This window comes from Vanellus vanellus (assembly GCF_965231255.1).
Source record: "Vanellus vanellus genome assembly, chromosome: 6".
NCBI lineage: Eukaryota > Metazoa > Chordata > Aves > Charadriiformes > Charadriidae > Vanellus > Vanellus vanellus.
In genome coordinates this window covers 21183906-21328084 of record NC_138911.1, presented here as the reverse complement: position 1 = coordinate 21328084, position 144179 = coordinate 21183906, and the positions used below count along the sequence as shown (strand labels likewise).

The 144179-nt window shown below is 38.9% G+C and overlaps 2 protein-coding genes across 4 annotated transcripts; both read right to left on the bottom strand.

Annotated features, from left to right (window-relative positions):
- Nucleotides 1-24213: 24213 nt before the first annotated feature.
- On the bottom strand, nt 24214-30949 carry GAL (galanin and GMAP prepropeptide; the record flags this gene model as incomplete). Of its 2 annotated transcripts, XM_082485121.1 has the most annotated exons (6): nt 24214-24522; nt 26979-27056; nt 28498-28584; nt 28987-29058; nt 30106-30160; nt 30869-30949. In XM_082485121.1, the coding sequence occupies 6 exons, from the start codon at nt 30947-30949 to the stop codon at nt 24470-24472; spliced, it is 426 nt and encodes a 141-aa protein (XP_082341247.1). In that variant the 3' UTR covers nt 24214-24469. The 2 variants fall into 2 exon arrangements, with proteins under 2 accessions (XP_082341247.1, XP_082341248.1); XM_082485122.1 differs by lacking the exon at nt 28987-29058.
- Nucleotides 30950-72759: 41810 nt separating this feature from the next.
- Nucleotides 72760-141238, bottom strand: PPP6R3 (protein phosphatase 6 regulatory subunit 3). 2 transcript variants are annotated; one of them, XM_082485252.1, is made up of 24 exons: nt 141146-141184; nt 113368-113495; nt 111096-111328; nt 109424-109610; nt 108355-108492; nt 107785-107850; nt 107382-107494; nt 107087-107200; nt 106248-106377; nt 104272-104424; nt 102177-102326; nt 101593-101657; nt 99266-99381; nt 98801-98886; nt 94125-94211; nt 90380-90477; nt 88202-88256; nt 87356-87486; nt 86026-86144; nt 84533-84686; nt 83126-83232; nt 82186-82336; nt 77918-78040; nt 72760-74362 (listed from the first exon to the last, which is right to left on the bottom strand). In XM_082485252.1, exons 2-24 carry the CDS (start codon nt 113377-113379, stop codon nt 74311-74313), a joined length of 2640 nt encoding a protein of 879 aa, XP_082341378.1. In that variant the 5' UTR covers nt 113380-113495; nt 141146-141184; the 3' UTR covers nt 72760-74310. The 2 variants fall into 2 exon arrangements, with proteins under 2 accessions (XP_082341378.1, XP_082341379.1); XM_082485253.1 differs by lacking the exon at nt 113368-113495 and having other exon boundaries at nt 141146-141238.
- Between the last annotated feature and the right edge of the window lie 2941 nt (nt 141239-144179).

Sequence of the window (144179 nt, the reverse complement as noted above, 5' to 3'; positions counted from 1 at the left end):
ACGGATGTTTGGTCACTACCCCTGCCTCCCGCGGCAGGATGGGGGGAGAATCAGAAGAAAAGGGCAAAACTCGTGGGTTGAGATAAAGGCAGTTTAACAGAACAGCAAAGGAAAGGAAAAACAACAACAATAATACTGATAAAGAAATATGTGAAACACAATTAATGTACAACCACTCACTGACCAGAACCCAGAAAAGCCCCACCTTGCTCCTGAGCAGCGACTACTGCCTGAGGCTGTCTCCCTGAGCTACATGCTGAGCATGACGTCACATGGTATTGAATACCCCTTTGGCTAGTTTGGGCCAGCCATCTGGCAGTGTCCTGTCCCTGCTCCTTATGAAAATTAACCCTATCCCCGCCGGAACCAGGACATTATCCACCTCTTACTCTGTACCATCTATGTCATGCCCAGATCTTACACTTTCCAGGTAATCGCCACCACTTTTCCCTGTCTTTGATATACATACATGTATATATATACATAAAGATATAATTTCCTTAGTCTATGGGCCATCCCTCTAAAATGTCCATTGAGTTCATTTAATCCATGACTTTGGGCTCCATCTGTTAGAACAGTCTCCCAGGGCAGGAGAGATGGTATGTGGAGCTGGACCGTTGCATGCTGTATTTTCAGTGTATCCAGCATGGCCCACACCCACAGTCTGTGTGTTGAAGACGTTGATATCGAGGAGGTTGCTGGGCACCAGTTGCTGAGGTCAGTTCTTATCCCATCGCAGCTGCACTTTACTCGGTTTCATCAAAGTCCATCCGTCATTGCTTTGGGTGATTCTTTACTACTATTGATATGACATATAGCAACTGTACTAGTGATGACATACAGTGGCAGGGTTATTTAGCAATTCACTTTGTACATTTTGATTTATTGGCTCTTCTCACCCAAAATCAAATCCCCATCAGGTACACATTGGACCTCCCCATCCTTCCATATCACCCACCAGTTGCACGCAGGTCCTTGAGCGAAAGCAGATGGGTTCGCCTTTACCTGAGGCAGGACTAACCCAGACTGTGTCCCCTAACATATTTTTCATGTGTACTACAGGGACTTTATCCCCTTTTACAGTTTGTGGAAGTTTTGATTGGGCAGGTCCAGTTCAAACATCCCCTGCATCCAGCAGCTAACATCCCCTGGTGTTAGCTAACCAGGTAGCTTTCACTAAATGTGTATCCCAATGTTTTTAGGTCCCATCCCCCATTGCTTTCAGTGTAGTTTTTCACAGTCCATTGTATCATTCTATCTTCCCAGAGGTTGCTGCATGACAGGGGATGTGACATACCCACTCAATGTCATGCTCTTTGGCCCAGGTATCTATGAGGTTGTTTTGGAAATGAGTCCCATTGTCTGACTGAATTCTCTCTGGGGTGCCACGTCACCATAAGACTTGCTTTTCAAGGCCCAGAATAGTGTTCCGGGCAGTGGCATGGTACACAGGGTATGTTTCCAGCCACCCAGTGGTTGCTTCCACCATTGTGAGCACGTGGTGCTTGCCTTGGTGGGTTTGTGGGAGTGTAATATAATCAATATGTGAGGCCACACCTCGAGTATTGTGTCCAGTTTTGGGCACCTCAATACAAGAGAGATATCGAGATGCTGGAGTGAGTGCAGAGGAGGGCAACGAAGTTGGTGAAGGGCCAAGCAAACAAAACATATGAAGAGCGGTTGAAGGAGCTGGGACTGTTTAGTTTGAGGAGGAGGAGGCTGAGAGGAAACCTCATCACTCTCTACAACTATTTGAAAGGACACTGTAGAGAGGTTGGTGCTGGTCTCTTCTCACAGGTAATTAATGACAGAACAAGAGGGAATGGCTTCCAGCTCCAACAGGGTAGATTTAGACTGAACATTAGGAAAGAATTTTTCACAGAAAGGGTGGTCGGGCATTGGAATAGACTGTCCAGGGAGGTGATTGAGTCACCATCCCTGGATGTGTTTAAGAGATGTTTGGATGTGGTGTTGAGGGATATGGTGTAGGGGAGAACTTTGTAGAGTAGGGTAGATGGTTGGACTCGATGATCCCAAGGGTCTCTTCCAACCTAGACAATTCTATTCTATTCAATCTGCCAGGCCTCACCATATTTATATTTCAGCCATTGTCCTCCATACCAGAAAGAGAAATACAGATAGAGAAATTACATAAAGTCTCAATGTGCATGGTACTTAGACATTTCTCTGCTTAGAGCTGGCTTTTGCCTGTATTGAATTGCATTATTCATTTCAATGAAGGAGAGAGATATGAGGTGAGCATGTTGAGCAAGTAGAGTTCCACTGCAGTTGCATGCAGAGATGTGATGACCTAAAAGCTTTAGTAGCACCTGTACCCCTACTCTGCAGCTGGGTCAATGGCTTGTGTGTTCACATGACACAGCTAGCACTCAGAAAACTACCCCAAAGTTTGGGTTTAGCAAGTAACAGTGTTCTTGAACCTGTACATAGAGACTCTTGTAATGTGGAATTGAGCTAGCTGTCTGTTCCTCCTTTCCTGGCTCCTCACCTATTCTCCAGGTCTGGAAAACACAGGCAGGTGCATCCCTATGCAGCACAAACCAGGTTTAAATATATATTTAAATATTGTGGTGAGGAAGGGGAGTGTTATTTTCAAATCTGTGTCTGTTCAAAGACTAAATGTATCAATACATGTGTTCTTTCCTTCTCAAACTGGTAATGTTTTAATAAATTGTAGCTGATGTTATTTTTGTGTACAAATGATTACAGTGCTTTTTAGGCTTTAACCAAATTATTTTCTTTATTATGTGTGTTCAATTACAGTCTCAGAGAGTGTGTGATAACTTACTGAAACTGTTCCAAGACAAATGTTTAGAGTTTTGCAACTGTTTACTGCTTCAAACCAATGACTTCCTTCGAAAAGATCTAATTGCTTTATGGCTTCACCTCTTGCCTTAAAAATTTAAAGATATGTGGTTTAAGGTGTTTGTCTTTGCAATTATGAGTACTACTTTAAGCATATGCAAAATGCTGAACTTAAATCTGAGCTGCTCTTACATTTAATGCAAAACAGACTCTTGTGTTCTCAGGGCAGCAATTCTGAATCATCTGGCATACTATCCTGTGTTTTACAATGGCTAGTTGCAGATATTTATGAAAAACTATGCAAGGAAAAAAAAATCATCTATGGAACAAGACTTCCCTCTATCATCTGAGCCTCAGGAGTACACCAGAGTTAAAGAATGCATCTAGATAAGCACATTTACTAATCCCTGATGGAGTCTGTCTAATTACATTTTAATCTGCTTATACATTTGTTGCAGTCTCTTGTGGTAATAAGTTCTGTGATGTGCTGTGTGATTTTTTTTTTCCATTAGCTTGATTCTAACTTGCCCTTCCTAACTTTTGCATTATGAAAAATGTGTGTTATTTCCTATTCAACTGTCTTCCTCCCAAAAATGCCACAAAAGTGTTGTTTGTCTGAAGTTCTGAAAATGAAGAAAAGAACTTACTTTTTCCAAAGCTTGTCTACCCATCCTTAGTGGCAATATAAATTCAGAAATTTTTTAAGAGAAAAATCATATCCCTGAGGGAAACTTTGGTTCATTTTAACTAACCAGAATGATTTACAGAGTTCCAGGAGTTAGGGTATAGACCATAAACATAAACAGACTGCCCCAGTTCTATTGTGTAGAAGATAATTGTGGCTACTGAACAGTTCTTTCTTTGTTAAACAAACCTGGGATGATATTTTATGAACCGGTCCTTGAAGAGATGAAGTCTAGCCTCTGACAAGTCTTTCCTGTATTATGAGTGATAAAATGAAGATTTGCAGGTGGCTTATCAAGCACTCAGCTGTTTCTTAAGGGAGAAATGATGTCAGTTTGGAAGCAGCTGTTATAAGGTGATGTGATAGCTGGAAACACAGGAAGATATTTTGCAGAAATCTGCTGTGAGTTGAACCTTTAATACTGCAGTCAATTTACAGCTATGGCGATTTTAAACTCTCTACTAACTCAAGTAGCTTTCTCAAACTAGTGAAATACTTCAACTGTCCATGTTCTGTTTTGTTCTGCTTTGCAAAAAGTTGAACCAAAGCTATGCAAAATCAGCTTTGCTCTTCATCCTGGCCAGACTCAGACCCCACTGAATTCAGTAAGGTTTTCACTGGCCTCAGTTTTGATCTGATCTGCAAACAGTATTGGTTTTGCCAGCTTTCATAATTTCCCTTGAAGTCCTGTCTGCTCGAAGCATCTCATTGGGCAGAATCTTTTGATATATATTTGTAAAGTAAGCTTTTAACTTTCATGGTTGAGGAGAAAATAATAAAAGAAAATGTAACCCTGTTGTCTCAACAATAACTTTTCATTAGGATTGGCAATAAATCAGTTTTTGAAATTAAAGATGTCCTCAGTGCACTCTAGCCGTTTGATGGATTGTAATGTTATTTTTGCTTGTATGGACATGCAAAATATATAGGCCTCACTGCTATAGTGTTCAATTCTTTAAATGCTTCAGTGTGTGTATTGGGTTTCCATGGCAATTTGGGAGTGGGGGAAAATTTTCCTAATGTCCAATCTGAACCTTCCATAATGGAGCTTGATTCCATTTCCTCATGTCCTATCGGTAGTTGTCAGAGAGATCAGCATCTCCCCTTCCACTGCTCCTCTTGAGGAAGTTGCAGGCTTGCGATGAGGTCGCCACCCGTCAGCCTTCTCTTCTCTAAGCTGAACAAACCAAGTGACCTCAGCCACTCCTCATAAGTCTTTCCCTCAAGGCGTTTCACTGTCTTGGTCGCCCTCCTCTAGACACACTCAATGTCCTTGTTATATTGAGGTGCCCAAAACTGCACACAGTACTCAAGGTGGGGCCACACCAGTGCAGCGTAGAGTGGGACAATCGGCGCCCTCAACTGGCTAGCTATGCTGTGCTTGATGCACTCCAGGACACAGTTGGCCGTTTTGGCTGCCAGGGCACACTGTGGACACATATTCATATTGCCATTGACCCAAACTCCCAGATCTCTTTCTGTGGGGCTGTTCTCCAGCCTGTCATCCCCCAGTTTGTATGTATAATTACCCTGTCCCAGGTGCAGAATCCAGCGCTTGCTCTTGTTAAATTTCAAATGGTTGGTGATTGCCCAGCTCTCTGGTCTATCCAGATCTCTCTGTAAGGCCTCTCTACCCTGGAGGGAGTCCACAGCTCCTTCTAATTTAGTATCATTGGCAAACTTACTTAATATACTGTGATAACATATTTTAGAAATGGTAAAAAAATACTGCACAACAGCAGCAGGGAGAGAGGAGTGAGAAAGTGTGAAACAACCCTGCAGGCACCAAATTCAGAGATGAAGGAGAATGAGGAGGTGCTCCAGATGCTGGAGCAGATTCCCTTGCAGCCCCTGGTGAAGACTCTGGTAATGCAGGTTCTCCCCTGCATCCCATGGAGGTCCATTGTGGAGCAGATACCCACCCTGCAGCCCATGTAGAACACCCATGCCAGAGCAGGTAGCTGTGTCCTGAAGAAAGCTGCAGCCTGTGGAGAGCCCACGCTGGATCAGGCTCCTGGCAGGAACTGTGGCCCCGTGGCAGACCACTGCTGGAGCAGTCCATTCTTGAAGGACTGCATCCCATGGAAAAGCCCCATGCTCAAGAGCATAAGGAGGAAGGAGCAGCAGAGACAAAGCATTATGAACTGTCTGCAACCCCCACTCCCCATCCGTGTTGGGGAAGGAGGTAGAAGAGTTGAGAGTGAAGTAGAGTCATGGAAGAAGGGAGGGGTGGGAGGAAGGATTTAGATTTGTTCTTATTTCTCATTATCCTACTCTGATTAATGGGCAATAAATTAAACTAATTTCCCTAAGTCGAGTCTGTTTTGCCTGTGATGGTAATTAGTAAGCGATGTCCCTGTCCTTATCTTGACCCACATGCTTTTTGTCCTGTTTTACTCCCTCTGTCCTATGAGAAGGGGGAAGGATAGAGCAACTTGGTGGGCACCTGGCAGCCAGCCAACATCAACCCACCACAGTGTGGTACTGCACAAAGCTCCCTCTCCCTGAGCAAGAGTATTTGAATAGGTATCCTATTATGTCACTGTTCCTTTTATCTTCCTGTGCATGTTTTGAACAAGTTTTCCATTCACCTCCTCCTGAGTTTCAGCATAGAATAGATACACTGTTGTTACAGTGTATCCCAAAACTCCTTTTTTCTTTTCCCATCTTTTCCTAAGAAAACTGTAACTGATCTGTAATAACTTGCTCGAGCAAGCTCCCATAATGCCATTTCAGTCATAGATTTGATAATTTATTAAAAATTTAAACCCATTCACATCCACCCTATGCACTAATACTAGCCTAATTTTTAAAGGGAATTGGCAGGATTTTCCCCAGTACCCACTCATAAATTCTTTTCTGCCTTGTTCAGTTTAGTTGTCTTAATGCTGGATTGAAAGGATTTTGATTATCTATGATTAATTCAAAAGGAACATCAGATAAGTTATGACAAACGAAGATGTAAGTTTTTATGTTGGTTTCTGTGAACAAGCTATTTCAGAACATCTCTATTTTGATGACCATTCAGCACAATAAGAACTCCAGTAGCACTAATAATGTAACACAATACCAAATGTATTCATTGCGCAGAAGAAAGATGTGACATTTTCCTATGCACTATATACTTCTTTAAGGAAAGACTGGAGGGCACCCACATCCTCTTTAATCTCTGTCAGAAATGTCATATCTTGAATGAACTCTGCAGGGCTGTTTAACCTTTTCCAGATAGCCTATCTTGAGTATGTATAGCCATAGTGAGGAATAATATGTAAACAGCTCTGTCCATTTAGGTTCCGCGTTCATCTGTGTACAGCACTGATTCCTGGAGGCATAGCTAATTCTACTTATTGTCTTAGCGTGCTGAAATCCTTGGGCTGAGAAGCAGTGCCAATTCACCTGTAAGGAACTGTCTCTGTACAGCACTTCATTGCATAGTGCAGATAAACCTGTAGTACAACAGGAGGTCAAGACCCTTCCAGAGAATCAGTGCTCAAAGCGCACACCCCCCACACCTCCTATGGATTTGGCTGTTTGGGCTGAAGGCAGCTTAAATATGGTGCAGGTACTCTTTGCTCAGAAGTAGCTTTTCAGCTGAGGCTTTCATACATGGCCCTCACCTAATCTGTGCTCGAGCCATTCCTGTGCCTGGCTGATACAGACCCTGACTTTGACACATGATCTTGACTTCCTGGCTTGATCTCAGACCTGCTTCATCTCTCTGAGCTTGTCTGGCAGTGTGGACTGTTGGCTGAACCTGGTTACCATCACTGTACCTGCTCTGCCCTTCTTGCTCAGGTACTGTGGGACTGTGCTCTTTTCAGTGTGGACACTGCCTTGTCACCCTCAGCTCCCAATTGGTTTCCCCTGAGGCTTAGCCTGCCCTTGACACTCCCTGTTACAGAGCCATTGGAAAGTGAATAATTTTGCAACATGACAAGACTGAAGATTTTACCTACTCCAACAGTGTCTCCATATGCTAGGATAAAATCCGTCTTATTAACAAGCATCTGATACTTTGCTATCCAGGAAAGGGTTTATATAATCTGGTTGCCAACAATAGCAAATGACTGAACTTGGTGGGCCAAGACATTTGTGTTTTCTACCGTCCCTAAAAGTAAACCTTGCTCTGCAATTCTGCTTGCTTATTGTCCAGTACTAATGTTTTACTCTGCCTTGGCCTATCTAAAAGCAGTTTATTCTTGCTACAACTGGCTCTGGTGAGAACTAGAGGCCGTTGTTCTGAGAATCAGTCATGGAGTTCAAATCCAAGAACTGAGTACCTCATAGGTAATCTAGTTTCTCCCTGTTCACCTGCTTAAAGACCACTGCATTGTTACCTCTTTTACAGGAAGAGGTACTGTAAACCTTAGAGTGGTTAAAACCAAGATCTTTAAATGGGTCAATGAGGTCAGGAGAAGTGAAACAACAAAGTTACAGAATGATAATTAAACCTTAAGAGAGAAAAATATAATGGAAGAGAAACAGCATGTGTGAGCACTTTTTAAGGAGAAGAGGAAAAAAAAAAGAGAGCCTTGTGAAAAGTACACTAGCTGCTCTCCTGTTATATGCTTAAGTGAGAATCTCTTTGTACCAAGACAAAATGAAATTGCTGGGGGCAACGTAGTGTGATTAATTTTTTTTTTTCACTGACCTGCTACCTTCTGAAAAGATGACAAGCATCAAAATCACATCATTACATAGTCTGTTTCTTCAAAATGAAGTGAACTCCCACATGAATAGGGAGTGATTTATGAGTTGAGTCCTCATGGTAAAGAATGCATGAAGAGCACTCATTAACCATGAATTAGACAGCTAGGAGATGAGTGAACCATTACTCACATCATTCAATCATCTAGTTATCATAGACAATTGATGTGATGATTCTACCTCATTTGATCAAGGATAAAAGGCCTGATTCTGATACTTTTAGTGGAGGTAATAGCTAATTGTGCAAATAGTACCTTGACTTTGCAGGGGTTGATTTCCAAGTCTGGACTCAGATGTAATGAATTATTCACTCTGGTAAAATCTAAATTCATAATTTTTCTTTTGTTTCACACAGGACAGTCTATATAGAACACTTTGTGCTGTAAAGTCTGCCTTGGCTAGCAGTGTTTGAGTGGAATGGGGGGAGAATTACAGATCCAAATTCCCACATGGTTGCTTCCATTGATCTGAAATAAATTTTAAATTGCAGTACTGTTTTTCAAGTATCAGCTTATTGTCAGTAAAACTTAGTAATAAAAATGTTTCCCCACATAATACTTGTTGAGCTCCATGATTAGAAATGAAGAGGCGCTTTGCACGTGTCATAGCCTTTATTTGACATGAATATAACACATCTACATCTTTTACATCTACATCAGGAAATCCTTTTTTCCATGTGGCTTTAACACCAATGTGTTCTTTGGAGTCCACAGACATACACAATGTTTTAGAAACACATTTCTGCTGTTTTATCTGAATGATCAGACAATTGACTTCTTCCCAGGACTGATACACTGTCTCCAAACCCAAGTATCCAAGTTTATGACTCTCTAAGCTAATACATTTGCTTTAAAATAATATATATATATATATGAAATTTTTCTAGTGCTTTTGAGCACTGAAAGTATGCTTTTCTCCTTGTGACCACTAAGATTAGACAAGTTTAACATTTTGTAGTATTAAAGGATGAGATTCTCACATTGTCATATTACTTCAGGACACAGAACTTTAAACAGAACTCTAGAGACAACAAAACCAATGGTAGCATCCCAAAGATTTGGAAAAACTGGTGTACCCTCAGGATATGCCAATACAATTCCAAAGATTTACTATTTTTTCAGAATGAAATAACTGTTTAGGCTTTGCTTTCCTTTCCGTTTCATTTGGCAGATGACATAAGCAGCAGCTGTGAATCAAAGGCTGCTACTTAATATTACCTTGCTAGGATAGGTAAATATAGCAGATGTAAAACTGATGGGTTGGTTCTCTCTCAGGTGAGAGAAAGTAGTTATGTGTTAATGTTCTCAGTCAGTGACAATTAATTAATTTCTCTTTTTCTTGGATGAGTTGCACTAGCAACTAGGATGAAATCTTATAGTCAGGAAGAGTTTGCTCTAGATGGTTCTTTTCTTACATGCAAAAAATCACAAGTAGTGTCTGTCTCTTTTACCAATAACTCTGATTGTGATCGGCTTAATTCGCTCTTGATGAATGTCTGATTGTCATTCACTCCAAACTTCTACCACAGCTTTGGGGGTCAGTATCCTTGTGTGATTCAAAGCACAGAAAAATGACTCTTCAGAAGCCTTTCCCTCCTTTAAGTCCATCAGGTGGTTTTGGATGACCAGTGTCTGATATCCTTCATTTCAGGTTTGAGGCCTCTCAAAGTGAGAGTGTACTTGTTCCAGGTTAGGTAACTCAGAGTCATCAGTATGTCTTTAAGGCATACTGATTATAAGGCATGCCTTAGTGACTAAGCAGACAGGATGGTGTTTATCTTTTCACTCTGTTTATTTATGACCTGTGTGCTCTCTGAATCCTACAGTCACATCATGTCTTCATCACTGTATTAGAGGATTTGTAACACCTCAAGACACAACTAGAAAAGGTTGGACCTAAACACAAAAGCTAAAGCCTGGCATCTTTGCCCTATAATTTCCTGGCACTGACTGCAGTCATTCAGCTTCCAGATTCACAAATGGGACCTGCAGGATCCTCTGTTAGAGTCAGACAGGACCTCTTGATGCCCAGTTCTTCTTTGAACTCTGTGCTGAGATTGCCTTTTCTGAGACCTATTTATGACAGTAGTGTCTATGATTCTTTACATTCAGTTAGTAGCCCTAACTTCTTATACAGACATCAAATAGCCCCCTGCAATCAGTAGGGTAATAAAGAAAGGATTGTTAAGAAAGATCTCTAAGTTTCTAAGTGAACATTGCTATAATAATTCCCTTTTGAAATCTATTCCTATCCCCAAATCTTCTTGCAGATTAGTGGTTACCAGAAAATGGTATTTGCAGACTGGGTCCCTGAAACTGGAGCCTTTTATTGCAAACACTCAGCTTTGAACTTTTTTCAGTGTCTGTGTTTTTAGTTCACAAAAGTAAATCTGAGAATCCTTAGTGTGGAGAACAGTATGTGACAGAATCGAGGGAACAAGAGTCAAAGGTATGACTGTCGTAAACAGTTATGCCTAAATCCACAGGTTATCATCTGCCTCATCCAAATCACCAACCCCACATTCTGCTGCTGATAGACTGTCCTGTTCAGATGCAGCCTGGGATGGTTGGCTGTGCTCACAGTGTTTTCAGAAAGAGAGGTACCTCAGAGCTGTTCAGGTGACGTGGCATAGCAGTTTATAGTATGCTGTTTGGCTCTAAATAAGATTTTGTTGCATGTAGCTGACCAAGTCATGAGAAACACAAAGCAGAAAGCAGCTGCATGTTTTTCGCTTTCCTTCCCAGCCAATGCTCACTGATCACTTTTGAGGGCTGTGACAGCTCTCTGCGATGTACTACGCTTCCTTTTTTTTTCTAAATGAAATACAAATACATTTTTAGTGTTGGAATTTCTCTGTTGAAATCTTGCTTCAGCACAGTCCTAGGAGTTGTGTATCCCTACACAGTTATTTCTTCCCTCATACCATCTATGAAAGTGACCCCCCAAGGCTCCACATAGAATATTTTACACTCACCTTTCAAAGGAGCCCACCTCTAAATGGGCAATTGCCTCCAAAATGATACGGCTCCAGGCTGTTGCAACCATCTCAACATTAATAATGATCACAGTCACTTAAGGTGACACTTTTAAAATCCAGAAAAGGAATAATTTTTATTTTCTCTATGTAGTTTCTTTTTCTGTAGTTTCTTTTTCTGTAGTTAAGCTGGTGCTCTGCTAGCAAGATATTATAGGTCCCTCAAATAACTAAAATAAAGGAAATATTCACATGCAGTCACTCGGTGACACATTTACAAGAAAGCTTATTTGCAATGTGAGATTTGCACTAACAGAATGATATACTTCAGAAACAGCCCTATTGCTTCTTGACAAGATTGTTTTCCAAAGAAGGGACTATACTGTAATCTTCACTATTCACGGTGTAAAACTTATGAGTGTTTTTTCCCTATTTTCACTAAAACATTGGTAAATCATCCAGACAAACACTGCACAAGACTCTTGTGGTTTTTATTACCTGACTTTACTCCAATGATGTTCTAATTTTTCTCATGCTAATTAATACAAGGACATTTTTTAATAACAATTTACAATACGCAAATTAGTCACTGCATTTCTCTCTGTTAGCCTGCACACAATGTTTTGTTAGTTGTTCTCACTTCCTCGTTTCTAAAGGCACTACTGTTCTTTGTAATTACAATTCTAGATAATCAGACATTTGGACTGATTTAAACCTGTTCTGTTAAACATGCTTGAGCTTTTTCATGTAGAGCACTATTACCACCTTGTGGCCATTTATGCCATCTATTATTACACTCAGAATAGGACTTGCAGTCTTCTAAATTAGCAGCCTTCTCTGCTTTACAGTTGCCCTTTGCTTTGACCTGGATGCACAAAAATTAGAGAACCACCCTAACGTTCTTCGTATTATTTTAAAGCCAAAACAATTTCTTTAAGAGAGAAAAAAAAGCTATAAACCTTGATCATGCATATATTTGAACCTTTTATTCTGGAATCCCTTACTGTGTCTCCCTCAAAGTTTAGCAAGTTGTGATTGTTTACCTTCAGGAAAAGAATCCAAAAGGGTTGTGAGAGAAGGCATAATAACTGTCTTGAATCGTAGAGTCACAGAATACCAGGTTGGAAGGGAACTCAAGGATCATCTGGCCTAAACTTTCTTGGCAAAAGCACGGTCTAGACAAGATGGCCCAGTACCCTGTCCAGCTGAATCTTAAAAGTGACCAGTGATGGGTAATCCACCACTTCCTTGGAGAGATTATTCCAGTGGCTGATTGTTCCCATTGTGAAAAATTTTCCTCTTGTGTCCAATCGGATTCTCTCCAGGAGTAACTTGTACCCTTTACCCCTCGTCTTTTCCATGTGACTCCATGTAAAAAGGGAGTCTCAGAGTCTCCATCTTCCTTGTAGACACCCTTTAAATACTGGAACATGCTGATAAAGTCTCCCCTAAGCCTTCTTTTCTCAAGGCTGAACAAACCCAATTCTCTCAGCCTTTCCTCCTATGTCAGGCTTCCCAGTCCTTTGATCATCTTTGTGGCTCTTCTCTGGACCCTCTCCAGCCTGTTCATATCTTTTTTGTATAGTGGGGACCAAAACTGAACACAGTATTCCAAGCGTGGCCTGACAAGTGCTGAATAGAGTGGGATAATGGCTTCTTTGTCTCTGCTGGCGATGCCCTTATTGATGCAACCCAGCATCCTGTTGGCTTTCTTTGCCACTGCAGCACACTGTTCACTCATATTGAGCTTGTTGTGCACCAGGACCCCCAGGTCCCTTTCCACAGAACTGCTCTCCAGCCAGGTAGATCTTGGCCTGTGCTGCACTCATGGATTGTGTTTTCCCAGGTGCAAGACCTTATGCTTGTCCTTGCTGAACATCATAAAGATCTTGTTAGCCCACTCTTCCAGCCTATCCAGGTCTTCCTGCAGGGTGGCTCTCCCTTCCAAAGCATCCACTTTCCCACTCAGTTTGGTGTTGTCAGCAAGCTTCGTCAGGATACACTTGATCCCATCATGCTGATTGCTTATGAAGATATTGGGCCCAGTATTGATCCCTGGGGGACCCCACTTGTGACAGGTTGCCAGTTTGAAAAGGAGTTACTTGCCACCACCCTCTGGGTCCGGCCTGTCAGCCAGTTCCCCACTCACCACACAGAACACTTGCCTAGACGGTGAGGCATCAGTTTGTCGAGGAGGAGACTGTGGGAAACTGTGTCAAAAGCCTTGGAGAAGTCCAGGTATGCAATGTCCACCACTCACCCCTCATCAACCAAGCAGGTTACTTTGTCATAGCAGGCAATCAGGTTTGTCAAGCACGATTTGCCCTTGGTGAATCCATGCCGGCTTTTCTCAATCATGTGCTCCATTTAACTTGTTATAGCCACCAGGAGGATTTGTTCCATAACTTTCCCAGGGATGGAAGTAACACTGATGGGCCTATAATTTCCTCCTTTAAGCCCTTCTTGTAGATGGGGGTGATATTAGTCTTCTTTGAGTCTTCTGGGATGTCCTCCAGTCTCCACAACTTCTCAAAAGTTATGGAGAGCAGCCTCGCAACGTCGGGCATCTCTCTTAACACCCTCTGATGGATAACATCAGGGCCTATCCATTTGTAGGGGTCAAGCTCCTGTAACAGTTCCCATACCAACTCTTCCTTCATCAACGGTGGGTCTGTGTTTTCATCAACCTGGATTTTTTGTTCCTAAGGCCTGGGGCCCAATAGTGCTGGTAAAGTCAGAGGTGAAGAAGGTGTTGAGAATCTCTGCCTTTTCAGCATTGTTGGTGACTAATTTACCTATTCTGCTTAACAGCTGGCCAATATTTTCATTCTGTTTCTGCTTGTTGTTTATGTACCTGAAGAACCCTTTCTTGTAGTTTTTTACATCTCTGACCAATTTCAGTTCAAGCTTTCAATTCAATTCTTGAGCCATACTGGTTTAGTAAGGAAAACAAAGGGAAAAATTATTCCCATATCCGTGGTCAATAAAACAAGTGCTTGGTAGAAAAAGCAGAAATAAAAATTCAGTTCTATATCAGGAAATGCTTTTTAATAGTAGAGGACAGTGAAGCACTCACTGCCTAGTTTGGTGGCAGGATTATGCAGACCTTAACACTGGCGGCCTTAAAAACAAGCACTCTTCAGTTACGGTTTATGAGCAGCTGATCTTGCTGGGAACTAGAGAATAGTTTAGATGACCTCTTGCATTTATTTCCTTTCCAACAACTTTACAAGCTGAAGAATTATTTGACTTGCAAGCAGGAAAAGAAGTCCCTCTGTGAGGAATTCCTGGCATTTCATTGGTAGATTGGTTGGCTTGATTGTTTGTTTATTTATGTTAGGAAAGGATATGATGACAGAATAATTTATTGTCATGTAAGAACTGGCTTCTAAATAAAAAGAAAATTTGCCTAGGATTTCTCCATAGAGAGAAATATAAATATAAATTAATAAAACTACAGCTACCAAAGCTATGAGAGTTACCAGAGCCCATGTTCTTGCTTGTATTAGAGCATAGAAATCATCTCTTGACACAACTTTAGTAGCTGTACTATGTATCTCTCCAATGCCAGCATCAATCTGCAAGGTTTCTCCTTTGCTCACTTAATAAAAAAAATGTCAGCCCTAAGGTCAGCACCAAATTAAGTCCCTGCTGATATTCACTTACTTCCAAATACTGCAGTTTAAAAAGTCTATGTAGCCTTGTAACTGAAAAAAATATTCAGAAATCACACATATGGCCAGTACTGCTGTTGATTCCCAAAATCCTGACAACCCAGTGTAGCTTCCAATTTCAGCTATAGTGGCTTGCCTCTGGTGAGAATAAAGCCCCAAAGAGACAAGTAATCCACGTAGGAACATGAAGTCATCAACTGTTTAACAATTGTTTGAACAAACGTCTGCTCTTACTTTACCTCTTAAGACTGGCTTTTCATAGAATCATAGAATTGTCTAGGTTGGAAGAGACCTTTGGGATCATCAAGTCCAACCATCCCTACTCTACAAAGTTCTCCCCTACACCACATCCAAACGTCTCTTAAACACAATCCAGGGATGGTGACTCAACCACCTCCCTGGGCAGTCTATTCCAATGCCCGACCACCCTTTCTGTGAAAAATTCCTTCCTAATGTTCAGTCTAAATCTACCCTGTTGGAGCTGGAAGCCATTCCCTCTTGTTCTGTCATTAATTACCTGTGAGAAGAGACCAGCACCAACCTCTCTACAGTGTCCTTTCAAATAGTTGTAGAGAGTGATGAGCTCTTCCCTCAGCCTCCTCCTCCTCAAACTAAACAGTCCCAGCTCCTTCAACCGCTCTTCATATGATTTGTTTGCTTGGCCCTTCACCAACTTCGTTGCCCTCCTCTGCACTTGCTCCAGCATCTCGATATCTCTCTTGTATTGAGGTGCCCAAAACTGGACACAATACTCGAGGTGTGGCCTCACCAGTGCTGAGTACAGGGGCACAGTCACCTCCCTACTTCTGCTGGCCACACTATTTCTAATACAAGCCAGGATGCCGTTGGCTTTCTTGGCCACCTGGGCACACTGCTGGCTCATATTCAGCCACTTGTCAATTAGAACCCCCAGGTCTCTTTCTGCCAGGCAGCTTTCCAGCCATGCTTCCCCAAGCCCATGTCGCTGCATGGTGTTATTGTGGCCCAAGTGCAGAACCTGGCACTTGCCCTTGTTGAAACTCATACCACTGATGTTGGCCCAATGATCCAATCTATCTAGGTCTCTCTGTAGAGCTTCCCTGTCCTCCTGGGAATCAACACTCCTGCTTAACTTGGTGTCATCTGCGAACTTGCTGATGATACACCCTATGTCCTTATGGAGATCATCAATAAAGACGTTAAACAGAAATGGTCCCAACACTGAGCCCTGAGGCACACCACTTGTGACCGGCCGCCAGCTGGATTTAAATCCATTGAGCACCACTCTTTGGGACCTTCCAGTCAGCCAGTGCTTGATCCAGCAGATCGTATGCTCATTCAGGCCGTGTGAAGCCAGTTTTTCCACGAGAATTGTATGGAGGACAGCATCGAATGCTTTTCGATATACAATATCAACAGCCTTTCCCTCGTCCAATATTCTGGTTATCTTGTCATAGAAGGAGATCAGGTTTGTCTGGCAGGACCTGCCTTCCATAAACCCATGCTGACTAGGTCTGATCCCCTGGTTGCCCATTATGTGGGTTTTGATGGCACTCAAGATGACCTGCTCCATGACCTTCCCTGGTATCGAGGTTAGACTGACAGGTCTATAGTTACCTGGATCCTCCTTTTTGCCTTTCTTGTAGATGGGTGTTACATTTGCCACCCTCCACCCCATTGGGACCTCCCCAGTTAGCCATGACTTCCTGTAAATGATGGTTTGGCGAGCACGTCTGCCAACTCTTTCAGCACTCTTGGGTGTAGCCCATCCGGTCCCATAGACTTGCGTGCATCCAAGCGGCATAGCAGGTTACTGATCTCTTCCTCTTTAATCGTGATGCTCTCATTTTGCTTCTCCTCCCTGTCTCCTAGCTCTTGAGGTTGGGTGTCCAGGGAACAGCTGGTTCCACTGCTAAAGACTAGCAAAGTAGGCATTGAGCACCTCAGCCTTTTCCTCATCCTTTGTAACTATGTTTCCCTCTGCATCCAATAAAGGAGGGAGATTTTCCCTAATCCTCTTTTTGTTATTAATGAATTTATAGAAATATTTTTTATTATCCTTAACAGCTGTAGCCAGGTTGAGTTCTAGCTGCACTTTGGCTCTCCTTATTTTCTCCCTGCATAGCTTCGCTACATTTTCAAATGATACTGTTGTTTCCCAGAAACAAATTATTTCAGTTTATACCATTCCAGCCTTTGGTATTCTAACTCAGCAGCAGCAAGCTAACAAGAAAGTGGGGCAGAAGGCTGACCTGGCTGACCAGAGATCTTCTAGAACTTAGGTGGAAAAGGAAATGGAAGCAAGGACAGGTGACACGGGAGGACTACAGAGATGCTGTTTGCCATTGTAGGGAGAAAATTTGTGTGGTAAAAGCTTGATTAGAAAGTAGTGAAATTATAAAATATATACAAAAAAAAATCAAGCTCCCAGGATGATGACCATGTCAACAACAGGCACAGGGAAAGACCCAGACTGGACTCAGTGACAGATGGGAACTGGATTCCAGATCTGGATTCAGGAATGTACCTATCGGGATCAAAGGCAGACAAACAATCAGCGTCCTCCTCGAATGATGGCCATTGAAGAAAGAGGGCTGACCCTTTGATCCCTCGGCTTTTATACTGAGCATGAGGCAGATGGGATGGAATACCCTGTACGTCAGTTTTGGGTCACCTGTCCTGTCCGCTCCTCCCTGCAGGTGTGACCCATCTACACTTTTCTGCTGCTGACCCTGCAATGGGCCAAATAACAAAGTTAGCTGCCCTTGGTTGTTATAGCAATAAGTATAAGCAAGACTCTCTCTGCATACCGTTCTTTGGCATAAATTATAAACAATCAGGTCTTACCACTCTGGAAGTGGACAGCGTCTGAAAATTACGCTGTTAATTTCAGAGATTTCAGTTAGTTAGAGGAGGCTTAGCTGAAAAGTAAAATTGCTGAACAGAAAATTGGTTCTGTTTTACCTCAAACGAGGACATATTTCAAAACCTGACCTCCTTGCATGCTCCCATAAATCAGTCAAGTGCATTTCTGCATCTCAAAATAAATTAATGCCTCCAAAAAAACCTGTCCTTAAATCACTTTTGAAAATAAGGGATTGGAATCCTTTATTGCTTTGATTCTTCTGAAAAATATACCTCAAATATGTCCACAGATGTGATTCCACTTTGAATTCACAAAGGGTAGTGTGGTAAAAAGGATTACATTTTTCCCCCATAAAGGAAAGCATCCTTTCTCTCTGGCTTAGGCAAAGAACAATGCATAAGTGTAATAGCTACTCAAGATGATAAAAGGAAAAATGTGTTACATCTGCTTCCCTTTACCCAGCCAAGAATATCTATCTTGTCAACACTGTCACAAATAGGAATTATTGGTTATTACAGTGTTTTATGCTAATAGATAGCTTGAGTGGGGAGAAGATTACCAAAATAATGATTAACACAACAAGACTATTAAGTTTAATCAAAATGAGTTTTGGAAACAGATGTTTGAGGGCTGCGGTGAGAGATAAAATACTGTCTATAATGTACACTCAAAAAGAAAACAAAAATACACCAAAAAGCAGAGAAAATTTTAATTATTTTGAAAAAAAAAAAAGGTTATGTAGTTTGAACTACATAAAATTAATTAAGATTTCACAGGTGTGGGTATATTTCTAAATAATACACAGACACAGTATCACTTCTTTAATGGCTAGAATCAATAGATGGTTCTGAAGGCCCAAAGTGACAGGAGGATTTAATGAACAATGTACTTTGTAGCAAGCGGGAAGGAGGGGTATTGTTTATGGAATGAGGGTGATTTGAGCTTTTATTTCTGAAATTATATTCAGCATAAGATCTGAGATTTATTAAAATGAGATTTTTTTAAAACATTGGTCCACTGTATAAGGTCAGATCTTAACTGATATGAATAAACTTACTTTCAAGATCATCAGCACCACTATACTGAGTTTCATAGTTGAGAGCAGAAGGGGATTCAGATCTTCACTTAGCAGAACTGCCCTCTTTATTTGTCCCTCATATGTTGTCTTTGAAGAGCTGTATTTTTAAACAGTGACTAAGTAGGTAACCAGCATGAAAGCCAAGCAGCCCCAATTTGCAAAACTGTGTTTTGAAAAGTGGTGCAAAAATGTAACACCTAGCTGTAAAAACATGGTTAGTTTTCCTGTCTGCTCCTACTGGTTCTTTAAGTCTTAGGGCTTGGGTTCGTTCTGCTTGATTTGAAGAAGCAAAGCAAAATGCCTAATTTCAAAGATTATTCCGGATTCAGAGCCAGGGCTCACTCTCCAGCTAGCAGAGAGCAGAATGTGATTCAGATCTTCACTTAGCAGAATTTTCCTCTTTATTTCAAGTGCCTAAAGCTCCTAAAAGAAGAGTCCTAAAAGGTTACCCAATATAAGTGTCCCCAAACACTGATTTGCAGAAGAGGTAGATAAAATTCTCATGCAAATCTTTGAAGACTACTTTGAGTGGTGTTTTAATAGCTGCAGAGAACAGTAGATGTGAAACCCACCAGAAAGCTAATGATTCCTAAATCTACTATTTTAGATTAGGAGTTCAAGATCAATAGGACAACCATACGAAATTACAGAAGTAGCTTAGGGAAGCAGGGTGTGATCCCCTTACACTGACATCTGAACAAATAGTAAGCAAAGAATACTCGTTCTATAAGTATGACATGGGAACTCATATTCACGTAAATGATCAGTTTTAAATCTTGTAAAGAAATACCATCTCTAATATTGATAAAGGTAATAACAGCCATAATGTTCATAAATCAGATCAATGATTTTCTGATGGAATGATTTTTAATGAAATAGAATCTTTTCAAGGAAACGTATGACCTCTGAAGGGGAAGTTATAGAAGGAATCCACTCTGAATTAATTATTTAATTGTTTGTAAGTGCTAAATAGTCAAAATTTATATTAGAAACTGTACCAAAGGCAAAAAATAAAAAAAATTGCAAACTGAACAGTAACATTTTATCCTGATTTGAGATAGATTGTATTTTGGTATTTTAGAATTTACCCTCAGACAGACATTCCATATGAAACTCATGTCTCCCAGCACTCAGAAAGGCTATATGATTTATACATAGTTAATTAGTGGAAAATCTGTGGAGATCAATTCAATTAGAAATACCACAGGTGATGGAACATATATGAGTTGAATCTCAAGGGAATTTGACCAAGTATTTGGGAATAATGTAGTGCTTTACAAGCAATAATTCTCATCTGCAGCTCAACTCTGGCTTTTTAAAGCTTGTTTCTGGGAAGTGCTGAGTGTTGCCCATGAATTGACAAATAGCCTATGCTCTGAAGTATTAAAAATCTTAGCAACTGATATTTGTATACCCAGCTACTGAATATGAGTAGCAGAACCATCTGTGAGTTGCGGTTTTCTATGGTAGGTCCATGTCATGCTCAGTTCTCACAAAATTAAATATCAAAATTATTATTTGCTTTCATTTAAAAATAAACGATATAACACAAAATAGTGACAGAAGTACCGCACTTGATGTTCTTCGTTAATTGGTGAAAAATCTTTTCTTCTGCTAAGAACACTCATCTCTAAACTTTCTTTTAATCCTCACATCTGCCTTAGAAATCCCCTGAGGTAATTTATATCCTCATATTTTATTTCCTGCTGTCCATTTCTAACTTGTTGCTTTTTTGTATCACTTACTCTGAAATCATATAAGACGACTTTCATCACTTTTTCTGTGAGTTATTAATGTGTTGCTTCACATACTATCTCATATCATATCTCCTCATCTTGTTGGAAAGGCAAAAGAACAGCTAAGAAAGCGTCAGAATCTTTTGTAATCTAACTCACACCGAGCTTTTCTGTTATCTTAGAATGTTAGTGCACTAGTCAGGCAAAAAGGGCTGTAGTTTGGTTTTAATTACGGTAACATTAAACTTGAAAGCAGAATTATGTCAACCCTGGTATCAAGCCCCCTCAAATGTCCTCAGTATTCTGAGTCCTATCTAATTTTTCAATGCTACTTTTTCATTTTGACCCTTACATGAGTAGACACGTGGGAAAATACATGTATCCTGTCAGCTGCCTTATGACTTCCCAATCTAAATAGACTGTTTTGTGTCAACTCTGCCAACAGAAATTCTCTCTTTTATACTGACTTGATCTGCATTTAAACAAGTCTTAGTGAGACCACCTGACAGGTGAAGCACTGCCAGGTATAAAATTAGACCTTTTGGGACATAGATAGTATTAATTTCTGCAGAATGTTTAGCCAAAAACATGTAATTTTCAAGTTTCTTTTGTAAATTGGCATCAGATGATATACAGATGAAGAAGCCCTTTTAAGTTAATTCCTCTGTGCACACATGTCCATAATATGTTCTAAGAAACAATTTACTTAGACTTTTTGAGGTAGTGGTTTCATTTGGACCTTGAAGTACTTTTCTTCCATGAGTACAATTGTTTCCTTTCAGAAACTATGGCCTCCACAATGTCCTGTACCTGTCAGAGTCACAATTTCATTGTGACATGTATGGAAAAGGACTTCTTTAACTGGGACTGAGGTCTAAAAATGTTATTTGATCATTTTATCAGGTAATCATGAAATCGAGGGTTACAAGAAGAATTGAATTCACTAAGCTCTTTTACGTTGACATTTAGGACTCTCTCATCTCTCTCCTTACTAGTCTCTTTCTCTAGCTAAAGTCACAATCTGTTTAGTCTCTCTGTGTATAAAAGTTGTTCCCTGCTGCTGAAGATATTGGTCACTTTTCTCTACAGCTTTTCTGTTTCTATAGTACTTTGGTTTTTTTTTTTTTTTGCAATGAACTGATCAGAACTGCAGCTGGAGTCAAAGTTGGGAATGGTGGCATAATGATGTTTTCTAGTTTGGTTTTGGCTACTTTCATTATAATTCCTAACATTCCATTTGCCTTTCTAACTGCTGATGAGGTTTAGAATGACATTTTTTTAGAGGACCATGTACAATGAGTCTAAGCTATTTTTCTGTTAGACCATCATTATGTGTATGCAAAATTAGAGTTGTTTTTCTCTGCATAGAGTTGGTTTACTTTGCTTGCATCAGCATTTAATTTCATCTGCCATTTTATTGTCCAGTCATTCTGCATCATGCAAGCCTTCTGTTCATTGTCAGAGGTAAATTGGCATGCTGTGTAATTTCATATCACTGACAAACATTACAGCAAAGTTCCACTCTTTTTTTTAGACTTTGGCTTTTGTCTTTAGTGCAGATGTGTGTTTGATGCAATCCTACACAAAAGTAGGATAAAATTTAAGCAAATCAGCAAATAAACAAAATGAGGAGGAAAGGGTTAGGGATTTTTTTTTATTGTCTACTGAAGCTTGTCACTTTTTTTGATTGTCTCTTTGCCTGTTGAAACTAATGGCTTTCAAATTGTGGTTTAAAGGCCATCTTTTATCAGGTGTTTGTCTGAGAGATTATGATTATGGAGATGTCATTCCAAATATTTGCAGAATTTAGGTCTGAGATGTAGCAATGTAAGACATGCTTTAAATAAAATAAGAATGTCAATAAAATAATGTTACTAAAATTGATCCAGAAGAATACTCCTTTATTGGTTTTTGCCCCTTTGTTTTTGCAAAGATAAGAGCTGTAGAGGGTGAAGAAACAGTCTGAAAATTTTACCTCTCTCTGTATTTTGGAATAATACCAGTATATGCTTGAAAGTAGTAATTATTAAGTGAAAGTATGTGTACTGTTTTGATAATTACATTATAATGATCCTTTATTTTTTATTATATACATATAGCAGTACAGCACAATGAGTAAGAACTTGTGGACCTCCCTTCTTAGACAGTAATGTAAATTTTCCAAAGAACTTCATCCTATGAATTTTTCAGTATTTCAAATAATCTCAAATTTCAGAATTTCAAATAAACATTGTAACAAGACCATTCCAACTTCAATGAGCTGACAGTATGCTTATTTGATTTAAGTAATAACTGTTTTCTAATTTTAAACTCAATTGCTTATCCTATTTGAAAAGAAAATATATTCTATGCTAAGATTATGGTTTTTTTATTTGATCATAGATTCAGTTGCCTTGCCATAGAAAGATGGCTTCTTATTAAGGTCTGCAAATGGACACTTTTAGCAGTCAATGAACCAAAGTCCAAGGAAGTCAATGAAAAGTATGCTTCTTGATTTTAGTGACCTCTGCTTCAAGTTTAGGACAGGAAATGTGGATATTGCTAGTGAAAATGTGTTTGGAATTACTGAATTATACTAACGTACATAAGTTAAATTTCACTCTATTCTTTTTTTTTTGGGAACCCATAAATTTACCAAGTAATGTTGAACTAGCAGCATGTATACTAACAGTGTATACTTTTTTATTACTCTTGCAAAAAAAACATTGTCTGAAGGGCTTACTCAAAATCTCGTTGGATCTGATATAAAGTGTACATTGTACACTTTGGGAAGTGAACATCGGACATTAGACCAGAGGACAAGCATAGGCTGATTGACAAGGTGAGATAACCTTGTTGGTTCAAATTAAATGCAGTGGCTTGGCATCTAGAATGTATTCTGCTATGCTAAAAGTGAAAAACAGATTATGTAATAATATTCTGCAAAATTTATCAGTCTGTGCAATTTAGTGCAGAGCAGCATTTTGAAAGGATGACATTTCATTGCATTATGCAGAGAATGAAAGTTATCTGAATGTGAAAAACCTTTCTAAGATTCCGTATCCTCTCAAACCTTTCCTCATTCTTGATATGACATTTGTTGGTTATTGGCTTAGCAGTCTGGTCCCAGTACACCAAGGCTCTTTCATAGGGATTAAGCATGTATTCAAGTGCTTTGCTGGATTCAGACTAAAGCATCTTTTTTAATCAATATTTTTTTAATCTTGGAGTAGACAGGAGAGTTTCTTCATTAAAGAACACAAACCCAGTATTCTTGACAACATAGAAATAGGAATCCTACACATAGACTTTGTATCAACCTGTTACTGGTACAGAACAGTTCAGTTTTATTGCATGAAGGTATGCTTTGGTCAATGGCCTAGTGTATTACAGGTGAATAATATGAAATTTAAAATGAACATGAGTTTATTTTATGTCTATGAAATTATGAACAGGAAGTAAGGCTTCCATGAAGCATAGAAGTACAGACAGATCTGTGCCCTAAAAGGAGTCTGTATGGCAGCAGTTTGAAGTCACTGTTCTTTTTCTCAGTGAGCAAAAGTACCCAATATGTAGTATTTATGTTTTATTTTACTGTAATTTTAAAGAGTCTAGACACAATGTAATCTTACAATTTAACCTGGGCTTTGTATATGATGTATTGTGCGCTGGTACATATTTAATTTTAAAATGAAACAATGTAGTTGCTCTTTATTTTTATTTTATCATTTACCTACAGAAAAATTTTACCAAGGCAAAATTTTACACAATAACATCACAGAAGAGAGAAAAAAAAAGCAAACAAAAATCCCCAGACAAATAAACAAAAATATCCAGAGGGCCGAAAGCTTTTTACCATTTATCAGATTAATGCAAACAATACTTCTCATCTTCAGCTCATTTGGATTTTTTGTTTAGAATTCAGTTTAAAACTACACTACAACAAAATAAGAATGCATTCTTCTTCAAGACTGGTTTGTTTCCTCTGGTGAAGGTAGTTTGTCAAGTGCTCCCACCTCTGCAAAAAGAAAAAAAAAAAAAAAAAAAAAACACAATTAACACATATGTAAATATATGTATTAATCTTAACAATTTAATAATGAAATCCAATTTCATTACTATACATTTTTATATTTTTCTTCTCACCTGTGAGGAAAACCCTTGAACTTTTCATATTTTAATTTATGAAATATTATTTTTTCTTTAAAATGTTAATAATATCCTATTATTAATAATATATAATAATAATTTTACGTTTTTAGAAACAGCAGTGACAGAATGACAATGAAATTATATCAATTGCTGAATCCCAGCATCTCAAAAGTTTTAACATTATGCAATTATGGCTGCCATCATGGAGCCTGCTCTATATGGGAGGCCTTTAGAGCTGGAGGGAATAATTTTCAAGAGAAAGAGCTGAAGTCCACTTTTAGTTATTGCCAAGATACTTCTTAGCAGTTAAATATTCACTTTGTCTTGCAGATTGAAATGTATGTCTAATCTGAATAACCATTACCTGAATCTGAATCCCATGAGTGGGAATTTTCCATCTCCCCGCAAAGGAACATATCTAAACCAATATATTTAACGTAGTAAAGTTCCATTTAAGCAAAAATGTTAAAGCATCTCTACCACAATAAAGTATGTTTCTCACCTCCTGAACCTACAGTTCTGATTTTATGTAAGAGTTCGTACTAGGTCTTGCTAATAAGTAAAACTCAGGGGTTGGAACTAGGTGATCTTCGAGGTCCCTTCCAACCTAAATCATTCTATGATTCTATGATAAATATTGTTATGGGATAACATGGTAACATTCTGTGTCTTTTGAAACCTAGGAATACAAGAATTCTTTCAGGTAAAATCCATTTTATATGACCTGGAAATTACTTTTTTTTTTTTTTTTTTTTTTTTATGAGTACGGATAGTAATACCAGCTTTTCTGAATAAAAACAGCTGTTTGTCATCACTACCCTAAACAAGGAATTGATTAGAGTTATAATACAGCCTTTTTTGCTCATTCTTCCCAGGAAAGAAGTAATTTGAATTTTTATGGCGTGCATTTTGTTTTCTTGCTCAACTTAGCAGCTCAGCCTATTCAGAGTGCTTTCTTGAGCTCAACATTTTTCACATCCTTTCTGTCCTGTCCAGTTATTGTCATTACTTCTTAGGCTCACATAGCAGGGTAAAGGAGTGTTCTTCACAACAGCACAAACAGGTTACTACTTTGTCCAGAGTAAATATACATGCTAATAATTTACTTTAAATATATATTTTAATTATCTCAGACCCCTAGTACTAACCATAAACAGTTTTTGTTTCAAATGCAAAGTTGATTCAGTAAACACTAGGTTGATATTTTCAGTAGTGAGAATTATTTTGCCTGGGTGGAAGAAAATAATTCAGAAAAAGATGCCCGAAAGGTCCAGAATTTTGTTTCCTAGATAGACAAAAAATGAACATAACTCTTGAAAGTCTCTTTTAATAAAAAGAAATTAAAATACAAATGTAGCACACAGCTTTGTTACTGTTCCAAAGCATACACTTGCCACAAAATTGCTTATAATTTGTTGCATACAGAGGTAAAAATATAGACGTTACAGATTTGTTTAATTGTCTGCTTTCCAAGACAGAGAATTTTTCCAACATTTGCAGGGAAAATAACTTTTTTTCCTTTCTGTTGTTTTCTTTGCAAGTATATATTATGTTTTCAAACATTTTGTAGACAGCTTTAGAAGGGCTGAAAAGGTATTTAAAAGCTCAGAATTGCGGTATATTTTTTAAAAAGCAAAAGTAATGAAAACTCAGAAGCACCCAGATTTTTTCTTTACCTAATGCTATAATAAAGTTACCATTCTTACAGAATCAGATGTAGCTCAGTTTTACAATTCTTGTCACAATTTAGAGACTCCACAGAGTTTTTACTAGCAGCATTTTGAGCTGTTTGCCAACATTCAGCTTTATGGTTTTTCAATTTTATGATGTGACTTTATTGTAGAATACATGCAGAAAGGGAGATGTATTTCTTTTTCTAATAACAAGTGTTTCAGAATTTCAACCAACTGTTCTTGGCATTAAACTGAGGTCTTATATCATTTGTTATTGAATTGTTTTATACTAACTCACATGTAATCAGACTGCATTCAGTTTGTTTTCAACTCTAAAAGCTGGCTCAATACGATTTTAATAGTAGCTGTTATTATTTTCACAGTGCCCAGAGTAATCAAATGGTATTGTAACCCTGCTATGTTGGATATTCATTGACCTGCAGTTTGGTAGGACTACCTGCGCTCTCTAAATCAGGCCTATGCCTAAGTGCACCAAAATGGAATTAACAGCTTCTTCCCCCTGACAAGAGATGCTGTTCAAAGTCTAGCATACTCAAATCTGTAGCAGACTTGTACATTCACTGATACACCTATTTTCTCAGTAAATTTCACAGCAGAAAGCCTGAAAGATTAGAACGTATTCACTAACCTTTAAGATGCAAGTAAGTCAAAAATTCAATTACTGTGCGCACAATGTTTTCATCAGCCAGTGGTCTTCCAAGTTTCCCTATAAAACAAGCTGGTTGTTACTGAATGTTAACACAGTATAAAGATTATTGTGTGTGACATTGTGGCTAGGTTTATGAGTACTCTGGAAAAAAAAAAAAAAAAAAAAGCTATCTGAAATTTCTTTTTCCTTAAAATCCTTAATAGAAGACCTTATTTCATGGAAGAGTAATGCCACTTTCAGGTAGGTCACTCCAATTCTCAGAATCAAAATTGCCCAGCTTTGTATGGTATTGCTGCATAGGAGCTGCTTTGACACCTTAATGGTCATGGTGCTTGAGGCCTTATGAGTTCTGTTGCAGAAGAGAGTTTTTCTCTTTTCTCAACTCTCTCCTTTGTGTCCACTAGCCTGATATTGAAGGGAAAGATAAATTTAGCCAACAAATTCATCAGTTTTGCAAAACAATTAAAAGTTCTTCATGTAGTTGAACTTTGTTCCCAATAAGCCACTCAGGTGATATAAAAGCTATTCATAGCCCAAAAGGTAGGCCTGAGACTTTACTAAAAGCTCAGAAAGGTATGTTTTTTCATAAGTGTCTAAGAGAATATACTCCTCTTTGATGCATGTTGCCATTTTAAGATACTTCTGTAACTATTCAGTGGGATTTAAAAAAAAAAAATCCTTTTTTTTTTTTTTCAATTTTCAATTATTTTCAATTTTCAGTTGAATTTTTTTTAATTGAAAAATTTTCGATTAAAATAGGAATTCTGGCTACCTTATCCATTTTTTTTATATATATTCAAACCTCCTTTGAATAGGAACTCTATAATAAACTTTAGCTTCAAAGAAAACTTTTGATGGGAGAAGAGCATCTAAAGTTACATTCATAACAGAAGCGGTTATATAGTTTTCGGGTCCCGACCAAACTTTTCTGGTCAGGTTTACTTGTAATTGTGGAGGTGGAGCAGTACCTGGCAGAAGAGTTCCATAACTTTTAAAGATCATCAACATCAACTTAAAACATAAAAAGAGCCACACAGTTCTGAGGTCTAGTTTCAGCTCTGGTATATCAGAATAATAAAAAAAAAAAGTTTGCCAGTTTCAGTAGTGAAACTGAAAGATTCCTTTATGGGTTCTCTTCTTTGCTGAGAAAATTTAACTCTTGAGTGTCTAAGACGGCACTTGAAATAATTATTTCAACATATGAAAAGAAAAAAAACTAGGTTTATTCAAAGTAATATGATACTTTAAAAAAGTAATAATACTTTAAAAACAACATAATTATGGTACTGGTACTTTTTGCTAGGCACCAAGATGTTTTAAACTATGACCAAAGAGCACACTGAATGGACAATTTTAATTTTTCTTCCTTTCATATGTTTATTAGGATTTTTTGTTAAGTGCAGGAATAGCCTTGTATCTAGGTAGTTAACTCAGTAACAGTAAATAAATTACTAAACAAAAAACAACTCAACAATACTGGCTTTCACAATTTCATTACCTGCTTTGATATCCTCATCAAGCTGTATTTCACGTTTACCAGTGAAACCATGTTTGTCATTAAAAGATCTGTGGTTATCTACTGCATCTGATAAATAAATTAAAAATCAGAAGAGTTAATTGACTTAATAACCACCTTTGCTATATCATTTGCTTTTCAAGGATTTCAAAGTAAAGATCGTGATAGGCACTTTCGATGTACAAAATGACAAAGAAGCAATTAGTATGTCAGTAAATAAAATAACCTTTCTTCTGAATTTGTGCTTATGATTTATATAATTTACAGACCCAGTCCTATACTACATACTTGCTGAAGCCATTACTTAATTTAGAGGAAGTTTTAAATAAAATGTAAGTTTGTACATTCACATGTAATTTGGAAAGCTGGTTTTGCTACTCTTTCCTCTATTTTTAGAAAGTGTTGCTAATGAACTTGCTTAAGTGAAAACTGCAGATAGTTTACATGAATAACCTTCAAAAACTATCTTACATGCCCCTGGTGCCTCTTCTCTCCCCCTTGCAAGGGGCATTTCCATTATCAGTAAAAGCTGATCAATACGACCTGCAACAAAGGATGATTCCTATTATCCAGTCTTAGATAAATGGCACTTTGACAAGTACATTTCCCCACAGTATCTTTGCCAATTTGGCTAGATCTGCTTCGGGGCAAATATACTCCCAAACATTTACAGAACCGGTTTAAGATGCATTAATCTTTTTTTGGGTTTTGGGTTGTTTTTTTTTTTTGTTTTGTTTTTGTTTGTTTGTTTGTTTTTAACATATACATAAGGTTACATATAATAAATTAAGAAAGTCATAGTAAGGATCTGTAGTATTTGTCATGTATTCCAGAGACCAAAAATATAGAAACATTGGTAATGAGTGTTATTACATCAACAAGAAATAGTGGTAAAAGGACAGATATTTGAGACAGCTTAGCACTGCATTTCGCTTTTCTTATAATCTACATTTGTGATTGTCCATCTTTGTAAACCAATGTGTTCCTGTATTTTAAAGACCTTGTACATTAAATATTGCTTACATAGCGAACTGTTAATATTTACAATCATGAGTTTGCATCTTATTGTTTTAATTTGTTTTGCTTTAATTGGAGAAAAAAAAAAAGTAGTAGTAAAATAAAGCCACATACCAAAGCCATTTTCAAATAGATTTAAAGGTGAAACCTGAAATACATTACAAATTGCCAAAACATCCCATTTTGTCATTCTTCCCTTGACATCTAAGATGCTTTAATGTTTTGTAACACTGCCGGAGGGAGGGGAAGTATTTGTCATATGAAAATTACAGTTCAGAAGCACAAGGAGCAACCAGATGTGCTTCTGGATATAAAGCCATACACAATTCTGCTTTAGAAAAGAACAGTTACTGTCTTAAGACAACTCAATTCTATAATAGGCACATAACAAATATCTAAACAAGTCATCTCCTAAATTGGTTTCTTCGGTCTTGCAGGTTTAGACAAAATTACTGTATTCATCAGAAAAGTAAGTAGCACACTACAGCAAACAGGTTTACAAGAAAACAAAAACAAAAACAAAAACAACCTTCTGCACTTTGAAATAATGCAAAAAAAGAGTGCTTGACTTACGTGGCCCAAGTAGATAACCAGCACTATTCAAAGTCCAGCCCCTTTTTTCTTTTGCCTTAAAGAAAAACATGCAAGTATGTTATTGCATGAACTACACCATGCTTCCTGAAGACAAAGTAAACAGGACACAAACAGATATTCTCTTAGCAGAAAGTGTCTTCTGAAAGTTTAAAAAAACCCAAAGAAATATTGTAAAAAAAAAAAAATAAAAGCCAATATCATTGAAGCAAATATTAATGGTGAACTCTTGCCCTGTCCCCGTCTAACTCAACAGTTTTGCCATTGACATCCATGTGGTGTGTTGATTTTACACCATATAAGTGAAACTGTAAATCACACTTTGGAGGCAGAAACTTTAACTTTATACTCCAAGTTTATATTACCACCTGATAATCACCTTAACAAACATCAATGTTTTCTTTTAACTGGTTGGGTGTACACAACATGTGTCTTTATAGAAAAAGAAGCCCATATGTGCACCATATTTTCTGAGTCAGACAGGACATCCATTCAATTTTCGTCTTTAAACTACACTTTCTTTTTTCCCTTTAGTCATATTGTTACAAAGGAGCTAGTATTCAAAAGCCCTAAATTTTTAACTAGAACCCTGTTTACTGCCCAAAATGTTTTTGGGTGCTGCATCTTGTCCAACCCCTATACCTAAACACGGTGCAATATCCCTGCAAGGTTTATTGTTATTTGCCAGCTGAGACACAGATGCTGCCCAATGGATGGGATCCCCAACAGTGAAGTTAGTACTTACTGAGAAAACCAGTCCGAATGTTTCTGACAGGGCAGCACAAACAATTAAAGACAGAAACAGGAAACTAGTGCCCCTCTGCATCTGGAAAGAAACCGTACTAAGGTAAATGCTCTGAGTTATCTCTTTGCCTGCCGATTACAGATCCCCCCAAGGCATCCCCTCGGCAGGTGGAACGAGAGGGTGAGCCTTCTTCCCATGGGGCAGGGTGGCTGTGGCTACCAGCTTGGCACCCAAGCTCCCGCTGGGAGAGAGGCCGAGAGATGGGGAGAGGAGTACCTTGAGCTGGGGCACGACAGCCTTTCCCACGCAGCGTTTCACCTGGTACGGGCAGCAGGGCGGCTTATCCTACGGCTGCAGTCCTCACGGCAGGCACTCACTGCATGGCCACAGTGCGCGGGTGTAGATCTATACACCCGCCCGCTCTTCCCTCCGCTCTTTATGGGCTGCCGCACGACCGCACAGGGAGGGCGCCCTGCGGGGGCGAGACGGGGAGGCGGGAGCCGAGAGCTGCCCACCCCCTTCTCTGCCTCCCCTGGGTTATTTCTCCTTCGTCAACCCACTGCATTAGGAAGGGCAAAAATTATAGCAATTCAATTAGAGGTATTTGGAAGCACGGCGCAGGCTGCAGGGAGATAACAGCCCAGGCAATTACCTCTGATTACGGCAGCCTTGGGCAGGCTGCTGAGCAGAGAGAGGAGCTCTGGCCCGGGCAGCCTGGCCTGTGCCTGTCACCCACTGCAAGTTCACAGGGGCTTGGTTGGTGGTGGTGAATAGGAAGGAGTAATGTGAATAGGGATCACATTTCACAGAATCGGGTATGGCTGCAGAGCTGAATATGAATATCTGTGTGTGATGCTGGCTAACAAGATTCACAGCTTTGCATTTGTCAATACTGTGGACTTCACATCCCCCTGGGCCATTTCTGATCCCTGGTCCAGGGATCCCCTGGACTAGCAGTCCCTTAAAATCCCTTTGACTCATGCCCTTTGCTCTAGCATCAGAGCAAAAAGAGCTGAGTCAAAACTTGGTTATTGTACTTCCTCACCGCTTTGTATCTGAGAGATCACTTTTTTTGGGGGGGGAGGGGGGAAGTGTTTTTTTTTTTGTTAAGGTTATGTGTGAAAGGCTAGGGAAGTAGCTCTCCCCAGTGAATAGCCTAGCCCTTGCCTGTTAACTTACAACCAGTGAAGTTTTGCCAGTTTGCTTATCTTAGTTGTAGTTACAGCTAGCATTGGGTTGCGCAAAATTGAATTACAAGGCAGGCATTCCAATGTTAATTCCCTTTTTTCCCTGCCAAATTGTAGTTTCTCTGCAACAGATGAGTTTATTCACTGCAAGTCCCTCAAATTCATCTTTCAGTAAGAAAAGCACCACAGATACTGAGCAGAATAGGTTATAATTCCAGCTCCTTTTTCTGAAGCTGCTTAAGATTCTCTTCAAATTTTTTACACAGTGTATATGTGAACTTGAATGTGGAGCCAACACAGCTATTGAATAATGCAATACAGCTGTTGTTCACCAATTTGAAAGCAAACATTTTTTTTACTTCAGTGTAGCATAATATTAATAATCCAGGCTAGATACAGAAGCTGTGCCCTTTAGTTCTGTTTCCTACCCTCTTGTCAGGAGCAGTAGGGTTATAGCAGTCTAGCCATGTCATTGGATCACTGATCTAAAACTGCTTGAATGCAGGTTATTTTGTACAATTCTTGAATGCTAATGTACGTAAATGGGAAGCTCAACTTTGCAGATTTCATTTGATGCTTTTTATCATTTGCTGAGGATGTTTTATCAGCCATTGCATGATCCTCACAATTCAGACTAGATAGATCTGGAAAATAGCAATATAATTTTTTGCAAAGTGTTGTTTTCCTTTACCTTATCAATAATGCACTCCTGGCTGAAATTTCCTAGCTTTCAACTGTTAACTCTCCAAAAGTAATTTTTGAAACTTGTAGCCTCTCCATCACTCAAAAAGTTTTCTTTGTGTTATTTGAATAAAAATCCAGAATTTATATCAAGACATATAAAAACTTGCATTCAAACAATATTACAAAAATGTGCTAATTCTGTTATCTTTGACTACAGTTTGTTCTTCAGGTTCCTGTAAAAAGTATTTGAAATGACGTATTTTAACCTGCAATTTTTATTCCAATTTTTCATCACAATACTTGCATCTTCTTGTCACATTGCAGAGTAAAATGATCTTTTCATTGCCACTAGAAAGAAAGTCTCTTTGTATACTCAAAGGCTTAATCCATCACTTGCCCATCACACTTTTTGTCTAAATCTATCTTTAGGTTAATGTCAATTAAATAATTTTATCAGTCATTCCTACAACTGATGTTCTTATTCCCTCAATTTTCCTTGTCAAGAATGCTATTAGTATTTTTTTTATTCTGTAGGAATTTTAAATCTCACTGCTCAGACAGAAGAATTAGAATTAATCTGAAGCCTGCCTTTTCCAGCTTAGCTTGAAAAATGGCCATCTCTGTGACTACATGGTTTATTTTCTTATTGTGGTGACCCTTCAACCTACTAATTCCTCCACTGATTTATTTGTTGTTTGGTTAATTGAAAGAGCTTAATGCAATTTGCATTAGCTGTTGGTTATGCCTAGTCCTCACCAGAGGTTCACCATCAGACAAACTCACAATGAAGCTCATCTAAAATTTACTCAAGTCAATAGAACAATAAGCATTGATAACTAAACTGTTTCTAGTGTCTCTAAATTGATACATGGGAGACAGAATTACCATTGGCTGTCTCACACAACATGTACTCTGTTCTATAATTGTAACCGTATTTTGTAATAATTAAATGAAAACACAGGGGAGAATACTGTTTCCAGCCAGAGCAAAAAGCTTAGAATTTTCAAGGAAATGATAATATGGGTTAAACAAATGAGAGTATTGAAACATTTGGCTTGGGGAAAAAATTAATTGCATTTTTGTCACTGGAGATTTAATTTTGAGAACAAGGAGTAAATCCTAAGGATTAATGGTAAAATTTTCCCTTATATACAATTGATGAGGTAGGATTATTATTTTTAACTAACTGAAAACATAAAGCATCAGGAATAGCTACTTTGTATAATATTCAGGAAAAACATTAAATAAAAGTGGATTTTGCAGTATATTTTGGAAGGGTCTGGAGTTGCAGCGGCTCCCTTCACTGTCAAGCTTACTGAGAGATAATGAATGAAGCAGGAAAAAGTGTGTCTGCTATTTGTGTGTTGAAGTTTTATAGCCCGGTTTGGTTTCAGCAACTCACCAATGAATATTAAAATAAAATATTAAAAACCACTGTATATACGGAGTGGTGTCCATCTGCATGAAAATGAGTGAGGGTTTTTTCCTACTTCCCAGGTAACATCAAGCATGAAGTGTTTAAGTTGATCAAGTGTTTAAGACCATCCTCAAGTATGTACACAAAACATCTAATATAATATGATTGATGACAATGAATACTAGGCTTAGGAGATAAGTTACCAGAAAAAATTGTCTCCCTTACAATGGAGTAATTCCAATGAAATACTGACATTGCAGAAAGTAAAAGCTTTATGGGGGGAGTGTCATCATCTAGCTAACTAGAAATGATTCTTTACAGAAGTTTGAAGATGTCTATCTTTGAATCTAATTCAATGTTTACCAGGGGACCACTAACATGCAGTGACACCAGCAACTTGTGTTACTGTTTCTTCTGCTTTGGAAATATTATATTTTTGAGATCAGTGTTTTAACCCTGAATACATAAATTTGCCATGTGATTTCCACTGATGGAGATCACAAATGCAAAGCTTTCTCTGGCTAAATCTGATTCTGAGTGGGAAAGGCACAAATTTCTTTCCAACAGAGTACGGACACTGACAGACCTGAGTATCCAGAAGTAATGAAGCGTTCCAGTTGCTTATAAGGCTGTGAATTGCTTCACTGATCTAAAGATTTAATGTTATTTTGGTGGTAAATGAGGACACTGTCACCGAGCTTAAAAGTTATTTAGAATTTTTCTTTCTGTTTAACAGCATTACCCCACCCTTCAATATTTGCATCTCAGCTGCTCATTGTTGACCTAAGCAGAGATAAGCTGAAGACTACACTGTTTGCATTTATCTGAAGATGACATACAACTTTAATATACAACTATCATTTTGAAAGTGGTTTGTTCTTTAAGTTTTTGAGAAAAGTTTTGATTATTTTTTCCCTCACATGCATAGAACTTTTTTTTTCTTTAATGGGTGAAGAACAGAGAACATGCTTTTTTTAAAAAAAAAAAGTAGTAATAAGAGAAGGGTAATTTTCTTCATGCTTCCAAAGCCTTTGCTATTGTTTTCTTCTCATTTTCCTATTTTGTAATTTCTGTAAAATGTAGGCAATTTTCACTGAGTGAATCTTTTGCCCATTTTACCACCTGCAGCTCAGTGTCAAATAGAACTAAATATTATAGATACCTTCTGAATGAAGGGCTATTTTCTGTTCTGAATTACACTGATATCAACTAATAATTTCCTGTTATTACATCGATCAGTGTGCTTCAAAAGCTATTATTCACACAACATGCATCATTGCAATAAAACTGTGACTACCACGTATTAGATCCTCTTACATCTTTTAAAATTTCTTTTTGGTTCAAAAAGCACAATGATTTCAGACTAATTCTGTATAAAAAAAAGAAACAACAGAATAAAAACTTCAGAGAAAAAATTCTGAAAGTTTATTATTATGCATATCAATAATATTGTGAAAAATTATAAAAAAAAACTTGGTCTTGATTCCTGCTTCATAAAACTTACAGGAGAATAATGTATCTGTCCTATTTGGTCAAAATTAGTCAATAGGTTCAAGTCTGTCAAGGACAGGTCGCTAGTCAGCACAATCACATAAGCTTCATATCCTAAAGAAGTCAGACTAAACCAGAGGCTCTCTTGTTGAGGGGTTATCTGAGAAAAGCACTGAGAATTTGAAATATTTTAAGAAAGACCATTTGCAAAGGTTTCCAGTTCTGACAATAGTGGATCAATATAGATTGCACACCCTACTGCCATTTCTGGTTTTATGCATCCCCAGATCACTGCTACCTGGGCAAAGTGGCTATATGCAGAAACCTCATTGAAATTCCAGGACACCCAGTGCTCCAGCAATTTTCTTCGTAGGCCAAGGAGGGGGATGGCTTCAGAGCCACTGCCTCTCTCAGAAGCAATTACAATATCTCAGCTTTGTGAGATGCAAAAGCGCTTGGCTCTCAGCTCCTGCTACAGTTAGAGCTCAACTTTTCAGGAGGCAGCAACTCTCACTGAGTCCTCCAACAGCTAGGGACCTCTCACTCAGAGGGCAGGTTCAGGACTTCTAGATGCAGAGGCTCCTTTCCCAAGTTCTGAATTCCGATGCTTGCCTGAAAGAAGTTGGTTCTTGGCTTAAGTTTCCATTTAATTCATAATTCACCGATGACTTCCTCCTCCTTTGAACAGTAAATTCAGTGGAAACTCACACCTACCAAACACAAGGGAGCTGTTTCTGCTCCTGCAAGAACTTGGGAGGAATTACTGCCTACCTACTGATGAGAAATGATGTGAGGAGCAGCTGATGACAGCTACCTGTCTCCTGGTGAGCAACCTCTAAGGTCATCAAAGTTTGAGAAGATTTTCTTTTTTAGACGCAGCAGACATCTGAAGTATTTTATCTCAACCTCCTGCTCAGTGTGAAATCATGCCTGTTACATTGTTTCTCATTTTAATTACTGAGGGTACATATGTCAATAGCTCTATACAGATGCATCATGCCATGTATCTTTTTTTTTTTGCATCACATGAAATAATCTTTGTGTATTTACTGCATTTTAATGGTAAACAATCTGAAGATTCACTGCTTTTAAAAAATCTTACCTATGTTAAAAATAATATTAGTTCCTTATTTGAAAACATAACTCAATAACTCAATTAGAATTTCTGTAGTGGCTTTGAAAGCTCTTAAAATGTGCTTATGAGGCATGATGTGAAAGGTTCCTACTATTAAATTATAGCTTTGCATTTATTGTAATTTTTTCATGGGACTTTATTTCAGCATCACTGGATGAAAGAAGTCTGCCAAATATAAATAACTATTGCACATTTTCGTAAATTTTATTTTAGAATGGAGATTAAAATGGATTAATTTAAACATTTGATTAGAGTGCAACAGTTCCTGTGGAAAGGCAGGCAGGAAGGGCTAAGCACTCTGCTAGTTACTGGGCTGCTGCCTGCTCTGCTCACTCACAGGCTTAGGCATCAGCCCTGATGGTCACCCCAGCTAGCTGGTGGCTGTGCAAGCCTACTCAGAAGCTTGAGGTCTCTGAGGAATTAGAATGGCTTATTAGGCAGTGCTTTGAAGTTTTCAGAAGCATGGTTGTCAAGACCGAGTAAGGACTGTGCTCTACAGCAGACAGGAATCAACTACCTAGCCAGGCTAGCCTGGGACGACTGGAAGCAGCCACCCAGACAGAGCTTCCTATCAAGGAAGTTGCTGTCCAGATGAAGAGCTGCAAAGACTGCACCTCCCTTCATGAGTGGAGGAGGGTGGAAGCACAAGCTGTGCTCTGGTGGAGTCACTCAGGCAGCAGGTGGAAGAGCTGCAAGAGGAAGTTAACAGGCAATGCTGTATTAGGGAGGGTGAACAAGAAATAGAGTATTATTCAAGACTTTGCAAGAAGAAATACTAGTGCCCCATGGCACTGACCTCTAAGGACTACCAGACAAATAGTTTCATACATTGGAAGAAACAGATGAGCCCAGTCTACTAATACATGGCTCCATGGCTGGTGTCACCAACACAATTTTGGGGTTTTCAATAACGGGATGGCCTACATGTCACCAGGCTCGCTGCTGTCAGATGAGGTGCACCTTTCCCAAAGAACAAAGGGTCTTTGTTCACAGGCTAGCGGGGTCATTGACAGAGCTTTAAGCTGGGCTTGAGGGGGAAAGGAGGCAATATCAAGCTTGCTCGTGACAGGCTGTGGGATGACAGGGAAAGTTTAGAGTGACAGGGTGCTAAGCAAGGGCATGCCATCCGTTGCTCTGAGACGTGCTGGCTACACTGCAGCACACTTGAAGTCTCACAGAGGTGAGCTAGGAGTTCCTGAAGTAATAGAAGCCAAGAGGGAAACACCAGTGAAATATCCCAAAGGAGTTAAGGGATGTTCCTCTAGAAAGGTGACACAGCTCACAGCCCAGCTGGAGTGCCTCTACACCAATGCACACAGTATAGGCAACAAACAGGAGGAGCTGGAAGCCACTATGCTGTTAGAAAGCTATGACTTAGTTGCCATTACTGAAACCTGTTGGGATGAATCCCATGACTGGAGTGTGGCTATTGATGGCTACAGGCTGTTCAGAAGGGACAGGCGAGGAAGGGGCAGAGAGGTTTCCCTCTATGTCATAAGTGGATAGAATACGAAGAGCTCTCTCTGAAGAATAGCCATGAGCAGGTTGAAAGCTTATGGGTAAGAATAAGAGGTGGAGGCAGCAAAGGGAACCTTGTAGTTGGTGCCTACTACAGGCCACCCGATCAAGAAGAGTCTCTTGACAATGCCTTCTTACTCCAGCTACAGGAGGCATTGTGCTTGCAGGCTCTTGTGCTGCTGGGGGCCTTCAACCACTCCCGACATCTGCTGGAAAAGTAGCACTGCAAACTGTAGGCGTCCAGGAGACTCCTGGAGTGCATTGAGGATAACCTCTTAAGCCAGGTAATATACAGCCCCACTAGAGGAGGTGCAATACTGGACCTGATGGTCACCAACATAAGTGAGCAAATTGGTGACATCAAGATTGGAGGCAGCCTGGGCTGCAGTGATCATGCACCAGTGTTTGCAGTCCTGTGGAATATGGGTCAGGAGAAGGGTAAAGTCACGACCCTGAATTTTAGGAAAACAAAATTCCAGCTCTTCAAGGATTTACTCAATAGGACGCCCTGGGAAACTGCTCTTGGGGGCAAGGGAACAGAACAGAGCTGTCAGATGTTTAAGGATGCTTTCCTTAGAGCACAAGAGCTCTCAATCCCCACATGTAAGAAATCAGGAAAGGAGGGCAAGAGACCAACATGGCTGAGTCGAGACCTGCTGGTCAAACTAAAGGGCCAGAAGGAACTGTACAGGCAGTGGAAGCAGGGACAGGTATCCTGGGAAGAGTATAGGGACGCTGTCAGGTTGTGTAGGGATGGTGTCAGGAAGGCCAAGGCGCAGCTGGAGCTGAACTTGGCAAGGGATGCAAAGAATAATAAGAAGGGCTTCTACAGGTATGTCAGCCAGAAAAGGAAGGTCAAAGAAAGCATTAACCCCCCAATGAGCGAGACTGGCAAACTGGTAACAACAGAGGAGGAGAAGGCTGAGATAGTCAACAACATTTTTGCCTCAGTCTTCACTGGCACCCTCTCTCCCCACCCCACTCTCCCCACACCTTGTGGGTGGACCACAAGATGGGGACTGGAGGAACAAAGTCCCTCCCACTATAAGAGACGATCAGGTTTGCGACCACCCGAGGAACCTGTACATACAGAAATCTATGGGACCTGACAAGATGCAAGCCAGAGTCCTGAATGAACTGGATGACGTAGTTGCCAAGCCACTCTCCATGAGTGTCATGGGGTGTCATGGCAATCAGCTGAAGTCCCCGGTGAGTGGGAAAAGAGAAACATTGCACCCCTTTTTAAAAAGGGTAGAAAGGAGCACCCTGGGAACTACCGACCCGTCAGCCTCACCTCTGCACCTGGGAAGATTATGGAACAGATCCTCCTAGAAGCTATGCTAAGGCACATGGAAGACAGGGGAGTTGGTCTGAGACAGCCAGCATGGCTTCACCAAGGGCAAGTCCTGCCTGATGAACCACGTGGCCTTCTATGATGGAGTGACGACATCAGTGGACAAGGGAAGAGCTACGGATGTCATCTATCTGGACTTCTGTAAGGAGTTCCCCAGAACATCCGTCTCTCTAAGTTGGAGAGAGAAGGGTTTGATAGGTGGACTGTTTGGTGGATGAAGAATTGGTTGGATGGTCACATCCAGAGGGTAGGAGGTCAATGGCTCAATGTCCCCATGGAGATCAGTGATGAGTGATGTCCCTCAGGGGTCTGTATTGGGACCAATACAGTTCGGTATCTTCATCAATGGCATAGATAGTGTAATCGAGTGCACCCTCAGCAAGTTTGTGGACGACACCAAGCTGAGTGGTACAGCTGACATACCTGAGGGACCTGGACAAGCTTGAGAAGTGGGCCCATGTGAACTTCATGAGGTTCAGCAAGGCCAAGTGCAAGGTCCTGCACCTGGGTTAGGGCAACCCCCAGTATCAATACAGGCTGGGGGATGAAGGGATTGAGAGCAGCCCTGCCAAGGACTTGGTGGTACTGGTGGATGAAAAGCTGGACATGAGCCAACAAAGTGCACTCACAGCCCAGAAAGAGAACTGTGTCCTGGGCTGCATCAAAAGAAGCGTGTCCAGTAGGTTGAGGGAGGCGATTCTGCCCCTCTACTCCACTCTGGTGAGACCCCATCTGTGTCCGTCTCTGGAGTCCTCAGCACAGGAAAGACATGGAGCTGTTGAAGTGGGTTGAGAGGAGGGCCACAAAAATGATCAGAGAGATGGAACACCTCTCCTGTGAGGACAGGCTGAGAGATTTGGGGTTGTTCAGCCTGGAGAAGAGAAGGCTCCAGGGAGACCTTATTGTGACCTTTCAGTACTTAAAGGTGGCCTACAGGAAAGATGGGGACAAACATTTTAGCAGGGCCTGTTGTGCTAGGACAAGGGGTAATGGTTTTAAACTAAAAGAGGGTAGATTTAGACTAGATAGAAGGAAGACATTTTTTGCAATGAGGGTGGTGAAACACTGGCAGAGATTGCCAAAAGAAGTGGTAGATATGCCATCCCTGGAAACATTCAAGGTCAGGTTGGATGGGGCTCTGAGCAACATGATGTAGTTGAAGATGTCCCTGCTCATTGCACAGAGGCTGGACTAAATGACCTTTAAAGGTCCCTTTCAACCCAAACAATTCTATGATTTTATGTCAAGAACAAGAAAAGTTTCTTCAGATATGTGAGCAGTAAGCAGATGCACAGGGAAGACATAGGCCCATTACTAATCATGGCATGTCACTAACAATGCCGATAGGGCAGAGATTCTCAATACCTTCTTTGCCTCTGTCTGTACTGGTGTAGCTGGACCCCAGATCATAGGATCAAATAGCTACAAGCTACAACATATATGTTGACCCACCAGTGGTGGAGGAAGGGATGATCTGAGGCCTCTTGCAAGGGCTCAACCCACATATAATCTATGGGACTGTGTAGAATGCACCCCAGGGTATTAAGAGAAGTGGCAGACATTGTTGCAAGGCCTTTGTCTATAATCTTTGAAAAGTCATGGAGATCAGGGGATGGCCCTGATGACTAGAAGAGGGCAAATGTGACACGAGAAGAGCCCAAAAGAGGAACCAGGAAACCACAGGCCCATTAGTCTTACTTCAGTCCCTGGGAAAATAATGGAATGAGTCCTCTTGGAAACTATTACAAACCAAATGAAAGCAGGTGACTGGGGAAAGCCAACAGATTTACCAAAGGCAAATCATGTCTAACTAAGCTCATCACCTTCTACAACAAAATAACAACTTCTGTCAACATGGGGAGACTTGGACTTCAGCAAAAAGTTCAACAGGGTTCCCCATAGCCTCCTCCTTGACAAACTGGCACGTAACACATTGGATGACTGGTGCGCGAGATGGGTAGGAAATTGACTAACAGGCCTCACTCAGAGGTTGGTGATGTATTTTGCCCAGGCTGGCAGCCTGTCACAAGTGGGGTCCCCTAGGGAGCAATATTGGGTCCCACACTGTTTAACACCTTCATCAATGGTCTGGACAATAGGATTGAAAGTACTTTCTCCAAGTTTGGTGCTGACGTCAAACTGGGTGTTGAGGCGAACATGCCAGAAGGGTGAGCCATCTTACAGAGAGACCGGGACAGGCTGGAAGAGTCAGCTAGCAAGAACTGTATGAAGTTTAAAAAAGACAAGTGCAAGGTCCTGCATCTGAGATGACATAACCAATGAGCCCATTACAGGCTGGGATCTCTGTGGCTGGGGAGCAGCCTCGCTGAAAAGGACCTGGAGGTCCTGGTGGACAGCAAGCTAAAAATGAGTCATCAGTGTGCCACTGCAGCAAGTGCTGTGTAGACTGGGATGACCACACCTGGAGTACTATGTCCAGTCCTGATCCACACAATTCAAAAAAGACACAGACAGGCTGGTGAGGGTCCAAAGGAAGGCCATGAAGATGATCAAAGGGCTGGATAACCTGCTTTATGAGGAAAGACTGAAGGAGTTAGGTCTTTTCACCCTGGAGAAGAGAAGGCTCGGAAGGATCTCATCAGTTTTCTGGTTCCTAAAACGCAGCTACAGAGAGGATAGAGGCTCTCTCTTCACCAGGAGCCACATGGAGGGGACAAGGAGCAAAGGGTACAAGCTACACTGGCAGAGGTTTCACCTTGATATAAGAAAGAAATTTTTTCACAGTGGAAACAATCAGTCTCCCAGGGACTAGTGAAATCCTGATCACTGAGGCTTTAAAGACTCAAGTGGACAGGGTGATAGACAATACGTTGAACTTGATGATCTTTTGGCATCCCTTCCAACCTGGGAATATGTTCTATTACCCACTAAAAATATTTTTTCTAAATTACATAAAAGAGTTATCAAATTGTGTGTACTAAAATAAGGACACATAAGAAAACAGGTCAGTGCTTTCATGGCTTTTATTTTTTAACAGCACACAATGCCAATTGTTTCATTAACAAGTATATTGCAATATTATAATACAAAAAGCCTCACAAGCAGGCATTTCAGACATAAAGTACATTCACAGTAATGCAAAAAGAAGCTACAGTATAATATTTACATTAAATATTTTCCAAAAATACTTTTACATTAAGTTCATTTAAGTATAAGAAAATTAGGCAGAATGTTAAAATATAGGTATTCCATTACAAAATACAATTTTGTATCTTTGTTGTTACTGGTTTTTATTTTGTAATGTACAAAAAGGAGTTAGCAGGATGATAATACGCAGCCTTCACTGTCCTACCGTAATGCATCCAATTAGTCTTTTTCTGCTTTGATAAGAAATAACCTATTCCATCTTACAATGTAATTTGAAAACAGGTTAGGGAAAATTTGGTATTTTGCATTGTATTCCAGAAGTGGAAAGGCTTGAGCACATTTGATCTCTTGCAAGAAAGACTGAGAGTGATAGCTGAATAGACTGTTCTTCTATGTCTTCCCAATGGAAAAATAAATAGGGAAGAAAATGTCTTCTGTTCTCCTCCGGAAGGCTATTCACCTGATGCCCTCGTGATAAGAATACACTAGTAGTAACTATGTGGCAGAAGTCGTTCTCCCCAACATAAAACCTTCCAAACACCAAAACAAGCAATAAAACCTCCAAAAGCAGAGTCATTTGATCTCAGGCTAAAAACAAGTCTCAGTGGTTCAGCTTTCAAATGTGGAATTTCAGCCATCATAGAAAACAAGAATTTTATGACATGTTGAGACATGCAGTTCAAAAGAGATTGTGCAAAGCTAAAAACTACTTTAAAGTTATATTTGCTTACAACTGTGATTCATATGAAAACTTTGTTATGTTTGGTAGGATATATACTACAATCCTGACGTATGCTGAGGACTCACAACATTTCTGGTTCTCAGGGGAACAGAAGTGCTTAACATCTTTCAAGATTCTAACTTCCATCAATATTTTTTGACATATAAAGGTTTTTTGTATTTGAAAATATTTTCTTAATACATTTTATTATTTTCAGTGGAATAAGGGGGAGAAAAGTCACGCTGTGCTGCGTGTGACATTTTCCATGGCTTTGCAGAATAAAAATGCCAATGATGGCATGCACAAGATAGATTAAATATCTCTCCGTTCTACCTAGAAGTCTTCGTCTATGCCAACAAAACTCAGAGACAGTGCATTTCTTAGAATTATTTCAGTCTATTTATACTATGACGTAATCTGGGTTTTTGCTGTTGTGATTGATTGTGCATTTAAACTTCATGTACTCTCCCAGCATATTCATCATCTTTCCCTCATGTGTTGTCATCTTGCAGGTTTTTTACCTATCAATCATCTCCCTTATTACTTTCTCTGTCATTCTTCTGCTTTTCTGTAGGATCATCTCTCCTTTTCATATTCTCCCTATCCTTGTCTCATTTTATTTCCACTCTTTTTAGTCTGTTTTCCTAAAGAAACAGAGCTTATAGTATTACTTTGCTGTCTTCATTTTTGTCCTTTTCCTGCATATGGTTTTGGAAAAAAAAAGTTTAAAATTAAGCATGCCATCAATCATAAGGCATGCTCTGTAGCAAACCAAGTTTCATTAGCTTTAAAAATGGCTGAATTATTGAATTTTTTTTTTCACAGACTCATACAGTAATAAAATTGGAAAAACCTCTAGAGGTCGTCTAGTTCAGCCTCCTGCTGGCAGCACTTCCAACTAGATCTGGCTCCTCAGGGCCTTAAACAGTTGAGGTCTGAATATCTCCAAAGGTGGAGATGTTCCCCCATGTCTGTGGTCCCTGCCCCAGTGTTTGACTATCTTCAAGGTGATTTTTTTCTGTCATAACAGATTCTGTAAATATACACCAAATGCTGTATGATGGGTCAACCAGCAGGCTTACACATCTGGAGAGTATGAAAGGGAGCAGACAGAGAAGGTTGCACCTTCACGGAGAATGACATAGATACTCCACAGGGAAGGGAGCATTGTGCTCACTAACTTTGTGCTAACTAACTTGCTGCACACCAATAATCAGTATAGTGTCCTGGCAAAGAGAAATAACAGAGAAATAATGAAAGAATAACAGAAATAACAGAGTCCAATGTTCACAGAGGAACTGAAGAAGAAACACAAAAATGAACTGGTTATCAAATCCTTCCTCGTGTTCAGAAGATTGTGCTATTTACCAGGAGTTGCAGTCTGAGACACTGCAGAAAGTTTGCTAGAGCTCATTCAGACCTCAGTCTTAATTCTTATTCATATGGGCATTAACCGCATTGCTAGCAAGATGACTAAAGTTATTATCACACACACATATACAGAATATGCATATACTAAGTGAGGGTTGGTTTTCACACAGATACTTAACTTCAGGGTTTTCTGTTAACCCTCTTTTGAGTGGGAGCAAAAACTGAGGAATCCTTACATTCTCTTTTAGTAAGTATAAATAGGAGAGGAGCTGCTGAAATCATTCAGATTATTGAGGAATCTTACCTCTATCAGTAGCATCTCAGAAACTAAATGTTTGGTAGTGGTTAAATACCTGTATGTAAAAGGCAAAACCAAAAAATCCCATGTCTCTGGAGAACTGCTGCCAAAACACTCCCATAAAAAAAGTTTGGCACCTCCTCAGTACTCGAAAAAAAGAATGTGGGCTAAAAAAAAATTAGTTCTGTCTTCTCTGTAACAGACCAGGTTGGAAGACAAATGAGGAAAGAGGTTTTGTTCTACCTAGCCTCCCAAAAGCCAAAGCACAGGATATCCGAGACATTCTGGGACCTGATGTAATATCTGATCAAGGACAGGCTTAAGATAGCTGCTTCTAGAGTTATTTGGCCTTTTGTGCACAGAAACTGTGTGCTCTGTGTCTTGCAGTATTTATAAAGAAGAAAATTTCTCAGATACTGGAGCAATATTAGACCTTCATCCTAGAGAATCAACACTGCTACGTTATAAGACCATCTTGATTCTATGCCATTTTGAAAAATATCTGTTATTGCTGGTAGCCAAACATGATTTTGCGAACTTCAAATTGATTGTTTATTCCCACTTCTATCTGAGGAAAAGTTATGTTAACTATATACAATCTTATCAGCTATTACTTCAAAGGACTTGAATTTACAGAAGAACAAGATGACTAATTTGTTTTGAAAGAAAGTTAGCTAACAGTTTCTATCAATTACCAGCAGATAGTTGCAAACTCTTTAGGGAAAAAAAAAAAAAGCAATGTCTAATGAGGTCTTTTGGATTGCCATCTTTGGAATTATCACACAGTTTTACTACGCAGCACCAAGCAAATCCAGATAGCTCAGCAAAGACAAACACAACACAGAAAATTCTCCAAACTGTGTTTCTGATTAGTTTCTTGTTTTGATTTTGGATCTGGTACCTCTCCCAGCTTTGTACTTCTGAAAGAAGAAAAGAATAAGAATGCTTAAAAAGGGATGTTCATGGGCAAATGAGTTTCTCATAGGGTACTATCTTCTACCTTGCCTGCACTTTATTATTTCTATTTTCACCATCCATATCCATTTAATTTTGTCTGTTCTTTGGGCAAACAGAAGTAAATTTACAACATTTCCAAAGCCAGGTGTACTAGGGGAATATGTTACCATATTTCTGTTTACTATCTTAATTCTGTGTTTCCTAGAAGTTACTTGGGGATTTTTTATTTTTACATGGGGGAAAGAAACATTTATTCTGTTTGTCAAGTAGAGAAAATCATTGCTTGGTGGAACACTTCAGCTGTATTGTAAAGTTTAGAAGTACTGTTCTACAGGTATATTTTAATCAACTTTCCCCTGTGTAAGAATGCCATCAGAAAGTTTGGGAATACATGTTTTTGCAGAGTTTGAACCAACAGTTTCATTTTTAATTTATCTTGCTTAGACATGTAACAGGGAAAGTCACCCCTACTGGGTCACTTTTTTATATGTTGCAACTCAGAGTAAAATGATTACCATCTTAGTCTATGATATTATATTAATTTGACAATAAAATTAAAATAAGAATGATTGCTTTAATTGTTTTATAGAAGTATAGCTTTGTTCTTCAGAACTTCAGCCACTAATGTATGAATTTATAAGCCAGTCTTCACTGTAAGATTGTACTTTTTTCTTTTTACATAGAATATAAAATGTTCATTCCTCATCTGAAATTTTAATTCTCTAAATGTACAGATGCTGAGGTAAAACAAATGGGTAGCTTTTCTTCAGATTAGTTCAATGGTTAGAAACTTCTCTGTGTGCTTTTCTTTCTTTTTCTCTTTCTTTCTTTCTTCTTTCTTTCTTTCTTTTTTCCTGTCTTCCTTTCTTTTTTCCTGTCTTCCTTTCTCCCTTTCTTTCTTACACCACAGCAGTTAAATTATTACTGAAAGTTTACAGGCTCCATTTTCCCTAAATAATCAAATAAAGCAAATCAAATAAACCAGAAAAAAGCAGAAATATGCCTGGCAGACAGCTAGCTTACTAGTTTTCTTGTATAATTGAATAATATTTATCAAATAAGCTTTGTATATACAGGAAAAAAAGAGAAACATTATAGACCGTTAAAATACTTATTCCTGTTTTTCATTAGATATCTACTGTCTTGAAAAGGTAGATGGTATGCATTAGCACTTCAAGAAGAAAACAAGCAATTTCATAAACGTTTCTGTAATAAACACTTGTATCAAGGTAGATTTTGCTAGCATGATAAAAATAGGAATAATTATGCTTAGTCTGTTTCCAGTTTCTTTTTCTTTATGTATGCTGGGTATCATTAATATGTTTTTGTGAAAAGAATTTATATCAGTAGCTGCAGAATCTGGCATGACCCACATGTTAGAATTTAACAAATAAATGTAAGAGCATGGGTGGCCAAAAGGACTGCCTTCCTTATTGGGTAAAGATATGCATACGTGCATAAAAATAGACCCTTCCTTTCCCATCTGTCATTCGCTAATCAAAATGGCTTACTCTAGTGCTTGAAAGTTAGTAATTACAGACTCTGGTGAAGGATAAAAGGAAGTGTTTCATAATCAAAGCCCTAATACAATACTGAAAAACTACACATTTTGACAGATGTCTCAGTTGAAAGATGATATTCTGTGGAAAGGAATGTGACTTCCCAATAGGAGGTTTTAAATTACTGAGGATTTAAAAAATTGTTTCTGGTACTTTGAACCAGGAACAACAGGTAGCTGAGTAAAGGTGGATTCAGGAGGGAAAAAAAGGAAAAAAGTTGTCTGTTTAACTTGTAGATATCTCTCTAGGCTGAAGAAAAAGACATTTAAAAAATTTCTTTGTTAAAATATGTCGGGAAAATGGAGTTAGGATTTATTCCTTCTCCCTACTTTTAGGCGGCTGCATATGAACTAGTCAGTGATCTTAGCTCCTTTACAGTTGAGACCTCTTCAATACAGCCATTGGAACTTAGAGTACAAATACATCTAACTGTAGATAACTGTGTACTTCTAGATGAGATAGGTCACTTTCTGGACCCCATTGACTAGCTGTCTTTCAACTATAATGGCAGCTTGAACAACTGGTTCTTATGTAAACACCTACACTATGGACATGGAAAGGTAGTTACTTATCAAGTGGTTACAATTATATCTTACAACGTGCCAAATCTAGTTATTTTATGGAAAACTAGAACACAATGCTTGTTTATATGGGGAGGACTTTTGTGCTCCATCACCTTTCAGTTGTGTAGTCACTTGTTTTCACCTTTATAGGTGTACTGGTTTTGGCTGGGATAGATTTAATTTTCTTCATAGCAGCTCATGGTTGATAACACACCAGTGTTTCAGTTATTGCTGAACAGTGCTTGCACAGCATCAAGGCTTCCTCTATTTCTCATGTTGTCCCATGGAGACGGTACAAGAAGTCAGGAGGGGACACAGCCAGGACAGCTGTCCCCACCTTCAATATATGTTGAATGTATTTCAATAGTCTTAATATCTGATTCGTGTGGCAGACTATCTGCATCGGCTTCCTTAATGACTTTGTCAGAAAGTTTGTTTTGTTCTTGTAAATGTAGCCACCTTTAAAAAAAAATCTGCTGGTAATTGATATTCTGGTCTTGTATTACCCTATTGGTAATACACTTACTCTTGTAAGTAGAATTAGTACAGCAGACAGCTGCTATATGAAATACGCTCTATATGTTTTTGTTTAAATAGGCATTTATTCTCACTGATGAATTCAAGATTGAGGTGAAATTGGACTTCAGCTGAATGTGGAGACAGATAATGGATGAGAGATGATGAAATAAGAAATCTGAAAAGGATATTTTCATAATTAACTTATAATCCTTCAAGTTTTGTGTATTAACATTAAAACAGTACCTAGCGTCCTACTCGCAAACATCTAGTGAGGACTTGCTGAAGTCCTTAAGAGCTAAACTTGGAGCATAAGTGGTTGAAAGATTTTGTTGTATAGCATATTGAAAAAATGCAAATACTTTTGCTGCCTTATTTAGCAGCAGACATCTTCTGAGTGTATTGGAGAACTTTCTTTGACCTTGTTGCAAAGTAAGAATGAGACACATGCTTTTCATTTGCTCCCCTTCAGATAAACTGAGATGACTTAGTTGTGAATTAGGTCACTTTTCACTGCAAAAAATAAACACTTCAAGAAGAGGAACAGAATAGAAGAACAATCACTGTTCCATCTGTTAAATGGCATGTATGTCTTTGATTTGACACTATGAGTGATCATTTTTTCCTTATTTTATTCATTTACCATGCAAATTGACTGAAACTGCAACAGTAAGTAATACCTTTGCAAAGTAATTCTGAAGAATGTTACTATTGATTAAAGCCTATTTCTGTTACAGACTTCAACCTGAAGAAAACTGGCTTGTTAACAAAAAACCCTAACCATGAAGTTGAAAAACCTCATTTTGTGTTGTCCTAAGATTTGATTGAATTGTTTCAATTCATGAATGTTATTTCAAATTTCAAACGCTGCTTGTTAAAATGTGATGTTTTCCTTTTTCACTTGTAACCCAGGTATGAAAAAGTCAGCTAACAAAAAAAAAAATGCTGGAAGATTCATTGACTGCATAAACCAGCACAACTTGCCAAGTATTATAGCTAGTTTCTTTTATTGCGAAGGTCCTATAGATATTGTGTGCATAATACTAGTAATTACTTCAGTTTTTGAAGACTAAGAAAAAAAATGACCCTTTGAAGTGGCAGTTCTGCTTTTTTCTGATCTGAACCTCAGATATTAGAAATAGCTAGATCATTTTCTTTTCCATGATTTCTGTCACCACAGATATCTTTCCCTTGGTTTCAGAAATTGTCACCATATTTTTAAAGAGCATCACATTTTTCTGTCAGTTATCACTGTATGGCCTACAGTTAGAAAATTACATTCGTAGTTTATATAAATGAAATTTACTCAATTTGTGTATATTTATGGTTAGTTTGCTTATTTTATTTGCATTTTATTCCTGCATTAACTCCTATTTGAAGAATGTATGTGATATTTAGGGAAATATTAATGCTTGGAAGTCATTTCAATATTTAGAGTAGTCTAAAATATTTTTTATTAGACTTCTGCAAATGAAGACCTTTAAAATGCAATTGGTGTCAACCATGAAGCCTTGTGAGTCATTCTGGGCTATTAAGAAGCAGACTCATCTTTTCTCAAGACAGCATTTTTAAAACAAAGTACTAATTCCTACACTATTCAGAAAACATTAAATAGTAAAATAGTCCTCTCATTGGCAAAATAATTCCACTGTAAGCAATATAAATTGCATTCATTTGTGTGCACTTCCACATATCCTTATAATTCTGTTTTCTTGATACTGTTTTATTGCTCAGTCTGGTTCCTTGGATATTCTCCACTTGAATTTTGCTGAAATAGTTCTCACCCTTTGCCTTTTTTCTTTCTCTTTTATTTATTCTGAACTTTTCCCTCTCCACTCCCCAACCCCACTCTGCCAATTAAACTGTTCATAAAGCTTGAGGGAATTGAGCTTGACTTAAGACTTTACTAACATTGGTTAGGGTGGGGGGTGTGGATCTATTGTCCCAGTCATGCATCAGTTCTTTTTAAATAAATATTACCTTTATACCAAATGCAGTATATGAAGGTGTTAACCACCAAGCATCCTTATTAAGCAGTGCTTAAATATTTTTTAAATTAAAAAAAAAAAAAAGCCACCCTTAAATTTAGGGTTCTAGCTTCATATTTGGATACCTTAATATATATTTGATTACCTGTAAATTCTAATTAGCCTCTCTGCGTCCATTTGCCTGTAATATTAAGTCTTCACAAATCCGTGATGCTTATTATTTGTGGATCTATATTTAGTTGGGATCAGACTAAAAAAGTCCAAACCTTCAACCTATATCCAACATTATTTAGGAAACCTCTCCAAGCAGTTTTACCTTGTAACACTCATGATAATTTATAATTCATGTAATTTAAAACTGTTACAGTCAGATGTAAGCAAAAACATATGATTGCTTTTCCTTTGCTAAATATGGCTTTGGAAGGAAAGCCATCATAAGAATCTCCTATTCTTCCTCACTTTCCTCTCCTGCAGAGAGTTTTAAGAAGGGAAATCAGGTGGGGATTCAGTTGCCCATGTAGTTATATGTTCTAAATTGCATTTGCTGGTGGTGTTTTTTTCAACCACAACATTTGCTTTGATGCAGCACATGCATAAAAGCACATCATTTCATAATATATCTTTGTTAGGCTATCAGCAACCACATCTGAGAAGAAACTGCACAGGAAAATTGGGCTGAACTATAATTATTCAGACTGGCCTTTGAACACAACACAGAAATCAGTGATGTATTCATGTGATGAGCATTATGAGATGCCAATGAGTGCAAGCACAAAAAACAGCTCATTCAGGAACACAGCCACATGAGCTACTCGTCTATAAGTGTCTGATGTATGCTTATCCACCTTCTAGCAGTCGAGCTGTAGCTTTTTTACTTCAGCAGTGGTTGTTAGGTGTGAATTAATGCCTCTACATGTACCCTGAATACAGCCATTGTGCAGGCTAGATGGTCCTGGGCTCCCTCCAGTCATTCAGCTGTATTGCAGACTTTCCCTTAAAACGGCCTTTACCCTATACATTTACCCTATGCCCTTGTCCTTGTGGGGGACTGCAACTTACCGGATATCTGCTAAGAATACAATACAGCAGAGAGGGAAGTGTCTAGGAGGTTCCTGGAGTGTGTTGATGGTAATTTCCTGACACAGCTGGTGAGGGAGGCAACTAGGGAAGGTACCCTGCTGGATCAGTTTGTAAACAGAGAAGGACTTGTGGGGGATGTGACAGATGAAGGCTGTCTTGGGCATAGTGATCATGAAATGACAGAGTTTTCTATTCACGGAGAAGCAAGGAGGGGTTTCAGCAGAACTGCTACCTTGGACTTCTGGAGACCGGACTTTGGTCTTTTCAGGAGGCTGGTTGACAAAGTCCCTTGGGATATTTTTCAAGAAGGAATTCTTAAAGGTGCAGGAGAAGGCCATCCCCATGTACCAAAAAATGAGCCATTGGGGAAAAAGATTGGCTTGGCTGAACAGAGATCTGTGGTTGCAACTCAGTGAAAAAAGGAGAATTTGTGGCCTTTGGAAGAAAGGGAAGGCCACTCATGAGAACTACAAAGAGGTAGTGAGGCTATGTAGGGAGAAAATTGGAAGGGCCAACTAGAACTTAATCTGGCTACTGCAGATAAGGACAACAAAAAAAGTTTCTATAAATACATTAACAATAAAAGGAGGACTAAGGATAATCTCTGTCCTTTAGTAGACAGAGGCAGAAAAATAGTGATCAAGGATGAGGAAAAGGCTGAGGTACTTAATGCCTTCTTTGCTTCAGTCTTTAACAGTAAACCCAGTTGTTCCCTGAGTACCCAGCCCCCTGTGCTAATAGGCGGGGGTAGGGAGCAGAATGAAGCCCCCATAATCCATGGGGAAATGGTGAGTGACCTGCTACAGCACCTAGACATATGCAAGTCTATAGGGCCAGATGGGATCCACCCAATGGTACTGAAGGAGCTGGCGGAAGTGCTCGCCAAGCCCTTTTCCATCATTTGTCAGCAGTCCTGGCTAACCAGGGAGGTCCCAGTTGACTGGTGGTTAGCAAATGTGATGCCCATCTACAAGAAGGGCCAGAAGGAGGATCTGGGAAACTGCAGGCCTGTCAGTCTGACCTCAGTGCCAGGGAAGGTTATGGAACAGATCATCCTGAGTGTCATTACATGGCATGCAGGACAACCAGATGATTAGGCCCAGTCAGCATGGATCCATGAAAGACAGATCCTGCTTGACAAACCTGATCTCCTTCTATGACAAGGTGACCTGCTTAGTGGATGAGGGAAAGGCTGTGGATGTTGTTTACTTGGACTTCAGTAAAGTCTTCAACACAATTTCCCACAGCATTCTCCTGGAGAAACTGGCTGCTCATAGCTTGGATGGGTCTATTCTTCGCTCGGTAAAAAACTGGCTGGATGGCCATGCCCAGAGAGTCGTGGTGAATGGAGCTAAATCCAGTTGGCGGCTGATCACAAGTGGTGTTCCCCAGGGCCCCATACTGGAGTTGGTTCTCTTCAATATCTTTATCAACGATCTGGACAAGGGTATTGAGTGCACCCTCAGTAAATTTGCAGACAACACTAAGTTAGGTGGGAGTGTTGATCTGCTTGAGGGTGGGATAGCTCTACAGAGACATCTGAACAGGTTGGATCAATGGGCTGAGGCCAATGGTATGAAGTTCAACAAGGCCAAGTGCCAGGTCCTGCACTTGGATCGCAACAACCCCATGCAACACTACAGGCTTGGGAAGAGTGGCTGGAAAGCTGCCTGGTGGAGAACGTGGGGGTGTTGGTTGACAGCTGGCTGAATATGAGGCAGCAGCATGCCCTGGTGGCCAAGACGGCCAGTGGCATCGCAGCCAGTATCAGGAATACTGTGGCCATTCAGGTATGTAAAAAGTAACAGATGACAGCTTTAAGGCTTAGCTTTGTGATTTCCAGTCCCCACTGTTGCACCTATTCCCAGATCTGTTCACACAGGAATCTGGAAATGCAGTTATTCCATCCTCAGTATCCTCCATTTTATGGCATGCCTGTTGGATGGCTTATACAATTAGAGAAAATATTTGTGGCTCTGATCCTGTTACCTGTTCTTGTATCTCATCATGAGTAGTTGCCCTGAAAAGGATCAGCTGTGATCGTTACCTTTCTATTGATGGCTAGTGGGTGTTTATTCCCCCTTCAACCCTGATTTTTTGTAGAAGTCTGGTGAGACTCTTTCCTCCACTTTGAGACCCTGTGTGATATATATCTGATTTTCAGTACCACCCCCACCCCCCAGGACAGCTCTTAACTGCTTAACAACCTAATTGCTGCTACAGCTTTTCACTAGCATTTACAATTAGCCTCTTTTAGCAGAACTGGATCCACAGAACCAGGCAATGATTCCCCTGTCTTTGTGTGTGGTGACTGCTTAGAGACAAAAGGACCTGGATACCTCTATTCAGGTTCTGTAAAACTGGTAAATAGGCTGTGTCCATTGACTTTCAGTAAATATTAAATATGTAGTTCTTGAAATAATTTATAAAATAAGTGTACTTCCATCAGCTGGCTTAAGGATGAAATTACAGTATCTTGGGCTCAGATAATTCTTCATAAAAAGAAATAGTGGATGCTAGTGGTACTCCTTTTTTTTATTTTTAAAGACTGCTGGAATCTGGCAAATTATCATCTCTGACTTCAAGATGATAAAAATTACTTCCTTCATTCCTCTCTTCCTCCCTTCCCTCTTTCCTTCCTTCCTGCCTTCCTTTTCCTCAGCTGATTCCAGCACTTTCCAGACTGCAGGTTAGATCCTGATCTATTCTTCCTTTTTGTTTAGCTATCATCTGTTATTATGTCTGCTCTTGATAGCATATTTCCTTCCCAGCCACAGCTGTAAATTTTCTTTTTATTCTGTAGTTATCTCAAAGATACAGACATTTTAACGAATCATGCCAAGTTTCCTAGTAAAAGTGTAATCATAAATAAAAAATGTTTCTTACTTGAAGTTACACAGTATGTATAAATGCAATACCAAAAAAAAGGGCAAATAATTTAATTAACAGGAATATTAGTTTTTTATGTGCTGAATGCAGGATGGATATAAAAAAAAAATGGGCCTACAGCCTTATCCTGGTTTTTATTCAGTATTCTGAAATCATTTGGCAACACTCTGCAGGTTACTTTCATTTTTGCTCCCTTATTTAAGTTTAGAGGACACATGCATGCCCTTTTCCACATCACTTATGAACATGATAAAGCACGGTCCCATCATAGCTCTGTATGGATTTCCATTAATTGATAAGCATGTTTTAAAAGTCAGTGGAGATGTAGCCAAGGCGGGATTCCCTTCACCAGGGTGATAGTAGCTTGAGATGCTCAGAAACATAGTTTAGATTACAGGCATGTATCCAAATGTTCTAACAACGATAAACTTTTGATGTGTCCTAAGAGGGGGCTATAATCAACTTACGTAATTAAATCAGGACAGTAAGAAAAACAGGTGGAAAAAGAGAGACCAAGGCAATCTCACAGAACAGTAAGATTCCTAAACACTACAGTTAGTTAGAAAACCTTGTACAAGCTGGTGATCCGGTTGTCCCTGTACTCTACAGACTTAGCCAGTACCTGCTCTCCGTTTGGAGGAACAACAGCGAAAGCTCTGCATACTAATGAACCGAAGAATGAACAGGGCTCGGACTCTGTTGTGAGCCAGCATATTTGCAAAGAGCTTGACACAGATGTAGTAGAATGATTCAATAGTTGGCTCAGAATAACTCAGTTGTTCTGAACAATACCTACATGCTTTGAGTTTAAGCTCTCTTCTTCACAACATTTTGAGACTGAGTTACACATTTTTGCTTACTCAGTGCTGTGCATGAAAGCTAGGTTAAGATACAGTATTTCAGACTATTCTGAACCTTACAAGCTTATTTGGATTTTTACTTTAAGAATGTAGCCAAAGAAAATAGTGTTAATAAAATAGAGGATGGCAGAAGACTCTAGAAAGATCAGCACTAAGGAAATATAACAATTAGCAGTATTAAGGAAATATAGAATCTTAGAATAGTTTGGGTTGGAAGGGAATTTAAAGGTTATCTTGGCCAACCCCTCTGCAATGAGCAGGGACATCTTCAACTAGACCAGGTTGCTCAGAGCCCCGTCCAACCTGGCCTTGAATGTTTCCAGGGATGGGGCATCTACCATCTCTCTGGGCAACCTCTTCAGTGTTTCACCACCCTCATTGTAAAAAATTTCTTCCTTATATCTAGTCTGAACTTACCATCTTTTAGATTAAAACCCTTACCCCTTGTCCTACCACAACAGATCCTATTAAATTATACTTATGCTTAATGCTCCTTATTAGTTCCATAAGCAACATGGCTAGATGCGACAGAGTAAAAAGCATTTTTGACTGTCTAATGCGAGTATAGCAGGTAGTTCAGCATCAGAAAATGTATCCATTATAGAAATAAGATTTGTATATGGTCCATATTGACTAGGATGCTGCTGACTACTTTAGTTAGCCAAAATAGTACCTCAGATCATGAAACAAACACAGAAAACAATTATATTTTTCTACATTATTTCTTTCTGTCAGCCTAAACCTGGAGATGAAACTTTGACTGATGTCTTTGACAGAACCCTATAGCCTGTGCAAATGCAATCTGCTAAGAATTAGAAGTTTACCAGTTTCCCCCATAGTTATGGGATAAGAGGCCAAAACTAGCAGGGTTTGAGTCTGTTCCCCATACTTAGGAAACAGGGATATCTAAATCCAAAATTAGCCAAATGCAGGAGGAGTGCCCAACCATCAACTTGAATACAGTAGCTGGCAGCATTATGGGAAAAGCTATTAGCAGGGACAGAGAATAAAGTTTTCTTGGAATAGTTCCAATAGCTAGTTTGGGCTGTATCAGAACAAAATACCAGTTGCATAGTAAATGTGTTTTAATTGTACCTCTTCACAAAATATCTAACGCATTGGTAGGTTTTTTTCCTAAATCTGTAGATTTAGGAAAAACTTTAACTATGGTGGCATAATTGCCCCTGCCTTTCTTGCCCCCCCCTCCCCTTGCATGTGATCAAAACAATATTGCCTAGTCTATGGGGGAAAGGGGGCAGAATGCTGCAGAGATGCAAATTCAGCATCACGGGCTCAGCGGGTTCCTGCAGCCAGGAAGAAAGAGCATTTTCTCTCCAACCTCATCCTTGTCTCCCAACTATTTTAATTCTGTTCTCATAGAATGATGCTGCGATATGAGTGTTTGACAAGCACTATAACCTTTCAGGCAATATTGTACGCTCTGTGCACGTGGGGGAAAGAAACTTTAAAAGTGTGACCTTAATGAACAACAACAAAATAATCCTCCCCTCCAAAACAAATGTAAAAAAATTGAGGAAGCACCTGATGAGCCAGACACAAGTTGCCAAATGCTATCATTTCCCTTGGATCATTGCTGTGTGTATACATACCTCTGTCCTTTACTGCATTTCTATGTATTGCTAGAGAGCTTCACAGTATAATCTTCCACACAGAAATAAGAAGGGAGCCTCCATTCTGAATAGAAATGTACTAATCCCGGAAATAAGTCATGACAGTCTGCCACAAGTAGTTGTTACTCCAGAAAGGAGCAAAAAAGGTCATTATCCGCCAAGAAGAAACTGGAGCATGGGCAGATGACTAACAAAATATAGCGTGAAATTAAACATATCACAAAGCTCAAGATTCATATAGCCATTTAATAATATAAATTATTGTCTTGTGTTTATTTTTGGGCAACATATCTGAATTATGCTTGCAGTATATCTTCTGTTGATTCAGTTCCTGGGGCTACTTTAATTTGCTTCCTAAAAAGACTGTACACTTCAAACCTACTGGCTGTGTTTTTAGCAGTTTCAACTATTGATACCCTTCGCATTCTGGAAGTGCAGAGCATGTTGTCCAGATGACTATAACTGTTTTTACAAAGCTTTTGAATGCTGAATGCATTCAGGTAAGTTGAAAATGGATGTAAAGCTAGAAGAGAATTAAGGGTTTGTTGCTTTTCAGGGAGGTACTTTCTAGGTGTTCATGCATGCTGGAGACTTCCACTTGAATCAAATTATCCACGGAAAGTGATATTAAGGTTATGGAGAAAGATCATCAGTTATTTTTCAACTAAGGTAAGTTTGAAAAGACTGTTTGAAGTGCATTTTAAGCAATTCCCATTCTGTCATTGGTGACTGTTGCCAAAGGTAGGCTTGAAGGGTAGATCCTCCCAGCTGAGGATCAACCAGCCTGCTTAGTGCAATGGCTTATAACAAAGGGTAACAGTATACAGTATCAGTATGCTCTACCAGCAAGACTATTCTTCTGTAGACACAAGTGTATCAGGAGATTTAAACCCTCATCCCAGTATAGTAAAGCCATCTACATTGCTGAAAAGAAACTTAAGCTGGTAAAATCAGTTTTGTCAGAAGTCAGATTTTTGACTTGCAGATGTCCTGGGACCAAAAGACAGACATGGGACACCGCACACAGCTGATGCGGTGGAAAATAGAGATATAACCTGAGTGTATGCTTCCATTTTAAGGAGGGTTCACAGGACGTTTGCAGACACAGGCAACAGGGAAACCAAAGTGTAAGTCACCCAATTATTTAGCATTAAAGTTATCTAGAGGCCTACAAGGCACAGGTATTACCTTGAGGAGAAGGAAGACTTCTAGAAACAATGTACATGCAAAATGAGACAGTGAAGGGTTCCTCCACACCACTGCAGGATGAACCTTTGACAGAATGGTCTGTGTTGGACCTTTAATGAATACCTAGCTCCAAGCACCCTATCATGGGTATGGACATCTTCCACTAGATCAGGTTGCCCAAAGCTCCATCCAACCTGACACTTCCACATCTCTGTGCAACCTCTTCTAGTGTCTCACCAGCCTTAGCTGGTTGTGCTGCCAAGGGCAAGCCAGTGTTATCAGCCACCAGCCTTTACTAACTCACTCTTTTTTTTATCCCACAGCAGGGATTCACATGCCCTAGCAGCCTGCATATAGCAGAGTCCACAGCTGATTATGTCATGTGGCTTTGCCATAGGAGCCCACATAACATAAGCCACAGACTAGCTACTTTTGCCAGCACTACTGCTTCTACAGGAATTGTGGATGAACAAAAGAGAAGAATAACAGTGCAGAAGTCAACAACTGCAAAGGACTCTGTCATACCTTAAGAACCCTCAAAACTCAGTTTTGAACAGTGGATATCTTGTCCAAAACAAGATTTGCAACAGACGGTTTAAAAGAAAAATTGCAAATAGTTATTGTGAAACATGGAGTATATGATTCCTGATTCAAGCTCAAATTATCTACAGACATAAAATATAGGAAAGGTAAGTTTTGTCTTCTTGAATCTATTACCTTTTGAATTAAGAACTGACAATTTATGGTATATAATTGTCCTGGTTCCAGCAAGGATGGGGTTAATTTCCCCAAGGAGCCGGCAGGGGAGGCAGGTATTCCATACCACGTGACCCATGCCCGGCTATAAGAGGAGATAGCAAGGGAGGGGGGGGAGCGGTCGCCACTCGGGGGCGGGCTGCGGCTGCGGTCGGTGCGCTGCGCGGCGGTATTGTAATCGCGTTCTTATACTCCTTTATCGGTGTTAATGGTTTTTCTTTCTTCCTCCCTTTGGCTGTTCTGTTAAATTACACTGTTTCAACCCACGAGTTTTGCCTTTTTCTGCCGATTTTTCCCACGGCTGTGGGAGTCGAGCGAGCAGCTGCTGGCTGAGGCCAAATCACGACAACAATAAAGATTTAGGAAAAACCCACAAAGAAAATACAAGTTTTATTTTGAATTCTTGTTTCCAAAACATCAATATGATTTTGACATTACTGCAGCAATAGTTTTGTGAGCCAGTGTGGTGGTGCAAATGAAATCATCTCATAGTTGCAGCTATGTTTCATTTGCTACAGCATTTCACAGAACCACAGAATGGTCAGGGTTGGAAGGGACCTCTGGAGATCATCTAGTCCAACCCCCCCACCAGAGCAGGGTCACCTTCAGCAGGTTGCACAGGACAGCATCCAGGTGGGTTTTGAATGTCTCCAGAGTGAGAGACTCCACAACCTCTCTGGGCAGCCTGTTCCAGTGCTCTGCCACCCTCAAAGTAAAGAAGTTCCTCCTCATGTTAAGATGGAACTTCCTATGTTCAAGTTTGTACCCATCACAAGAACAAGAGTGTTCTATCACTGGGCACCACTTAAAGACTGTAGCCAGCCCCCTGGCACCCTCCCTTTAAGTATTTATAAGCATTAATAAGATCCCCTCCTCAGTCTTTTCTCTAGACTGAAAAGACCCAAGTGCCTCAGCCTTTCCTCATGTTCCAATCCCCTAATCATCATCATAGCCCCTTTACTGGACCCATTTCTGAATAAACATACTTGCATAATGACTCTTTTTGCATTTTGATAATTATGCATATGCCACCTCTTGAAGGTTGTATTCTCATATGCAAATTTGTATGAAAAAATTGATATTTGTGCCACGGATTAACAAACATATCTTCATGTGACAAAAAAGGAAAAAATAAGTTCTGTTTCTTGCGCAGCTTGGTTTATGGGTTGTTTTTTTTCTAGATTACTTTAGCCTTACTTTTGCTGTACACCTTCACAAGACTTTTTCTGCATTGCTACCACCTAATGGTCATAATGTCTTGCCTTAACTCTAATGGTAGTAATTTTGTCTCACTCATGTACAGCTTTCAGACAGAAATCATACAATAGCTTTTGTCTTTTTATCAAAAAATAAAATAGTAGTAAAATACTAAAATTACTGCCAGACTTTCATCACCCCCCCCCTTTTTTTTTTTTCCTATTTGCATGGTAAAGTCTTTTTCCCCTCAGTGTTCCCAAATTTCTAATGATAGAGGGTTATGATTAATTTGCAGATAGAATAACCCTTTTGTAAATGTACACTACTCAATAAATGAACAAGCTGCTTACAGTAATTAAAGTAATGTCATCCTGTGCTCAAATTGCTTGTGCTAATAAAGCTAATTGGCAACAGCAAGCATTAACTGTGATTAGTCATATGCATCTAATGTCATCACCAGTGCCTATAATTTTCTACATAGAGGGAATTTCACATCTGTTTTAAATCACTTGTCTGTTGTCTGCATTAGTGTTCTTTCCTATATTACTGTATCAAAGATTCTTTTACTACAATAGATGATAGAAAAGTTGTTTTTCTTTTTCAAAGAACTGCACAGTAGAGAGCAAGATATGAAACATTTTCGAGGCGCTTATTCTGAAATAAGTGTTTGCTTTCAGCTATACTAATAAATCTATATTGTCCTTCTTTTGCATATAGTCTGATATCCCCTGTAGATTATTTGCAACAGAACATTCATCTAATCAATTTAGACCGCAAGCTGTATTTCGCAGTAAAAAAGATGAGTCAAACCAGCCATTTTGTATTTGTTTTGGAAATTTGCAAATTGTTATCAGGAAGAACTTTCCGGGCTTTTGCACCATGTATTGTAGACAAACACTTAGCTGTAAGCAGAACAATAATTATTTGCTGCGTCAATCCAAAAGAGCGGACATTAAATTAACAAGAATCAGGCGGTGAAAATGCAGCTTTAGAGACCAAAATTTACTAACTTTTCTTGCAGCAGTCTTTTTTCCTATTAGAACATTTCCTTCTCCCTTCAGTTTTCTAACAGCTAACCAATAATTTCTACAAGGGTTTTTCATAAGTTACATTTACTAGACCTCTCCCATTCACATAGCTTTCTGTGTTCTCTGTCCAAATGGGTACATTTTTCTAAAGACACAAAGGTGTTCTCAAGCTCTCCAGCTGAGGCTTTTTGCCTGTGCTAGATGGAGTAACTAGTTCATGTGTTACTCTATTCGCTACACTTGTTAGTTCGCTTTTATCCAGTTGCTTGGAACTACTGATTTACGTTCAGCTGATGTTTGGCCTTATGCCTCACAGCTTCATTGACTACGTAAAAAACACAGAGCTATCATATCATCTCAGGATCAGTAAAGGCAAACCAACTGATCTCAACTGACAGAGAGATGCACAGAAACAGGTAAAGGGAACATCTGCTCTTTGAACAGCTCTGGTGATCACTTTTTGTTTTACAGCAATTTAGCTGGCTTTTTCCACTTCAGATTTCAGGTATATGTCCAGTACTCAAAAAGTTACCTAGTTGCTTGCTATTTCTTTGTTTTATCCCATTTCAGGGTATGATCAGGTCATGACTTTTGTTCATCATTCTTTGTTTTCTAAGACTTAAGTTCTAGATCTGCTTATAAAAAGCCCTCATAATTTTGGAATTTGCCTTATTACTTATAAGAATTATATGCACCACTATGACCCACCTCTGTAGTTAATGTGACATGAATGTCAGTACACTCACTCTTGCATAAAAAGGTCTTCAATTTCACAAAATAACTTAACTGTAAAGATATAAAGAGCCCGATCCCTACCCATATCAAAACAATCAAAACATCAAATTCTTCAAATTCACTTTCTTGGAATTTTTTTTTTGTTCTATATATAGACCACAAATGGTTTTGGTTTGTTGGGTTGTGGTGTGTGGTGGTGGGGTTTGTTTGTTTGGTTTTTGTTTGTGGTTTGTTATTGTGTTTGGGTTTTGGGGGTTTTTTGTTTGTTTGGTTTGGTTTTTTTTTTTTTTTTTTTTTTGAGAGAGATCAATCCAGTAAAAATAAAAGATGCAAGTCTGAAATCATACTTAGAACTGCAGGTATTAACTTTCATTTTATCACCTGACAACACAAACTTCATGGTATCTTATTCAAAAGATCTGAACAACTTGTTTGTGAGCTCAGAGGATAGTTATCATATTGCCTCAATTTAACCTAAGCTTCTAGATTTCAAAAAATATTCTTTAACTTTTAGATGGCATACTTGGCAAAAATCTTACCATTTCTGAGAAGCCAGAGTGGTCCAAATAGGGTCTGGAAATTTTTAATTTTTGATAGCTTAGATAACTTTTTAAGTACCCAACTCCTTTTTAGTGGCAGCAGTACTTGTGTTTATAAGAAATAGTCATCCTATTTGCTTGGGCACATAAAATCAGTAATCGACCTTTGTGAAACCTCTAAAAAAACCCTCAAGCTTTTACCTGTGTATACCCAAGAGTACTGTATTTTTAGAGCTCACCACCACCACTAAAAAAACAGTTGACCCTTTTATCCAATATGGTGAACTGAGATATTTACAAACCCTGCCCAGGGTGCAGTTAGGAATCCTAATTTTGTGGACGACTGGACATAGAAGCTTTACAATAATGTTTTACAACTGAAGACTTCAGGACCCAAGTCTAGATGCTCCTTCATCTCAGTTACAGAAGCATACTGTGACTACATGATCAGCTAACAGGTGGATCATTTCCTGCCGTAAGACTCACAGAAGATGTTTCTGAAAAGATATGAAGAGAGTGGGCATGATGAAATATGGTTCAACCACAAAACCATGAAGATATTGAGACCTCATGATTATGGGAAGAAACCATTCAGCTTGTAACCAAAGGGACAACAATGAAAGGAAAAAGTATGTTTCTCATGTTCATCCTCAGGGATTTTGGGTGGAGACTCTGCAGTGGTTAGTATAGCGATGTTTACATTGATGTATTTGCCTCCAAGAGGGTCACACAAGGGAGAAGTCCTCTGACATAAGTGCTGCCTATCAAGGGCAGAATAGAGAATAACTACCTTTGGTACAAGATGATAAATGCTACTTTGTATTAGAGGAGTGGAAAATTGTAAACATAGGGCCTATTTTTAGGTGTTTTTAAGGAGACCAAGTTAATAACAAGCAAGCATAGACTGTAATAAGGAATAAAATTAGAAAATAAGTAGATAAATGTGATCTTTTTGGCAAATGCGGAAAGTTAAAAAGAAGTTGTGGCTCACAAGTCTATTAGATACAGTGTTACAAATCCGGTTGTGCCCAAGAAAGCTAATCCTAATGGAACATGTTTTTAAATTCAGGTTATTTAAATTATTGATCAGCATTGATATGCATCTGAGGCACTTCATTTGTATGGTGCTACTTGAAGAAGTCATAGGACTATCACTTAGCATTTTTCTTGTCACTGCTCCTTCATGTTTGGAGTTTTATCTCTAATTTAAAAGCTTTATGGTTCTTGTCCTCACTTTGGATTTTATACCCTACAAAGTTATCCATTAGACCAGTAAACAATAAGTAGAGCAGTAAGGGGCAAGCTGACCTGCCTAAGAAAGAAATGCAATACATTGCTACCTATGTAACTACTGTCTAATGTCAAAATTATCACTTAAATTTGTATTTTTTGTTCTGACTAGTAAGCAAGAAATTTGCAAGTAAAACTATGAAGCTGGTCTTTCTCTCACCTTCCCCACCATTAGATATTAAATCAAAAGGCTGGTAGAATGGAAGTAAGGAGTACTTTAGGGAAAGAAAACCCAAATAATTTTTGATAGAGGACTACCTGTATCCTTCATTTTTAGTTAATGTAACTACAGGACTACACGAGCCAGCTATTTCCATAGGCTTTCCCAATAATCATTGGAGAGGCAGGTTCCTCTAGAGGAACACTCTGGATCTATCTGTTGCAGCTCAGGAATGCCACCTTCTCAAATATAAAAAAAACCCAACCCAAACAATTAAGTCACTTCTTTCAGACTAAGTAAATGAGAAGCTATTAATAGATGGATACAGTGAATCTAAGTTTTAGATGCAAAAAATGCAAGCTAGTCTTACATCAACTAATAATGCTAGTCTTATGTCAACAACACAATACCAGTAATTTACAAAAAAAAAAAAAAAAAAAAATGTGTTATCCTGGTCATCATTCAAATACATTTTCTACAACAAATGTTTCACCAACACAAAAGTGCCCAATTCTAACTAAATCTCAGTTTAACAACACATTAAGAGTTTTTATTTTAAGCGCACAGGGAGCATTAAAAATTCCCTGACAGAATTCCAGTATTACAGTCAAGACTGCTGATTTTTGGTTTTATTAGGTTTCTTCTACATTTTTTTTTTAAATACAGAGTTAGTCCACACTAGTAAGATGATTCAGTATACTTAATCATTAAGAATTTAATAACTTTTCTTGTAGGATAAAACTGTCCAGCTTTTTCTTCCTTATTCTTTCATGACCACAACAGTCAGATTTATATTAGTGCTTACAGTGTGATGGATGATACATGTAATTGAGGAGTTTTACTATACTATTTATTAGCTGTGCTGAAATCTATGAAAAGGGAGCATTTTTTCCATGTACTGTTTTTGAAAAGGCAGCTGTGTCTTTTAAAAATCACATTAACAGCTGTTTGAGAACATGCCACCACTACTGATTCTCTGAAGTCGTAAACAGTTGTAAAACTTGATAAAAATAAAAGCTGTAATCTCAAACCCATTGAAGTTTCTTTTTTAACACCTGTAATCTATTACAAACAAGTTTGTATCTTTAAACTGAACAAATGTATTCCTTTAAACATAGTGACAGTAGTAAAATGTTTTATAAGAAATGCTTTAGAATCTTTTAAATCTTTAGAAAGAGGATAGAAATGCATAGTGGAAAAAAAAAACAAACAACATGGGATGAGTGGTCATGTTTTCCTTTCTGGTTACAATGCAACTTGGCTGTGCAGGTCAGAAGGTTTTGAAGCATTGGCTACTACCAAAGTAGTTTTTTGCAAAAATCTGATTTCATATGCAAGGCACTGCAGTTGTATGAGTAGCTAGTACACTGAAGATGCAGAAAAATGTTTTACATCACTTAACTCTTTAGATATAGGGTAAGAACAGCTTTTCTGTTTCAGTTAGATGTAATGCCTTGATTTATATAATATATGCCACTTCTGAATTTCAGCCCTATTATCAATTACAAACTAGACTACCAAAATGTTGTGCTTTTTTGAATGTTACTAGTAAGCTGCTTTATCCAGATCTACTAAGAGTTGTCAGTAACACTAACATTCACCAGTGAGAGGCAAATTACTGGACTCAAAGCAATAGCAATGAAGTGAAATTCCAGTCTTTGTTACACCTCTCTCAGCTTTAGACATACATGCTTTTACTTATCACCCTTCATCTCTATTTAGCTTCTAACATCTATGAAAAAGGAACATTTACTTCTTACTTACCTATGTCTTGAGTATGTGATTTTTGCAGTTCTAATAGCAATTCATTCTATCTTTGCACAGTCCCAAATCTTAGTTCTGTGAAGTCTTCCATAAGACATCAGGTAAAAGAAAACACTGAATACACTGCTGCCAGGATTCTGAATGCGTAGAAAGCAAGAGCTACTTGTACTGTAAAAATAATTCAAAGCGGGAATCCTGTATCTGTCACCCTATTTGTGATTGTCTTTTGTGCGTAGGGAAAAAAACTCATCTCTAGCACTGTTCCTTTCCCTTAAGTTCTGCAAGAAATTATCCTGAGGATAAAGTTTTTACATAGAAGGGACACATCTTTTATAATGAAGAGTATTAGGTATTAGGCAATATTGACATAAATTCTGCTCTCTCCTTCACTTCTCAGAGCAAGAACAGTTTGTTTCAAAGTTCAAGTACTATACATGCAGTATAGTTATTGCAGCGTTTCATCAATTCCATCCACAGCCACTATAGAAGCTGCTATAGAAGCAGAAAAGCAGGGAGCAATCCTTACATATACATTCAGTAAACTGAAGACCTAATAAATGCATGTCAGATTAGCAGTAAACATCATTCTCAACAGAAAAGCTAATAGCGAAGCTTATGCTTATTTTTGAGTTTCTAAAATGTTCATAGAGGTTTGTAGTTCACATCAAGGCCACGCATTGTTTATAAGAAAATCATTCTTGCCCCATTACCCTTTCTGCTCTGAGGTAAAAAAAAAAACAAAAACAAAAACAAAACAAGCAAAAACACAAAACCAACCTTTTTTTGTTTGAGAACATATAGTGAAGACTGTCAAATGCAGTAGTATTCAAGCAGAGACATACTAGTTTGGATCAAAGCTGAAGCAAATCAAAAGTCCAGAGGCTGTATTAAGTTCTACAATCAAAGAAGAGCCTGTGGAATACCTTGACAACATACAGGGTTGAGTGTTTACAAAAGTCTCAAAAATAATCTTAAAAATTATCTAATTACCCTTTCAAACATGCCATATTATCAACATCTTGTGTTACATGCAAGTGAAGACTAAATCAGCAGTCCTCATAGCAAATCCAGACAGAAGAATGTCTCTTAAAACAATGATATCAATAGAAAACTAATAACCTTGTCATTTTTGTCTAGCAGCGGCAGTCATTTGAGTTTCTGAATCTTCACATTCCAAAGGGTCAGATATGAGTACACAATAGCCTACACCATCAGTATAAATTCTGAGTTCATATTAACAACTTATTCAGAGGACTCAATTACTGTGCATCCTGCTCCTTTCTTGTAGCGCAACTCACAATTTCATCTCCTTCCCTCATGATTAACTTGACACAGGCATCATGGCCATGAGCTATTTGAAAAAAATTCTACGAGGAGCACAAGGCCATTCAGACATTTTGTTTACAGCAGTCCATTATTTTGCTGGCAGAAAGATTTAACAGTTTTCTAGCTCACTTAAGTGTTGCAGTTACCAAAAAGACAAACAAGAGCTTGCTTGAGATTAAGAACGCCAAACCCTCTTCCCCTGCCCTCAAAGTTTAACTTGGTCATTTATCTGCTTTCTTTAAATCCAGTATCTTTACACGTGCAATAGAGATGATCTTCCTATTTGACTCTATTACCTACCTATAACCTTTTGTTGACAAACTTTGCACACTTATGATCATGAAGAATTTCTTCCTCCTAATTAAATAGGTTTCAGTGTAACTGGGTGATCTAGTTTCTGTATGAATCTGTCACACCACCCCAACACTTATCCTGATTCTTCTCCAGACACTTGGCACAAGAATGCATTTGGAAGTAGCAGCTACCCCTCTCATTGAAGGAACTGGCTATAAGAGTCCATACTTTCTCATATGACAGAAAAGGATGTTGAAGAATAGCTCAAATGAAAGATCATCAAGCACCCTCACATGCAAATTCAAGCTTGACATAACCATAAACCTGCACCTAGTTTTACAATGAAAGCCTGTTTCTAAGAAACCCAGTTCTACATTGTAATTGGAGACTCCTACTAGGTATGCCTTACCATAGGAAGTAAGCTTCCCTCAGAGCTGAGTCATCTACAAAGACCTTTCTGTGCAGCCTGCTCAGTTCAGACAGTGGGATGGCTAGGGGCAGGAAGTCCTGCATGCACCATCTGTAGCTACCATTCTCTGGATTTAGTGTGAAGTCAAAGGCAATTTGTTCCGCCAGCAGAGACCAGGGAGCTTGTAATGAAGAGCAGGTAACCACCCAGGTGAGTTTACTTCCTTTCAACTGTTTTCAGGATGCATTAGACCAATCCTTGAGCAGCTGAAGGCTTGTTCCACCACATTAGAGAGATCCTACCTTTCTCACATAGGTTGTTACAATGGTTTACACCTGTGCAACACCAAAATCAATGCTACAGTCAACCTGTCAGTGTGTTCTTGAGGACTGCACTGGTGATAGTTGCTAAAGCAGCTAGATCTCACCATTGTATCACGAAGAATTTAATGCAACATGCAGAAGCACAGCAGTTAATAGATTAACAGCATCAGTACAAGCTTACAGATGAACTACTTTCGGCTGAAGCTGACTGTTGAATCAACACTCACAAATACAAGTTCTTGCCTCAGTTTCTGAGAAGTTATAAACATGTCAGCAAAAAGGCTCAAACATATCAACTAGTTGGACTATGAGAAAAGCAAAGAACTCTTCTTTGACAAAAGTTGATGTTGGCCTCAGAAGCCAGAAACACCAGATCCTCTTCCCATCAAATTACAGTCAGGCTAGCTGGAGTCCATGAATAGTGTCTACACATGCAGAGACAGGAGCTTAAAAACATTTTCTATTTACTTAAGTGCTTCAGAATGGGCTGTGCTATACATGCAAGTATCTCCTTCTTCCTAGTACTCTACAGTTCAGTGCATTTAGGAAGTGTACCATGCACAATGCAGCTGGCCATGTTAAGAAGAGAATATATCCTACCCATTGAGAGGTGCACACACAAGTGTCTCTCTCTATATATATTTATCTATACAGCTTAGTTAAAAATTGTCTTAAGTGCACGGACACAGCAATCAATGAATTATGTATGAATCATGTAAGTAACACACTTGAAGCAATTTAGTTATCAGGAAGTGGTGGGTCACTTCCTGAGTTCAGAGACTTGTCTTTTGAGTACTTCAAACTAGACATGTACTGACTGGCACTAAAAAAAAAAAAAAAAAAAAAAAAAAAGCTGCACACTTCCTTTATCTTTTCAAGTGATTTAATTCTGAAGGGACTAGAGAGATAGAATAGGACCCCACAGGCCCATGAGCATCTCACAATTCCTAGTTACCACCTTTTCTCATTTCAATGCTGGATGACCAATATTCATAGTCCATTATGGCTCACTCCAAAGCAGAAGCCTTCTCATTTGAAAGCACACTTCAGAATGATGGTTTAGCAGTTACTATAGAAGAACAACCCTTTTTAACAAATACAGCATTAACAGCACGTGTTTCTATAAGGATACAGCAGGAAAGGTGCTCTCAACAACTCCAACAGCAATAGAAACAAGGTCACTTGAGTTTTAGCAGTCAGTAGGCTTATCTCAACAATCTTGTGCCATTGTCCGATATAAGAACCAGTAGAAAATCATCAACACTTTGTATTTTTCATTAGAAAAGACAGCAGAGGGATTTTCCAAACACTTAATTCTGTTTGGTGTAAGGAAAAGCAGGTTTTATTTGCAATCAGGCAAAAGAACCAGGTTAATCTATTACCCAAGATGAAACTGTAACAGCCTTTGACAGATAACTAGATTAAGAGGGGAAGGGAAGAACCCCCTCCCAGCTAAGAAACACAGCAAGAGTAGCACATAGTGGAGTTCAAAAGCAGTCCCAACAGATCTGTAAGTAGCAGGCTGAGGTTCCATCTGAAAAAGCGCAGTATCTCTATTTTGAGATACTTGAGAATCAACCACCAATCTATCCAATTATCATCCACAGACTTTATACGAGGCAACCAGATAACTCCACCCAAGCAAATGGGTAAGTTGAATCTCATGAGACATGAGTGACAAATCTACTCAACCACAGTTAGGAAAGGTTTAGTTCTTACTATGGATAACTGTATGCTAACAGTCATGATCTAAGTTACAGTCTTCAGAATCCATGTTTTGAGATGCCGAGAACATAGATCACAGGAAAGCATCCACACCACTCAGAAAAGATCCAGTATGAGAAGGAAGAACACTCCTTCTGAAGAAGGTCCTAGAATCAGACTTACAGTACTTATGCTACAGCCAGAAAGATGAACTAAAGGGAATTCTACCTCATTTTGCAAGGTACTTACTGATTTTGAGAAGATGGAAATGCAGATAAAGTTTCCCACCCCAATAGAAAAAGATGCATCAAACACTAAGCCTGGACTCATCTATGAGAGAAATGCTGTAAGATACTACTAGCAAAACACAATGTAAAGTTCAGTTCTCATTACTAATTCATCTTATGGTAGAAGATTAAGAAGCACACACTGACTTCCCTGTGATTAGCCAAGACTAAGCACAGGGCAGATCACAGGCTTGGAACAATTTGAACTAAAAAGCCAAGCCAGGTCTGGGCAGGCAAGTCCAAAAGATTTCATGAACTGTCCTGGCTAAAGCAGGCAGAAAGATGACTATTTTTATCCTAAGAGTATTTTTTACTTTATTTTTATTGCCTCAGTCTTCCTCTCCATGCTGTAGCCTTACATATTCAAACAATAATGGAACAGAAGGATGCCAAATCCTGACCTGTTAGGAAGTAAGATGCAGAAACTAAATGACAGAAGTTAAAAGCTTCAAAAAAAAAAAAAAAAAAAAAAGGCTTCTTGCTGCTACCTTAACTTCCATTTTCCATCCTGGTTTGGGAAACAATTACAGACACTTTTATAATGAAACCTGAAGCACTTATACTACACTGAAGATAGCACTATTTATTCTGAGATAGTAAAAAGTGATTGTTTAAGTATATTAATAGAGCCATCAGTTACATACTGTATGAGACGCATGTCAGAAAACAAAACAATCTCCAAGGAAATTAAAGCTAATTTAAACAGGAAGATAAGTTTATAATGAATGATAGTAACAATCTGATTCATCTTCCTGAAAGTTTTTCACAACTCCTCAGTGGATTTCAAACAAAGAATGAATGTCACAATACGTTTCCACAGGAGTATGCAGATGACAATACAGAACTCACTGTTTTCAAGAGGTAGATGCAAGGCTTAACAGGAGCAAGTAGGTTTCACCCAAGAGCATGGTCACACTGGGTTGCTCTTACAACACCATGAGATTGTTTCAACTATCTTCTTGTCTTCTCAGTGACAACATGTCAACTCACTGAACAGAGGGAATACTTGCTTAATTAATAATAATGTTAGTTAAGATGACAACATACACTTTTACTTAAATGGAATAATCGTGCTATAAAATCTAGTACAAGGCTTACACTTAAAAGTAACAGTTTAACTGATCAAGGTGGCATCATTCATCCACTCTGCCAGTTAACAGACAAAAGTTTAAAGAGGCAATGAGTTACTGTATACATCGGTGGTCTAGGCACTTCTGCAACATGCTCTTGCTTGAGTAAAAATCCCTCACCAGAGAAGTCCTGAAGGTTAAAACCACTGCCCTTTCATATCAACTGATATTCCTCAATTTCAAGTGACTAAGCCCCTAGCCATTTCAAAGAGCACTGTGAAATGTGGCAATGCATATATTCAGTACAAGCTATTCAAAGCAAGCTTATCTCATCCTAACTGCTGCTTAATACACTGTTGGAACTCAAACCTGGACAAACCTATTAGACTTTAATCCACCTCACAAATGTGTTAAAGTATCTTTTAATAAAGAAAACTCAAATTCCATTGCATGCAAGTCAAATTTGATTAAACAGGTTGGGTAACACAGCTGTTCAGAACTCTTCAAGTATGTTCAGACCTTCGTAAGTCTATGTGAGCAGCATAAAGCATTGGTAAAAGATGGCAATAGGGGTGTGTGTGTATGCATAAGCACACCCATACACCCCCCTCAAAACACATCTCCAAAGCTTTCCCTTTAAGTGCAGGATTCCTTGTACAAGTAATACAGTTAGTGGGTAAAACAGACCCTACACCTTAGAACAAGCTCACACTAGCTCAAATCTAGGTTAAATCCCAGGCTTAACACATCTCCCATACAAACTGTTAAAACTAACAATAAATGCAACAATAAGGAAAAACCCTCAAGACCACTGGAATCAGCATTAGGTAAGCCAACCTAGTTTACCTCTACTGCACCCTTTAATTAAAAGGCAAACTACACTGAAAGGCAAATTCCACTCACCACTTCTCACACCTCCACTCCACTGATAATACCTATTAGGAATGGAGAGAAGAGGGACAAAACAGTCCCCCCTTTTCAATTTTGAGCTCTGTTTGAACTGGATGGTAGACCAATACAGACGGTTCATTAACAGAAAGAACAACATACTAGAAAGACTTTGCTGAACTGCAGGCAACAGGGCTGAAATACAGTTTCAACTAATTTGCTACTAGTATCATCTTCATTTTTCATGGTTATATAGCTAGTTAATTCAGCTTGTTAGCAAGTGACAAATAGCTCCACTGGAAAGGACAAAGGTCTTCCTTTTAAGTGTCAAACTTATGAAAGCCAACACACTGCTCTCCTGTATTTGGATTTTCTACTTGGATTGCAATTCATGTGTTGAAACAAGTGGTTCTATTTCCAAAATTGCTTGTTCAACAACAGATCAGAAAGTTATAGAAGGACAACTGCCAACCTTAAAGCTAATATACAAAATATTTTTGGTCAAGCTGATCTGGACATAATTCTGAACTGAAGAAGAAACAACTTAGAAACTGACTGGATTTCATCATTTATAAAGTACAAATAAAAGGGCAACCATAGTTACCAATTCCATCTATGCCACTGTTTTTCCTACCATTGTTACACAACTGATCATTTTGTAACAATTTGCAATTATGAGTGCCACTGAAATTTGCTGCAGAAATGCAAGAGAGGAAGCAGTAAGGGCAATGCCATTATACATATGTGTTTGGTTTTTTATTTCTGTATGCAATGTAATGTTTAGGCACATTGCTTGGGATGCCTTCTAAAATAAAACATTGGCCATTGTTTAGAGTATCCTTTTGGCTTTAAATACTGGTCAGGAAAACAAATGACATAAAAAATAAATGAATATAACTATTACAGAAACAAAAATGGACTTGCAAAAAGTGCAGGAGGTGAAGTACTTTAACCCTTTCACCAGACAATGTGGCAATATACAGTATATTGCTTCTGTTTGAGAAGGCTGTTGGATTTTTACACTGACATAGAAAATTATAAATTACACAGAATTAGTTTCCATAATCACTATATATATATACACAAACCAGTTGTGGAAAAAACTGGTTTAGAACATACAAATGAAAGCCTCACACAGATCAGTACAGTGAAAGTAACGATCAACATGCTCTGCTGCCAAAATTTGTATTAAAAACACTATATACTTTTAAAATGCATGTACTGTAATTGCATTAGCAGCACGGGCATTTCATTTACTTGACTTGTCTAAAAGGATTATAGCGTTTTAAATACACAGATTGTTCTGAAATATTTCATTGTATAATGCTTGGTATTAAACTAAATCTTGGTGAATGGGTTAAAAGGCAGGTGAATCACTTAAACACAACAAGCCATGTGCACTTCAAATATTCTAGTGTTTCACCTGTAAGGTATTGTTTCAAGCAAACAAGACTTAACAGAACATATGGCTTTACAGTAACATCAATTTGTCAACTAAGTTGTAGCAATAAATACTTAAAATCTCTACCAATAGACTTACATTTTTGATCTGTTTTAAACAATACAGAAAACAATTACCAATTAAAAAACCTGTTGTAAAATGTTGAACACCAAAAAATTCTTATTTAAATCACTTTTGTAAGCTAAAACAACCAAAATAACATTTATAGGGCGTTTCAGTTTCAGAAGAAACATGAATTCACTTTTTTTTTCTTTTTACAAGGTGAAAAATGTATGAAAACTGCTAAATACTTTGGTCACACTAATAGTCAAATAGTTATGTCTCAAATACATTAGATTTGTGTATTCACTTTTTTATAAAACTATTCTTACAGCCATTTTAACTATAGTAACACTACTGTCATCATTACATGGGTAGCAGGATCTTATTTCACAGGCCACCCATTATTTAGAACAATACAATATAAACATACGCAAAAATTATTGGTATTTCTCAATGTGCAATATTTTTTACACTTATGAATTTCTGTACAATGTCTTAAAATCTAGAATATAAATGTTGCTGGTCCTGATCCCTTGCGAAATTAGTGCAGCAGTGACTGGCTTCAACAGGGTCTAGATGAAATCCTCAAGAAACACTCAAACACCTGGATATATCAGTTCATTTTCTTCAGCCAAGGTAGTAGACATCACACATCATACAGGGCCATTAACAGAAGGCTCTCCTAAATGGGTGTGTTGATCAGTCCTAAGAGGCCAAAAAAAAAAGATATAAGTATACAAGAAACAAGAAAGGTCCAAAACAAATTTGGGTAGGTGCCAAAAAGAAGCCAACCCCAAAACCAACAACACCAGATCATGTGTAGCATGACCCCGAGTTGAAGAGAAGAAACACAAGCTAATAACGTGCTCATCCCATTTGTTTTCTGGAGTCCAGCGTTTCTGGAGTCCTTATTGCCTAATTAAGCATAACACTTTAACTGAGCACACCACTGAAGAGTGATCTTTATTAACCGAGCTACTAATTGATCTCTAGAGATGCAATATCTCCCTAAGAGAATCACTACTAAAAAGCACATTTCTGATACTTCTCCAAATCTTATTGTGAGGCAAAGTGTGATATCAGGAGTATTTAAGGTTGCATTTGAAAGTCAGCAGCTAAGACACAACAGGAAAAACAGTGTCTTAAAAAAAAACTGCTTTAGTTACTAATCTAATCTATAAACTGTCATTTCACAAATACTTTGAATGTCAGTCCATTAGCATGAAAAGTTCAGGAAGTGTGGAAGAAAATAAGAAGCAAACCTGCAAAAGTGAAAATAATGACAGTATATACATTTCTGGATAAGAAGTTTAGTGTAAACATGGGCTCAATTGCTCTGGACTAACACAAATAAGATCAGATCAGTAGTGCATGAGAACATTAAGAATTGCAAGCAAAAAGGGAAAAAAAAAAAAATTCAACTTCCATTCAGTGGAAATCTACTGAACACATTTGAAGTTTCCCTTAAAGGATATAAATACCATTTGGAACTACACATGAGAAAAGTTACCTGTAACTCCTGTTCTCTGATGGTGTACATCACAGAGAAGCCACTCTTGGGTCCGTGCTCTACATGCACATGACCAGCAGGAGTCCCCTAGCTAAGTCTTTGGCTGCTAAGCTATAAAAACACTTTTTAAAAAAAAATATGTACACATTAGACAAAAGACAGACAGCACTAGACAAAAGTAAATATTTTTAGAGAAACCTGGAAGGTAAGAAACAAGTGCTGCATGGACAGGAAGACTGACAGTCAGCACAGCAGTAAGTCACTTACTAACTGGAAAAGTCCATGACAGAAAAGGGCTCCTAGCAGAGACTACTACTGCTGGCCACCAGCCAAAGACCTACCTAGGGGACTCCACCCACTAGTCATACATGCATGGAGCCCCAAAAGCACAATTATGTTTATCTTGATATTTATACTGCGCTTATGAGGATCTGCTGTGACAGCCACCTTTAGAGAAAGTACTGAGCTTTGATGAAGCCAGCTGGATTCAATGAAAGGAGTTCCTCAAGATTTCCTGCAACTCAAAAGCAACCCAATGAACTGCTAGCCCTGAGAGCTCTCTGTTGGTTTAGACAAGCATCTTTACTCAAAAGGCAATCACCTAGTATCCAAAGACTTCTTCCCCACAATTTAATGCTTACCAGCATTAAAAATGTTGTCTTGATAAAAACAGTACCTCCAGATAAAGAAGAGGCTGTAAAAGACAGTTTCTGCATTTCCCACTTTAACTTAGTATACAGGGTTGGTTTTCTTTCTTATTAGAATCCACTTCTTGATTAAATATTGGAATTTATGCAGAGTAGAAAGTTCTGGCTTACAGGAAAGGCAGCAGTGTTTTAGTGTAACACCCAGTACCATGTGGGTAGGACATACTAGCTCATACACGAGTCTAAAAAACAGAATCTAAATTTGTCAAAACATGCTTGCATCTTTCTTAGTCTGCATACAGTATAACCAGAACATGCAGTAGAGTTTTGTGTTGTATGTAGAGCTATACTCTAAATATTTGCTTACAAAAGCATTTAAATTTTTTCTTTCTAATAAAGTTAGATATATAGTGTCCACAAATTCTTTCACAGGATTTGTCAGAGAAATACATTTCTCTAATAATAGTTTAAATCTATTAAAGTAAAGAAACACAACTGCTTTTAAACTATTAAAGCAACTAGTTAAATACAGATTCAGAAAACATGTGTGTATATATATTCTGAATTCTGATTTTCAGAATCATACCCCCGTTTCTATAACAGGGCAAAAGTGACTCCTGGAATTGCTTTTAAGTAAAATCCTCTATCTTCAGAATGTGTTCCCATTCAGAACATCCTCAGCAAGAAGGCAGCATGCACAGCTCTGACCCTCCAAGCTCTGCCCTGCAGGAAGAGGAGCAGACCCTACAGATTACTCAGGGTTTACTAACTACACATTGAGATTCTCCTGTTACAAGGGTTTTCTTTGGAGACAGCACAGTTCCTCTGGGCACCCTTGAATTACATCTAAAACAAGAAATGGCAGATACCACCCTTTGCCTTAACACCAAGAAACAAGCCTATGAGATTGTACCTGATGTTCAACAAGCCATTAGTTCTGCCAGGAAACCAGTAAACTCTTGCCTAGATATTAAAGTACTTATGAATACCTAAGTTCCTGAGCAACCTCTTCACCGAATACTGCCTTTTAAGGATAGAAGTCTTCTCACCTACTTTAAGCTCTTCATTGTTTTAGGCTTCTAAGATAAAGATGAATCCTACTCTGACTGAAGTCTAGAAACCAGCTCAGATACGAAACATCTCCATTAAGCATTTCTAACATTTGGTGATTAATGTCACTCTGTGCATTTCATTTTGGTGAAGCTGTATTAGACCTGAGTTGATTATGTATGTTTCCATACCTCTGTAACATGGGGGGCACCCCCCCAAACAAGTACTTCAACAGGAAATGAAGCAGAAGAAATACTGTCAAATGCCTTTTTATTTTTGAGAAAGCAGTACTACCTGACAATTTAAGAGAAAAATTTATGCAAGAGCAGCTTTCTCTGTTTGGTGGTGGTCCCCTCAGAAATGTATCTTGAATTACTATTCTCCAAGACTGCAGAGAAATGTCTTCTTTTCTTTCCTCCATTAAGTATGCTGAGCAATCCAGGCTGCTCCATATCTCAGGGAAGTTTTATTTGAAACAAATTATTTATGTACTTTGAAAAATCTTCTCCAAATCTGCAAGTATTCAGATTAATACCTGGGTGCAAATAATAACTGATTCACAATCAAACAAGCATGACTCAAGGCACCATTTCCTTTCCATACAGCTGCACTGGTGACTCCCCCCAAACTGTTCTTCAGTATAAAATATGGCATAAAAAAAAAAAAAAAAAGACCACAACAGACCTAGCTTACATACGTTTTCAGGACAAAGTCAAACTTACTTCCCTAATATTTTTTTAAAATCACTATTTATTGTAAGTACATCAATTCACTATTCTACCTTGCTAAAATATCACGAAACAGAGTGGGGATATTTAGAACACCCTGCAAGACAAATAGTACAAGGCAAATACATTTTTGACAACTTAAGAGAAATCAAGAGAAAATGTAACTGCATAGAATTTCATAAAATAGATGCAAGCACATGTTTAGATTAAGATAAACTCAGAGCTGATAACTGTAAGGAACTCATTTATATCTTTAGGTCAATCTTATTAGAAAAGCATGCAAACTGCTACTCAGAGGATTGAAAACATCATTGATTGCAGTTACCTCTGTTCTGGACTGCTGTTAGCAGGCTGCAGAGCTGAAGAAGCCTCTTCTGCAACCTCTGCATTCTCTTCTACTACATATTTACAAGAAGCATCCTGCGAGGTAGACAATTTTCCTTCCTCACTTGAAAAAAAAAAAAAAAAAAGAAAGAAGTTACTTAATTTTTAAGTTTACTTATAGAGAAATTTCAGGCAACAGGAGAAAAAATGGGAAATGGGTCCATATTCACATGCAAATGGATTTTAAGTTATGACTGCAACATGAAGATCAAGCACATGGCTCTAGACTTTACACCTAATAATAAACCAGTGTTTACATCCATTAAAACTTGGCTGGATAAAAGGGCATGAAATACAGTGATTACAAATAAGATCAGAAAGGAAACACAGAATGTGCGTGATGCCTGAAGTGATAACAATCACAGTTGTGATCCTTCACTATACATACCGATAGGATTTCAACACTCTGAAGCCAGGGGTATGCAAAAATGGAAGAAAAAGTATAAAACAAATTCAAGAGTCCCTCAGAAACTGGCATTAATAAAGCCTGTCCATGAAACATATCAGCAGAATCATTACCTCATCACCATCTTTATTAAGCTCCCTAATAACTCCACATTGAAATACAACATATGGGTTATGCAGTACTAAGACTGCAGCCCAATCTATTTAATGAACTTCCTCTCAGAGACAAAACCAAACATTTCAGTGAAAAAGCAGTACACTGACACTATATAAGACATTACCGTGTAACTAGGCAGCCTCAAAAGTCATTAACTATCAAATACTTGTTTTTTGCCTCTAAATTAAAGCTTTTCTGTCTCTCTATTACACCCTCTCCCACCTCAGTCATGCCATTATGAGTGCACTAAAACACAAATTTGAGCATATACGCGCACGGTATATAAGGTAGCTCTGAAGTAGACACAAACTTCAATCTTATACCTCTCGGGCAACAAACCTATTTATGCAAGAAGTCAGGAACATTTTAAAGCCACTCTCCTCCACTGATTTTACTTCCTATTCTTAGAGTTCTCCTTTCAATGGACCCTTTAAATTTCAATGAATCCTTCTCTTTCCTCCCATGCCCCCCCCCCCATACCTGCAGAGCCTGTAAAAAAAATTGTCTTTTGCATTGCAATCTCTCAAGATCCAATTTTTCCCATCTGATCTCCCCATATCATTTGCCTTGATACTCTTTGTTCAAAATACAAAAAAATTGTCCCCACGATCAGAACTGGTGTCCTATTTTTTTTTTATTTTTTAAAAAGGGGCAGTCTCTGCTGTCATTCTTCCCTCCTTATCCTCCATTTTGAACTAAGTTCAGAAACCACATTTTTGTCCTTTGTTGCTTTCCACAAACTAACTACTGTGAGTGCTAAGTGCTAGGTCCCTGCACATGGTTCAGGGCGATCCCAAGCACAAATACAGGCTGAGCAGAGAATGGATTGAGAGCAGCCCTGAAGAGAAGGACTTGGGGGTATTGGTTGATGAGAAGCTCAACATGAGCCAGCAATGCATGCTCACAGCCCAGAAGGCCAACAGTGTCCTGGGGTGCATCAAAAGAAGCATGGCCAGCAGGTTGAGGGAGGTGATTCTGCCCCATTACTCCACTCTTGTGAGACCTCACCTGCAGTACTGCACCGAGCTCTGGGGCCCCCAACATAAGCATGTGGAACTGTTGGAGTGAGTCCAGAGGAGGGCCACAAAGATGATCAGAGCACTGGAGCACCTCTCCTATGAAGACAGCCTGAGACAGTGGGGTTGTTCAGCCCGGAGAAGAGAAGGCTCTGGGGAGACCTTACAGCAGCCTTCCAGTACTTGAAGGGGGCCTACAGGAAAGATGGGGAGGCACTCTCTATCAGGGAGTGTAGCAATAGGATGAGTGGTAACAGTTTTAAACTGAAAGAGGGGAGATTTAGATTAGATATTAGGAAGAAATTCTTTACTGTGAGGGTGGAGAGACACTGGGAACAGGTTGCCCAGGGAAGTTGTGGATGCCCCATCCCTAAGAAGTATTCGAGGCCAAGTTGGATGGGGCTTTGAACAACCTGGTCTAGTGGAAGGTGTCCGTCCCCATGGCAGGAGGGGTTGGAACTGGTCTTTAAGGTCTCTTCCAACTCTAACCATTCTAAGATCATCCTCCTCCCCTTAACAGCGACTTCAACATCATCAATTTTTAGGTTGAAATCCTATATAAAACTTAAGTCTGGAAGCATCCACTTTGCCAGGCATACAGGGCCGAGTAGGACCTCCTCTCACTAAATTGTACCTTAGTCAGAGACCTTTCCCTCTTCTCCCCCCAGCACTGTTTTAGATATTTATTCCAAAGGAAATACTACTTTTCTCTCCTATTTGTTGCTTTGGCTTATTTAAAAGTCAGTTTAAAAACAGACTCATGAGCATTGACTCAGTATGAGGCCACACACCTCTATCAGAGTTAAACAGTCTCCATATTTAAGACCCAACCTTTCAGCCTCCTATATTTCCCTAATCTCCCCTTTCCAAATCAAGATCCCAGAATCCCCATTGCTAGAAGTTTTCAAGATGCAATGGGACAGACTGCTACACAATCTCATCTGGGCTCCCTTTCCTACAAAAGGTTGGGCCAGATCTTTTGAGGTCCCTTCTGACCTGGGCGACTTTGTGCTATTGCCTCCCTTTGCAGCTCTGAGTCCTTTTAATTACAAAAACTGAAGTGCTTACTTCCACAGCTCAAGCATGTAATTTCATGAAGGCAGGCAGGAACTACCACCACGTGCTGCCTCCTCACATCAGTTTTTGCACCAGTATCAGAAGTCACAGAACTTTAAAGCACGTGTGAATTAAAGTGGTTTAAGGAGAGGCATAAAAACACCATGGATAACAATCCAATGCAACAGGAGTGCAAACCACATAAAAGCATTCCCCAAAATACAGAATAAACTGGAGAGCAGATGCATCATTTAAATCAGCCAGGCACTATGATTCTATGCCACATCAGTCTGCATGGCGTCACAATCCTCCTCTAAACTGCCTTGGTTCAATTCCTCTAGCAATGCCGTTTGATTTATAAGCATTTATGGCTGCACAGCATGCTCTCCTCCATATTGAAAAAAATCAGAAGTTTAGAGCTGTTAACATCAGAGATTAGAGTTATTTATTGCTTTGATAATCAAAAGGACAGAAGCAAGAGTGACTGAAAGCATTTCAATTCCTGAACCATCCAAAATGGTTCCACAGTTCAGGCACTTATGTCCTACCACTAATGGGACAAAGTAAGAAGAATTTTCAGAGAGCGCAATGTAAGGACTAACACTGGGAAGTTTTTCCTACTGAAATGGACTGGGATTTTTTTAAGCAACTTTCAAGACACATGGACACTGTCTTTTCAATATTTAAACCTAGAATAGGGACAAATATTAGGAAGTTATTCTGAAGAGGCTTGCATGCCAAAATACTAATAGTACATTCTGATTTGTCAAGATCAGACAGGGGGGCAACACACGAGCTCCAATTAATAAAGGCAAAATTATTTTTACAGGTGAGACTGTTCGTAGCCTCTGTTTCCCTACATAAAGACTTGATACTAAATAAAAAACACTTGATCCTTAAATCTAAGATCACAAGGTCTTATTAGTCAAGATCTCAAGCAGATGAAACAGAAAGGTGCTTTATTCCCCTAAAAAGATCACATTGTTGATATATGTAATACAGAATATAACCATACTGTAAGACAGTTATTCCTGAATCAAACACTTCGTATCAGAAGATACCAAAATTAAGGAGTTTGTTCTACTGGTTATTCTAGAATTCTATGTGGCACCTGTAGCCCAGAACAGATTTGACACCATCATCTGTACTACCAACAGTGATCACCCCAAATGTCTGATAAATTAATCTCAAGAGCAGTGACCAGCTGGCCTTCATCTTCTGTCCTCCATCCTCCTGGAGGACAGGGATGGAATTCCAATCAAAACCTAATAGTTCTGCTAAAAAGCTTAGCTTTAACATGCAATTAACTGCATAAAAAATGCACAATAATGTGCATCAGGATTAAAACTTACTGAGTCGGTCTTCCACTAATAATCTTCCACTGATATTAAGGCTTGATAAGGAAAGTCATATGTTATAGCAACTAACTGGAAGTAAAATTTCAGAACAATTACTTTGGAAGGTTTCTAGTTAAAGCCTCAGGAATTATCACTTGCAAAAAACTCTTTGATAACCCATAATGTTCCTTTAACAGTGCTTATTTTACAAGGGTGGGAAGACAATAGATATTCTCACCTTTTGAAAACAGCTGTTTCAGTTTTAGCATCTACAGTAAGGCTCAGTGTCTCCTTCATGCTGCCGTTCATTACTGTTTCAGTCACCTTGTCTGCATTTTCTACATCATCCTCTCCATCTGAGCTGGCCTCCATAGCAACACTTCCTGGGGCTAGATATATAAGAGTAATTTAGTACATGGCCGATTATGTTTCTATTTCATGAGCTAGCATACACGCCAACATGACCCAGATGATATTTTTGCAGTTTTGTACACTTCTTGAATTCTTCCTTACAGAGAAAGTCACCTTTCTGCAACTCTCACTATACACATATATAGAGCATAAGTACTTCTTACAGATGGCTTTTTTATTATTTTTTCAAGCCTTAGTGATTTAGATTGACAATGCAACAGGTTTGCCTGAACAAGCCTTTGGGAAGTCCAGTCTCCCTGGAGTTCTCATCTGCACTTCTTGCTCTGTCTGTTAACAATATATAGAAAAAAGCCAATTGGCACATGTTTGGCCTTTAACCAGTTCATACACGTACAAGAAAGAATTAGTGCATGCATAGTGAAGGTAACTTGAAAATGAATGAGCAGGAAGGAGAAATCTGAACATGTTGAGGGTACTGGACTACTGCCAGATAGGAAGAGACTACCACTCTTGACAGGCATCAACTCAACTGACAGGGGTGAGGATTCTCTAACAGAACACATTTAGTTCCTTTGTAATGCTTTTCCATTCCTGATGTCCAGGCAACAGTAACACTGAATCCTGGTTTAATTAGGAAATTTTAAGTAGTTCAGAAATTCTTTGACAAGTCATTTTCATTATCAGGCAGAACAGTAGTAGAGCCAGATGAGAGGTCTCTGGAAACTTAAATTTTAAAGTTCAGGAAGATCTTTCTCAGGTACAACTCAAAATCAATCTGTTTGCATTTCTGAATGCAGTGTACTTACTCTCTAGCTGTGTTGCAAGAGCAGTTACATTTGCACTCAGGGGATCAACTGGATCTGTGTTTGTTTCCATTTCCACAGGAGAATTACTTCTTAAGGAATCTTTTGAGCTTCAAATACAAAGCAAAAAAGCTTTAGAAACATTTCTCAATAGCAAAATGAAGTGTTCTTAAAATAGTATTTTTAGTTCCATATTAAAGCTATGTGGCCGAAACTGAATGACAGCAAGCTCGTTTGTAGGAGTCTTGAGAAGACTGATTACAAGTAGTAGTGGACCATCCCTGGTAAATAAGGCATACAAGTATCACTGGCTCCTTGTAGTGTTTCCAACGTTTTTAATTAACTTTCTAAAGGCACTATTTGCAACTTGAAAGACAGATCTCTGCTGAGACTGCCAATGCAGTCGTCATCATCCGCTACAGACTACTGAATCATATATACAGTATAGCTACAAGTTTTGCATTCTGAAGGAACTCAAAAGACAAGGTATAACCACTTGAAATACTTCTCACCACTTATAGAATAATGTCCTTTCTATCCACTAATGTAGTAACTCCAAGACTTCATTTTCTAATCCGCAATTCTGTTATCAACCTACCTGCCTCAAGCATGAAACACTATACTGTTTTATATTGGAAAAATTATACTTTTTTATTGGAGCTGTTTAATGCCCAGACAATTGAGAGCCAGATGTATAAAAGAAAGAGTCTTCTGATTGGAAAAGGAATCAGTTCTTGATTGTTAGTATTTGGCGACTCAAAGTTTACATCTATATGATTAGGTACCTACAGAGGACTTCAGGTTGTTTGTTTGGGGTTTATTTTTTTTAAGTAGAGTTCAAGCCAAGAAAGGAAAGTGTATCTCAGGCATTCCCAAAATATTGCAGAACTGCTTAAGCTAGATATCACAACTGCATAACCATGCAAGTTTAAAAAAAAAACAAAAAACACACAACAAACCCACACCACAACAACAACGCCCACAAAACCCCAAACCCCCTATTTGCTTTACAACATCCATAAAACAGGATCATCATAGACATTTTATGACCTTTACGTTCAATAGTTTCGTGTTCAATCCTTCACTGGCTTCAGTCTACACAAAATATAAAATATCACAGCCCAAATTCTGGTCCAAGACCAATATTAAAGGACCCAAATATTCTTTAAAAACCCTCTAAAGCAATGATACAACAGGATCCACCCATCCTACAAAAGCCTGCTACGAGTTAGATCATACGAAGACATACTGTTAGAACACATGGGACCCTTCATTCACTATACACATCGTATTCCACCAGAACACTACCAACACAGGCTTGGGTAGAGATGGACATCCCAAGGAAACCAAGTGGCAGCTGCCATTACATTTAGTAGCGAAGAACTTGCCCTGAATCACTAACGTTCTTACCTCAAAGAGGACGTGAACTCTGAAAAGGAAGCCCAGCCAGTTTCTTTTGCTGGCATAGGTTCTTCTGTACTCCACACAGCAGACCCAACAGAATCCAGATTGGCACCATGTGCAGTCTCCATGGGTACATCAAAGTTAGCTGACCAGTTTGGTGCTGAAAAATCATCAACAAGATCTTTAGGAACAAATTTAAATAAAGAATGAGTGCCTAACACACTGGTTCTCTATATGTACATTCCAAAAGGAGCAGCAAAATCCATAACCAGTGCATGCAGAAGGATCCTCTATATACTGTTAAAAAAAAAAAAAAAAAAAAGATGAATGCATTCCCTAAAAGGGAAATTCTGCTAGTAAGGCAGAGTTTTAAAATCAGTAACTCAGTATTCTGCTAGAAATCAATATAAGCTTATCTGAAGAACACACACAGTAAGCTGTATTATCACAACTATAATCCCACTTTATTCTTTAAACTAGCACCAACATTTGTTATCATTTTTCAAAACTTATTTCTATAATAGGAAAAAAAATCTTAAACTTCTTATGCACTAACACCACTGCTAAGTTTCAGAAAAGTTAAAGGCTTTACAACTTAAAATATTTATTGCTATTTTAAATTTTGGAGCAACTGTGACTTAACAGGATCTAATTTAGGATAGGTGAATTCATAATACTTCACCTACTCAAGGGAAACATGTTTTCCATTAACACTTACATACAAAAAAAACTGGCTGACAAGGAAGCTCTGACTAGCAATTAGAAACTCCATCCCAGGCAGATATGGGAGGAGCCCACACAGATCAAAACTTGTTTGACACACAGATGCCAATGACACCAATCTGACAAAAGAAAAGAAAACCCTTAACTTTTCCTTTTATTTTAATTTAATTCCTTACAGTCTAGATAAATACTGGGCTTTTACCTACTTATATTGCCATTTTAACTAAAGCCAGTTTAGTCTACTGTGACTTGAACATGAAAATTTTTAAATCTATTACATCAGTTAAGTTTCCACGTAAGAGTCTACTGATGCACATCTTCCATTTACACATGGAACCAGACTAACGCAAATTCACTTTGCTTCTGTAGGAAGTCTTTTAGAAGAGTATTGTTAGATGAAAAGTTTGTCTGAAAGGCTTCCAGTAAGAATAACTATATTTTAGGTTTGGAGATTAACCACCTATTAGTTTTACAGGCATTCAAGACATAATTGATTATACTTCATCCTTCCCCTTCTGACTCCTCCTCCTTTTTTGCCTCTTGAAGAGTAGAAACATGAATTTTAGAGAGACTAAGTAACTTGACTCAAAACACATAAGGAACTCAAATTTCCCAACATTTGCATGCACTGTTGCAAGCAGTCTTTACAGTGGGAAAGACTACTTTATTAAGACCATTGGAATAAAAATGGTAAATGAGGAAAACTCCTACAAAAGACGAGTGCTAAATCTACTACTTTCCTGTAACTCAAAGTAGCTGGGAGAAAAGCTACGTACGTTCACTTAAGTCTACTTCCATTTTGTCTTCTGCATTGGTGTGCGATTCAAACAAGTCTTGTTTTGTTCCATCCTCTTCTTCAGAATCTGTACTTTCTTCACTGTCTGTGCTGCCCGAACTTAAAATACAAAGTGATAGTTTACATTCTGTGTTTAGTATCAGACCCTTGACACAATGAAATAATGGAGTTTGAGGCTAAAGATACTTGCAACAGCTATCATTTCTGATAGATTAACAGAGGTATTTGTTAGCTGTTAATATTCCCTCATTTCTGTCTCTCAAAAAACCCCAAGGTTTCAGGTTTTTCACTTTCACTTTTTTTCCTCTTGTAAAGAGGCTTTTTTCCCCACCATTTGCAAGTAGAAGACAAAAAATTGGGTTTACTCCTGCCATGCTACAGGGATTAGAAAAGGAAAGTAAGGAATCAGATCTGGGTACAGAGATAGTCAGTCTATTTGGTCTCTTCACACTAAACGGAAGCGCTGAAATACAAAACTCTTCAACACTTTTCATGTTTCATCAACAGATTTATTTTAAAATCTAACAGATCAGACAAATCTAGCTTAAAATCTCCCCAGCTGTATTCCAGTCCATCATCTTTATGTACATACATGCTTTAAACCCTATAGACACCTCTCCATTCCTGGTGATTGCAACTAACATAAAAAGCAAGGTAAGGTGAGAAGGTAAAGATGTCCCTGAAACACATCACATTAAGTAACCAAAACACCATCAAAGAAAATAATTGATTTTGTACAGAAGGTATTAGCAACATGCATTTTGAAGATTGCAAGGGAAGAAGTTTACGTTTGTGATTCAAGCCTCAAGAAGGTCAGGAAAAAAAAAAAAAAAAAAAAAGGACTACCCTGGGACAAAATTCAGTAGATATCAAGGGAGGCTGCACAGCCCTGAGTTTTGGGGACCAGATGCTTTCCCCTCAACGCAGCTTCCTATGCAGTTTTGTCCATAACCACACTGGTACTGTAGAGAGGACAAGGTCTACAGAGGTGTGGAACTGGAATGCCTTGCCCAAGACAAGAATGGCTGAGTAGGTTTAAAAACAGTTGGAAAGAATAAACAGCAGGAAAAAAACCAAGCTACAAAAGCTGAAATGCAGGAAGAACTGAGTAGGTAGGGCAGCTGTTGCAATCTTTTGCAAATTATGACTGGAAGACAGACACTAGAGCCATCCCTCTACTCATTTCTCCACAGAATGGAAATAGCTAGTTACGCTGCACAGCCTGCACTAACAGTCAGCCTAAACCAAAAGACATGCTCAGTATCGAGGGCTCACTATACTGCTATTTGGATGAAAAACACATTTCTTACCTAGAACGCCTCTGGGATTCTGGTGTAAATGCAATATGTTTTTCTTCCCAAATGTCTTCCTCATCAGAGCCACCATCATCAAACTGCTGTATCCGCTCCTTGCAGCATGCCTCAAACAAGGCTATATTGCCCTAAATACAGCAAAAGTAGAAAACCTGTATTTGTGATTAATCATTCTACTTACATTGGTAAACATTTTGGAAATACAAGACTATTCTGAAGAGAATCTTAAACTAGTGGGGGAAAAAAAAAAACCAAAACATTTCTCTAAAAGCAGCAGAAAACCAGAATGCCTTAACAACTTAAAGCTTGTCAAGGAAATATTCAGTGGTACTTGTTTTACTCAGCTACTAACAAGTTGAGTGGACCATCAAGAACAGCTAGGAGTTTCCATCATGTTTATGAATGGCATGCAGGAATGACATTGAAGAGCTTTTCAGACAACCAAGACCACCAAGTACTCCAGCTTATTTTCTATAATGGGGTTCATTTCAGATCAACTGACAATATCTAGGGTCAAAGTCTGTCCTTTTCTGTCACCACAATCTCGCTGGAAAATTGAAATAGCTTCTACCCATAAAACAGAAGTGTGCAATATGCACAAATCAGATCCAAGCCTGTTCTTGAACCTGGCCATACAAATTAGAAGCAATCCTGTTTAATACTGATCACAAAGAATAATAGTGTCTTCCAATTAGAAAATCTCACAATACAGAAACAAGGGAGGGTAATTATTTTCCAAAGATTACACATCAAATGAATAAATGTAACTACTACAAAACTCTGAGCTTGCACCAAAGTTTAAAAGACAGTAATTTTTCTGACAGTACAGGAACATATACTTACACTTTCATTCGTATTGAGGGTAAAGTTGATGTCTGAGACCCGATCAAAAGAGACACTACAAAAAAAGCAGATGTATGCAATAAAACAAGATGTTGTATTACGACACTTCATTTCTCTTGGGTTTCTCATTTTCCAACAATCTAAAAATATAAAATTAAAGACAAAGTAGTTTCCAACATAAAACAGTCAAATTCCACATTGAGGCTTGGTATTCATGTGATTTTTCTAACTGTGAAACAATTTAGACAAAAACACGAAACAATGTTGTCTCTACTCTTTAGTTAGCTGTGAGGATACAACAAGCCTAAGCAAGCATAACTGAAATGATACGTAGAAAACTTAAATGCTGTACTGTTATGCACTGGGGAAAAAAAAAAAAGTAAGCCTGAAGAATGCCTAAGCTGACTATGGTATAATATCATACAGCTTAAAGTCCTGCAAAGATCTGAGTTAGTAGTTCTTATACCTTCTAACTAATTACACCACTTTATGAAAGGACCTTCTCAACAGGAATAGAGAAAGGGAAAAATGCAGTATCAACTTCTGTTTCCTAAAGAAAAATTGAATCTCTAACCAATTACTAAACTTTTTTTCCAAACCAAACACTAAATAGTTATTAGGCTTTACACATTTTCTGTTATTAAGCTATTGAGCAGTTTCACTAAAGTAATTATGAACATGTCTTAGACTAAAAATAGCATTAGGCAAACTAAATCTCTAGGGGAAGCAAAAAGAAACAGTAGGAAGAGATAGGAAATACCACCAGACTCTCAGACAAGTCAATTCTTTCTCTAGCCACATATAGCAGTGCATTCAGCAGAGCAAATACTACTCTTCCTCTAATTCTCACTGCATTACAAAGTAGGGAACAAGGTAAGTGGTCTAAAGAAACATAAGTTTTAAGCATGACTGAATTACTGTGGAAGTTACCATCTGAATTACTGTACAACAGTGAGCAGGTAATTTAAGCTGTAATTGATTCTTGCACAAATGGCATAACCTCAAAGTAACTTTATCTACAGCTTAATTCAACTCATGAGTACATCATCACTATACCCATCACAAATCTCAAGAGATCTGCTTGCACAAGCAGTCATCTCTTTTCCACCAAGACCATATACTACCAAAAGCATATAAAGGAATTCCAACTCCTATTCTTGCCAAAATCCACTTGCTTCTAACAAAGTTAGAGTATCCTAAATTGCTTCCTCTCCCATCACATCGTAAACTATAATCCCAGCAGATTATGTGGTGTAAAAAGACAGCAATGCTTCTTAGATGCAAGTTTCAGTCAACCATTACTTACTAAACATGTCTTACAGAAGGACTGAGACATTTTGTTGTATTTTACCCTTGTAGAAACCATCTTCAGGTAATGCTTTTTACTGTCATCTGCATGTTCTTGTATCCCAAGCCATAAATTCTTAGAAAAATCAAGAACAAGTCCATTTTCAGCAAGAATCCCCATTCTTTCCTCTCCCCATTATGGCATCAGTTTACTTAGAACTGACAAGAGATCAGTTTTTGTGGGGGGTCCTTTTGTTGTGATTTGGGTTTTTTGTTTGGTTGGTCGGGTTTTTTTTAACTGACCAAGATTGTTCTTATTTCCTCATCACTTACCCTATTTGTAGAAACAAGTCTTAACTACCTTGACATTGAAAACAAAGGTAGATTTACAATGGCCTTCCTTACTGTCCCCTACAGAAAAGTACACGAAAAGTACACTAACAGACATGTTGTTCCTATCTTCTCTTCCAGAAAAAACTTAAAAGTGGAGTTATTCATTTAGTCTGGTACACAGATTCAGCACGGAAGAAAAAAAAAAAATCACTTTGTTGTGGGCACTGTCACTTTCTCTGTGCCTCAATGCCATGTCATTGGACAGACATAACTAAATTATAACCTTGCGTTTGAAAGCTATTTATTCACAAGCACTGTATTCTCACGTTGGCAAAATCAGGACAAAAGAAATGGAAGATAAGCTGTTGCTCTCCTCTGTAAACTGTTCAAGGAGGCTTCTATCAATGCACACAGACAGCACTAAAAGACAGGACTGATTGGCAACTGCCTCACATCAGTAAAGGCATGTATTTATCATCAGCAAAAACACAGCCAAATACACAATAAGAAAGGAAACTCCCGAAACTATAGTCAAAGCCAGTATAATGTTATACTCACTTGCCGATGTCATCTTGATCAGCAAACTTCTCATCGTTGAAGCCAAACTGGTCAATAAAATTGGACGTCATTTGTTGCATCTGATAATCAGAAAAGGCCTGGCAACCCCAGGACCAACGACAGTGATATAATGATTCTAATAATACTCTAAATCCTACTTGCCCATTTTGCTCCAAAGAAATAAAAGTCTCTCTAATCTAAACATAAAGGACAGGAAAAGGATTTGTCTTAACCTTTGAATTTTAAGTGGCAACACTGACTACACACCTATTTACATTTAGTGACTTGAAAGCCAGTCTAGTAGCAGCTCTCAATAAGACTGTTAAATCTCTAGTTTAACCACATGTTAATCAGCACCTTTGCAAATGCACCCCAAAGAAACAGTGAAACAACACAGTATATTGGATATAAGAAAAAGCTCTCTGTTGAAAATAACATGAAGTTATAAATGGTAAGAATCAGAAAAGTACATTATATACAGACACTAAAGCACAGTTCCATATTTATCATGTAGTTATCACTAGAAATATTCGTCTCGGGCACCCACACCAGCAGCGTCTATTCAACATCTAGAAGAAGGAAGTTATTGAACATTTTATATCGCAATGCAGTGTCACTGACTCAACTGTACTTTTTTTTTTTTAAATAAAGATCCCATCTGCTGGTGGTTAACGCTGGCTATATGCACATCTGGGTATTTTCTCCTATACATAACAATAGTTTTTGTCCCTTATTTCCCAGGACTATAATTAAATTATCACACATTCTCTAGGGACTTTTAATAGTGTTATTTCCATAGGTAAAGTCAGCCAATGCTAAAATACTCTAGGAAATACAGCTGTCACATCAGCTCTCTTGCTTTCCTGCCCAGGTAGCTAACGGACACAGTACACAGACAAAACCTTTGAAGAAGGTGGTAAAGCTGAACAAAGTGAATATGGAAAGACAACAAGAGAATGGTCAAAACAAGCAAGTTGGATTAAGGCATTATGAAAACTGGAGGAAAAAGAAAGGAGATATAGAAGGATGAAGTACAGAGCAAGACAGTATCAGGACTGGGACTGCATCTGAAAAACCCTCATTACTGGTAGGGTCACTATGCTAACACAGGCCAAAGCAAGAACTCTTTTATATTTTGATCCTAAATTTTAAAATGGGACAGATAATTCTGAAAAGCTTCAGGATTAGATACTAACACAATTATATATCAACATTACACAGGTAGACAATCAATTACTGACTGTCCTCCCTATAAAAGAATTACTCTGCTTTACACTGGTTACTGGTTTCCTGTAAAGTATTTTCACTACTATGGATATTAAAAAGTGCATGCGACAGAGACATTAGTGAGTTACCTTCATAGGAAGAAAAAACCCTAAGAAATTAAACAGACTTGTTCTGTTTTATAAAAGGTGCAACCATTAAGCTCACCACCCACCAGGACAAACAGAAAATTAAGACATTATGTTTATGGCATCAGCTAGTTATGAAACTGGTATGAAGTCTTATCACTACCTCAAAATTGTCTACAAGTATAAAAAAATGCAGTTATAAACTACTGGTGTATTTCAGACCCTAGACAGTTCTGTCCCATTCTCCAATATATTTTTCAGTATACTTAAGAGACAAAAAGTGGTACTAAGTTGGTAGAGAACAGAACAACAATGCTGTCCTGGAGTAGAAGTTTCCAGAGCCACATCAAGACAGCACAATAAATACTGCTGGTACAAGAAGCCTTTCAACCCAGAACTAAGTAACAGAACACCTTTTCAAAGCTGTCAGTTTTGAAGCGTTATTCAGAAACTTACATGAAGAGTGTTACTGAGAAAAATGGAGGAAAAAAAAAAGAAACCTTCCCTTCTGGAACAAAGGATCTTCATTAGAAGACAGTATTGAACTAGATTTGGATGCGAGAAGAAAGAAGTCATAGCAAATGTAATTCTGCACAGGCAGAAGTTAAATTTCACAAAAATACACCAAAGATGAATAGGTTACTTAGCATTTTACTCCCTTATCCAATTTCTAATGTGTTCACTTGCGTTTTGGAAGTTTCGCTCCCGTTTCCTCCTTTAACTATTGGTCTAGAATAGCGTATTCTATTGGTCTCAAATAGCATATGTCTAGAGATACACCTTTATCAATGAATTTGTGCAGACAGAGAATGCTTTAAGTAATTTCAATGCATTTCCCATCAGTGATTTATCTTCTCTAGTATCATGCTTTCCTGACAAGACCACGTTAGAAAGTACATTTTACTAGCTTAGCTTAGGAAAAAAATAAAGATTAAGAAAATGGTGACAAACTTGAAAGAAAAAGCACTGGACCATCTGCATTTCTCCAAATTAACTATCTGGAAATGCTGGGATTGCCTAAGCACAGCTGGTCACTAAGGGGATGCCTGAAAAGCGCAGAGATATTTGAAGATCATACTTTCTCACTAGACCTGCTACAGATAGCACCCAACTTATCAAGTGTTTATTCAGGTGCACCCTACATGCACAAAAATCACTGAATGAGATAAAAATACATCAGATTCTTAAAACTTGAGCCACCACCCACAATTCAAACTTAACAAGCAATTACTTATTTAAGAACTATAGAAGATGCATAAAGTATCAAAGCCAGTCACTAAACAGCTGTTAGTGTGAGCCGAAAGATTTTGGTTAATAACCCAGATAAGTAATGTGTTCCATATAAGTGATCTATCAGCGTTCTTGTGCTGCATGGCAGCCACTCTTTCACCACCAGTAAAAGAATTGAAAGAGATGAGTATTGCAGATAGGACAGTATTATTACAGAAATGCTGTCATTCTTCATCAAAATGGCACCAATGTTCCCCACAATCACTCATCGCAAAAGTACTCTAATACCATAACCATATTAAACATGATGATTATTGACAAGACAGCTAGACAGCTATGAAAGGATTAAAACTTCAAGGTGGACACAGCTTTGACTTAAAGCTTTCAGTCTGGTTGATGTGAAAGTTCCCTACACATTCTTTTTTTTTTTTCATTAAACCAAATGAAAAAAGTTGTTAAAAGCATATACTGAGTTTAAAAATAACTTATCCAGTTCATTGGAAATTTAGTTAAAGAAGATTTGGCTATGTACATTTGCCAGTTAAAAGCATTGGAGCTGCTAGATCCAACTATCACAGGAGCATACTTAGCTCTTCATTTACATTGTTGTGGCAGCTGCAGAGTTTGACATTTTACCAAAAACTAAAAGCATGTAACAACAAATAGCCAGTCCTCCTTGTTTCCTCATCAAAATAAGGGTCAACATTTAAAAGAAAAAAAAAAAAATCTATAAGCAAAACCACACAGAAACCTGTATTTGCTTTCATAGCAATTCACACTTCCCAGAAAATACAGTTACAAGCCACCATTTCAAACTTCTACATCTAGTAAGAACTCTAGTTAACATAGGAACTGTGTTCAACTTTGCCAGACAGCTGGCATATAAAATATGTTGTTAGGCATACTGAGTACAGATCTGCGTACACAGCATGATCAAAGAGTAAAAGCTGGAAGGCACACCACGATATCGCGACTTGTGTTAAAGGCCATACCTCTGGGTTTTCTCAAACAGACACGTGTGCATGCACACAACTAAGTTTTATTTTAAACTTTCTAGATTTGTATTTGCTTGTGGTAGAAATACCATTTCCACTGCTTTCTTAAAATTTCTTATTTATTTTTACAGAAAGAGCCACTTGTGCTGTTAAAAGAATTCAACTTACCTGCTGCAAAGAAGAATCCTGTGAGAAGCCAGTTTCTTTAAAGTCAATTTCATCATCACTGGAAGAATGAATGTGGCAGGTAGTAACCTATACAAAGAAATTTAGTTATCTGCATAGTATATGACAGACACTCAAGTATACTCACACTATCTGGCAGAATCTTCAGTTTCACATTAAAACAAGAAGCTTAATTTTTTTTTTAGTTTTCCCCAACTGCTGTACCACATAAAACAGTCCCTCAAACATTTCAATAGCATTAACGCATACATGAGTATACGATACCCCCAAAAAGCCAAAGCTTTTGACTACTTCAGAATGACTATTTAACAAAAAAGCCAGTCCTACAGCTGACAGTTATCTAAAACTAAATGAGACAAAAACTTGCATCTTGTCTTTGTACTGCACGAAATACACCAAACAGCAAGTGAATTAGTAGTCACCAAAACACTAAGTTATATACAGAGATCTTCCTCCTTTCCTCTCTATAAAATATATAAGAATTAAAGGGAAAATGTCTTGGGTATCTACAGTATTTACAAAAGGTGAAAGAATTAAACTTCAGTAATTCGTAACCAATGTGTACTTGCAGAAACGAACATGGAACTGTTGTCACAGTAACTGCTGTTCTAAACATTATCCTTGAAAGAAGAGATTGTTTTTTTATTTTATGATCTGACAAAACTAGTGAGAATAGCTTGTTCAGTGGCACTGCTATATAAGCAACGTGTTCTTGAAAGTGCTCATCTTCAATCAGAAAGCACTCCAGAAGTACTTTTAGCCAGGACAGCAATTAGCTGAAGTAACAGTAGGAACAGTTGACCCTTAAGATGTACTCTATGAAGGATCACTAGTATTAAGCAAATCTACAGATGACAAAGCTTATACTGCACTATAATATATTGCATTATTGTACACACTCCTAGAACTCCACATTACAGATTCTCTTGAGAAGTGAGGTGGTTCACAGATTCTTTTTATTTTTTGAGGAAAATTCAAATCTATACAGAAGGAGTACTGAAACACATAAAAGTCTTGATACAAGACCAACACCTTTCCATGCTCCCACAAATATCACAGGACAATGCCTACAGTCTGGACATAAGTGTAAGAGAAATGAAGAAAGTTGTTACCTGAAGTATATTGTGCTTTTATGCTTTTTGCTCTGTTAGTAGAACACATTTAAAAAAAAAATTGGGAGTGCTTTATTCTTGCACATCTACCATCCAGCCCTGCAATTACTAGAAGCACCCTGACTTAAAGTAAGTGAATTTCTGAAAGAAACTTGACTTATCAACACTAAAACTGTCAATAAGAGGGAAGAACAGTAATGCACCAAATAATTTCTGTGCTTCTTGTGTCTGGAGGAGAACTGTTATATCAAATAACAGATCAAGTCCATAACATTAGTGCTTAGTGTATATTTATGAAAATATTCCTGCAAAGTCTGCACACTTAATGGTAATTATATGGTATTCCATACCACAACCTGAGCTGCCCTAGATCCCCTCCCCCCCATGTGGATACATTTTAGAAGACAAGTTAATAATATACTTTTACAACTGCTATTTGGTTTTGGGTATCTTTTCCCTCAACAAGTAAGAAGTTTATTTAGTTTTAGTTACTACTAATGAGTTAATCCCCAGCAGAATTCCTACCCTTACTGTGGTAACAGAAACAAACTCAGGAATCCTAGCTAGACATAGTGTCTTCTCCCCCAAACTCTCCCTTTGGGAACCAGCAGGACATAAGGCTTAAGATATGTGAGTTACTGTTGTTTTCTGACAGCTGCTCTAGTTGAAGCATAAACCTGAAAGAAGAAACTAGCATTACTCTCCCCTAATAAAATGGAAAAATTATACCAGGGAAGGGAGTGGGAAAGACCACTGCAAATTCCAGCAATTAATTCTTTACTTAAGATCCTCACTGTTCAGACCAGTCGCTTTCTAACACTAACACACAGCACGGGTACTTTTTGCAAATAACTTGTTCTAATGTGTTGCATTTTTTGCCTCATTTCCCGGTAATACTGCAAAGGATTCTCCTTAACAGAAAGGAACTACATGGTGATTTTTAAGGTAATCATGAACAATTTGTCCTGTAGACTTATTTTTAGGCTTACGGGAGGTATATTCTCCTCACGTAGTCTTTAAGTATACCTCACAAACACTCAATATCATGACTAATACTGCAAGAATGCTACAGACACATCTGAAGTCATACCAAGTCTCCTGTACAAACTCAGTACTACAAATTGTATAGCATTCTTCACTGTACCAGCATCATTAATGCACCTTGTCAGGAGAGAAAATGAACAATTACTCCACATTTGTTTTACCTTCAGCTAGGTAAGTTTAAGTAGGTAAGCTTAGTGAAGTACTGCCTACCTTCTACCAGAAGGACAATTAACAGTGGAAAAATAAAAATAAACTCACTGTAAAGTCTGTGAAGTGTTTTGGGGAAACTCAGTTCTGCTACATGCTCACTTTTAAGTCTGCAGTTACTGTTGTTTTAGAAAATGTAACAAGAACTTATTTGAAAGACAAAAAAGCCTAAAGAGGGAGAAAGAGAATGAAAGGGATAAAGTGTTGACAGATTTACAATCAACATCCCTGACATAAAACAACTGAAAAAGAAGTCTCATAGCTGCAGAAGCAGCTCATTATGCATGGGACCCCAGGACCACATACCTTGTTCCAATATAGAAAAAGAGCTCTTTGAGCACCAAATGACTGAAGTATTTTAAGTACTCACAAGATCAGTTATTTCCATAGTCTTCACACAGCTAACTTATTTACATATTTTTTAATGAACTTCACATCATAAGAGTATGCATCCACATAAAGATCAGATCATCTGATCTTAGTAAATCCAATAAATTGACTGAAGAAAATCAAGTATAACAGTAAACCAATGTTCTGCCATTCAGGTCAGGAACCGTGTGCTTAACTACTTTATCACCCCTGACTAGATTCTGCTCAACAGCTTGCTTAGGACAGGTAAGCCTTAAACCAAGTAAATAAGTCTACTCATCTACCCAGTAAATACATGGCTAATCCATAGAAATTTAATCCACAGAAAATTAAGAAAGGTGTGCTTAAGATCTTGCTCTGGGGACACTGAAAATGTGCACTTTAAATCACTTATAAACATCCTTTCTGACAAGCTGTTGTTTTAACCCAAGATGCTTCCATTAACTTACAGAAGAACTCAAGCACACCAAATTGTCCAGGTTTATAGACGGAGGGGACAGGTCGATGGAGACCAAAGCACAGACCAAAAGCATGGATATTAGAGGACAGTGTGAACAGGAAGTAGTACTGTGGGGCTGTGCTTTCAGGATACACCCATACATAACCATAATAAACTTGACTCAGTAAAACAACAAGCTGAGTTTTCTATGAGATCGGTCTTTTAATATCTCCTACACCACACTGTACTGCCCATTACTGCTTATCTTTGCACTAAATGCTAATCCAAGGTTCACGAGAATTGATTAGGACACAAGCAGAAACAAAGCTTGTAACTTCAGAAATTCAAAGACACGGTATTTTCCCCAATAGCATTTTAGATACAAGAACTTGTTTTAATGATTCGTATTTCTATTCAGTTGAATATTGTGGAGTTAAGAGATACATTTTAAATGAGGTTTTACTGTTTTTACATCAAGTATGTTGAAGTATATTATTACATATCTAAAGAGCTAATTACAATGTTATTAATCATAAGTCAGCTTAAAATCCTGCCTCTTTACCTAACTCCTCTCTTGGCCTTGATCAAGAAGTAGGTTCTAACAAGAGGAAAATACCATTATTCTACAAGCACTATGAACTTTGCATGTACAGACTCAAGGAAAAAATACCATCTGTACATCATTTGGTCCTGTCCACAAGCTGCAGTTTCAGATTAATTTCCTATTGCCACACACATCACACTAGCATTACGTTCCAGTTGCTATTTTATGTTGAAATAGCAAATTTAACAGGCTATCAGTCTTATAGCCCCATTAATATAGCACCAGCACAAGTTAAGCCACATGCAAAGAACTGCATTCCTGGAGACATCAGGTATATTAACATTCATTAATTGAATTGATTAACTGTTGACATTGCAGACAGTCTCTGCTTGTTACAGTTTAAGAGTAATCACCTGGAGACTCTATGTTTAACATGGTTACAGAAAACTTCTTCATACTTCTATTTAAGTTCAGCTTTTTTCTAAAACTGTAATCACTACTGCTGTGTGCAGAAGAAATATGACAGGTGGACAACAAAAGCATGCAAAGTTACTGGACTTAAGCAAGATCAGTAACACATGCAGCAGGATGTAGATAGTATTTTTCCATTACTCACATAGGCTCATTTACACACTGTAGATAAAGCAATTAACACTAGCTCCTGCAGTTTTAGTTTGTACACTTCAAGCAGACAGGAGCTTTCAAGGACACTAACTGGAAGCTGTAAAGAAATCTTCCTTCTTGGTGACTGTCTGGGATGAGCAATACGAACAGATACTGCAAGATCCCCATACAAAATATTAAAGATATGGCTTTAGTTGAAAAGTAAACTAAAGAATTATCAGTTCCATAGCTCAGCAGTTAGATGCACTCATTGACACTTGTTGAAACTGGGCGTCAAGTAAACAGCAGCAATTTTGATACCTTACCTATCACTACTTACCAGGTCCACTGTATTTCTCTTGTTAGTTTCTCCTAAAGAGCTTGTACAGAATGTCTCCCATCGCTCTCTGACCTCCTCTGGAAGCTCTAGCATAGGAAACAAAAATCCCAATTTGATACTATGAACCATAAAGCATCATTTAATTTTTAATTTTTCTCTTCTGCTCTATCTGAAATACTACAAAGAACATATACATCCTCCTAAATCCATAAGGATTACTCCATCTAACAAACAAGTCAAAATTAAGCAGGTCAGCATCTCTTTGCATTTATTTCAGGGAGCTTTGATACTGTTTAAAAAAACCTAAGAGACTTAAGTGTATGTTTAAGGATGGATGGTTTTAAATGGAATGTGTCAGAAATAATCAATACTTTTTTTTTACCCAACAGTTGCCTTTTAATTTGATTCATTTCCTGAAAATTTGATAATAAAAGCCACGAAGACAAACTTAACCATTAATGTTACCTTTAATGAGCTGTTGGACTTGTGTACTGTTTGGCCCCTTATCTGTACTATGCACAATACAATTTGCTATCCTTGTCAGATGACCCATATAGCCATATCGTCTTCCTCCTTCAGCCCTGCAAGAGACAAAAAGGAATTCAACTGCCCACACTCAGAGCAACTGTGCTACTATATTTTATTATAAAACACTCTACCAGAGTCAAGAAGTTACACAAGACAAATAGCATAGGGGTTCTTAAGCAGAAGAGTTGCATTCTAAAAATCAAAGGTTCACAAATTACTCAAGAATTTAAGACACCAACTACTTTGACTACACTGAGTTTAGAAGACTTAACAAGTGTGTAAGCTCTCAAGAAGGAAGTGTAGAGTATCTGAACAGATTATTTCTGCTTACATGTTTGTGTGTGTAGAAAGAAAAGGCAAGATAAAGACAAAGTTTGTAACGGACCAACAGTTTTTAGGAAGTTTCTGTTGCTGAGAATATTTTTCAAAAGCCCGATATACTGAACATTCTCTCAGACCTTTGAGTCCATGTTCAAAAGAGAAAAAAATTCTTAAATCATAAGTGTGCCCTAGTATTGCAGAATTTAACATTACATTTAAACAGAGATGGAATGGTACGACCAACTGAAATTTCTGTTAGGATCACTGCTTTCCTAAAGTTTAGGAACAAGTGAAGTGCATGCCAGAAGTACAATTACAAGGCAATTCAAATATTTTTTTTTATGTGACAGAACTGCTTTGTAGAAACAGGAATTACCAGTTGTTGGTTTGGGTTTTTTTTTTTGCATTAATGCAAGATGTCATAAATTAAACAGTGTCCCATTGTTTAGACGAACGACTTGCCAGATTCCTGTCTTAATTCCTCAACTGCTTAGGTAACAAGTACATTCAAAACAAGCAACGTGTGATGATGGCAAAGGTTATCAGTTGTAATATAGGATACGCCATAAAGAGTGCCTGTATTTGACAAAGTGGACTGACTTATCACTGCCTAGCCAAAAAGTCTAGAATATGATTATCTTCTGCTAGTAAGTGCTTATCAGCCCCAATGAATCAAACAGCTTTGAACCAAGTCAGATTTTTACCAGCAGAAAGCAGTCACCCTCAAGATTCTAGAGCTGTTCGCAGTAACAGTGACAGAATACAAAAGCACATAAAATCCATTTCCTGAAGCAGCTAAGCTAGAAATACCTTTAGATTATTTTAAAGACTATCTTTTGTATTTGGAATCATACCTGTACAAAATTGGATAAAGGGGCAAATTACTTAAAACAGTCTGCTCATTTCTCACAAAAATCCATTCTTTCCACATAAAAACACAATCATCTGAGGCTTACAACAATATTTTCCTGCTTTAGTATTTACAAACACGAGACTAAATATTTGATTAATTCATCTATATGGTAAGCACTAGATCAAGAACATTCTTATCCAATCAAAGAATAATTTTAGGTTTGATCTATGGAACAAACTTTCCATAATTCTCTCCTACGAGAGACTAAATGCTGATAAAGTTGGCAGTTCTTCATAACCTAAGGAGAACATGATACAAATGGGAGAGCATCTTTTCCGCAGTTAAACTAAACCACATTCCCTTTCTTTGTATCACCTTCTTCACCTACTTTAACATCCTTATTTTCAGGTCAGTTATTATCTGAATCACATGAAAAAGGAACAGGAATATTTTGGGGAGTAGAACCGTCTCAAACAATACACAAGGAAAGCAGCAACATTATCTCCCAGTCAGCTAATTCACAATTTTGACAAGTTAAAGCTAACATTTACTGTCCAGTATCTCCTGAGCCAAACTTACGAGCCTTCCTGTTTCACCACCTCAGGTCAAGACTGAGGGTTTTTTCTTCTACTACGAACAGCTTCAGACAATGCTGGCTACTTGAAACTTCCATCCTTTCATACCTTCTAAAAGTATGTGTGCATTCCATTGCTAAGGACTTTGCTTTTACCACTTAGGAGTCTGTTGCTCCCCAATATGTAATGTGCTTTGTGTTTATAAATAATTTTCAGTTGCTACTGGAGAAAAGTATTTCCTGTCTCAGAACTTAGGTTTCTGTACTTGAAGATAGGTAGACTTTAAAAATCACTGTAATATCTATACACGGCAAAAATGACAAACTACTGTATTGTATCATGGGGAAAAAGCATTAGAATGCTAACAAAAAGTGGTATGAAAGAAAGCTTTAATCCAAATATACAAGTGTTTTTAGAACTAGCCAAATCAGTTATGAATTCATTTCACATGCATTCATTTCACAATTCAAGTCTTATGTAGACAACTGCAGGGAATGAGAAAACTAGTTACTCACTGTTTCTTCTCATTCATGTCCCATGCTTCAAGTATTCGTTCTATTAATTGGCACTTAAGGAAGAGCTATCAAAAAAGCAAAATACACTTAGTAGCAGTAAAGTGGAACTATGCATTTTACAGTTGATTTTAACAAATACTAAAGTCTTACAAGACAACTAATTTCAGGTTCAGGTTAAACACTTCCATTAAAGGGTCTGAAGTTTAGAAGCAGCAGTCAGATCCCAACCAGAAACCTAAAAGCTAAACCTACATTAATTCTACTTCTTTCTATAGCTGCTGAATTGTTGTAGTATAAAGCTATTCAAATAGAAATTTTAATTCTTTAAAGTAAGAGGAACTTCTCCTTCAAGGAAGATAAATACTTGCAGCTCTGCAAACATGTTCACTTTGGGGCAGCAAAAAAATCTACTCTACGCCACTTTCAGGTTTAACTCCCTGAACTAACATTTTAAGAAGGAAGAGAAAAATATTCCTGTTCATTCTATGCATAAAGTAAAATTGGGATATGTTTTATGTAAGAGTAGCTGCTACAATACCCTGGAGACAGGAAAGTTCAAGAGTCCCAAAAAAAACACAACTTACATGCTTCAATAAGAGATTGTCCCCAGTGGAATCCTGATCTGTAATTGTGCCATTTTCTGTGCTTTCAAGAGGACTTGCAAGAATTAATGCAATACAGATTTCTACTTGAGTATGCAAAAAGTTATTCCATGTATACTTAAAGAACATGTCCTGAAAAAAAAATTCAACAAGGTTTACACAAACCAAGGTCTTTTAATTGAACATAACCAATAGTCTCAGCCCAGCAAGACATTTGAACGACTACACCGAAACAAATTCTTTAAGTTTTACAATAAGTATTGTTGTGGAACAGAAAATTTGTGACCTATGAAAAAGTTAGTTCTTGTACTTGCTATTATCTGAACACAAGGACTATCATACTGGTTCAGAACAAAAACTCAGCTGTAACTGGATTTATTCCATCGCTAATCACTTTCAGAGAACAAAGACAAGGAGGAATGACACTCCCCACTTACATTCCCCTTCTGCTAGCCACAGCCCAGAGAGTCCCAGTCAGAAGTGTTATTTATGAGCTTAGTAGCCCTTGACAGATTCCCCTTTTTTGAGTTCACTTAACCTTCTAGCATCTACAATACCATTTATGACGTGCTCTGCACTTCAGTGAGATTCCTTACAAAATCATATCTACCTGTTTTGAACATGTCATCTACTAATTTTGTTCTATTACAGAAGGCTACCTCAGATAATAATCTTAAACTGCATCTAGATTAAACACCTTACCCAAGACACATACTGAGGTTGAGATACAGATACAATAAGCAGTGTTCGTTTAGTCATGTTCCTGGTTCTCCACATTTTTCCTCTTAAACATAGGAAGTTATGTCCAGTTATTTTAGACTACTTCTTACTGCAAAACTCAAATGATTGCTGTCACTGGTAAAATGAAACTAGTTATGGAAATACATGCAGCAATCGGAACAGTATTAAACAATTTAAGTTTTTTGGTAAACCTGAACAAAAAACGTACCCTGCTACAGCTGAAGTATAAAGTAGCAAGTACTCAAAGTACACATTCCACATTAGCAAAAAGCAGTGAGTTAACTGACTGAAAGTTGGTTGTGCAAATCTTGCTTTCAAAGATCTGAAGGTGTGTGAGTTACCAAGAATAACTGTCTGTTTTTAGGACAGTGCTGAGATACCATTTGGCATGCCATGTATTAAGAGAGGAAAAGGGGTTTTGAAGGAACAATTTTGGAAAAGAATGAAAACAGCAGGGAAGACAAAAACTTGAGAACATACAAATGAAAAAATAAGCTTGTTCAGAAAACCACTTGTCATGGTTTCGGATGGGATAGAGTTAACTTTACTAGCAGCTGATAACTCAGTAATATTTAGTTGTTGATAAGCAGTCAAGGCATTTTTCTGCTCCTCATATTGCCCCATCAGCAAGTAGGCTGGGAGTGCACAAAAAGTTAGGAGGAGACACAGCCAGGACAGCTGATCCCAACTGATCAAAGGAATATTCCATACCATATGACATCATGCTCAGTATATAAAGCTGGGGGAAGAAGGGAGGGACATTCAGAGTGACAGCATTTTGTCTTCCCAAGTAACCATTATGCACAATGGAGCCCGGCATTCCCAGAGATGGCTGAACACCTGACTGCCGATGCAAAGTAGTACATGAATTCTTTGGTTTTCTTTGCATGCATGCTTTTTGCTTTACTTATTAAATTGTCTTTTATCTCAACCCATGAGTTTTCCTTATTTTTCCAATTCTTCTCCCTATCCCACTGGGGAAGGGCAGAGGTGAGCAAGCAGCTGACTGGTCCTAGTTGCCAGCTAGGGTAAACCTACAACACTGCTTCATATACTTATGAACACATAGAGAGTAAGTCATTTTCTTATAATCACATATAAATAAATGATCACATTCCTCAAGCGAACAGAGGAAAACACTGACTTCAGACAGATGAATTTAACAGTAAAATCCAATATTAAAAGTTCTTAGGCAGTTCAATAGAAGCAACAACACAAACCGGCTGAAAAGTTAGGCTGGAATATATACTACAAGTTATCTGCAGTAACAGAAAAAAACAGACAAAAATCTTAACAGCAATCCATAAAAATAAAGAACGCAGCATGAAGTTCTCACCAGTATTACTCCTATGCTGTTAAGCTCTATAAGCTCCTGATTAACGCTGCTTGTATTTGTCTGTAAAAGGCTAGATATTAATCTAATCACATTTAAACGTGTGTTTCCCACAGGTGGATCCAATACACCCCAGGTTGTCTTCATAACACTTTTCTGAAAAAGAAAAATGTATGTACGTAAACCCCATTAAAATATCTTTTAAAAAAGAGCTCGTCATTACTATGCACAATGACAGAGTAGCACTTTAAAATGCATACAATCAGTCCTTGAGTAAGAGTCTTACCTTCACACTGCAAAAAAAGCAATTTTTAGTTCTGAACACTATAGCTTATTTTAACTCCATAGACAGGAAGCACTGAAAAAACAGCTACATGAAACCAATGGCACTAAAAATTGTTAGCTACAGACAAGATTCCAAAGTAGATGCATTCTACCCAACATTGAAAGGAATTAGGAGATACTTCCTAGGAAATACTTCTCACTGGTTAATCCATGTACAGCTATAGTCTACACTGCTACAACATACACAGAACAGCTAGGTGGACAGTCTCTAAATATATTGTAAGGCCTCAACAATGCTAGCTTCATAAACTTGAAAACAACTTCATTAAGCAACAAGCTACCCTGGTGTCTTATTCTAATGTTATACACAAAGCAAGCTCCTCCATAGTCTTTGAAGGAGTTACTTCTAACACAGCAAGAATCTCTTTCTATGCATTAATGGGTCCTTTTATAACAAATCATAAGCTTCATGGTTCTTACATTGAAATTTTAGCTGGTTAACAAACCAGAACTGTTGTCACATAACTAAGTGCCAGTCAATGAGAAAAATATGATATTACCTACCATAAGACCTAAAGTCTGGTAGTAAATATGCAATGAGAAGGGGAATTCATAATAAAAATGTCTTCCTATCTTAAGGCACAAACACATTTTGAAAAGGAGACATCTACTGCATTCTGTAACACTGGATGTCATTTTTGCTTGACCAGCACCACCCTTGCTTCAGAAAACAGGATGACTGATATCCTGCCAGTTCATTTAGTCCATTCCTTATATAAGGCAAAAATCTAAGAATGCTCATTTAACTAGTGCTCAAAATGAGCAACAGATGGAGTAACTTCACTATATCTTATGTGACCCTGCTTTTACTGTAATATAGACCTGTATCTTGTCATGTTGCAATAAAGATAAGACAGTTTCTTTGCATTTTATTACCTCTTCTGCCTTTGGAAATCTTGAGGTCTGATCTTCTCCAGTCTAAAATAAAACTTTAACAGTACCTTAACTTCCCCATCTGGTACTTTATACACCTCAGGTCTTTACTTTCACTTTGGCCCACAGGTCCTCTTATGGAATGTGGCACCCAGTTCAGGGTGTAATACTCCTGAAATTCTGCCAGTGAAAGTTTGAGTGGAAAAAATATAAATGGATCATAGGTAAACCCCTCTATTTATAAATCTTGTATTTATCTTTTGCAGCAGCACGACATAGATAAGCTGCTTAAATAAGTTAAAAAGCCCAAAGAATTTAACATGCCTAGAGTGCATGCCGTGGAGCTGGTCTACTTGTGTCCTAGGCAAGCCTAGAGGAATTGTGCAGACCTCATGTGGGCCGTGCCAAAGTTCCAAACAACTGAAGCATCCATAGTCCATGTTTCCTATCCAGATAGAATTACCAAGCAGAAAATGGGACCTACCCTGAAAATATATAGCAAATCTCTTTTCACTGCTGTCAAAAATATGTAATTGCTTCAAGGCTATGCTCCCAATTAAAGTTTAGCACAACAATTAGCACAGGGACAACAATAATGAACTGCAAGGCTCACAACAGGCTGGGAAGAAGCCTGGCCACTTGTCTGAAAGTTGTCAAACCAGGTTGATTTTTTTTTTTTTTGTTATTATAACCTGCCTAAAATACAGTCACACAGTGACTGTCTTGTTTCAATTAATTTGGTAACACAAGGTTTCACTTACTTTTGGAGGCTCAAGTAGGAGTTCATGGAAGGACGAAAGTCGTGCTTTTATGGCTTCTAAAACACTTTTGTTGACTGAGTATGTTGAATTGCTCATGCCTGGAGGACAGATCTCTATATGGCCTTCAAATCTAAAACGCACACAAGTGAAATCTGATAATTAATATCAAAACTAGTTCTAAAACATCTTTAAGGTATGATTTTGACAGCGTCACAGATCTGAAGGCATGTGAAAAGAATGAGGCAAGTAAAAACATAAGGTTACAAATTCAATCAAGTGTGAAGTAATGGTTGAACAAGATTTTTCCAAACACTAGCCCTAGTATTTAGGTTTATTGTGCCTGACATCTCCAATATGGTTTTGACATTAAACATTACAGCTGTTCTATTTCCTCTTTTGAGGCAGATAAAGAGCTCCACTCACTCACCTATCCTGAACAATATAAACAAGCTGAATGTACCACAGAGATCCATTCAGCAGTTTCTCAAAGTGAAGCCATAATAAAATTCCAAGTACCTTTTAAAAAGATCAATACCCACTCACTGCACTGTACGTATTTACTCTGTTCCTTGTATCCAGAAACAAATTCATGAAATGTAATTAGTCTGATCTGTCAAGTGGCACTTAAACTAGCTTCTAGAAAAAAATTGCAGAGACCAGTCAATTGGTGAAAGTGCAGTAATGCCAACCACAATCACTTGGTTTGCTCTTTTACTTCTTCAACAAGAACAGGCCACAAAAGTGGTTCAGTTAGAAGTACATGGAAGACACTTGCTATTGCTCAACAGTAGTTTAGTTAAATTATGTAGACATAATTTAAGCAAAATAAGAACACTCACGTCTGTCGTCTTGTCTCAAGTAAGGTCAATAGTATTTGGATTGCACTGACTATTGCAGATTCATTTTTTTCTTTATGAAAAATATTAGACAGCAGCTGCTCTATGATTTCTTGTCTAAAAAGAAAAGCATTGGCATCAGATATGACACTAACTCAGGATACAACTTTTAACAGTAGCTAGCATTTGCCCATGTAAAATTAGTAAGGGGGTAATAAGGTTTTCAATGTCAAAAGTTAAAAACTATTGGGTTTTTATGAACTGAAAATGAAGTCAGAAATTCAGCAAACCAACTTACTTCTCTAGACTTGCAAGCAGTGGATCAGGTTCTGAACTGTTCTGTACTTGTAACATCTGGTCTCTGCTTAGACGAATAATTTCACAGAGTGACTGTGATGCATTTGAATGCCTCTGGAACAGAAAAACATAGCTTTTCACTAGAAGAGTAGTAACATGCTGAACTGTAATTCTTCAATTAAAAAAAGGTGAAAGTTTCAATTTGGACAAGAGTCTCCTACCCAAAAGATATTCAGTCAACAGTCTAAAGGGAGGAAGAAGGGGGGGTACAATCACCCTTAAATACTCAGATCAGCTTACTGAAAAAAGCAAGCAGAAAACAATAAAAGGAGAAGTTCTAACACTATGTTATAAAGCAATTTGCTGAACAGATAGAGCTGGAAGAGTGGCAAACTGATACTTACATCTTCATCTTGAGACGGATGTACAATTTCCACAAGTCGCTGGATAATTCGCTCCTCATTTAGCCACTGTAGAAGTGTTTGTGGGCATTAGTAAGAATGTTATTCAAGTGAATGAATTAAATGAATTCAAATTAACAAAATTTTAAGAAGTAGTTTGATAATTGCCACAAGTCATACTGTTGATATTTCTAAACAAGGACTAACAATACTTCAGAAAAAGTGAACAAAGTAAAATTCATGTTTCTGAGCAACTGTAAAAAAGAAAGCCTTAGGTATAATTTTTAAATAAACTTTCTGGTGCCAAAAAAAAAGGGTTCAGTCCAAAACATTTTTAAAATTGCATCTGGCAGCTTTAAGTTAGATATTAAAGACCAGAAGAGACCTGCCACTCAGGTTCTAAGTTGTCCCCACCAGCACTGTGGCTCCACTGGAAAAGTACTGTCAGCTCCAAGGAAAAAACCCCACATATCTAGATTCATATTTAAGAAATAAAATTAGTAAAACCAGCAAAACGTATGCCATCTTACAGTTCACACGTCAGACAAAAATTCTTTGAGACATTTTACTTACATTCAACACTTCTTGCCGGGGCTGGGGAGGTTCTATGCAAGTCAGTAGCCTGAGCAACAAGTCCATGATAGCAGAGGTCCCTATGTGCTTAATAATGAGGTCTACAAAATCATGTTTCCTCTTTAAAAAATCCACAATCTAAAAAAAATCAAAAGAAGTTTACACTTGTTTATCTGTATTTTACATGGTAAATTATACCAACTGGTTTTAGTTTCTCTCTCCTAACAAATGGAGAAAATAAATGAGAACTTAAACACTTTTGCCACTGAAAGCTCACGGTAAAAGGCAAGATAAAATAATACACATGTACAGAGTAGCAAAAGTGGCACAGGACAGATCCATACTATGTTCAGTTTGTCCTGGGCCTCCTCTCAAGCCAACCTTGCTGACCATACACTACTTATCCAATGCACAGTCAACTTTCCTTTTTGGTATGAAGAACTCTCATCCGTGCTTAGTGAGTAAAGCTCGACACAGCAAAACCTTAACGTAATACAAATAACAGAGCTTGCTACATTAAAGATACAGAACAGAATCACAAACAATGTGCCCAGGTACAAGAGCAGTCATTGTAGTAGTTTGCAGTATTGGGCCACATGAACACTAACTTCATTGTAGTAGTTTGCAGTATTGGGCCACATGAACGCTAACTACAACATTTCTGAACAAGGACTCCGAATGTCTCTCACCTTCTTCTATAACAATTCTTCACACCAAATCAGACCCACTCCCACTGATCCAATTCACCTACCTTCACCTCTAACAGCAATCAATGCAAATATCACCATGTAAAATATTGAACTAAACTAAGCCAAAAGGTCAGCGCTCACATATTGATTGTACAAATAGCTCAGGCAAAACTGAATCAAATACATCTTACTCATCCAGAAATATTTTTTAATCCTGTGCATACCATAAAAAAAAGCTGGTGTCTTCAGCTAGTATGGAAGTTGAATGCTCTTTTTGGACTCAGCCACTATCCCTCAAATGTGTAGTCTTAGAGCAACATTGCAGAGTACAACAGCTTTATTAGACCACTTTTTAAATTGGAGATCTTATAGGTATTCACCTGTTCTGGTTTTCTGCTTATAAGAATACTTAGCACCTTGCTGAAGAAACTGGCCAGTAAAGGGTTTAGAGGAGATTCGTTTAAGAGGAAGCTGTACAGTTTCATAAGTAAGGATTCTTCTTCTCCCAGCCTATCATTGATCTGCGAGACATCCGATGTAAGCAGCTCACATGATATGTTTGGATATCTGCGGAAAAGGAAAAGAAATTATCCATCACTTGCTCATACTTTCGAGTTGTCATACTTCCAGCTCTGAATTCAGAACTTGGTAAGACTTCTGACCAATTTTTTAAGCAGGGTTGGACTGTGCTAATTAAAGCAGCAAACTACTGCAAGGTAACGCAACTGCACATTCAGCCTACAAACTCTGTTCTTTTATTCAAGAAATGAACTACTCTGTTCTCAAGTAGCAATGGGACAACACCAGGGAAGTGGGGAAAGGAAAGGGCAAGCTTTTAAGATCTATTGTTAAATCCACCTGTTCAAGTACTTATGTCTCATTTAAGAAGCCACTTTTTTTGAAGGGAAAAAAGTTAGTTACCAAGTTAGGTAGACTGATAGTACTGAACCAATACTGGGGAGGGAACAGTGTGTTTGCCCCTTTCTAATATAACAGGGATTATATTAAAAAGGTCAAAAGGAATAGCTTCAGGACTTTTTATATATATGCACACATACTGCAACTCAGCAAACTAGTCAAAGTCTGACAAAGCCAGTACAGTTCAGAACACCAAGTAATTAAACTAAAAAAAAAAAAAAAAAAACCTAAGCCATCAAGTGGCCATTTGACGGTACTATCACCCACTAACAGTAAAAGTAATTTTGAAAGCATCAGCAGCTAAAGCCTTTTAAGTGAAAGATGCTTCAATTTCAAACTCTAGTAGAAACTAACCGGAGGCTTGATTTATCAGAAATGGTGAAGTGCTGCAACTAAGAGTGTAGCTTATTTAATCTTTTTTTTTATATATACACATATATATATATATATATATATATATATATATATACACACATATATATACATACACACACACACACACACTCCTTTAAGAAAAAAGTGGCTTTCTGCATAGACAACTCTAAAACAGGACAATAATGGTAAAAGCTCTTCTAGATGAATTGCTAGGTTGACTTTTGAGTTTGAATCTTCTCAGCAAACTAGCTGAAGTCATGGCCATACCCAATTCTTACAGTTCTAGCTCTGCAAAGGAAAACACCAGCAATTAAGATGTTAAGCACATTCTTCCATGGAGTGCTACAGACCCTCTAATAAGCATCTTCAAAACATCTTACCAATCATCAATAAAACAAAGCCAAGCACTTAACTATATTACCCAAATAGGGGTTTTCATTCAACTATTTTCTTAATAATCACAACTGCAAAATTCTTCATGTGAGTTTTGACTTATTCTTTTTTTTGTAAGTCTCCTTTGGACAGCTATTGGTTTTGGAAGCATTTGTGGGTAAGAGGCTTCCATTTGGAAAATATACAAGTATTAGAATGATTTACTTAAAAGTTCTACAAAACCCCTTGAAAACAAATTTACTCTAAAGATACCAGTATTGTACTACACATCATTGCGCAGGGATTCAAAATATACTATCAAATTAGCAGAAGTTACCCCTCTTTTCCAACTTCCCAAGTTTTCCCCACCCCCAAAAGTTTTCCTACTTATATCGAATTTTTTCATCCATGTCTTGAGGTGGTTCTTCGATAATAAATGAAACTAAGTCTTCCAAACATTCTGACTTCAGCAGAAACTCTATAAGTTTGCGATTCTGAGCCTTGCACTCCTGTAGAACATCCTCTTCATCCATCAACTCCTTCAGTGTTACATCTTCTCTCTCTAGAAGAGTATCTATGTGGGATGATGAATGGAGATCAAATTTCCAAAACATGCTGGTCTGGATAAGAAGAATATACACAAAGCATTAAGGTTACAAACCTATTTAAGCAGTGCTTGTAGTAATACTTCACAGTAGTAGTTCATAGCTTCTAACCCCAAATGAACCTGCATGCATGGAAACTTTATAGAATTTGAATGAGACACAACAGTAGATGCTGATAATAGAGACCTACAAAATCAGACTTGATTAAAAGATGACTAAGTACTGTAGTAATTTTTGTACCTTTACCAATAGCCAATATTCTAACATCCAATGATAAAGTTAGGCAGCTCCAGTGTTTTACTTACATAAAAGAAACATACTAATCCGTATTAAAGAAAACAGGAAAACCTCAGTTTTCAGTTTATTGAATTTGCTCTTCCCAACCTTTGTTTTGAATCTATGCACCAAGTCTACATTCAGAACAACTTGCTCCGCAATTACTAGAGCCAAGAGAAGATAAAATGGGCACTGCATAAATGCACTAGAATACCACCCCTACTTTTGAAGAAAACACCTATCAAGGTGGAGGAACTATAATAGTTTTAACTTGCAGGCAGCACACAAAGTGCTGGAGCCAATTTCAACACAGGACCTACTCTCTCACTGTATCTCCCTCCACAAACTTAATACAAGAGGATTAATAAGGAACAATAAAATATCTTATGCAAATATGTGAAAGGGCAGCATCCCCAACCACTGAGACATTGTAAAAGGCCATAACAGAAATACGTAAGGATGAACATAAGATGTTCATCCTTATAAAATGCTTTGGCACCTCCATGTTAATTCTGTTGCTCTACGACACCTTGCAAGCAGTTGTGACTGAGACAACTGCTATCAGAAAAGAATATTTCAGTCTATGATAGACCCAATAAACTCCTGCTTTCATCTCTCATTAAGCCCAATACAGGCAATCGCTCCATCTCCCTCTCTCCAAAACTGGGCTTTTACATGACATTTAACCTCTGACACAGTATCAGCTGGTCTTACATGAATGTCGAATTTAAGTAGATTGGATATTAGAGAACAGTAAGAGAAACCTTTCTTTCCTTACAATTGGAAGCAGCATGGTTTTGAGTAGTACTCATTTAAATACAGAAAGAAACGCTCCTTTAATAACTGCCTTCCAGGTGTGAAAGATTGATTTGATACATTAATTACTGCTGGGCACTAGCAGCATCAGCTGCGAGGACACATAGTTACCACAGAGAACATAAATGAATAGTACTATTTTAGCAAGAACACTTCTGTAAGCTGCAGGTTGTATGCACGAGCAATCTTAAAGACAAACTATGCTTGTCATATGCTCCTATAAAAAGCCTACAAACACGAAAATAGAAATATCTAATTCTTATGCATATTAAGAGGTAGACAACTATAGGCATTTATTTCCAAGTTAAAACAGATTCAGCATGCACACTACAGCTACTTACAACAGTGAAGTACCAAGTTTAGTACTTGGGCAGTTTAGAAAACAGATACAAGTCCAAGCACCCAGCAAAACCCTTATAATTCTCTTCATTAGCAAGACTTCCAATATATGGCCTAAATCAATCAGAAAAATGTACAGATAATTTCAACTGCAGTATCAGTACTTATAATCATCTGAGATCCCATGCAAGGATTAAGTGGTTAAAAAACAGAAAAAAAATTCTTTTCTACTACAAGTATTAGTAAACTTACATACAGGGTTCAAAACCCTTGATCTCACAAATTAGCTTAAATCAAATTATACAAAGTTGTTATCAAAAACACTAGTCTGTGAGTATCCAGGCTACACACAGACTTACTGTAAGCAAATGGAAGTAGTGCATTAAAGTCACAGGATATTTTTTGTTTGGTTTTTCTTAAGCCTTTAGGAAGTAGATCAAATCCCTCCTTTTGCCCCAATTAGTGAAAGCAGCATCTTTGCAAGTAACCACTGTCAATGCTAATTCCAGATGTAAATCACTGCAGTGATTAAAGCTCATTTCACTAGCTTCAATGTATTTCTCAATTACTTATTTCAAGAGAAATTCAACAATGGAAAATAGCAACAACAAAAAGAGTCATACTACTGCAAACATGTTACTGCGTTATTTCACAAACTGTCTCCCAGGCAAGCTCTTTTAGGGGATGCTCCCTCAACATGTCAGGTGCCGGCCAGAGATTATTCCATCACTTTTCAACAGGAGCCCAGGTCCTTTGAAATAAGGAAAAATAAACAACATAAAATGTGCCAAAGAGGAAGTTCAGGAGCCCTGAAGAGAAGACAATTTTCTTAGGTGTTATCACTGGCGATAATCTAGAATCAGCCTACCATAGTTCTGAACAGAAGTATTAAAAACAAAAAGTTACTGTTATTCTTCCCACAGCCTACTGTTTTAGTCTCCCCCCAAAACCTACCAATGCTGAAATTTTGAATTATCTTCATGCTTTTTAATATTTATGTCACATTAACAGAGTCAGAATTAGGCCTTATGTCCACAAATCAGGAGTGTTCCACCCAAAATTTCACTATCTGCAAGTTTATCACAAATTCCACAGGTCAATGGGGTTGTGTTCAACTCCATTTCTAATATGAGCAGAAAAATCACATTTGGATTCAATGCAAGATGCAAAAGACTGCCAAATATGAGACATGCTCAACATTAGAGACTCCAAGAAGGAAAATAATCTAGGATAATACTAAAAAGAGAAAAAAAGATAAAAACTGTGAAAGAACAATTGTGTCAGAGATGCTAAAGCTGCTGCAGATATTGAATTGCCTTTTGTAACTTGAGTTAGCTTTCCATAATCTCTGAAAGTTCCCAGCAAGCAAAACTAGCAGACTTCCAAGTCACGTAAACAGTATTTCTGAAAGTTTACATCAACTTGCTGATATAGAAGTTATGACAATTCAAGATCCTAAGGAACACCTAGCATTCAGAAGAATATTGCTTTGTTTTCTTAGTTAATATTGTTAAAGATTCTTCTCTGAATGAATGCTGAAATAACAGTCCATGAAGTAAACACCTGACTTAAATCTGAAAGGAAACAAAGCAGTTCACCAAAATTAACAAAGCCTGTCAATTGTTCTGAGATACAGGTAACTGAAAGTTTGCCTTTAATTGTTTGCTGAAGTGATGAAATAAAGCTTAGAAGCAATCCTTTCAGACAAGAAAGAAAATGAAGACTCCTGCCTACTACAGCTGAAGATGCCTACATTGTGTATTCTGTTCAACAGTAACTAGTCTGTGGCTCTTTCTAGAAGCCAAATGCTTAATTGGAATCACCATCAAAAAGAGTTAGTAACAATTGTATCAGTAAGTTTCTCTCTAGCTTCCAGTTGACATAGCTGTCAAACACCTCTCCTGAACACGTACATTCTTGTTTTCAAGCTACAGGACAAAGATGTGGATTCCAATCAGACAAGTACGTAGTTTAATTTTGGACAGTCTCCTATATTGAACCTTTTACAAAACAGACTTGTTACTTTAAAGCATCCAGAAGTCCATTCAGTAAATAAGAAAACTATTAGAGCAAGCTGGCTCATTTAAGTTAAACTTCTAGGCATCATACTTAGGTAAAACAAACATGAGAAACATACTTTGCAAGGAGTTACTGCCAACTCATACCTCATACTTCTACCTAAGAGTTGAGTATTAGTAGCTACAAGCAGAGATGGGGATCTAGACCAGTGCAGAAAGAAAACTAAAAGGACCTCAGCTAGCCAGCGGAAGGCTGTTTTACCTGACAACTGGAAGTTAAAAGCATGTACACAGAGCTTCTGGTAGGAACTCTGCAGATTTTACAGCAATACACAGTTTCATTTTTCAAGCAAAAGAAACTTTAAAAAAAGAATATATCAGTATCAAACTGAAGATTCTGTAATATATGAAAGTCTGAGAAATGTTACATAGAAAGTTATAACAAGGATTGCATTATAAAAAACTAAACTCAGAACTTAACTGTCAATTTTCTTTATATACCATCATATTTTCTTACTATACGGTTCAAGTGCACAGATGAAAAAGCAGCGAGTTACTTTTGCACCAACAAACTTTTCCATGATTGAAACACATCCCAAATTATGTAGCCCACTTCAGCAAAGCAGGTTTCCTTGGTACCACCACAGGCTTTCAAGAAAGTCTTATATTTCTTAGTGATAACAGCATTCCAATGCAAACAATCCATTGCCTTCTAAAAACCAAATAGGTAGGCTTGGGGAAGGGAAAAGCAATGACGAAGATAAAAACACTGGTAAATTCTCTTTTAATGATAAAAGCATAATAATTTAAGATCTTTAAATGCATTAAGTGATTTCCTTAAAACACTAAGCATGTCCTTCTGCCAGCTTCAAGTAACCTCAACCAGTTAGTCCCTAGGTATATTTAATTAGTTTCCATTTTGGGGGTTCGGGTTTTTTTTTTTTTTCCTTTCTCCGAACAATGGACAGTAATTAGACACCACACTAGTATTTACAAAATGTTGATTTTGACACTGAAAATGGACCATCTGTTCAAAACAAAGTACCCGTCTGAAAAAAATTAATGCTAAACAGAATTACCAGTCATGCAAATTGACAGAGAAGACATTGCAGCGGTTACTTTTTAAACTGCCTATTTCACTCAGCCAGAACAACACTAATTGTAAACCTGCTGTCTACAACTGCTTGTCCTTTGCAGGCTGGGGCACAATTCCTCAAAGCATTAAATATCCAAAGACCTATTAACTAGGAAAATTAAGCACTTGTGCATTTAATCAGGAATTGAGGGCAATTTGAACAAAATAATAGGAAAAAATAAGGCACCTGCATTCTAACTTGAAGATCTGGACCAAAACAGTCCAGATCTTTTCTGTAAAGTAATGGCATTTTACAGCAATACACAGTTATGCCATAACTGAATTCCCTACTTTTTCCACTTGATAAATGCAAGAAAGAATCTCTCATATATAGCAGCACACATTGCTTCTGCATTGAGAGTTCAGGGGAAAAAAATAAGGAATTCTTTATCTTGTATCCCATTAAAATACACGGTTTTTAAATAGTGTAAAAACTCTGCTCTTAACTATTCCTTAATTCCTAAATAGCTCAAATACAATACAGACCATACTTACCCAATAACCTATTTGAAAACAAATTTATTTTCAATTAAAGCAGCAAGATTTGTTGTATTATTAGCTAGAAAGACATAAGTTACTGTTCAAAGTCCCTAGATTTAACTACATTACATCCAGCAGTCACAAATAAAAAAATAAAAGCAGTAATACAGGAAAATTTTCATGGTACAGTTTCTACATTTCTTAAACAAAATTAAGATCAATTTGACCTAGAATAAAAGTCTCATGTGAGCACAAAGTAAGATGTAGCAGTCTCTTCAGTGTCAGCACAGCCTGTTCAGGCCACGAACGCAAACCCTAGTGGAAATTCATTTGATAAATACTCCATTACTTACACTAACGATTAGACTCCTATGATTATAAGCTAGTGAAGTTTCTTCAAAATTTTGTGGAGGAGGGAGCCAATGGATGGTTTGAAATTAAAAGGAATGAAGTAGAACACAAAATACAAACATCTTTACCTCAACAATTCAATACATACTGCACCCATATTTCAAATACTCTGCACAGTACCAGTCCTCCCATTTCCAAAAGGACACAGCAAACTAGAAGATACTGAAAGGGAAACAAAACGAATCAACAATTTTTTTTAGGGAGACCTTGCACAGGCTGGCTGCACCTCCCTTTCCTGCCTGCGCGATGTCTGAATGCTTTGCCCCCTTCTCAGCCACTGTCAGGTGTCCTGGTTTGAGGTAAAACAGAACCAGTTTTCTGTTCAGTAATTTTACTTTTTAGCTAAGCCTCTTTTAACTACTGAAATTAACAGCATATTGTGCAGAAACTGTTTCCTCTCAGAGTGATAAGACCTACGTTTGTAGTTGATACCAAGCAATGGTATGCACAGGGTCTCATTGCTATAACAAAGGTCAGCTAACTTTTGTTATTTGCCCCCTTGGAGGACTGGAAGCAGAAAAGGGTAGAGGGCTCCCACCTGCGGAGAGAAACAGACAGGACAGGTGACCAACAGGGTATTCCATCCTGTCTGCTTCATGCTCAGTATGAAAGCTGAGGGATCAAAGGGTCAGCCCTCTTTCTTCAATGGCCAGCATCCAACAAGGACTCTGTCTCTTCGTCTGCCTTTGATACCAATCCTGAATCCAGAACTGGAACTCCAGTTCCTGTCCGTCACTGAGTCCAGTCTGGGACTTCCCCGGTGACTGCCAGTGACACGACTTCATCCTGGAAGCTTGATATGGTTTCATATATATTTCATTATTATTTTATCATTAATATTTTCATTAAAGTTGTTTAGTTCCTTCTAAACTCGTAAGTCTCTCTCTCTCCATCCTCTCCTTGAAGAGAGAGGAGAGAGCATCTGTCATTCACCTCAGTGGCCTGTCTGGCCCAAACCATGACATCTGGCATAGGGGGCTGCGCTACTTGTGGGGAGCCAGGTTGGGGGGGTGGGGTGTCACCGAGGACCCCTGATCCTACTGCAACACTGTTGCCACCATCTTGTCCAGGGGACCCCAGGCACAGGATGAGGAGGGGGCTGGAGCCCAGGGACTGGAAGGGAGGTGGAGGGCCAGTCCCTGTGCCCAAGGGGCAGCAGAATGGTACAGGGGAACAATCCCCCACAAAAGGTGCCCTCCAACCTTCCCTCTTCTCCCACATGAGGGCATCTTTCAGGCCACAGCCCCACCAACTCACAGACAGCTGTATTTGGCCACATGCATCACCATGACAGTGGTCCTCCTGATGTCACAAGCCACCTCACTGCCTTTTGTTCTTGGTCCTATAAATACAAGGAACCCAGAAGCTGGCACACAACTCGCTGAGCTTCGAGGCCCTTGAATTCCAAGCATAATTGGAAGAAAGAGGTCCCATAACAGCAAGGCAAGTGGTCGCCCACTTTTGCATGGGAAGGGGAATGGGTGGTTGCAGGAGACACAGAGGAAAAGGAGGTGGCATCAGAGGAGGGGCACTGTCAGCCACATGGTAGCGATGGCCATTGCTCATGTGGCTGATGGCACGGAGCCCATGGAGCTGGATCCACTCAAAGATCAAGATGAACCAGTGGAAGTGGATCCACCTCTAGCATGGCTCCCTTGGCACCACTACACCATGACAAGGCTCCCCTCCATGACACCAACATCACAGGAAGACCTGGCCAGCACCCTACCATCAGCCCAGCCTCCACACCTGGTATTAGCTGGGAGGCCTAGCCTCTGCACCTGGCTGTTCTGCAGGATCACCCCTTCCATCTCGCAGCATTAATAAATATTTTCTTGATTGCCATGTGTGGTGAGAGCCCTTCTCTCTCCCATCTCCTATGCCTCCTCAAAGGGTGCCATCTCCTCCGCCCTGAGCCCCAAAAAAAGGGGATGAAACAACCTGGCTTCCACCAGGCTGCTGCACCAGGGCGACAGGAGGCCTCAGAGTGCCACTGAGGTCGCTGGGGCCTGGAGGTGAGGTTTCTTCAGTCTGAGGACTAGAAGGCTGCCCAATGGGTACAAAGTGGGGAATGAAGAATAGCAACATATCAAGCAAACAAATTAAGAGACAGTTGTTCCATTTGAAAAGCAGAAGACTGCAGTTCTGCCAGGAAGAAGTACTGGCCTGCAACATTAAGGTCCCTTCTAGCTGCTTCATTAAGAGTTCTTCTCAAGGTTGGGCAATAAACAATTTAAAGAAACCCAAAACAATAAAACAAGAAAATAACAGTAAAAATGCGTTCCTCCTCTCTTATTCAGTACTTTGGCAACTGCATCTGGACTCTTCTGTCCCCTCCTGCTTTCCCGAGTCCAGGAAAGACACTGATGCATTGGGTGTGGGCCCAGCCCAGGAACTTCGACATGGTGGGAGATCAGGACACATGGTACATAATGGCAGGCTGAGGGAACTGCCTCTAATCATGATGGTGGTGAGACACTGGAGCATGTTGCCCAGAGAAGCTGTGGATGCTCCGTTCCTGGAAGTGTTCAAGGTCAGGTTGGCTAGGGCTTTGAACAATCTGGTCTAGTGAAAGATACCCATCAGCCTCACCTCTGTGCACAGGAAGATCATGGAACAGATCCTCCTAGAAGCTATGCTAAGGCACATGAAGGACAGAGAGGTGATTAGTGACATCCAGCATGGCTCCACCAAGGGCAAGCCTTGCCTGACCCACTTAGTGGACTTCTATAATTGAGTGTCTACATCAGTGGACATGGGAAGAGCTACAGATGTCAAAGGCCTTACAGAAGTCCAGGAAGATGACACGGTCCCTCACACAACCTTCTCTCCAAATTAGAAAGACATGAACTTGATGGATGGATTGCTCAGTGGATAAGGAACTGGCTGGATGGTCACATCCAGAGTAGTGGTCAACAGCTCCATGTCTGCATGGAGATCAGTGATGAGTGATGTCCCTCAGGGGTCTGTTTTGTACAGTACTAGGACCAGTACTGTTTAATATCTTCATTGACAACAGACATTTAGATTTAGTGCACCCTCAGCAAGGTTGCGGATGACACCAAGCTGAGTGTTACAGTTGACATACCTGAGGGATAAGGTGGCACACAGAGGGACCTGGACAAGCTTCAGAAGTGGGCCCATGTGAACCTCATGAGGTTCAACAAGGTCAAGTGCAAGGTCCTGCACCTGGGTTAGGGCAACCCCCAGTATCAATACAGGCTGGGGGATGAAGGGATTGAGAGCAGCCCTGCCAAGAAGGACTTGGTGGTACTGGTGGATGAAAAGCTGGACATGAGCCAACAAAGTGAACTCACAACCCAGAAAGAGAACCGTGTCCTGGACTGCATCAAAAGAAGCGTGGCCAGTAAGTTGAGGGAGGCGATTCTGCCCCTCTACTCCACTCTGGTGAGACCCCCCTCTAGAGTACTGTGTCCAGTTCTGGAGTCCTCAGCACAGGAAAGACATGGAGCTGTTGAAGTGGGTTGAGAGGAGGGCCACAAAAATGATCAGAGAGATGGAACACCTCTCCTGTGAGGACAGACCGAGAGATTTGGGGTTGTTCAGCCTGGAGAAAAAGGCTCCAGGCAGACCTTATTGCAGCCTTTCATTACTTGAAGGGTGCTTGTAAGAGAGACGGAGACAGACATTTTAGTAGGGCCTGTAGCGATAGGACAAGAGGTAATGATTTTAAACTGAAAAAGTGTAGATTCAGACTAAATATAAGGAAGAATTTTTTTGCAATGAGGGCGGTGAAGAGGTTGCCCAGAGAAGTGGTGGATGCCCCATCCCTAGAAACATTCAAGGGCACGTTAGACAGGGGCTCTGAGCAACCTGGTCTAGTTGAAGATCTCCCTGCTCATTGCAGAAGGGGTTGAACTAGATGACCTTTACAGTCTCTTCCAATCCAAATCATTCTATGATTCTATAATCTTAGTAAGACCTTACCATCATTAAGTTGTAAGATTCATGAACTGTGGGGGAGCATTCCTTGTACATAAGCTAGCAACATTTCAGCTTTTTCAACTAATTGCAGGTAAAATTTCACTTACATACCAAAAATCAAAACAGTGCACCTTCTTCCAAATACCATCAAGAATGCCTGTTTTGGAATACAAGAGAAACACTTCAGCATGTTCATTGACCATTGTACAATTTAAGCTTGTATTACAGATACAAATCCTTCTAGCCATTATACTCATTTACAGCACATATGCTCCTCAGCCAACTGCTATACTTTCAGAGGGTAACTACATACTCTTGAGCAAAATGCAAGCAAAAGACACCAGGTGGTAGTCCGTTCCTGACTGGGAGAGGAACACATCAGTAGACTGTATGAAGACACAGTAATTTTCATAACATCCTCTTGACGAGCTGCTGCCTCTTCCTCCTAATGAGGCAGCAAATTATCTAGTTAGCAGGGACTTTAACTCCCCTATCTGACAAAGGAAGAGGAAGCCCAATATGGTTGCAGAACAGTTAAGAATTGAGATAGAAGTGAAATCACTTTCACCCTTATTTATCACACTAGCGTCCCTTATGTATGCACACTAGCTGCACTTCTCTCGAGATAAGAACTATAAATGTATGGGGTTTTACATAATATATAGATTTTATATATACACAACATGTGTATATTCACACACCCCTATTATGACTGAATGCCCCAGTAATTAATTGTTTTGGCATGCTGAAGTACATAAACAAGTCCAAACTACTTAATGTTTACTCAAAGACACAAATCCCTCAAAATTCAAAGTCATAACCATCCAGCAAAAATACAAAAATTAACTGAAATCTGCAGTTTGCAATGAAGTTACAAGAGCAATTTTATACCAAGCAACAAGTGTATTCTTGCCAACTCCTACACTCTCTCAAACCACAGGTAAGTGTTAATAAATATAGATCTTAATTATTTGCAATAACTATAAATTTGACACTGATCTCCCCTGCCCAAATAGAAAAGATTAATCACTTTCTAGTAACTACACTTCAACAGCCAAACACTTGCACGCTTAAAATATTAATTGGTAACAGAATTCAGTTCTATTCTTCACATTTTGAACTCTCCCAATTATCTTCAAAATGGAAATGAAGAGATCTAGGTACTGAGAAAAGCAGATGGTTCCACAATATTATAAAAAAAGCTAAACAACACATAGCTACACAGAAGACAATTTTACACCAAAGCATGCATTTTATTACCAAAAATTCAATTGCAGGAGACAGTATTACCATACCACATTACCAAAACCTATAGCGCTGAACATCTTTCATACCTAATACATGTCAGTTCATGAACACATTTGCTTTGTAACTCTTCCAAAGAATTGGAGGCTGGGCAGCAGATACACCTCCTGGCACAAAATCAAAACACTTTAAAACATGTTTCCTGTAAAACAAATAGAATAACCACAACAGTGTGTCTAGATGACCCTTGATTCTCATTGTAAGACCAAAGCATGGCAGAGAAAGAAGATAGTGCTACAGCAGGGTGGGTTAAAAGACCAAGTTAGAAACAGCCACCTAGAAAGTAGTCAAAAAAAGCTGCAAGGAAAGGGAAGGAATGGCCACAAAGTCTGAACTGCACCAGGAAAAGCAGCTTAGAAAGCGGTGTGAACCTACAGAAATCACGTAAGTAAGCCTTTAGTGGAAATCAGGAACATGAAAAACTTAAGAGCATTTAGGAACCACTTAAATTTTAAGATAAGACTTTACAGGTGCAGAAGCTAAATCTACTGCTGTAGGAGAAGTTTAATAGTTTCTTACCTGTTAAACACAAAAAAATTTTAAAAATTAAAAAAACAGAATGATCTGTATTCTCTCAGGCTCCTTGCCCATTACCGGGTATCCTGGCAACAGCAAAAAAATCTTTCAATCTACAGTATTAGCAGATTAGCAGGACTGAATTAGGATTGAATTAGATGAAGCAGATTTCTTCCTACAACGACAAAAAAAATATTTTATAATTTAATACTGTTAACAGGTTATACTCAATAGCTCAACAACTGCATGAATACTAAGCATCGCTTTGCAGGGAATAGGACACATGAACTGAAGGAGGAAACAACTCGCTAGGAAGAAGAGTGTAGCACACTCTGAGAATAAATTCAAAAGCAGCTTGTCACCTGAAAGACTTATTTTTAAGCCAGCTTTAAACAAACATCCCCCGTTACTTTTGGGAGACAAAGGAAGAAACTTCATTGCCTCAGTGAAACAAAACTGCCTTTATAATCTGCACTTGACTGTGAAATCTAACACGAATCCAGACTATTTTTTTTATAAACTATTAGCAATTTCATATGAAGTAACATTTTCAGATCTAGGTGACCTGAAACACCCATTACTAGAGTCTTTTGCAGCAGTCTTTTCTATCCTCACAACTATTCTCTTGTTGTATTAACATCCGATTTATCCACAAACCCCCACAGAAATAAATGTACAAGCATTAAAAATGTCAGTTATTTTGGCATAAGTCTGTATAAACAATTCAGCCAGTTTCAATTTGAAATCAGTTTCACTTAGAAAAAAACAATACAGTCCACATAAAACAGCTGATTACTCTGTAAGTCTGTAAGACAGCATTTGGTCACCTAAAACTCATCATTAAAGACAATCTCTCATTTTAATAGTTTAATTCTTTCCATGTAAAACAAAGTAACATTGAAGACCTTAATTAGGTATCCATAACTGACTTCAGAGTGACACTTACCTGTCTGTGCTTTGGTCAACACCAAATAGGTAAGAAAAAGCATCCTATCAATTGACACTTCTTTCTGATGTAGCTGTTTCTGGCAGCCGTAAAACAAATTTCTAATACAAAAATTCACCTTCCCTTTCCACTAGTTACAGAGGGCTTTTTGATTTTGCTTTTTAACACAGGTTTCAAACCAGACAAGACTTGTTTCTTTTGGGAACGTGGATAATATTGTTAATGGAAAAAAAAGTAGAATTACAAGCATCTAAGAAGGGTAGCAAATATAGTAGCATGCTCATTAATTCATGTCAGTGACTATCTAGTAATTGGCTGAAAAGCTCTATCAGCATTTGTCACAAATCTATCTTCAACTGAAAAAACCCAAACCATGCACCTCAAAAGCATTTCAAGTATTCTGCCAAAGAGAATAATTTAGCTTTACACCTTCCATGTTAAAGAAGCTGTGTCTTCAAAGCCGTTTCTTGATCTTTGCAGATGATTTAACAGATAGCCTTTGTCAACCTAAAGATATATACTACAAATAAATTCCTCTTCAACTAAAAGAAAACTCTTACATTTTAGTTAAACAATCACCCAAGAAGTGTTTTTTCTTAGCTTTGTTAGGGCTAGTCAGTTTTGTGGCTTGAAATACCATGTTCCTTGTTATCTCCAACAGTCTGGAACCAAAACCCACCACATTTGCATTTTATTCACAACAGCACAAAGACTCCAAGCCTTAACTTACACAAACACTAAACACAACTTTCTCTAAGGCTATTTTAGTAACCAACATAGACATGAACTGAAGGTCAATGTATTTATTACATTGACCATAATACTTTCAAAGGTCACATGTGTTTTTCATCCTTAGACCTTCAGGTCTAAGTGTCAAGTAGATTTGCCAATACCTTGTGAGTCAAGTGACTAACTAGAGCAGAAAAAGTAAGCTAGTTTAGTGGACTTAGTTTGCTTTACTGAAGTTTCCTTGGTTATAATTTCTGCATTTCAAATGCACAGCTATATTCAAAAGTAGAGCTCCAAGAAGGGAGAAAACATCACTTCCTCTATGTCATGTGGGAACAAAAGCAGCAGCCTGCTTAGCTTAATGCACTTTCAGAAGAGTTCACAAATTCTTAAGGTAACTGTCCACATAGATTGCAATTGCCAGTAAAACTATCCAAATGAAAACCACTATTATTACTCTCGTTACAAGGATGTCTTTCTGATATTTCTCTATTCCTCCTTCTGTTTGAAATGAAAACTTCAGTGTCTAAACACCACTGTTTAGCACCAGAACAGTCAGCTTCTGAATTCAATACAGTAAGATTATATAGGAAAATAAAAACACTAGCGTGATCAAAATTAACAAGATACTAGCAGTGCAAGTATTATAGCATACCCCGGGGAGGGTGTTCCACCAAAAGCCTCCTCTGGTCAATCAGGACTTTTTTCAGTCCACCTCAAAATCTACAGGAGTAGAGAGTCTGGTTTAAAGAATGACTTCCACTCAGTTACACAGATGGTTTATTGGCTCTGACTGTTCCCCTCCACAGCACAGATTAGGTATTGAGAAGGACTGCAGTAAGGATAGAGGGAAAAAAAAAAAAAAAAAAAAAAAAAAAAAAAAAGAGAAAAACCACAGAAATTCTTTCCTTAAAATAAGAAATAGAATCAACTCATTGGATAAGTTTCAAAACCTATTTAAGTCTGGCTTTCCTACATCCAGGGATGGGTCACATCCAGCAATAGTTCAGTCACATTAACATGGTATTTCAGTCAGGGAGAAGTGGGGCCATGATGGAAGGTATCAAAAATTTAAACCTGAAGATAACATGCAAAGGCAGGAGCAGGATGGAAGTATTGTCATGTATACGTACTACATTCAAGTATAGAAGTATTAAACCTTTCACCACTACAACATATCCATGCTCACACATTATCTCGTATACTTGAAAAATAAAGCAAGGCACAACTATACAGAGTAGCATCCATCCTCCTGTGATGTGCAACAGCACGGTAAAGCCTGTTCTAAAGTATTACCTGATGAACTTACTATTTTAGATAGAGAAGTTAACCACAGCTGCCATGAACAGGACTAAACAAACTTTGTTAAAGCCTGCATGGACTACGACTTGTCTACTTCCAAAACTGTCCCCATGCATCCCTACTGGCCCAAACACTGAAACTAAACAGGTCTCTGCTTACAGAAACCAATGCAACATGTGTGCATCCTAGTAAAAAAAGTACAAGAATTGCAAGCTACTGAATAGAGCTGTTCTTACAGCACTTCATTCCACACATTCAAAACAGTAACTTATATAACCTACTATATCTGAAATAAAGTTGCTATATAAGACTAGGTTTTTGCGATGTAGAAAAACCTTAGTGAAAAATTCCAGTTTCATTTTGTAGCCCACACACCCCCATCATGGGGGCAATTAGTTTGATAAAACCACTAGCAGAACACCAGCATCTTTTGGGGAATAATAAAAGTGTCAGGATTGCAATTAATAATGGGAACCACAAGCCACTGCATGGTTTAGTTCTATTCCCTCTTTGGGCCATATTGTACTTGGAACAAGCGCAAGTGTTTTTTATACAACACTGTGCTTGAGTGAAAAACATATTTCCCCCCCATACCTTTTCCACTGGCTTATCGGCCCAGAGAGATTCCCCAGTGAAGTTAGTCTAGCAATGCAAAACTGTTTAATGCTGATGCTCAAGGCACAGCCCTGTGAAATCATCATTTAAGAATCATTATTTTTCCTTACCACACCTCTCGAAATGTCTGGTGGGAAAAATAAAAATAATGCATCCTCCTTAGAACACTCAGGGCTTACTACAGAAGTTAATCAAGTCCAGATGCAGAAAGAGCAAGGGTCTGTCAATCACCAGGGCAGCATGGCCAAGGAAGAGGGAACACACCATCAAAGACAGGGCAACCACAATTTGTCTCTTCCATCCTCGCCCCAAATTATATCACCTCAGGTCTGTTGCAGGATGGCAGAGTAAAAGTTCTCCTGAATCTGATAAATAAGAACAAGGCATGTAAGGCTGAATTTGGACAATTCAACATCAGTTCTACTGTCTCAGCCACCAGTGTAAATAAGTACTGAATTCCTGTACTACTATGGAAATGCGATGTTTTTGCTTGAACATTTAAGGAAAAATTGTTGTAACTTAAGGAGACAAAAGTTAGATGTACCAATTTTAGCAGAGGTTTCTTTTTCCAGTCAGTACTGTCAAGAAGTGTGTGGGTTTGGATATTTTTTTCAAGTCTAAGACACTATCATCAGATCACAGGGACAGTTCACAGAATCACAGAATTATCAGAGTTGGAAGGGACCTCTAGAGATCATCTAGTCCAACTCTCCTGCTAAAGCAGGATTGCCTAGAGCACATTACTCAGGACTGCATCCAGGCGGGTCTTGAAAATCTCCAGGGAAGGGGACTCCACAACCTCCCTGGGCAGCCTGTTCCAGTGCTCTGTCACCCTCACCGTAAAGAACTGTTTCCGTGTATTTGAACGGAACTTCCTGTGTTCTAACTTGTGCCCATTGCCCCTCGTCCTGTCACTTGGAACCAATGAAAAGAGCCTGGCTCCATCCTCCTTCAACCCACCCTTTAGATACTTGTATGCCATGATAAGGTCTCCCCTCAGCCTTCTCTTCTCCAGGCTAAAGAGTCCCAGCTCTCTCAGCCTTTCCTCATAAGGGAGGTGCTCCAAGCCCTTAATCATCTTAGTTGCCCTTCGCTGGACTCGCTCCAGCAGTTCCCTGTCCTTCTTGAACTGGGGAGCCCAAAACTGGACACAGTATTCCAGTTGTGGCCTCACCAGTGCCAAGTAGAGGGGGAGAATGACCTCCCTCGACCTACTGGCCACACCCTTCCCTATGCAGCCCAGGATTCCATTGGCCTTTTTGGCGACAAGGGCACATTGCTGGGCCATGGATAATTTACTGTCTACCACAACCCCCAGATCCTTCTCCTCCAAGCTATCTCCCAGCAGGTCAGCCCCTAACCTGTACTGGTGCCTAGCATTCTTCCTCCCCAGGTGCAGGACCTTGCACTTGGTTTTGTTGAACCTCATTAGGTTCTTCTCTGCCCAGCTCTCCAGGTCACGCTGGATGGCAGCACAGCCCTCTGGGGTGTCAGCCACCCCACCCAGTTTGGTATCATCAGCAAACTTGCTGAGGATACACTCTGTCCCCTCATCCAGGTCATTAATGAATATATTAAACAAAACTGGACCAAGTATTGACCCCTGGGGGACACCACTGGTTACAGGCCTCCAACTAGACTCTGTGACGCTGATCACAACCCTCTGAGTCCTGTCCCGCAGCCAACTCTCAACCCACCTCACTGTCACCTCATCTAGCCCATGGCTACACTGGCTGCACTGATGCTGTGCATGACTTGAGCCACAGCTTTAATTTTCAGCATTTCACTCAATCTGCCCCACTCTACCCCAACCAGATGGAACATCGCTGAAAAAAAAGAGTAGACTGGAGATCAGAAGACCACTGTTTGAACATGCTTACCAGTATTTGGCAACAGTTTGATTAAGAGTTCTTTAAGATAGTACCAGTAGCAGTGCTACTAGAAGGCCATACAGCTGTGTCAGACACTTTCCTGTACCAAAGCTACTCAGCCCTCTCACTTTCCTTAGATAAACCTGAGTACAACAGCATGCTAACTGGCCACACAGCTTTTGAACCCAAATCACTACTCAGCATGGGGCACACTAAACAAAAGCAGATGCATAACTGGCTTGGACATTTCTAGCAAGGCACTGCAATGTACCATGTAAACATACCCATTTTTCTCTGAACAACCTTTAACTGTTCAGATAAACAAGTTCATCCTCGTTTGCACCTCACTGATTAGACCTTGAAAGTCGGATGCAAATCAAATTTTGAGGTGCATGAAAATATATGGAGGTAAAAGAAAGCTGCTTACTTCAGCAACTTCTAACCAGGACACCAGAGTGTTATTTCTGTACAGACAATGCACTCAAGTCTGCTATGAGCTTGCTTTCTTACGTAAAATCTTAGTCTTGCTAAAAAGAGATCACTCACAGTTCAGAAGTGTAAGTCAGCAGCCTCTAGGAGCACACCAGTGTTCTGCCTCCTGAAGCTCCAGTCAGCTATAGCAGCTGCCAGAATTAGACCAGACTCTTGCATTAACATAGCAACTGAAAAATTAAATATAAAGCTGTTTGTCACTTCTTACTTGACTCTTCACTTTCATTAAAGTTCCTTGGACCTGTTGTTCGAGTAACCTGCACTTTCATTGCAGGTTACCTGAAGTGCACTAGTTAAAGGCTGCGGGCAAGATTACCTTCCTGCTTTTCTTCACGCTAAGGTTTACAGAACCATTAAAATAAGTTTTGACAGCTGCACATTTTCAGGACATCAGGCAGGACTACCCTTTTAATTAGCATATCAAGAAACAAGCCACTAAATATATTACCTATGATTACTGTGCTACCATATCCTGTGAAAACTGACAGGAGTAATCAACCCACCCTGCACGTATACACAAGCTAATACTTCCCTAAAATGACAGTATCATAAACATATTTTGCTTTTCAAACTGAAAGTTGGAAACCCTAACGCTCTTTAAAGCAGCTGCAGGCATGATAGCATTAAAACAAAAATTGAAGATACTTCCTCTTTTAATCTTAATTTTAAGTGGGTTAAAATAAGTCTTTGATTTTTATTTACTCTAGGGGAAAGACTAATAATTTGACTTCACTTACCAAAAATCTTATGCCCCATCTATATTTATTTCTACAATACTACATTTTTATGTTTATCAATACAACCCCTAGGACCAAAATAGCAAAGGTATTCCAATGTCAAGCAAGAGAAATAAAATACAGCAGCAGCACCTGGACACAAGGGAAGATATGCCACTTTACCATACTTGCTGACCCAAATATTGGTTGCATTTAGACAAATGCTTTTATGCCATCTGGAATCTTCCCTAGCTTAGTGCAATGTTACAGCTTTAGTTGAGACTTTAACCAAGTAAGAACACTCCCCTTTCCTTCACAGAACATACACTGCATATTTGGAAAAATAGTCTATAAAATCATTTCCCCATCTCTGCAGATATCCTAAGGATTAAGTTAAATAGTTGTAAAATAAAAATATTTTAAAATATATGGAAAGTCAATTAAGTACTGGATGCCAAACAGTTAGGTTACCTTATCACTCAAAGATGAAGACAACTGACTGGACATTCATATCCCCACAAGCATTTTATATTACAAAAAATAGGGGGTAAAATGCTAGAAAGCCCCCTGTCCCATGTTATTTAAACAACGAGCACGTAGCACTACTTAGTGAAACTACAGATAGAAGCATGACTGGCTTTACTTTTCTGAGAGACTTAGCTTACAAAACTAAGAAAAATATGTTGAATGAGAAGATCTCACCAAGGCTCACATACATAAATTTAATGAATGACTACCACTTTTATTTGGTTATGTGGAAAAACAAGTTCTAGAAGAGAAATTAGAAACCTGGCAATATAATGAAAGATCACTGAGAAGGTGTTTTGCATGTAACAGTTTCAAGTGGCTATTAAGTTAATATTATCTTTCTTCCTACCTCCCCCACTCCCCAGGCAATTTATATTTTGGAGCAAATCACTCCAGTAATCCGAGTTTTGCCATGCTGTGCTTTTCAAACCATGCACATTGCAATTATACCACATTTTTCAGGCAGAGATGCCTCTGTTGCCTCCACTGAACAGAAGTATGCCTTTCCTTTGTGTCCTGGTTTGAGGTGAAACAGAACTGTTCAGTAATTTTACTTTTCAGCTAAGCCTCTAACTAACTGAACTCTTTGAAATTAACAGCATATTTTTTTCAAGTGTCTACTCTCAGGGTGATAACACCTGACTGTTTATAATTTATGCCAAAGAATGGAATGCAGAGGCGCTCTTGCTTATACTTATTGCTATAACAACCAAGGGCAGCTAACTTTGCTATCTGGCCCATGGGAGGGTCAGAAGAAGAAAAGCATAGAGGGGTCACACCTGGGGGGAGGAGTGGACAGGACAGGTTATCCAAAACTGACCAACAGGGCATTCCATCCCATCTGTATCATGCCGAGGGATCAAAGGGTCAGCTTTTTTTTTTTTTCATTCAGTGGCCAGCAACCACTGAATAACATCCAGGACTCTGTCTGTTCATGTGCCTTTGATCCCAATCCATGCATTCCTGAATCCAGACCCAGAATCCAGCTCCCATCCATTGCTGAGTCCAGACGGCGACTTCCCCATTGCCTGCCGGTGACATAACTGTCATCCTGGGACCTTGATATGGTTTTGTATATTTAATTATTTTATTTTTATTTTATTATTAATATTTCATTAAAGTAGTGTAGGGTTTTTTTCTAAACTCATATGTCTCTTTCTCGCTCTTCTTCCTCTCTCTTCTGGGAGAGATGGGGGAGTGCATGTGTCAGTCATTTCAGTGGCCAGTCCAGCCCAAACCATGACACCATGGAACTCTATTTTGATGGACAATACTAGAAAAAAAATAAAAATAATCAAGATTGCTTAACAGAATAAGCCACCTTCTCCCAACTGCAACACGCATCCTACTTATGAAAAAGCCAAAGTTTTATATGGAAATGCCAAACCTACTCTGTCTTCTCTGTAATCTTCAACATAATCTTTTCAAAGCTCTACTTTAATGCTTCTCTCTGGAGCATCAGAAGACTATGTTTGTTACATAGCGTCTTTCAAAACTCTATTGTAGTTGCAAGTGGCAAACTACAAGGCAAGTCTCTACCTCAATGACTTAGTAGCATTTCTTAACAAAACTGTTTTCAAAAGGCAAGTACTTTCATATTCTAAATCTTTACACTGAAGTGATCATCAGCTGTGCAGTATCATAATTGCACTAATACATACATGCAAACAGAGTTTAAAAAAAAGCCATTCAAGCAGCATTTTTAGGGATACAGTGTTTTGGAATGACCCTTATTTCAACTGGCTATATTTCCTGTCTTGTTTTCTTCATGACCTTTCAAGACAGGACTACACCACAGTAATTTACCAAAGTACTTCTAGCATTCATTCCTTCTCTAGCTACCAATATATCTGACAATAGAGACCTCTTGCACTGCAAGAGGTCTCAACTCTCACAAGAAGTGTTACTTTACTAATTATGTTATAATTATTCCAAATGCAAATTAATCCAGTTACTGAAAACCACATTGATACTTTATAGTTAACGAAAACCACATTAATATTTCTGTGCCATACGCCTGCTCAAGGGATTTGAAGAATAAAGTTTCAAAGAAAGCAAGCCATTTAAAACACTAGCTCAGAACTTAAAGTGGTATTTATAACGGCATTACATTGCCCTAAAAAGCAATACTCTACTGAGCAGAAACTTAGAAGTCAATTTACTTAAGACCTGAACTTCAGTCTATCCTTTTAAGTAACATTTAGGGTTTCATGCAGATTTTGACAAGTAAGTGCTACTTCCATTCCATGAAGTGAAGCCATTAGTGTGGCAAATGGCACAGAAATTAACTTAGTTTGAAGTGCTTGAAAGTCTAGAAACAAAAAACAGACAACACCTCTTTCCCTCCCCAATTTCCCTTTCTTTATTTTCAACTTCCAGAATGCTTTTAGTTTTGGGGGGATGGATTCACTGGCTGTTGCTTGCAGTTTTTCCTATAATAAAAAAATTGAGATCACTTTTATCAACAAAACCCCACTTAACACTAAAACACATTCACCATTTTTACTTGCATTCTGCTGCTTAGTAGTTCCACTATATAATATCAGTTACCAACTCACATTTCCAGAGAAGAGTTTAATCTTCACACTCATATCCCCAATAAATTTAAAAAATATAGACCCTGAGATAACCCATAATCCCTCCCTCTCACGAAGATGAGATCAGTACCTAGTTCCCAAATTTTCTATTGTATCTATTAATAATTTAATTCTTGGCTGCATGGGACTACAACTTCAACATGGGAGGGGTAAAAAGCAACCCCACTGCATTCTAGTCTCCAGCTTTACAGCTAGCCTATTTCTCTGCCGAGTGCAAGTTAAATTTCAGAATTCCCAAGTCTAGAGAAGGGGAAGACTGGACCCGTGTATTTTGAAGAAAATGCTATTGTACAAACATTAACATCATTGCTTTCTGTTACACCTTAAAAGGAAGGCAATTTTCTATAATGAAAAAGGTATCAAGACACCCATGGGTGTTTCCTATATAACAAAGGATATCAACCAACCTATGGGTTTTTCAGAATTTAAATCTTTTTTTCACAGACACCCATGTACATAAGAGATTCAGATTTTTTTCTTTTTGTCTGCCTTCAATATCCCACCTCTACAATTCCAATCTGGGCAACTAAATCCCCTATTCAATAACTGAAGAGTTAGGGATTAATTTGTATTTATAAATGGCATTTTTAAAGCAGAGCATCCAAGCCAGGTGTGGCTGGTTCTCAGTTCAGCCATGCCAAGGTTCTTTTTTGGCTCTCAAAATAAATAAAATGGAAGTACAGCAGGAGAGCATACTGGAACAGACAGCCACAGAAAAAAAAAAAAGTACGTGCCCATCTATGACAGAAATCATACATTGATATAGGACAATCGCACCTGGCACAACTAGTGAGGAATAAAAGCAATCAAACATTTACAATGGGTTGAGAAAGAGTAAAGTTAAGTCCAGTCCCCAATCACACGTTACTGGTCTCCCAGTGAAATTTTAAGCTTTTGGATTATAACTGACTCCAGAAGAGAGTCTTAGCCCCAAAAAGACTAAAATTACAGAATTACAGACAGCTTTCATGATTAGATGGCAAAGTAGATCCCTTTTAAGTGAGGACAGGCATCCCGTAACACCACTGGTAAAGCAACAGGAAAGACTCAGTAATCTCAAAAGGAAATGTAAAGTTTTTGTAAGTATGTAACAGTTAAAATTAAGCACTGACTGCTACTATCAACTCACAGCCACAACAGCAATCATCTTTTCTTACAACCTGCAGAACTCGACAAGTTGTGCAGTGGTCTTACATCATCTTTTATCAACTACTGGCTTTCTATCTGCCTTGCCTTTAAATCCTCCTCCATTTCCCTTCTTTGAAGCACCACTTGTTAAAACAAAAACAGCACACTAATCACTACAGTAAAGGCATGCAGCATTAAAAGATCCTTTTTTTTTTTTATGTTGACCATTAAGAAATACAGACTTCTCACTAATGTTATCTTTACCACCTCCTTTATCAGACTTTAATCTAAATACAATGTTCAGCATACAACATCTTTTTGCCATTAAATGTGGCTTGAAGCTATAACATAGAGCCCAGCATCGAGTACACACATAGAAGGATACTTTGATGAATGCTTGTCACAGCCAAAAGGAAGAACTGACTACTTCACAGCCAGTTCATTCTAACTTCTACAGCTGTCACTCACAGGCAGGAAAAAAAAACACCAAAATTCTATTAGCCCTCAGAATTGCCATGAGCAGTGACAAACTCTTCCTTCATAACAGCCAGAAAGAACGCAGGAAGATAAACATGCAATACAGGAATATAACCCCTATGCTGTTGCAATTTTCAAATGGACTTCCATCTGGAACATGTGCTGACCAATATCAACATTAAATGGAAGTTGATTTCCTGTAGATGCAAACCACTTAGAACATCTGCAGGACACCCACCTACCCAGAAGTGGGTCTGTTCCTGCCACCACTACAGCTTTGTTTTAGCAGTCTCTAGATGTTCCATCCTTTTTCAAGATGTTTGGTGACAGCAGCTAAACTTCTCAAACAAATGTATTCCACTACTTACTATTTTCTAGAAGAGTTAACTTCCAAAGATACTTGAATATCTGGCAAGTCTGTCAAGGCAGTAACAGAAGAAAATGTGAATTACTGTAGTTCAAACCAGTCCTAAAGTTTCCAACTGAGCTCTTTAGATTGGAGACTGGTCAAAGTAGTACATGGAAAGTAAGAACAGAATACAAAGACAGCCCTACGTCTGCTTTAAAGGTAAGGTTACAGTGCACTTCACAGGAAGAAGAGTTTTTCCACCAAGAACTTAGCTATGATTTTTGCCCTACTGTAACTTAGTGTAAAAAAAAAAAAAAAACAAAAAAAAAAAAAAAAAAACACAAGACTTGGTTTCCACTATACTTACACAAAATAAAAACAAATAGTATTGTATTTTTACAGTGAGAAACGCTAACTGTATAACCACTCTGGTACAAAGGTGCAAAAATCCACCCTATGGAGGCAGCAGCTAATACTCCTTTCACAATGCAAGCAGCACTGAAGTAATATCAATTTGTAACAAGCTAAGCCTTTAGAAATGTCTATTACTCCCTTGTTTTCTGCTCCAACTCAACCGCTCCAACCAGTTACAGTATAATGGAAAAAAAGAAAAGACGTAATCACATCTGTACTAGCATTGCCTATAGCCACTGTATAAAGTACTACTTGAAATCTTATTAACTTGCTTTTGATTAATCTATCAATTAGGGCACTACTACAAGTGAGAAATGTGCATCAGCTAACTGGGTACTGCTTCACTCTTCTAGAGTACCATAACATACATTTACAGAAAGCATCTTTCTCTCTACTACTAGTTTGGGAAATAGTGAGGTTCACTCCAAAAACCTCCTCTAGAAGTTAAATTTGCACAACAGAATCTTACTTCGTATACTCAGATCCTGTTAGAAATTCTGCCCATGGTCATTGAAGATGAGGACTGTGCCATTGCATACCAGGGACAAAAGCAGCCTAGGATTCACTTGATAGATAGTAACAATGAGAATGCTTTTAGTACTGGAATTGCTGTATTCTAGAACTTATGTAATAACTCAAACAATTCACTAGTTTTTACCATAAAAAAATAAAAATTTAAGTCTCCATCCTCAATCCCAACCAAGTTTTGTTACCAAACTGGAAATCACATGGCCCTTTCCCAGGACCTGCTTGGTCATCATAAAAAGGCTTGAGTTTTCTTCATGTTTAAAACTATCGTTTGGCACAACTGACAAGAGCTGGCCTAGTGCTTGTTTTCCAGAAGACACAGTAGACATAGGATGGAGGCCATGTACTCCATCACCCATGACACAGAACGCAAAGACAAGGATTGGGAAAATGGAGAACCGCCCACTGTAGGTGAAGATCAAGTATGAGACCACCTGAGGAATCCGAAGGTGCACAAGTCCATGGGACCTGATGAGATCATCTGCCAGTTCCCTCAGGACCCGTGGATGTAAGTCACTAAGCCACTAGCTATCATATTTGAGAAGTCGTGGCAGTCTGGTGAGGTTCCTGCTGACTGGAAAAGGGGAAACATAACCTTATTTTCAAAACGGGAAACAAGGAAGACCCAGGGAACTACAGACCAGTCAGTCTCGCCTCTATGCCTGGCAAGATCATGGAGCAGATCCTCCTGGAAATTCTGCTGAGGCACACAGAAAACAAGGAGGTGATTGGTGACAGCCAGCATGGCTTCACCAAGGGCAAGTCATGCCTGACAAATTTGGTGGCCTTCTACAAAGGGGTTACAGCGGCAGGGTACAAGGGAAGAGCAACTGATGTCATCTACTTGGACTTGTGCAAAGCATCTGACACTGTCCCACACGATACCCTGGTCTCTAAGTTGAAGAGACATGGATTCGACAAATGGACCACTCGGTGGATAAAGAACTAGCTGGACAGTTGCACTCAGAGTTGCGGTCAACTGCTCGATGTCCAAGTGGAGACCAGTTATGAGTGGTGTTCCTCAGGGGTTGGTACTGGGACCTGTACTGTTCAATATCTTTGTTGGTAACACGGACAGTGGGGTCAAGTGCACCCTCAGCAAGTTTGCCAATGCTATCAAGCTGTTTGGTGAGATAGACATGCTGGAGGGAAGGGAAGCCATCCAGAGGAACCTGGACAGGCTGGAGAGGTGGGCCCAAGCCAACCTCATGAAGTTCAAGAAGGCCAAGTGCAAGGTCAGGGCAATCCCAAGCACAAATACAGGCTCAGCGGGGAATGGCTGGAGAGCAGCCCCGAGGAGAAGGACCTGGGGGTGCTGATTGACAAGAAGCACAACATGAGCCAGCAATGTGCGATCACAGCCCAGAAGGCCAACCATATCCTGGGCTGCATCAAAAGAAGTGTGGCCAGCAGGCCAGAGGAGGCGATTCTGTTCCTCTACACTCTGGTGAGACCCCACCTGCAGTACTGCATCCAGCTCTGGAGTCCCCAAAATAAGAAGGACATGGATCTGCTGGAACGCGTCCAGAGGAGAGCCATGAGGATGATCCAAGGGCTAGAGCACCTCCCCTATGAGGAGAGGCTGAAAGAGTTCAGCCTGGAGAAGGCTCCAGGGAGACCTTATTGCAACCTTCCAGGAGCTAAAGGGGGCCTACAGGAAAGCTGGGAAAGGACTTTTTACTAGGGCATGTAGTGATAGGATGAGGGGGAATGGCTTTAAACTAGAAGAGGGCAGGTTCAGATTGAACATTAGGAAGAAGTTTTTCACTTTGAGGGTGCTAAGGCACTGGAACAGGTTGCCCAGAGAGGTTGTTGAGGCCCCATCCCTGGAAGTGTTCAAGGCCAGGCTGGACGTGGCCTTGGGCAACCTGGTCTAGTGGGAGGTGTCCCTGCCTATGGCAGGGGGGTTGGAACTTTATGATCTTCAAGGTCCTTTCCAACCTAAACCCTTCTATGATCTCCCTGCAAATGCACAACTTAGACTGCATTTGAAATCATCAGATACTTAGAATCATCTCTTTCAAAATGAAATAGGAATGTTCTTAAAACTTCCTTCAAGGAAACTAACCCTCAAATTTCTCTACAGGGCAATTTCTGCTTGTGCATACATACATGTTTATTTTTTTACTCAGTTCTGCCTCCCTTCACATTTTAACCAAATGCTCACTACCAATTTCATAGGTGCTCTTAACCATTTTGCCAACATGCCTAACAACATACACCACCACTCCAGAAGAGTGTATTACAGCTTCACAGTTCCATTTAACACATTCCATAGATTCTGTTACTAAGCATTCCAAGCAGAAGAGGAAAAGATTTAACAGTATTAGGGGATGACCATACACAGTAACAGCAAAAAGAAAGAACAGTCAAAAGCATTAGGTAGAAACTTTTTCACCCACTCCAAATCACATATACCACTTCAAGCATGCTTCATGGCACTTTATAGAAATAAAGGTCACAAAGAGTCTTGTATTTTACAGTAACAGATTTTTTCCCTAGTATTGTGTGAAGAACTATTCCATAAACATACAAGCTGTTAACAGCTTACACCAAATGTCTTACCAATCCTACCAATTCAGTCTATCCCATTTCCTGACAAGTGTCCCAAGCTAGCTATAGAGCTGCATATAATGTCCAAGAGTAGAAAAACATTTTACTTGAGTTGCTTAGTAGCCTTTGGTTTCTAAAACAGATGCTGGCCCCTGACACACCACAAAAACAATTAAACATGTTATACAAAGATTTCAACATTATGTTCATATTCTCTATGCATTTTCTGATTGATCTTTCAGGCTTGCCTCCCACCTCAAAAGTATCAGGATCAAATATGATCACTAAATAGTTTCCCAAGTTCTTTGCTCTCTTCCTCCAACTTAAAATGAGACAAGCAAAATATTATTTCTCATTTATCCCTACTTGTTTTATCATTGTGGAAAGTTTGCCAAAAACAATGGCTCCACATCTTGCTCTTAGGTAATCCAATCAGTCTTCTAGAATTTGGATGTGTTATCTACTTTGAGATAACACACTATTCCTTAACCTGGCATATAAAATAACAGAGTACAAAGCAACCTTAAGGGTCACAGATGAAGGTGCTACTATGAGAGCCAAACCCAGATGACAGACAGTATGCTTAAGACATTCTACCTTAATACAGAAAAAGATTACTATGCTCATACTAGTGCCTCTTCTGGCCAAGCAGAAAAGCCATGGTTTCCATCATAACTTCCAAAGGCCATAAATTAACCCAGTTATATGCAAGATGTGAATATACATGCCTCCTACCTACAAAGATGTTGTGTAGTATGCTGGAATACTGAAGCCAGAAAATGTCTTACTTCAACATACTGATACAGAGTAATCTTAACTAACTACAGAATTAAGTAAATACTTCAAGGCTCTTTAAGCACTTGGACAAAAGAGGACATCAATAGAGAGAAAGGAGAGTGGACCAGACAATTCTTCAACATGTTTCTCTCTTCTGACTGTTTCAGTCCCATACTGGTTATTTTGGAGTCAGCTCTTTAGCGCTTCATTCTACATGCATTTCAAACTTAAGGTGAGTAGAGAAGCGAAGTTGTTGAGCCATAACAAGAGGTCATTCTCCAGCGATCTGTTAATATTAAAACTACATACATAATCTTCTGCTTTAAGACTGTTAAATTCAGATTCCATTCTATTAATTCACTTGACTTTCACTCCTAGAACATTATCTGATCCTCTGATTGCAATAGCATCACCTCTGTTAAGTGTAAGATAGAAGGGCTCTGAAGGAAACAGTCATATTTTCTCAGTATCTTTAATTCCATAAGGGAATAATTATGGCTAGTTAATTTATATTTAAAAGAATCTCAAAATATTAGTCACAGCAGTTTACATATAAACCTAACTTGCTTGCAAAGAAGCTATAATGAACTGCCCTACTTAAAAACATTCCTGTTAAACAGGCCGCTTTTCCTGAATTTCTAAACTACAACTTTCATTTTAACTCAGTGTCTTCCTTAAGTTCATTGTAAAGAGACCTCTCCAGTAGTTCTTCTGGCCAAAATAAAATCTTGTAGTATTGAAAAATAAATTCCTTTAGTAACTCAGAAAGCACTGGATTCAATACTGCATATGCATTCTGCTTTTCACACAGAAAAGCAAATAAGGAGTATCACTTATGTTCAAGCTATACTGTAGACTGAGGCAACAAATCACTTTAAGTTTACTTAAGTACTTAGAACTACAAACTGTCGAGAAAAAAACATGCAGACTAGATATCACATTTGCATGACGCCTCATTAACACGTTATACACTGAGAGATAATTCTGTAGTGTTCTTTTATATTTGTATAATAAAGACTCTGGCAAGCTACAGTTAGTCCATACTGAAAACATAAATAAATAATACAGAGCTAAGTAATCACAGAATGTTACTAGAATGTACGTTGCACTGAAAATACACATTGCAGTTCGAATAAACGCAGTAAACTCTTTGGAACACTGGAACAGGGAGACTTCCCATCTTTTAGCACTCCAGGAAAAACAAACAAACAAACAAAAAAACACCACCACACACATATATTTCCATAGTTCACAAGCTACTTTATAATACCTGGAAATTTTAAACCAGCTTAATATTCATCAATTAACAAAAAAAAAAAAGCCAAAAAACCTGCCTTCGACTGAAGGATATTTTAGAGCTATTTATTTTTGTTGTCAATATATTACAAGGAACACTTCCTAAAGCTATCCACCCACTCCTAAGTTTTCTGTATTCTTCCACTCAGAACACTTTTTTAAAATAGCACACCCCTATTCAAAGTATCCTACTGTTCCAACTTAAACATTAGCCTCAGTTGTATATGTCACACAAAACTATAACACTAATTCCCTCTTACACTTCAAGAAGTTCTTAGCGACTAAAGCAAAACAAAACCAAAAGAACTGGCAGATTCAAACTCAGATTATGCCAAGTGTATTTAACTGAAGTTAAAGCTTACCCAAACACTGCTAACCTCTTAAAAAATCTAATTGAAAGAAGCTGCCTTGTTGAAAGCAAAACAAACAAAATCCCCACAAACAACCCACCAAAAAAAAAAAAAAAAAAACGGAGGGGAGGGAGGGGAGGGCAGCGTTCTCACAAGAATAGCGAGGCACTGATTTTAAAGACGGAAAAGGAATGCAAAGTCAGCTATCAGCAAAGGGCTTATCTGTTTTATTATCCGAGAAATACTAGTAAAGCCAGAACAAAGTTCTGTAAGCTACAGCAACAGCACAAGTGACTGCCGAGGGAGGAAATAGTGCAGTCAGTTTCCCCCATTCCTACAAAACACTTCACCCATTGCAGAGCTCCTCCGGTCTACCGGGAAACAATGCACCCCCCACCATACTCAACCGCGCCACGACCCTCTCCGCGCCGCACCAGGCCGCCAACACTCCGCGACCAGAAGCTGCCGTGGAACGACCGCGGCGCCCCCACCCCTCCACAGCTGCCGGCCGGCTCCCCACCCGCGACAAAGCGCCGCGGACGCCAGGAAGGAGATTCAGGGCAGCTACCGAAGGACCCAATATCACGGCCAAAGGAAGAAAGAGGCAGCGGGCCGGCAGGGCCCCCTCCAGCACGGCCCGGCCCTTCCCCACCGCAGCCGCGCCGTGGCCAGCCGCACCGTGGTCCGCCGCGCCTGGCCCGACCGCTCCGGACTCAGCGGTGCGTATGTGAGGGGGCATCACACAGGACAGACCCCAGCAGCCCCACCAGGCCCCGTCCCAGCGGCGCCTGAGGAGCGTCCAGAGCCTCCCGCGAGGAGGGGAGCAGGCGCGCCAGGCCCGCGCCGCCACAGAAGACCCGCCACCGGAGCGCCGATCCGCTCGCAGCGGCGGCAGGGAAAGCTCACCGCTATCCCGCCCATACCTCGGCAAGCGCGTTCCCCCGCCACAGGCCCCAGGTTGCCTCCACTCAGGCGGGAAAGCCACCGCTTGCCACCATCACCGACGCTCCAAGATGGCGGACATATCAGCTCCTGCGAGCCCTCCTCTCCCTCCGCCCCGCCTGCCAATCATACCGCCCCGGCACCACCCTCCTCCTCGGCTCGCGCCTTTCTATTGGACTGTGTGCGAAGCTCAGCCTCTTACTGGCAGTTTGGTGGGTGTCAGTCACTCAGCTACGCGACTGCAACAGGGTCGAACGGGGATGGAGGCGGGTTCTCGGGTTCCTTTTGGCCAGTGAACGCATGGGGTGGGTGCATCTCGCTTCCCACCTTCCTGACTTAGCAACAAGGAAACATCACCGTGACAGGCGTTTCTCTTGCCCAATAGAAAGAGCAGCTTTCTTTTAAAAATAAACCCTTTCCTCCCAATCGAGAGCTGAGGCGCTCAGATCCGGCAGGAGGCCACAGAGGGAGGGGTAGGCGGCTGTGGTGGCGATCTCCCCGTATCCTTATCCTCTATGCCTCACCATTGGCTAGCGCGCGGAGCCACGCCCCTCAGGGCACGGCGCGGGCGCCAAACTGCCTGACAACAAGTCGCTCGCGCGCGCGGAGGGAGTGCAATGTGGCAGCCTCGGCGGCGGCGGCGCCGGGGAGGAGAGAGAGAGATGGGGGTTGGGGGTTAACATTATCGAGGAGGGGAATTAGCTCAAATGGTAGAGCATTCGTTTATCATGGGAGATATAGTGGGATCGAGGCCCGTATTCTCTATGATTTTTTTTCTTTTGCTGAGCCTCTGTGTGGGCGTCCATGGGAGCTCCAACTCCACCTAAGAACCGGCAGTATATTTTAACCGAAGTGCACCAGAATAAATGTGTGTGAAGGCCAGGGCAGGCCATGGGCCCTGGCCCTGGCAACCCTCCCTGCATCTGGCCTACATACCACATGTGCTGGCTTTGGTGGCAGCTTCGTAACCCCACTTGGCCAAACCCTGCTGGCAAGGACCTCTGCTTGAAAGCTCAAGAGACAAACAGCTGAACAGGCAGCCTCGTGTGCTGCACAACTGGCAGGGAAATACCTATGACGGGGTGTTTCGTGCCCTGTGTCTTAGAGGCACAAACACATTTTGCCAGCCAGGGTGCCTGCGGCCTTCCCTCACAAAGTCTCCTGAATTACCTTGGCCCAAAAATGGTGGTGACCTCTCTGGGCAGCCCTCCAGGTTTCAAAATGTCACTGGCAGGATGACATCCCCATCCCCAGAGGAGACCACCTGGCTGTAGTCAACAGCGCTTCATCTGTGGGCAGTAGAGCATGTCTGGCTTCAACAGGTTTTGCCTGGTTTTGGTGGATTTTTGCCTGGCATCAATGGGTTTTTCTCTGGTTTCAATGTGGTTTTGACTGGTTTTGATTAGTTTCCACTGCATATGGCTCTTGAAGAGCTGGGGAGGATGCTGATTGGAGGTGACACCAGCAAAGCAGGGGGTGCCAAAAATGTCTACTTGCACCCTGGGGCAGCAGTACCAGTCTGGTTGCCACCTACAACTATTTTTGGTCCCCCCCCTGCCCAGACCCACCTCAGTTTTCCCGGGAGGGAAGGTGCAGCTGAAGGGGGTTCTGCTGAGCCTAAGTCACCATGCCTGACCCAGCATGGCAGTTCTTCCCTTTACATTTTGTGTGTTTGGTGTTGTGGTTTTTTTTTTTTTTTTTCAAAAAGTTTAGGGTTAGCAATGATGTTTATGTGTATAAAATGTCTGCCTACCTGTGAATGAAGGTGCATGGAGGGACCACCATGCAGAGGGCAGAGTTACCTCCTAGAGCAAAGGGAGAAGCTTGTCTGAAAGTCCCAGCTCCCGCACCTCCCATCTTCTCCCCATCTCTTCCCAATATAACAGAGCCAGGAAAGTGTGTTGTCCTTATCAATTGACATCATGGACTTGTAAACCACTCCCTTTCTCAGAGGCTTGCTCCATCAGGGCGCTGCAGCACCATGACAGCATGGCCTTAGCAGCTCTTCATCAATGTGTGTAAGCAGGTAGCTGAAGGGGGTATGGTGCTGTCCAGGCTCTCCAAAGTTCATTTTCTATCATGCCCGTTTCTCTTGCCCATGAGGGTAGTGCGTGCTTTCTGTGAATGGTGGCAGAGAGCTCTGTTTTATAACGATTAAGTGTGAATCATGCATGAGGTAATTTTTTTATGCTTGTTCTGATAGTTACTGGTCATAATATGTTTAAGAGAAACAGGTATGTTATGGTTAAGGCAAGGAGTTATTTATTTATTTATAAAGGGGGAAGAAAAAACAGATAGTTTAGTGATAGGGTAGTTCTTGTGGGCACCTCATAGAGCACATGAAAACTGAAGGGTAGCACAGATTGTTGTGTTAATTTCATATACCAAAAGAAGGGCAACAAAATGCATTTCTTTGACTTCATTATGAATCAGAAATCAAAGATAAAGCAACTCCACTTTGAATAATATATCTTCACATCTTTCACATACTCATCTGACATACAAAGTTAAGATCAGTACAGCTGTACTTATTGCAAATCAATGACCAGCTCAGCAGATCTGCTCCCATTAAAACAAAATTATTGATATTACAAAGAGACATAAATATTGAGGGTGCTGCTGCAGAATGCAGCATCTGTTTCAGGAGAGAAACAGCTAGTCAAGCTAGAAATGGGCTCAAATTTTGGGCTACAAGAGTAGGGAGCCTGTCTCTACATAGAACATCTTTGAGTTGTTTTGTGGATAAAGGGAAGATGTCATAGGTAAAGCTGTGTGCTTACCTTTCTGTGTATACCTCCTTTTCAGAGTAAGGAGTGAATTTTGCCCGCAGATCAGAGCGAGTCCACATCTTCCACTTCACGCTGGTATTGTGTTCAGGAACTTTAAAGTAAGATATAGGCTGCTTGGGGTTCCTCTGCTTTTTTATCATTTTAAATACAGAAAAATAGTTTAAGATGCTTGCTTCCAAAAAAAAGGTAGCCATCAGGTTTATAATAGCTACAAACAGCCTAACAT

Excerpts from the sequence above, each read along its gene's own strand:
- PPP6R3 (XM_082485252.1), bottom strand. Across the intron at positions 109,611-111,095 it reads GATGAAAAAATTCGATATAA|ATATCCAAACATATCATGTG; the intron begins GTAGGAAAACTT and ends CCTTTTCCGCAG. Across the intron at positions 106,378-107,086 it reads CTTGAGACAAGACGACAGAC|ATTTGAAGGCCATATAGAGA; the intron begins GTGAGTGTTCTT and ends TGTGCGTTTTAG.